Below are 144,179 nucleotides of genomic sequence, written 5' to 3'. Positions count from 1 at the left end.
AAGATTTTGTGAAGAACAGAAAGAATCTGTGTTCAACAAAAGTTTATGATACTTGCATGTTTTGTCCATCGATATCCATTTTAATTTTGAAACCTAAATGCAGTCGCCAGAAGTTAACAGCTAGGCTTTAAACTACACCACGCACGGCCCAACGAATCCAACGTCACCACCAATTTTTTAATCTAAAAAACATTTGCCCAAAAAGTTTGATTTGGAATAGTTTATAAGAGCACAATTATAAGCATAAAGAGGCTGTAAAAGCGGACTGAGTTGACCTTTACAATGTGATGACGTTTAATCTCCCAGACAGTGTCTGTCTGTAGTCCACTACTGTCTATGGTAGTCCAATCGCCATTTTGAAGACGCATAACAGCTTAGTGTCTTTAGAATGCAAAAACATGAGGTCTGCCATGGAAATATTAACATCTGAAATACAAGGAAAAAACACCAAATGTACAACTTTATTTTGTTGGTTCACTGAAAATAAAAAATAAAATACGAGATAAAAAAAAGAAAACAAATTGGTCTTGATTCTAAAATCCTTTATCCAGATATATTTTCTCATTTGGACTCAAGACTTGCATTCATCTATTGACCAGAGAAACTTAAAGGACGACAAGCACACATTTCAAGGTTTCATTTTAAAGTCCATTTCTTTCATGTTTTCTTTCCAAATTTGCCCCTTTTGTCCTTATTTTTCTTCATCTTCTTGCCTTGCCATTGTTCTTTCTGGTTCAAGCCGCCTTCCAGTTTTCTTTTTTTGTCACTGAGGAAAACAAAAAACAAAGATAAAGTTCATAGCAGTTCATGATCCCAGACAAAATCTCCTTAACCCGAGCTCCATATATATTTTCTTACCTTTTTATGCTCACAATAGCTGTATGTTCGGCTTTTTTCAACACTTGGTCCCATTCCTCGTCATCTCCTCGGATCATGTACCTTCATAAAAAAATCAGATAGGAAAAGAGGGGTCAACACAGCCATATGAGCGGGAAAAATACATTTTCCATTTCCAAATTCAATACCATTTCAGACTTAACTTTCCAAACCTCTGTCGATTTTTTAAATCGTTTCAACATAAGTGGTTCATACAGCATTATATTTGGAATATAGTACAGCCATCTGTTAATATTTTTATTGTTTTTTTCATTGGTTTTCTTAAAAATTGTAACATGCAAAAGAACCTAAAATGCTTTATAACCTACATATATTCACCTCTGACACATGACTCTGATACTGTAAATGTGGTTTGATGTTCAAAAGTTCAAAAGAGACTTGCTTATGGTAAAGACAAACAGTTTTGTGTAATGAAAATGTGTTCAATCACTAAAGGATCACATGAAAACACTCTGCTTGTACGATACATTTATTTTTTAGAAATTCTTAATTTTATAGTTTAGAAAACTGAATAGGCGCAAAAGTCTGGAAACACTTTTTTCTCTCTCTAATTATTTTTTCCATATTTATCCAGACGTGGAAATGACTCAAATCAAATTCCATACTTTTCCACACTGCGTAAGAACCCTAAATAAAAAGACCAGTTTAAATAAATATAGTTTGGACTGCATTAGAAGTACTCACTCAGAAAGATTCATGTCTTTAATCTTCTCCATGTCAGTTTTGTGTTTCTCCTGGAATTCTTTGGCTGCATCATTCTAAGGGACAAAATAATATTTTAATATGATAACTTGTTACAAAAAAGTATTTTTTTCTAATAAATACTGTTCTTTTGAACTCGCTATTCCTCAAAGAATCCTGAGCACTGTTTTCAAAAGAAAATAATAAGAAATGTTTCTTGAGCATCAAATCATCATATTAAAATGATTTCTGAAGGATCATGTGACTGAAGACTGGAGTAATGATGCTGAAAATTCAGCTTTGCGTCACATGTATACATTTTAAAATATATTAAAATAGAAAAGGTATTTTAAATGGTAAAATATTTTGTTTTACCCAGCAAAAAATAAGCATTTGCAAGCATAAGAGACTTCTTTCAAATACATTTTAAATAATCTTACCGACTCTTATTTTTTAGATCATAAAATATTAATCTAGAGTCTCATACCAGATCTTCATTTAGCGTCTGCGCAGTTGGTTCCATGCTTATGTCTTTGGTGGCCACCATCTCTGCTTCAACTGCTTTCTCCTGAAGAGTGTTGAAGAACTGCAGAAAATATAGAATCAAACAATAACTACACACTGAAACATTACAGAAGAGTAGATCCATGCAGTTTATTTCTCTCTCTGAAAAGAAGGTTCGGTTCTAATTCTTCTACGCTGTTTCAGTCAGTGTGTGTGTAAGACTTGAGAAATTAGAAAATGCCGGGCAGTCTGGTTGAGGAACGACCACTCCCAGAGAAGACAAAGGACCTTTCGGGAAATTAACATTTGAACTCTCTCTTGTGAAGTTAGCATCACCATTTGAGAGTCTCACCTCAGAATACAGTACATCTCTTTCCCTCTTCCCCCACTCCCTCTCTCTCATGCTGAGACTACCTGAAATTCACCCAAAAATCTATATGGTTTAAATGTGAATTATCATCATATAGTTTTATACATGTTTGGTATCATTTGAAATGTCTCAGTGCAACTGGTACAAAGGTCTCATTCCCAAAGAAGTAAACCAAAAGGCAATAAGGTATTTAAGAGTTTAGAGATGACTCGCACACAGAGGAGGGTGTGTCTTCCAGGCAAACGGCATCCTGCTCTCAAAGTGTAAACTCCATGCAAATTCCCATTGTTAGCAAATGTTTCCATGTAAATAAACTTCTGTCCCCAGTACGTCTGGGACGGTGATTAATGCTAATTTCCACTGTGAACTCATGTTTACATTTGACAAGAGGTTTCTGCCTTGGTCTGAGTATTTAGTGAGATTCTGAAGAAGGTTCGGGGCGATTCTGTAACTCAGATCAGCCCGTGATGCTGAAAGCGGCCGAGACTCTCAGCGTCATGTATTTTCTAATGTCAGGTTCGCATCTTTTCTCTTTATTCCAGAGCATTTGATGTTTTGTATTTATTATCTTTGAACTGATTGTGAAATTGGCATGATACATTTACCTGACATAATAAATTGTTACATCTGATTTTATTCTGACTGACTCTGCAATTGTTTTCCCAAGTAGATTAAACGGATTCGTATGTTCCCGCAAGTTTTGTGTCAGATTAGTGACTAATCTAAGTAAAAGCATCACTTTTAATGATGCTCAGATATCATTAAAACCTTTTTCCATTTATGGAGTCAGATGAAATACCGAGGTAATACACATGAGAAAATGTATTTCATTTAATCGTGTTGTGTTGCGGAAAAGGAAAGACAGTAACACGCCCTTTACTCTGGCTTACATGTGTACGAGAGACAAGGAGAGAGGGCTTGTTTGGTCTCACCTGCACTATTTTACGGATGACCCGGTTGAACAGGCCCATAAGCTGAGAAGCGGGCAGATCAATCGCCTTCTCCAGCTCATCTACACTCTTGTGTTGAAGCCCAATTCCCAACAGTAGAGCCTGAAGAAAGCACACAAACATTATTTACATAATTTACATATACAGTAGTGGCCAAAAGTATGAAGCCACTAAAAGGACATGGTGATTGAAAAAATATGAAATTGGAGGAAAAAATATATTTCAATGCTTTTGTGTTCGCTCGCAAAAGTCTTACGTTCCCAGAGCAACTTTGCGTTTGCTCGCAAAACTTTTTTGTTCTTTGTGAGCGAAAGCAAAGTTTCTTGACATCATTTTTCCTCCCATCAATTTTTTTTCCCTTCATGTCCCTTTAGGGGCTCTATACAAAAGTGATGTCTGGAAGGAACATTTGTTTTTAATGACCCTACAAGTTCGATTAAACCATCAAAATAAATATATATATAAATTATTTGGAAAACTACAGCTACGGGTTTTATTTTAATATGCAAAAAAAAAAAAAAAAAAAACCTACATAGAAACACTGACTATAACATAATCAGTTATTAATATTTTGTTGGACAGCCTGGCCAAAAATTGTCTGCATAATTTGACATATTTCAGTGCGTAACATCACAAATAAAACAGCTGACTCCAAGCACAACTACGCAATATGCTTATATAAATATATGATATATATAAAATATAATTATACTACTATTATTATTATTATTTTTAAAAATGCATAAATCAAAATATATTTGTATCTTTAATACTTAGTAAAATCACAGGCTATACTTAAATATGCATTTTGACTTAAATAAAGAAAATTCTTATACTTGGACTTAAACCTTAAAAGCACACACAGCTGACTTACAGACTGGGCAACGGAAAGCCCGATGTTTCCCAACTGTTTGAGGAAATACATGCGTGCAATAACAGGGATCATGTCCATGATGAGGTGATAGTCCACCATGTTTCTTGAATACATCTCCAAACGCTTCAGGTCGTATGGAGTGAATGTGGCAGCGAGCTCAGCACTGCTGAGAGCTGAAAAGACACAGACGCATGAAAGGTTATCTTTAACCAACACACACATACAGCATTTAGTCTGATGAGGTGGCAGATGCGGGCCTGAACCTGGTGGGCTGTCATCCTTAGCGCTCTTGTTCTGCAGGATGTTGAGGGCAAGGGTCGGGTTAAATGTGCTGAACTGGAAGGACAGCAGGGAGAGGAACCTCCGCCGGAAATCTGTCCAACACAAGAAACGTTAGTCTTTGAAATCAGGAATAGTGAGAGCTATATATATTATTACACAGCTTTATGGAATAATTGACTCTGATTGGTCAAATGCAGCATTATTCTGAGAGATTGTGCATTCTCACCTTTCCAGAAAGCAGAGAGCCACTGGTTCTGCTCTGTTGACTCCTCAGCGTTGAGCTCCTTCAGCATAATGCAGGAGTGCTCTCCCGTCAGGTCGTTCTACAGGCCACAGTATAAGAATACAAGTTACAAAAAGAAAAACAGCCCTGACAATACAAAAATGAAACAAAATGCGGCATGCTTACCGGAGTCTGCCTTAAATAAACAGGAACAAATCCACCCTTCTTCCAAAATCTGGATGAGAAAGCAAGCAGAGGGATAAAGGAGTTAAGAACATGTTTTGTAATAGTATAACAGTGCAAATATCACTGTAAAATCTGCTTGTATAAAGCGTCTCACTTGAGTAGTTGAGGAGTGAGACCGTAAGAGACTCCCAGGTAGTCCAGGCTCTCGGCTCTCCTCTCGTTCAGCTTCAACAGCAGCGGCGGCAGGTCTTTCCTGGGAGACACCACTTCTTCCAGAAGACTGACAGCCTGAACATGGACATGAAGGAAAAATATACACATACTTGCATTAGGTGACGCATTATTTTAAGGTGAAGTTGCTACATGTACTTACTATACTAATAACAGTAAATTATGCATACTTACAAGTAACTAACCCTAAACCAAGCCCTAACTCTATATTAAGTACATGTAGTTCATTAATATTACTCAGTACTTATCTGAGTAAGTACAATGTAACTACGACACCTTAAAATAGTGTAACCTTACATTATACTTATTTATCACAGCTTTGGGTCCAGATAATATGCTACTTTATCAGTGAAGTGACATTTATAACTACTGAATTACATAAAGGAAATCATAAAATTATAAATCTTATTGTACACATCACTGCCACAGAGGACTCATTTAGATCTGATTTTGTACAAAAAAGGTACAAAAACAGAGCATATAAATTGTAATCAACTCTGCACAGAATAAATCACACTTTAGTTTAGGGTTCAATTCTCACTATTAACCACAACTTTTGCCTCAATAAACTCCTAATTACTTCTTATTAATAGTTAGTAAGGTAGTAGTTAAGTTTAGGTATTGGGTAGGATTAAGGGATGTAGAATATGGTCATGCAGAATAAGACATTAATATGTGCTTACTAATAAACACCCAATATCCTAGTAATATCCATGCTAATAAGCATTTAAAATTAAGTAAATTCTTTTTAGTTTTCAACAATGATAATAATCAGAAATGTTGTTTGAGCAGCAAATCAGCATATTAGAATGATTTCTGAAGGATCATGTGACAGTAATGATGCTGAAAATTCAGATTTATCATCAGGAATAAATTACAATTTAAAATATATCCAAACAGAGAACAGGTATTTTAACCAAACTTTTAAAAAGTGTCGTATTTTCTGAAATGGCTTCAAAATGTTTAATGTAAAAAGTAACATACAGAACAAATCTAGTCAAATATGATAAAGTGATTTTCTACACAGATTTTTACTATATGAACACAAGGGAGTAGGGCTGCACGATATTGAAGAAAAATGCAATATGCAACTCCTCATTAAATAATGCGATATTCGATATGCAATACGATAATGCTTAAAGTGTGTAAAAAAACTTAAATTATCTTTAAAATATATTTAAAATTATATAACCTACATATGCGTTTCACATTCTTTTTGTGACAAGAAAACATCCCTACAACTTCTGAAAGTGAACATCAGTGTTTTACTGCATCAGAAGTGTTATTTTAACATCAGTGTAAACCTCGGGGTTCAGGGGTTCAGGTTATCCTACATTAGGTTTATTTAACAACAAAAACTTTAACAATCAAATGTAAAAATAAAACACTGCTTAGTTTCCACTATATGAATTAAATATATACTGATTCTTATTAAAGCTATAAAAGTTATTCAGCCAAGAGCAGCGAGTGATTTTCTCTGTCTTTTGTTCATGACCCGTTATTGCAAGCTGTTGCGATATGCATATCCCGATATATACATTTGCGATATTTCGATAATTTCGATATATTGTGCAGCCCTACAAGGGAGAACTATTTTATTTAATATTTTCCCCCTACATGGACCAATATATAACAATGCAGCAATGTCCACTAAAACATGAAGTGCCACACAGACTTCATGAAGATTTCTGAGTGATGCTGCAAACAGAGCATTACCTCACTGCTCAAAGATGTGATAGCGCTGGCCGGTGTCTGTTCTTGCTCCTCCAACAGAGGAAACTGGCCCTCATAATACTGTTCCAGAAGCTGGAGAGCACGGCTGCCGTAACCCATCTACAGACGGCACAATCACATAACTGCTCAAACAAGGCAATAATCAAGCAACTTCTATATGCAAGCTGTTCAATGAACATAACAAGAGACTGAGGGAAAAAGAAAGTAATTTACCCCCTGATAATCAGGGTTCACTGCAATACGGACAATCCTGCCTCCAGAGAGGCCTCCGAAATCAGGGTCTTGAAACTAAAAACACAAGAGCATCAGAATCATTCTCTGAGAATCACAACATTTATTTGACAGTATGGCATTAATAATCTATATACACTATTTTTCATAAGTTTGGGGTCAGTAGGAATTTTTTATGTTAAATGTTTTAAAAAGAAGTCTCTTATTCTCACCAAGGCTGCATTTATTTGATCAAAATACAGTAAAAACAGTAAAATTCTGAAGTATTTTTACAATTTGAATAATGTAACTTATTCTTGTGAATTTTCAGCATCATTACTCCAGTCTTCAGTGTCACATGATCCTTCAGAAATCATTCTAATATGCTGATTTGCTGCTCAAGAAACATTTTCAATTATTATCAATGTTGAAAAAAGTTGTGCTGCTTAATATTTTTGTGGAAACCATGATACTTTTTTGCATTTATCTGAAACAGAAATCTTTTGTAACATAATAAATGTCTTTATTGTCCCTTTTGATCAATTCAATGCGTCGTTGCTGAATAAAAGTATTTATTATACTAAATTAAAAAAAAAACTTAATGTCCCCAAACTGGTGAACTGTAGTGTAGCTTCATTTTAAATTGGGATTTGTTACCTGTTCCGAAACAGTCCAGGGAATGAGATCACCTGAAGCTTTCTTCCCTCTGGACAAACTGGTGAGGATGGACTGGCGTGAGATCTCTCCTTCCAGACACACCTGAAATTACAGTTCTTTTATTAACAACATAATTCAACTCAGATTTAGCAGTCCTGGAATTAAGTATCTTTGGCCGTACCTGCACAACTGCTAAGACCTCTGGGAGTGAACTCTGTGTGGGAGGAACAGGGGGCAGCAGGCAGAAGAGATGGTGAGCAGGAGCGTCCGAGAGCAACTGAAGGTCATTGGGTGAATTCTGAGGAGGGAGAGGAGATCGACTTAAAATTGTTTTGCTGTTTAGAGTTTGTGACATTATGTAGTGCTCTAATTCAGTGGTTCTCAACCAAGATGACGAAAAAAATATTAAAGGGATCATGACATAAAAATGTGCCTTCATATTTTGACATGTAAGGTCTTTGTACCATTAAAACATCCTGCAAGTTTCATAGCTTAAAATATCCTGCTCATTTCCTATGCAATGACCTTAGCCAATCATAACAGTGGACATTTACTGACAAGCCTTAAAGGAGCCTTAAAAACTGATCATTTCAGACAGAGGGACAGAGTTAAAGTTGAAAATAATTTTTCCACTAATATACGTTTTTTTTTTTTTTTTTGTAAAAAAACAACAACAACAACTTTATTAACAGTATAAGTTAACATCAAGGAACAAAATAAAATGATAAAAGATCCATGTCATGATCCCTTTAATAAATTGTTATTTATTAATTTATTAATATTAATAATAAATTGTATTACAAATTGTAAACTGAAATGTAATTCTTATATAATGTTATAATACAATCAAATACTAAATAATAAAACAAAACTACAAAAAAATATCAGGGAGCCTTTAAAAATTGTGTTGGGACAATGAGAGGCGTTTGAGTAAAAAAGATTGAGAACCACTGTTCCTAATAACCAAGATATTAATTTACCTTGTAATGTGATGCTACGTAAAGTGCCATGAGGCGCTGAAGGAAAGTCTCAGAAGCTTTGTGATAACAGAACAACGTGTCTCGATTCACATAATAACTGAAATATGGGGTTAAAGAAATCTAACGTCTAGAGAGAGGAGTAAATCTAAGATAGATGAGAGATGTTATTTTGAGAAATCAGGCATGTTTTTACAAATCTGGTGATGATGATGATGATGATGGTAAATAAAATCATGTGAAAGACAGGCAGGCAGCCCACATAAGAGAACAATTCAAATTCTGACAAAACGTCAAAAAGATTAAAAAAAAAAGTTATGACAGTCAAAACAATACGATAAAAAGCCATAATTATGACAACAAATTTAGACTTTTCATGTCATAATGACTTACCTCAAAATTTTGCCTTATTATTTTTACCAAAGCATGTTTTTTTGTTTCTTGTGTGGCAGTAATGAGTTACCATACTAGTATGATGTTAGCATGAACATAAAAATGCTGAATGTAGAAGTCTCGTTTGACTTTCAGAGGATACAGGTCGCACGTCTGGGGTAAAGGGCAGCCGGAAATGATGCGTGGCACACTCAGACAGTCCAAGCACAGCAGTTCATTCAGCCATTTCTCCACATGGTCCCCCTGGCCATAGCGGATAGACTCGTGGAGGGTGACCTCATGAAGGCTTCGTGCTGCAGAGCGCATTTACACATTAAACACATCATCAGTCAGAAAAAAAAAAAAAAAAAAAAAAATTATTCTTTTTTCCATGTCTTGAATTCTTGTGGTAAGTGAAGAGATATAGAGTGCAACAGTGGGTTCCAGAAGTAAAAACTCCATTCATTTTCTCCATAGGGAAATTGCTTTTTAATGGTAACTTATAAACCTTAAAAGACAAATATACTGTGAGCTCTGAGGTTGTTAATCGACGATATCTGCTTCTGTTGAAGCCATCAGCCCGCATTATCTCAAATAATCATGTTAAACATTGGAATTCATAGTGAAAAACTAAATTACCCATGATGCTGTAGAGAAAATTTCACCGTTCAGAGTCGCGACAAGAATCCAATAGAGCACACCAATAGAGCTCTTTACATTTACATTCAAAAGTGACTTACAAATGAGGAGAACAATAACAGCAGCTCAACCGACGAAAGGCCAACAATATTTAAGTGCTGTCCCAGTTAGTCCAGCACAGTAAACATTGTTTTTAAATAGAAAAAAGAAGATTAGAAATAGGTTAGAAAGTGTTAATGAGTGACGTAATCAAGTCGGTCTCCTACGCTCTCAAAATACTTAAATATTTGCGAGTGTATATAATCAACATTTTGAAATGTAGTAGTTTTATATTTCAATGCTTCATGGGATTGTAGTTATTTCCTAGACTGGGTAACCCAGCCTGATTTGTCCTTTACAAATTTGCGTGAACCAATCACAAACTGGCTTATCCACCTCGCGCTATTGGCGGGTTATTGGCTGTTACGGCTCTGTCCAATTCCTTTTAACCTCTCGAGGATGCTCAATGGCTTCTTTTTAGCAAACAAATCGCTCGAGTGGGTGTAAATACCACTAACTTTCATGTTTTTTTCTTGCATAACCTGCAAAAATCGCTCGATTCCACTGCTGCTTCTGCAAGCCGCTGATCAACGCGTTTGGTTACACATTTCCTGCCTGTAGTTTTCACGTAGCTCTGCAAAGTTCGCACCCGGATCGTTGGTCTGATTGGTTGAAGGACTATCCAATTGTGTACAGAGTCATTTGAACTATGCCCGTTGATCACGCCTCTTGTGCGGTAGAAAACACATAGCAGACTCCCCAGACTAATGTTCAGTCTTAAAAGATTGAGCTTGGTCTGGTGATAGCCAGACTAGTTATTTCCCTCAATAAAGCCTCCAAAAATATTTTGTACCTTTGAATTTTTGTCAGATTTTCAAACACTTTTTTGCTTCAGATTAAAGTTTGTAACGCTATGAATCACCTCGTATGTGGCTGGCTGGGTTCATGGCTTTTAAAAATCCCTACAGGAGAAATTAATGGAAAAGGATGCTTCCAGAACACAACACCGCTGAAAAAGCGGGCAGGCACTGTTTCACTCCATTACATTTCAAAAGCAAAAGGACGTTAGCGGATACCTGCTGCCAGTCTGGCTGTGCTGGTGTTTCTGTTCTCAGCCGAGAGGTTCTGTTGGCTGTCTGTACTCTGCTGTCTCAACTGCTGAATCAGCTTCAGAGACAGAGAGCGACCCGTGCCCTCATAGCTGCATGTGGACATGACGATTACTGCATTGATAATATAGCATTGTAAAAAGATGAAAATGTAGCAGCTCTTCAAATACAGACCCATTGATGGTAGATGCCATAAACACAAGGTACGGCCCCAGTAGCTTCTTCACTAAAGGCAGTGGGATAGCAGCAGCCTCGTCGATGACTAGCAGCTCGGCCTGGCCTAACTTCACCGCATCAGCGGGGTGAATGTACTGCACATCAAAACATCAATGATTATTATAGTTGTAAATGATGAAAAATGCACCATGTGAACCTGTTGTTTCTTAACTTCCAAATATTCTAAAACATACTAAAGGGGAATAAATTCATTCTAAGCAAAGTCAATACCCGAGACTCCACTATTTAACAAATATTTGCAAGAAATAAAATGAAAATTATGGAAATGAAATGCAGAGATGAAGTCGGTATACCTGAATGGTCTGTCGATGTTCCCTGAAGATGTTCACACGAACCACAGCTTTGTTAAACTCTGGGTTCAAAGATTGGATTATTTCATAGTCCATATGTTCCTAAAATTAAAACAAACAAAAAATCTGGTTTGAAGCAGTTCCCTCAGATGTATGCATAAATGTCTGATTTATATTCAGGGGTGCACATAACATTTTTGGTCTTGTTCTCAGGGGAGAACCTGGGGTTGTTGCTTGGTCCTTACATTTTCAAATGCATTTTTTCCTTAACCCACCTCACGGGAGGAACAAATTAGAGGGATGCATGGATAATGTCATGTGACATGATTCACATGAACTTTAATTTCAACTGAAAATTAAGAGAAGAAGTGCAACAGAATGTCTGATCTTTAAAACCTTGTAACTTTCAAAATAACAACTGTTTCAAGCTCTGGAAATTAAATGTGCAAATATCTGCTTTTCTAACTCTGAAAACCAAAGAAATGACAACTTTAAAGCGCTTACTAGAGTTACTATCTTAAAGCAAGCCTATCCAACACCACAGATTGCGCACCTATCTATCCCCAAATCTTAGGTACGCAAATGAGGGTTGCGGCAATTCATCTGGTACGCATTGTTTAATTGGGTAGCGCATGCGCACCTGCGCACCACTTATGTGCACCCCTGTTTATATTCTCCTACTAGTAGATACATAGATTTAGAACATGTTTACCTATAAGAATTTATTTTAATAATTACACATTTTAGCAAATACTAAAGTAATGATCAGGGTTTAAATCGTTTAATTGATCCGGGTTATTATAGTTAACAAACTATTAAAAAAATGTTAATTGAAAAAAATAAATAAATGTTGACAAATAAAATAAAATATATAATATAAAAATAAAATGTAAAAACCAAGGCATCCTTTCTCATCTACATTTATTTTACTTCAACAATTAAAACTGAAATAAAAATGAATAAAAACTATATAGACATATTAAAAAAGTTACAAATTACAAAAAAAAATGCTAAAACCTTATCTAAATCAAAATGAAACCATAACATATAAAAAAAAACATATCCACTGAATCGACATGACACAAGGAATCCATTGATATCAAGATCACAATTCTGACAAAAGGTTCAAGTTATTGGCAAAAATTTGCACCTACAAGGTCATGAGTTCTGAAAAACGGCTCTGTTCCTAAATTTGGCATGGACCCTCAGATCAAAGTTCTGACAAAGTTTTGCCGAGATACAGCCTCTGAACCAATGTAAGATATTGAATGTGATCAGCATGATGAGAGGAATCAGGTGTACTAAGTTTCATTGTTTTAGATCAAAGGGTTCAAAAGTTCTAACTGTTTCAAATGTGAATTTTTGAACTGGTGATGGCGCTATTGAGTTGTCCCAGAAACCCCAAAGTTGGTCATTTTCCTACTTAGGGTTCATAGGAATGATAATAAAGAAAACCAATAATTCCAACAGGGGCTACATTAAAGATAATGTACCTGATATTTTTTTTCTTCTATTCGGGCAAAATGGATAAACCCCAAATAATATATTTTAAAAGCAATCATCTGTGGAAAAACAGTCTTTATGATGCCATCTACTGTGTATTATAGAGGATTGTAATAGATGAGAAGCTCGTTCCAGGGACGGAAAGTCTTGGCCAATCACATGCTCAGGAAAAAGGGGGTTGCGCATAATGAACTCGGGGACAAAAATTATAAAATGAGTGAGTACATCTTGAATCCATTTTCCAATCCGTGTTTTTGTCTTATCCTGAATCACTACGGTCCACCTATAATAAGTGTTTATATTGGGACTATTAGACTGGTTCGGGTCGTACTGCTGCGGAGTAGTCCAGTACCGGCGTGACTGCTAGAGCGCCAAAAGTTAAGGACTGCAGCTTTAATAAAAACTAAAATAGTATATTTGCCTCAGAATTGTATAACTGTAAATGTTTAATTAGTCTTACTCACAATAATGCACTATTTTAATACAGTCTGTGTCTGGCTGTGGCTAGATCATATCTACTGATGTCGATTGATGATTACCTGATACTGGAGGGCATCGAAACCTTTAAATACGAACTCGAACAGCGTGTGCAGATTGTCTGGGCTGGGCGATGTGACAAAGATATTTGAATAGCTGAGAAGAGAACACAAAGTCAATTAGTTATTCATATGCATAAAATCCAGTCAGGAGGCAAACATAATAACAAAACAAGAGCTTATTCATAATCATAACACTGTACTACATACCCAAATGCAACAGCTGCGGCCATAGCCAATCCCAGCGCAGCAGATTTACCTCGACCGCGGGCAGCAGTGAGAGCCACGGTGCTGCGCAATGTCTTCTCTGAAATAGCCTCAATGAACTTCAGCACTGCTTTGGCCTGAAGACATAAACACAGGCAAAATCAGGCCACATTGAACATATCAGCATCAAGATTTCTAGGAGTTCTTTTGATTTTACCTGGTCCATAGTTTTACAGCCGTCCACTAGAACGCCAACTGGCTGTGTGTCCTGTAAAGACTCCTTCAGGTCCTTCAGCTCTTGTTCCAGAGGAGAAAGTCCCTCATCCTGTTGGCAAAATCAAAATGATTACATTTACATTTATGCACTTGGAAGACACTTTTATCCAAAGCGACTTGCATTGCATTTCAAGGTAAACATTTAATCAGTCCTTTCTTTCCCTGGGAATCGAACCCATGACCTTGGCGTTGCAAGCGCCAACGCTCTGCTGTTTGAGCTACAGGAAAGCCCACAGGACAGATTAATATAAACTAATTAGCAAACTAATTGGCTTACCTGTGTTTTTGGAGGGACAGGTTTGATGTTGTTAATGTGAGTGGAGACTGGCAGAATGTTGAGTTGGTCATCAATCACGACACATGTCTTGCAGGAGGAGAGAGACAGGATGAATCTGGGGAAAAATATGACAGGCATCATTTCTGCAGTCCTTTTTTTCTCTCAGGATAGTACAAGAATAGGTTTTGTACTATGGATACACCAATACACCAATAAATTATTTCATTTTTGGTATATACAGAGTACCGATACCTGTTTTTTTATTGCATTTGTAATTGTTTTTTTTAATATTCAAAATATAATATTTAAATATTTATAGTTCATAAAGTTATAAATATGGATATTTTTCTTACAAAAACGCATCGCTTCGCTTCAGAAGGCCTTTATTAACCCCCCAGAGCCATACGGATGGATTTATGATGGATGGATGCGCTTTTTTGGGCTTCAAAATCTAAGGTACCATTCACTCCCATTATAAAGCTTGGAAGAGCCAGGATATTTTTGAATATGACTCAGAGTGTGTTTGGCTGAAAGAAGAAAGTCATATACACCTAGGATGACTTCAGGGTGAGTAAATTATGGGATCATTTTAATTTTTAGGTGGACTATCCCTTTAAGGGCTCCCTCCTGTTGTCCAACAAAATAAAAACTTAATGGCTGAATGTTTGAAAATCAAGAAATTAAGACAGAAATATTAGTATTGTAATTATTAAAATACTAGTAATATCTATACGTTAATATTTTATGAGTGTTTTGTAATTAAATGTCATGCCTCAGAATTGCAGGACCGACCTTTCATTAAACCTTCCAACAACATCCTGGTGAGCCTCTGTCCTGTATCGAGAATGAACATCCTGAAAGAAAACACACATTTTAAAAAAATATATTCCCACGCAGATCACCAGCTTCATATTGGCATACAAGCACTTCAGAGGACATCTACCATCGTCATTGTGTACAGCTGCTTCAGTGACTTCATAGTCCTCAGAAGAATGACCACAATGCCTCCTCCTTCTACAGTCTCAACAGTCCGAGCCAAGAGGTTGGGAGTGAGCGCTTCAAAGTCCTGGAGCAGAATTCAGAGGAACTTAACCTTAAACTGTATCATATTTAATGCATATATTTCTAAGACCTCTAGATTATCAACATGTTTAGCAAAAAACATCCTCCTTAAGGTCGTGGTTCACGTCTTTTGCAGTGTAATCTGATTTTTTTGTTTTTAAGTAAAGGTAAAAATAACTTTTAAATGAACACTTACTGAACTAAAGTAACTTTTACTTGATTATCATTTTTTTTTTAAATCATGCTAAAATGTGAGTATCAAATATGATATATGTTAGACATTATTGTTAAATATGGGGTGTGTTCACACTTGCAGTTCTGATCGATTGGTTCGTTTGGTCTGGACCACTTAGCATTTTTAATACAGGGATGTGTTCTCAAAATGATTGGTCGGTTTTTATTACGTATATTTCGCAACGGAACTTACCGAACATACAAAACGATGCTTAAACTAAATGCGCTGGTTGTATGTGTGTAGCCTACATATGATGGTGTTATGACCAGCTGAGAACTCGTGAAGAGCTTAAAAAATGTGTAAAGGAGTAAAAACAGTGGCAGGAATCCCTCCGTCACACACACAAACGAAGATCTGCTGCGAGGAGACGCGGTTCTGATGCCTGTACTGAACTGTGATGGGCAACATCACGACCATCACGAGAAAAAACAGGTATGCTTGAGCATTCTGTGACACTGTGTCCTGTTTTTGGTTGGTTTACATGTCTTTGGTCCGTGTTGCATTCATATCTCATTCAAACCGCACCAGAGTTTGTTTGGAAGCATTCACACTTATTCAAATGAACCGCACTAACAGAGCAATCACACCAGGGTTCGTTTTAATCCAACCGAACATGACAAGTGTGAACAACCATAGAGTGACTACAAATATTTATAATGTTTTATATTTATATGCTTTATGTTATTATGCTTAGAATTTTTTATTTTTTTTAAATGTTCGCCATATAAATATCAGCATATTTACACTTGAGTATGATCTCCATATTCTCCTATATCATACTATATGAGCCTTAAAAGCCTGGTGTATCAAATACGATACTAAACAAAAACATATACACAAACTTTTTTTTTTGTCTAACTGTTCAATAAACTGTTCCATTTCAAAAAATAATTATGACTATTATTTCATAAAATAATGTCATAATTAAGGCTTTACTGGGTTCCACTGTAATATGAAGGTCCTGTCTGAGATGTTTGCCACTGACATTACCTGTAGAACACACATGCCGTAAGTGTTTCCCAGGATCTTGTGAGTCTCGTTGTAGTAGCAGTAGCGGATGTTGGTTGCAGCGACGAAGAGCTCAAATGGGTCGTCCTCTTTTAGATTCAGCGTGCCTGTCTTGATCTTCTTCTGCAGCTGTCGCATCCTCTTCTTTCGATTGCTGTAAAGCAACAGATGCATTTCTATCAGTGTTCCTGATAGCACACCATTTTAAACCAGCAGAAAGTCTAGTCAGATGAAAAAGGGTCTGGAAATAATGGTTAATATTGTTTGGGGAGTTAAAATGTACAGATACAGTCATTTTGGAAACATACTATTTTTAATGTTTTTGAAAGAAGTGTCTTATGCTCATCAAGCCTGTATTTATTTGACAACAGTAATATTGTGAAATATTATTACGATTAAAATTATGGTTTTCTTTTTTAATGTACTTTAAAATATCATTTATTCCTGTGATGAAAGCTGAATTTTCAGCATCATTACTCCAGTCTTCAGTGTCACATGATCCTTCAGAAATCATTCTGATATGATGATTTGATTTGAAACAGTTATTCTGCTTACTATATATATGTTTTTGGAACCTGTGAAACTTTTTTCATTATTCATTAATGAATAAAATGTTAAAAAGAACAGCAGGAATCATATATAACAATATAAATCTTTACTATCACTTTTTATCAATTTAACACATCCTTCCTGAATAAAAGTATTAATTGCTTTTAAAAAACTAAGGAAAAAAAGAACTAACCCTAAACTTTTAAACGGTAGTGTATATTGTTACAAAAGATTTCTATTGTAAATAAAATGTATCCTGAAAAAAGTATTACAGGGAGTTATTAAGCAGCACAACTGTTTCCAACATTGATAATAAATCAGCATATTAGAATGATTTTTTAGGATCAAGTGACAGAAAAATTCAGCTTTGCTTCACAGAAATAAATAACATTTTTAAGTATATTAAAATTCAAAACCATTATTTAAATTTCTGTACTTGTGATCAATTAAATGCAGGCTTGATGAGCATAAGAGACTTCTTTCAAAAACATTTAACATAGTAATGTTTCCAAACTTTTGACCGGTACTGTACAGAATAAAAGCTTTGGTCATAAAACTAAACATTTAAAAGACATTATTGGAAGTTATAGAGCGACAGCTGATATTTATATGCATTTTATGCAAGCTACACTTATAAAGATCTCATTGATTTACATTGCAAACTCAGAATTTAATCTTTTAAGTACTTATGCTATATAAATAAGATATTTTGAACACAACAATGAATGAGGTGTTTTGTTTTTTTGAGTAATCATCATACCTGCTAAAGACAAGCTCCTTCTTGTAGCACCATAACACTGACGGCCGGGCTTTGACTGTGGCTTTAGACAGCATGTGGTGGAGAATGACAACCTGGACGCAAAGTGCACAAATGAGCGAGGCTCTGCAAACGTCTCACATTAGTACAGTAACAGTATCATTAAACACAGTCATGCCTCACCTGATCTTTTCCACGATCGCCAACTATAACGAACATCGACCGATGGTGTTGTGCGACGCCGTTTTCTATCTGGACACGAATGCGATTGTCCACCTTCTTTCGAAAAGTCGCCATTGTTTCGAAACTGCACCCTGTCATCACGAACACAATAAAGTCAGTTTTACATGGTGAAACGAAGTAAACACTGTAACTGTTAGTTCGAGCAGAGACATTAAACACATTTTACAACGCGCACGGACAAAACTATGCTCTGTGCGTTTATTCATATCATAGGGCATACCTTAAATGTTGTATCGATAAAGCAAAACAAACTGTTTGGATCCTAAATACAACTTTCTGGAAATAAAACTACGCCTCATTTACAGTAGACTATCATGCTCGTGTATTCACGTGGGGAAGCTTCGGCGGAAGGACCCTGATGTGATGGACCCCAAAACAGACATGTAGCTGTCCGTGAAAGCGCCTGTTCAGAATGACAGAAAGCGCGATTTGTATTTACTAAATTAAGGCTTGTTGTTGACATTACCTAAAGAGATTGTCTAAATAGTCTATGCTTAAAACGTAAATGTAACGTACTTAAAAAAAAATAAAAAAATAAAAAAGTAGGTTGCTACATTATGCTGTCAGAATCATAGGTCAGAATTGTCAAGCAAGTGATTTTGTATCATTGTGGGAGTTGTAGTCTTTCTGTAATAATTTCTATAGAAAATTTCTGGAAATTTTGTTTTCATAAGTAATTTCTGGGGAAAAAATAAAACTTAAGATTTTTCTTTTTATATAGATTTGTGCCATGTTGTCCACATAGCGTGTACACATTTTGTTGCATTCATGTTTTTTTAATGTACTGAATGTATGCGTCATAAACAAGAAGTTCTACATAAGATGTCCTAAACTTCTTGAAAACAGTCAGGATTTTCCTCTCTGCAGAGTTTATGACCATTAATCATCTACAAAATGAAAAATTTACATTTTGTTATTGGAGTTCAATGTTAAAAGGAAAATAAGAGACACATTCAAAATGGTGGTGTATGATACATTTCCTGGGGGGAAAAAACTATTTCTTGTATGTAAATGCATCTCCAATACAGCATGTGCTTCAAAAGTTAATTGTTCAGGTTTGTGTCTTTTGAAGGATGTAACCAAATGGTAGTTCTTCTAAGGTCTCTCAGGTTGGACAGCTGTCCAATAACTGCATTAGTATGAAACAATTCATTAGAATGCCTAATATACTGACATTAGCCAAATGTGTAACTGGACTATTTGTGATTTCGAAAAAGAAAAAAAAAACAGCCAAATATAGACCAGGTAAATGCAACATCTTTATTGAAACTCTTGAAGCAATATCACTTTACAAACTGAGAGTGTGGGAGCATCTTTAAAAAAAGTACCAAAAGAACAATTTTTAGAACCAAAATGAATTAGTGTGAACAAAACAGTGGGACAGAAAGAGAACTCCCAATCTTGGACCAGCTGTGGCAGGGATTTGAGTTTTATTTCATTAAAAAAAGAAAATAAATTAAGTCTTTCAAGTTCACAGGTATCTGTTAGAAACATGGGGTAGCTTTAAAATCTTGACAGCAGCTTTTCAGCTTCCGTTCTGAAATATTGAATAATTTTCTCCATTTTAACATGTCAGAGTTGGCATTGTAAGATCAATTCCAAGGAGGAGACAGAGAGGGGGGGGGACAAGGGGCAGGACATATGCACTTCTGTATCAATGTTCACTGTGGTCCAAATATAAGGTCAGTTTACAAGACTTAAGACCGCATGGCTTGAGTGTTTCCTCGAGCGACCCCTCGAGTCCCTTGGCCAGCGCCACGTTTATAGTTCTGTTGGTAACCATCCTGTGGAGAAACGGACATAAGGATTAACAACACAAGACTTTGACAAGAAATCTCATACATCAACAGTATGGACCCTTTTCACATTTCTAGGGATCTCAGAAGTGAAAGTCATCATAACTGGGTAAACTTATAATGGTGAAGGGAAACTACAACAAATATAATTTGGGCGTTTGCCCCAATAGCAAAAAATAAATACATCCACAATTGTGTTTCTACGACCATCAAAAAGATAAAAAAAATAAAAATAAAAAAAAACTGATTTCAGAAAATGATTCCGTTGGTCAATGTTAACCAGTTCTCTGTAACTATGCAAAGATAAGAAAACAGTATATCGTTATAAATATATGTAATTATTTAAATATTTTTAAAAAACACATTTACTATTTTTATAATGTTAACAACTGTAGAAACGTGTGACAGTCTGCGAAAAGGGTTAATTCTAGGGATGAGCTGAGAATAAAGCTCACTCTTCTCACTGTACAAAAACATCAAATATACATCATCTTACCCGCTGATAGCTGCCGTTGGAATAGTCGCGCGGCGAACTGAACTGGGTTTGTCCATATCCAGCGTTTGCAGCATTTGAGAAGGGTGGGCGATAACCATCATATCCCCCTGAAATTAATAGGAAACCTCTAATTACTCATCCATTATGATTTTAATGATCTTCCAATGAAACTGCAGTCACAACGATGTTCTGTACCTCTGAAACCATTGGCTGGTCCTCTGTAGCCGTTGATCATGCCACGCGTGTTACGAGGACCGCCGCGAGACATCCCTCTGCTGTTGTAGAAGGACTGAGACTGGCGGCTGAAGCCGTTGCCCTGGACGCCGGGCTGCTGGGACATGGGCTGGTGGCCAGAGGGGGTTGGAAGTGACTGGTCTTGAGAATGGAAGGCACCGACCACTGTTCAGACACGATAAAACAGATGAATCATACATGTTTATGTAAGCGTTTACATGTATAACATACAATTATATCATAATAGACATGGATAAAAAGCTTAATCAAACATTAACGTGTGTGCATGAATATTAAGGTAAACAATTAGTAAGTATTTTGTTAAAACAACAAAACAGCTAAATTAAACCGTTTATGAGGGTACATGTATATTGGTGGGTTATTAAATATAATAATAAATAATAACAACTGCTATTATCATTACTAGTATTATAGACAAATAAAACAGCTTAAACATGTTTATGTGTGTACATTGGTGGGAGACAGAGACATAAAATAAATAAATAAAGTAGTACAGTTTTCAAAAGTGCGCACATACATACAGTATAAGCTGGAAAAAAAAAAGTTCGATTGTTGTTTTAACAACATCATGAATATGGGGGTGGGGTGGGTATTAATAAAAATAATTACTTTTATTCATTTATTTACAGGGATAAAAGAGCTGAATCAAACATGATAGATAGAGAGATATATATATATATAGTTTTTTTTTTTTGTTCATTACCTCTACTATTACATTTAGTGTTGCCACAATGACATTATGCAGGCCTCGGGAAATAGTAAAAGTTCATATTACGGGCTCCAGGGCCGCTTGCTTTCATGGGCCACATGTTGAGCAGTGCCGATGTACAGGATTATACTGATCTGAGGGATTCTGAAGATTTTCCTCACCAGACTGGATCGGCTCTGGCGGCATGTCGGTCTGCTCCACAGGGTGCTGCGTCTGGCCGTTAAAGCCCTGGTTGTAGCTATTCTGGTATTGGCTGGCCAGCTTCATCGAGTCCGTATCATTAACTGGTGGGACAGGCGCATTAAGGTTGAACACCTGTCAGGAAGAACCAATTGAGTATTAGTGAACATGTAATATAAGATTATTACCCGGTTTCACAGACAAGTGTGAATAAGCCTAAATGCATGTTTGCGCTGTTTTAACTGGAAGCAACTTGTAATCTTAAAATATGTCACTGCCATTGTTTTGTCTCAAGCTGCACACCAGTAAAGGAATTTTTTTTTTCTAAGGCATGTTTATAAAAGCTACTTAAATGTTGTATTTGAACTAAGGCCTAGTCCTGGCTTAACCTAAGCCCCGTCTATGAAACCAGGTCAAAGAGTATCCAACCCACAGAGTTTAAGTCTTACTGATATGACCAGTTTACAGTGCTTTTTACATCTAGTCACTTTCATTCAGGCATGTTACCGTTTGCATGGACTGGAACGGGGCTGCGTTGACATTGATGCCGCTGCTGTGTAAGGGTTTGGATCCAGGCTGGATCACCTGGGTCTGGGAGGCAGGAGGGAGCTGCTCTGTCAGGGGCATGGAGGCCTACAGAGGACAAGTCATGTTTAGATGCCAAAAATAACTTAATGCACACTTTGTGCAGTGAACCGTAGGTACATTAGAAAGCTCATATTGTAGCCACATAGTGCCACTTCAATTCAAGAAGCGATTGGAGGTTTGACAACTTGCCTGACTGGGATCCATGGAGTCGGTCTGTGGTCGTGGATCCGCTGTGTGAGAGGACTGATACATTGGGGGAGGTGTGGAAAAGGTTTCTGGTGGAGAAACCATGGAGATCTGCAGAGAAAGTAAACTGTCAAGCTTGTCTTTACACAAATATAAAGTCATTGATCTCATCTTGGATTTCCAGAGAGTTCAGCAAACTCCTTTTCATCCAGAAAAACTTGGCTGTACTCACTTGTGTGGGTTCAGGCTGAATGCCAACAGCTGGAGGCTGTGCGAGACGAGACTCTGGGAGAGCTGTAAGAAACCAAAAGCCCAGTGTGTTAGGGTGATTAGAAACACTTAACCCACAAAGGCCCTGATATACTCCTGGCAAAGTTTGCTTGGGGGGAAAAGATGTTCTATACCTTTTCAGATTTTGTTCAAAAAGACGACAACAGTTCAGTTTGATTTTGCTTTATGTATATCTGGACATTAATGCAAACTGTACAACCATGTGGTGCAAGTATTAACGTACCTGGCTGACACCCCATCGGAGGCATCTCCATACTTGAGCCTGGTTTCATAGGTTGGGCCAATACAATAGCCGGGTCAAGAGACTGTCCGTCAAAATCAAGCATGGAGTCCTGGGAAACAAAGGGCTGTTTAGTATGCATACGAACATATGGCAAAAGAACCAACCTGCAAAAGAACCAACCTGCATGAAGTTGTATGGACCCTGCATCTGCGCCATGAGATCCTGAACCACCTGCTGTCTAATCACAGGGTCTGAAGGGGGAGTTGGAGTTACTGTGGTCAGTGGGTGGGGTTCTGGGACGACAGGGGAAGGGGTGGTTTGAACTGGCTGCGGCATGGAGTTATTCACCTGTGACAGACCCAAAAAATGACCACAATTACGCACTAATCCAGTGTAGGGCTGCACGCTGTATCGTTTTAGCATCAATGTGCGCATCCGCGATAGTCACAAACAAGAAAACAGATGCATATCATGATTATATTGGGCCCATGCATTCATCTTAAAGTGACAGCAGCCTAATATACTGCAGATGTTTGTGTCACCAATGTTATATATACACGTTTCTTAAACTTCCCAATTTTCTGGAATTATACCAACAAGTTATTTTAATTTTAATTATTATTTTAGTTAGTAACCTATGAAAAAAAAAAAAAAAGTACATAAAAACATGTATAGGGGAGGCTTTAAATATTGTTGTGGACAGTGTGGAGCTTTGGACTCAAGAAGGTTAAGAATAGGGATGTCCCGATCCGATCACGTGATCGGAAATCGGGCCCGATCGCGTGTTTTCAGACTCGATCGGAATCGGACGTTACCTCCCGATCAGGACTCGGATATATATGTATTTATATTCTCATTATTTTTTAACACCTCTATTATGCGGTGACACAGAGTTACGCCGGTTTCACACTGCACGCGTTATTAGAGCATAAGCAGCGCAGGAGCAGTGCGTATGGTGAGCAGGAGCAGGACACGCGCGTTTTGCTTTCATACTGGCAGCGTTTGTCACGCGCGGCTGAACCGTGGGTTGTGTACAGACAGAGTCTATAATGGATAAGTTGGCATTGCTTTTTTTCGTTTTCAAATACATTTAAGAGAAAAGACTTGTCAAGAAGCTTATTTTATTAATAATTTCATTTATATAACTTTTGGTTCATCTTTGTTTTTATTGTTATGGCAACAAGTTTGTTTTTGGACATTTGTTTTCTTTTTAAATTGCTGTTGGTCATTTGATTGACTGTTTAAAACACAATAGATATCATCAATGCACTTTTTGGATAAAACTGCGGTGTATTTTGGCCATGATCAATGTATTGTCACTTTAATTCAGCAAAAGCGGCGCAGCAAAAATAGACTCGGCGCCGAAACGATCGCGGCACTTCTGCTCTGCTCTGCTACGCACTGCCGCGCCACCTCTGCGTGCGGTGTGAATGCTCTAAAGCCTGGTTTAATCTGTTAACATGGGCGGCGAAAAAAATACGCGCTGCACGCTCTGCTAACAGTGCAGTGTGAAACCGGCGTAAGAGTTAGGAGTGCAGTTCCTAAAAGCACATTACTGGCTTTGCAAACACTGTGGCACTTTTATTTTTTATTTGTTTACATGCCTACCGGATATTTTAAGTTGAGGTGCTATTTGTTTATATATTAGACTTTTTTTAATATTTACTGTTGCACTAAAGTCCAAAAGTGAAGAATTTATTTATTACTTGATTGTTCAAGCTACCTCACAGAAGTGCTCTGTTTGAGTTGTTGAATGTTAAAATAAGGTGAATTAAATAAAAAATAAGGAACATCCTGGATCTGTTTTTTTCGCTCTTCTTTATTCTTTTTTTTTTTTTTTTGCATTATAGAAGTATCGGATCGGGACTCGGTATCGGCAGATACTTAAAATCAAATGACTCGGACTCGGACTCGAGGGCAAAAAAACCTGATCGGGACATCCCTAGTTAAGAACCAATAATACAAGAATCCATACCTAATAAACAAGGGACAAGTCAATGTCATTTCTAGAGCAGCTTACCTCGGTTTCCGCACTCCATTCCTCCCTTTGCTCCTTGTCGCCAGTACTGTATGTGCTCTCCGAAACAAACTGCCTATTTACAAACTAGAGAGAGAAAACAAAGGGTCAAGAAAATGATTGGTAATCAGGAAGAAATTGAACAAACGTTTTAACTGTACCCCTCAGAGAAAGACTGTAATTTAGTTTTTCAAAACCCGTTTGTCTAAACTCTGGTTTATTCTAGCAGACTCCATGAGAGCATGTAGATGAATTGGCATCATCATCATCATCTTTTTTTATTTAATGCCATGCCAGCAATCAGAGCTATCTTCATGGCCAAAATTAAATTACAAAAACACAAATATCATATAAACACAATAAAAACAGAACAAAGATGAGCCAGCAAGTCATATTATACAATATATTTTTAAGTTAACATATGATAAAAAAAAATCCAAAATCAGGTACAATCTCATTAAAAATGTCCTTAACTGAAATAACTTCATAAAAAAGCATTCATGAATTTGCAAAACAGTGTTATTTCATTATATTTTAGATATTAGTTTAATATTACATTTAAAATATATTTTCCATTTTTATTCTAAGAATTTGTTGAATTTTTTTCTTTTTTATTAGTTTGATTCACATTTAAAGTTATTCATTTCTTTTTCAGTTTTTCCAATATAAAGTTAACTAAATAAAAATGAGAAATGTTGCCTTGCCAACTATCTGAAACAGAATGTATTAAATATTATAACATCTGACATCTAACATCAAGTAATGAAAATGTTTTAATGTTTTAGTTTACTATAATCACACTAGTGCAAAATATGACTTCATCTTAGCAGCTTTGTGGCAATGCACATTACCTTCCCAAGTGTCACGCTCGAGGACCGTTTACACCAAGACGAATGTTCGGAGTAAAAATAGTGCAATAAACATTTTTATTTGAATGAACGAGTGTTACAGTGTCACTCGTTTTAAGTAGAGGCCCTCTAAACTCTTTTTCGCTTAACTGCAAAGAAAACGGCCAACCAATAAGATTTGAGCTTTTGGACACATGCCCAGAGACGCTGATGACGTTACATAACATTATGGCTTGGTAGCACTCAGAAGTCATGAGACTCATGCTAAGTCACAGTGAATATCAGAGGAAGAATCCAAAACAGACTCTCTCTGTACTTTTGTATTTGGTGTCGTATAAGCAATATAATAAATACTAAAATCTGAACAGCAGTTTTTGGGTCTTGGACTTCTTTTCTTCTATGTGACAAGCAGAGGTCAAAAAAGGAAAGTTGGGCAGTGCAGTTGTGTGTATGGTGTAATTGTGGTATTTCTATCAGCACAACCTACTGTCAGAGAAAATTTGCATTTTCATTCAGCCTGTTTTTTTGCATCAGTCTGAAAAGTGCATTTCTGAACATTTGTGTTGACGTGAAAAGGGCTTCAGTTTCAATAAATGTGCTTTTTGGACTGAGGAGGAACATCTGAGTTCAATTACATTAACATTTTCATAATACAATAAGCATCTATGTCAGAAGATCCAGTAAAATTATTTCTCAAATGTGACCCCTCAAAGCTTGCATTTCACAAGGCCTGCATTTAAGCAAGTTCTCACCTCTGTCGCCTCGATTGGAATGGGTTCTGCATACTCTTCCGTTATTTCACCCTCTGTTAGGAGACATAAAGGTCAATCTCTCAGAGATCACTCTAGATTGCAGCAGTTTCAGAATGAGTCACTCGACTGAGCAACATGAAATGAGATTTACCCGCATCGGGAGGGTGCTCCTCCGCTTCAGACGCTTCCACCGCAGCAGTCTGCTCCTCTTCCTCCGCGCAAACTCCGTTCTGATGAGACTGCGCTCTGTCAAAGTAGCCGCTCTGCAAAACCCGCTCCAACGTCTCATTCAGTGCTTTATCTGAGAGAAGACAAAAAAAAAGCATTTACTCTACCGTTCAAAGTTTAGGGTAAGTAAGATTTAAATGTTTTCAAAGTCCAATGCTCACCAAGACTCCACGCACTTGATTAAAAATACAGTAAAAACAGTAATAGTGAAATATTATATTTAAAATAACTTTTCTAATTTAAAAAAGTAATTAATTCCGAGCTAAAATTTACAGCAGCCTAATTTTACGCCAGTCTTCATTGTCACATGATCCTTCAGAAACCATTCTAATATTCTGATTTGCTGCTCAAGAATCTTTTATCATGCAGCTTAATTTCTGTGGAAACAGTAATACAACTTTTTTTAGGATTCTTTGATGAATAAAAAGCATTACAGTCATTTGATCAATTTAATGCATCCTTGCTGAATAAAGATATTCATTTTCTTATACCTGAAAAAGGGACTACATTTGAAAGCAGTTACTAAATCGCCTAAATTAATGTAGAGGACCATCATGCTGCATAGTAGCAGCACAGCTGGTGCACAGCAAATGGATGCATTTATATGCCATGAGCCACATGATCTGCCACTGAATACCACAGACGGAAAGTGCTAGAAGCGGGAAGCTTTCTAGACAGGGCTTCTGTAGGTGAAAGAATATTTATGATACATTTACACTGGCTAAAATTAAGCATCCCTGTGAGTATAGAAATATTGTGATGTGCTTTTTAACTAGCCATTAACATGACACAAGCATTAAGCTATTTTCTGCAAATGTGCAAGACTTCAGATTCATTAGCCACAATAGGTAAATAACCAGAAGAATAAATGGTAAAACTATTGTTGCCCCAAACCAGTGCAAAAAGTTGTACAAAATTTTTAATATGCTTAATACCAGTTTGCATGCCACATCAAGCAGTATAACAGACTTTAGATTTTGTTCAGGTAAAATAGCTAGGAACAAATAAAACTGGTCTCAGACATACATGTTGTGCCAGCTACAGGCTTGTCTTTCCCCTCCAAAAGTTCCCATAAGTGCTGTGATGCTTCTTGATACTGGTCAGACAACCTGTGTGAGAAAAGCATTCCGTTATGAATATACTTTATCCAAGAGATGAGAAACTCCAATGAAAAAAGCCAATATTTTGTGAGAATAATGACAATGTTCACTTTTGGGTGAACAAACCAATAAAGCAATTATTCACCCAAAAAGTATCATTCCATCATCATTTACTCACCCTCATGTTTTTCCAAACACATTTTTAATAAAACCCGACAGAATTCTGTCCCTCCATTGAAGTGTTAAAACTGGTGGTGTGGGGACTTTCAAAGTTCAAGTCAAGTAATCCATATGAATCAAGTTAGCTTGACACAGAAACAAACTTCATCAGTTCTTGCATGATGTGTGAGAACAAACCACATTGAGTCTGACACTCCATGTATGTGCGCTGATCTATATCTATACGTTAATAAACACCTAAACAAAATCAGTTCACATAAAGCAATCACATCTCTTCATAAGACTAGGATTATACTGCTCGATTCATATGGATTTCTTTTATAAATGGCTTTATGAACTATTTCAAACTTCAAAGGTGAAATCTGGACTTTCAACATAGGGATAGAAATCTTTCATGTTTCATAGACAAACGAAAGTCTTTTGGGTTTGCAACGACATGAGGATGAGCAATTGATGACAATCTGTCCCTTTAAGCCAGTGTTTCTCAAATCCAGTCCTCGGGACCCAACCCCACAAGAATGTTTTAATATTTCTTCCTATTAAACATTACAGCAGCTGAGGAGTACAATAAGGTGTTTTAATTAGTGAGACATCTAAAATATTCTGGTAGGTTGGTCCAGGTTGCCTAGAGTTGAGAGAAACTTTAAAATCTTGCTGGACACACATTACAATTACCATTACAAAGACACTGGCAAACTTTAAAACATGCAATGCCCCATGCAATGTCTAAAATGTGTTTCACGATGCATCTAAAACTCTCAATTCAAGGAAACACCAAGACTTTGTTTGCAGCATAGTTTTCATTTGTGGATTCAGTATTAAATTGACAGTCTATGACAGTCACCTGATGTTTTGGTCACGCTCGGGCCCCACAAGCTTGTAAAACTCATCCAGGGAAGTAAGGTCACTCTCAGTTAGCAGTGAAGGTCCTCCGGCTCCTTGCAGAAGCTCTTGTCGCACACTTTCATCCCCGAGTCGATCGAGGAGGAACTGCAGCTCCAGAACCCGTTTCAGCCTTTTCTGTTCCACATCTTCACGCTGGAGCTGCTCGCGACGTGCCGCTTTCTTAACAGTCTTCTGGATCTATCCAAAGCAATGGAGCGTGAGAGACATCATCGGACAGACATCGTCTCTCACCGATTCATATAAACCAGGGGTGTTCAATCCTGCTTCTGGAGGGCCATCATCCTGCAGAGTTTAGTTCCGACCCTAAATTAAACACCTGATCCAGCTAATCAAGGTCTTACTAGAAGCTTCCAGTCAGGTGTGTTGAGGCAAGTCAGAGCTAAACTTTGCAGGACAGTGGCCCTCCAGGACTAAGTTTGGATACCCCTGATATAAACATTCCAGTCGAGGATAGACTGATACCAATAGCAGTATTGGGCCTGATATGTACTCGTTCTCATTAAAATGCTCCGATATCAACAACCGATACAACGTAGCGTGTACAGTACAGTGCTTGTGTCCAGACAAAGAAACACTGACAGCAGAGCACAATGGATATCAGAGAAGGATGTCTATGAAGTAAATGTATCTAATTAACAGAATATTAAATATTCATGCTATAGCTGCGGTGCACGAGCTGATAAGCGAAAGTTTTTTTTGTGAGTTTTTCACAGACATTGCTGGAAAGTTTGTAGTTTGGTCGCATATGGCGATAACAAAGAAAGTAAAACGAAGAGCATATTACTAATGCTAACAGAGAGAGAGAGAGAGAGAGAGAGAGAGAGAGAGAGAGAGAGAGAGAGAGAGAGAGAGAGAGAGAGAGAGAGAGAGAGAGAGAGAGAGAGAGAGAGAGAGAGAGAGAGAGAGAGAGAGAGAGAGAGAGAGAGAGAGAGAGAGAGAGAGAGAGAGAGAACTAAATCGTATATGTATGTAACATGATCTGTTAGATGATTTACGTATAATGAGTGGCTCCTTACATTATTACAGGAAGGCAGTACAGTAATCACGTCAATATTTCAATATGTTTTCTGTGTGCAAACATCCGAAGAAAAAAAAAATCCTTATTGTTGAGCCCTGCTGGAGCAGCTCTAAATATTCACTGTGCTATTAAATTAAAGATAAAATATAATTGTGCAATAATATTGACAGCATCTCCTACAATACATAGTTCCCACAGGCCAATTAATGTCACGTGACCTCCCCGGAGACGCCATCTTTGAGGGCAAAAGCTGCTGTGTTTACAATGTTTTACCATACTGTCTATGAGTTTTACAAGCAAATTTCGAATATTTCTTTCCATTTATAATGTTACGAAAATCATGAAGAGACAAAGTGACAGAGATTATAAAGAGACTCTATTAACACAAGACAGAGAGAGGTACAATGCGAAAATTTCAGTCATAAATGGTGTGGATCCGTATGCGCTCACAAAGGAAGCACTGAGCACTGATTATGCAGCAGATACAGTATTATCATGTGTATCATTATCTGGTATTGGCTAGGAGTTTTAATACATGTGAGCAATTCCGAGCCTGGAAATATGTGCATGAATATGAATATACACGGTAATATACACGGTATGAAAATAAATAAAACTCGCGTGCAAATTAATTAATGTAATGCGGAACTACTTTATACGCGGGTTCTTTAGGGACATAATCTGAGATTACCGTGCTGGAATGTGTGAGTGTGTGTGTGTGAGAGTGAGAGAGTCGCGGGCGCGATCGAACAGTGGAAACAATGTTGTTTTTGTATGTTTTTAATATCTCGTCATTTTGTTCATACAGGACATAATTCAAACTGCAAAGTGTTAACTTATATTTGTGTACACTCGCAATAAAAAACAACAAATTCTTGCGTGTTTTGAGGGAGTTTCTTTCCTGTTTATCCTCGCCAGCCATAACCTCCGTCGTTCTGACAAAAGCTTAACGTTAGTCTTCTCACATTCATGAAGTCTAATGACGGGTATACTGTAAAATCCAAATTTAACTGAACCTCCGACACGATTTAAACATCCATTGACCCAGCAGGAGATCACCATTTTCACTTTTTATCACGAAATTAACTCGCTTCAGCTTCTTCTACTATTGTTCTGCCCACAGAAATGGCGCCGGGTCGGCAAATGCTAAAAAACTAAATTTAACTGAACCTCCGGCACGATTGGAACATCCATTGACCCAGCAGGAGATGACCATTTTCACTTTTTAATCACAAAATTTCCGTTTCAGCTTCTTCTTCTCATGTTCTGCATTGTAAGAATGTTGTGTTCTGCCCTCAGAAATGGCGCCGGGTCGGCAAATGCCCGTATGTTGTGACGTCATGTGGGAACTATGTATACATTTTAACAGGCATAATTAGGCATGAAAATAACTAAAGGAAATTTCTATTTGCTAAGCAAACTAATTTAATTCATATTCTTTTGGTTTCTCTGGGCAATATTTTTAAAAATGCAATGAAAATACAGGTATCAGCACTTGGTATCAGCAAGTACTAAAAAACAAAGTATCAGTAACTGACTCATTCTGAAAAAAGCGGTATCGGTGCATCCCTCATTCCAGTGAATAAACTGTGGTACCTCAGAATATGAAGAGAGCAAATTCAATTTTCATATACTCACTTCTTGACCCAATGCCAAAAAGCTCTTCTGCAGCTCCCGTGCAAACTCAAGGTTATGGATTACCTCCTGGTACTTAGACAGGGCTTCCTAAATTGATTAAGAAATAGAACAGATTTTAGGAAATCTGAAAAACAACTGATGGGAAAACAAAACATACTGGCCTTGTTTACTTACCAGCTGGTCCTGGTTGAGACGTTCCCCTTTGCTGTTCCTGGCCTGATAATCATCAAGTTTGCTCTGCAAGACGACAAGTGAAAAGAAAATATAATAACACAATATAATAAACAAGTTCTGTAATAAAATGACAGTGCATTGCTCATGCTGAATTGGTCATCACAAGAACACGACCGAGATAAACCATCTGATCAGATCATTCAGAAGGAGAATAGAGGTTTGTATACACTACCGTTCAAAGTTTAGGGTCTGAAAGATATTTTGGCCTGGTTTCACAGACAGGGCTTAGATTAAGCCAGGAGTGTGCAGGAGTTTGTTTGTTTGATGAATAAAAATATATATTTTTTAACATTTAAAAAAAATAATCTTTACCATTTTTGATCAATTTAATGCATCCTTGCAGAATAAAAGTATTAATTTATAAAAAATAAAAAATTAGGAACCCCAAACTTTTGAACAGTTGTGCACATACCATTTTTGCAACTGCAATTATGAAATTTTACATTTAACATGGATCAAGACAGGGGACTTTACTCCACAAAGCTGCAGCATGTGGTCGAGTTACGAGGAGATTATCCCATTTCCCCGGGTCCATGGGAGAGGTCAAGTTCACTTTCCACAAATGCGCAATGTCGGAATCAGAACGGACAAATCACGACATCACAATTTTTGGAATTTAATGAAAGGTGCCCACAACTGCAGGTTAATTAATAAAATTACTAAAAAGCAATGACAGTCACAATTCACTTTAAGGCACGATGACAGTCATGATTATTGTTTTCCATAAAGGCCCACTGAAGTGCCTTGAAACGCGCAGCATTATTCAATGTGTTGACGTAATTTCCGCTGAAACAGGAGGACAGTGCAGGACATTTCAAGCAGCTCCTCAACTTTTTTAAATAGCAAATAGCGTTTTGTTTACATTACAACTCGGCCAGAGCTGTTGAGTTCAGTAAAGCTGCGGTTTCCTTCTAATCTCAAACTGTTCTCCTCCATATAGCTTTAAATACTAGCATTCTGTGCAGAATTCAAATGGGTTTGGTACGTTTTGTGGTCTGAGCAGACTCACGGATATGATCCGCTCTGTGCTATCGTGTCTCTGGACCGGAGCAGACTGTGTGGCGCTGCGGCTGTTTGCGTGACACTAACATGAAACCAGACTTCATTCACCCCAATGAAAAAAATCATCCCCCCCATCCCCTTTATAGTGCACCATGTACCATTCACCATGTAGAAAATAGTAATTGTGCGAACCAATGACCGATTTCGGCCGCAGCTTCAGCATCCATTTATAATGTAGGGGGCGGGACGCTTTAGATTATAGAGAGCATTTGATTGGACAGAAAATCTGATCAGAAAAGCTGAAGTGCAGAGTGATGTCATCAAAACCATTTAGGCTATTCATATTGGCGGAAGTTTTGAATGCTTATTTCTTCTAAATGTGAATTTTGTCATGGTTTTAGAGCACATTAGCTTATAGTAACAGTAAGGCACGCATATTCACATTAAAAGTAAAAAAAAAAAAAAAAAAAAAAAAACTTACATTTTGATTTCATGGGGACTTTAACATCTACTTTTGTGTTCCACTGAACAGGTTTGAAACAACATGAGGGTAAGTAAATTACATTTTCCCTCATTAACTAAACATCCCTTTCTATAGCAATAAGCTAACAAGTAAAGCAATATGCTGCACTGTCTCACCGTTAAAAAAGTCTCTCCTGCGAAGCTCAGAAACCCGCAGGATCCAAAGGCGCTTACCGCATGCCCTGAGGACACTCCTGTCTGTGACCCACTAATCTTCACAAACCCACGCCAACACAAGCCTGGGACCATCCAAAACATCAACAACTTCACATGCGCCCTTTTTTTAAGCACGCCGAACCTGTTTTAGGACGCCATGTTAGCTTGATCTCCATGTGCGTGCGAAACGCAGTGATCAGAACAACTGACAAAACCTGCAGGAAATAACTTTGCGTTGTATCACGGATTGTATAGACAATGTAAACAAGTAATCATGTACATAACGTTTGTCGAGAGAACTGAAATAACGTTTGAGTGGCTAGCATGTGCTAAAACTACGAACACTAACGACGTTAGCTGGTTAGCATCTGTGCTCGACGATTCAAAGAACAGTGAAAGGGGCAACATTTTATAAACGTACCTTTACATTTAAGATATTGGTTCACACGAATTGTTTTAAATACATACAAGTAGCACAATGGTTTCATAAACGTTCAATGGGCGTTAGAGAAGGTTCTCTATGGTTTAAACGGTTCAGAATGCATTATTGACATTTAAATACAACATATGAAAACCGAAACCCATTTATTGTCATTTAAGTTAACGTTAGTAATAGTTCACACAATTGATGTATCCAACGGTGCTATGCGTTTTATTAACGTTAAGCATCCAATAATTTATATATAGCCTATGGGTATAACGTTATGCTTGGGTTGACATGTCACAGACTTGTAAGGGAAACTGGTAACATTACCTTTTTCTTCTCCATATTGCGCACTTTCTTTTCGAGAACCACCAGCACCTGCTTCATGGCCTCGGACTGGGTTCCAGTCAGCTGGTTGCTGGCTGTGATTTGGTTCATTATTCCGGGAGCGGATCCCAAGTCTGGGCTGGCAGACTTCACAGTCCTGGTGCCATTTGTTGCCGAGGGCATCTAATCATGGATAAAGGACAGGTTTAAAACTCTGAACAAACCAATAACAACGCGGAAAATAAACTAAAATGCCGAAAACAGCCGTTTTGAATGGCAATGAGAGGATCATAATTCAAAACATAACATGTGTGATCGACGGTCGTTTAATTTTCGATCATATCACATATCGCTCTTTTGATCAGACTGACCAAATTGTGATACCAAGTGTTAGACAGTAACAAAATCATATACATTTAACGTTAGGTGTTAGACCGTAACAAAATCATATACATTTAGATAATCATATATTCAATTCATTCTCATATCATAATTCCATTAGATAACGAAAATATACAGACGAGATTTTTCAGCTGGTGACAGGGCAGTAGGATTAATAAAATCCCGTCTAAATACCTTATATATTTGTTTTTTATATAATAAATCAAGCTCGTTAAATGTAAACAGAAGTAGACTGTTAAATGCCAACACATTGTCATAGCAACCCATTGTCCGCATTTCACACAGAAACTGGCCAACGGATCATCACAGACTGTAATATAACGTCGTTCACGTCAATGATTTAAGTCCATTTATGTTCTCACCTTTATGCGCAATATGTCCACAAGGGAATAAAACAATAGTATGGAGTCAAATAAGCCGAAGCGTTGATTATGTTGCTTTTATTTTCTCTTCTAATTTACTATGGGATCCGCCCCGCCGGCCTCACCGACAACTGAGAGCGACTGAAAGGCGAGGAAAAGGTTTATAATGAGGAAGGGCCCCGGTTAGAGGCGACCGCGATTTTGCCTGTATCCAACTTACGCTTATATGCAGCTTAACATAACGATTACAGCGAGTAATCAATATAGAACAAAAAATAAATAAAGATGATTTATGGCACGTATAAGCAAGAGTCGCGAAATGATAGAAAATACTAATAATTTATTCAGTTTAAAAGCAGGCACGCGCTAACCTCCTCAAATGGATTTGTCACTGAACGCGTGTGAAAACGAACTGGCTGACTTTATTAAACAAATAAATAAAAGGATAATAAAACAGATTGTTAAAAATGTGAAATAGTTGTATTTTAATGTGGGGCTGTGTTTTATTTTATTTCGCTGATAAATAACTAGTATTTCTAACATCATGCTAAATCATCACCCCTTGGCTTCCGCAACTCTTTACTCGGTTACTGGGTTTAATCTCTTAAAATAACCAAAACAAACTCTACGTTACATCATTAGAAGAGCACATTTAAAGGGATAGTTCAGAAAATGAAAATTCTGTCTTTATCACTCACCCTGAAGTTGTTCCAAACCTGTATGAATTTCTTTCTCTGCAGAACCCAAAAGAAGATATTTTGAAAAATATTGGTAACCAGACAGTTGATGGACCCCATTGACTTCCATAGAATGGGGAAAAATACTATGGACGTCAATAGGGACCAATAACTGTTTGGTTACCGACATTTTTTTTAAATATCTTCTTTTGTGTTCAGCAGAAGAAATGCAATCATACAGGTTTGGAACAACTTGGGGGTGAGTAGCTAAATGATGATAGGATTTTCATTTTTTGAATTAACTATCTCTTTAAACGACCAAAACAAATTCTGTTAAATCATTAGAACACGTTTATTTATTGTAAATCAAACGATCGGTCAGCAGATGGCACCAGATATATTCAGGTAAATGCAGTCACTCAAACTCGAAATTTCTTTTCAGCCACCATCTAAACAGAAAGACCAAACATGCAAAAAATAAAATCAGGAGGTAAATGCAATAAATGATTTAAGAAAAAATTAATAAGGGCATTAACATTTAATCATTCACATTTATTTGTATTGTGTTAAGCATATAATTGAATAATAAAGCTATTGATTCATGCAAAATATCTTTTCAAGCTTTTGAAGCATTTTTATTCCTTACAAGAATGGTTACAAGTGTTACATTCTTTACAAGAAATTCATATTGCAGAACTATGTATGTTTTCATCTGCCTTTTCCCAGTGCAATTTATTTAATAATTTGTAAGCAATCTTCAGTTTCTTTCTGTAAAACTTCTGCTTTCTGTTGTAAATTAAATCAATGTGAAAGCAGTAGCATAAGGTTTTGTTTGGCAAATACAGGAAGCAGTTAACATGGTTGCTCTGCTCTTTGATAGCGCTGTTCTATTGAAAGGGTGTTTTCTTTCAGGAATAATACTGATTAGAGGAAGATCTCATGGGAGAATGAAGCTCCCTTTCAACGAGTGACTCATTTCCGCTCTCTGTTGTGTTTAGTAACAGCAGTCCTCAACTTAAACATTTAAAGTCACCTCTTTCAATGACACATGGGCATCTCCTTTGATCACTGATCATCCTAAGTTTACAAGTAACTAATCACCAACTTGTAGTCACAGCACTGTCCAAATAAGAGTGTTCACACACAAGCTTCTCAAAAACAAGCCAACAATAGTTAAAGCTGAGATTGGACAGGAAGCAGTAGCCTGGCTATTGCTGTTCCAGAATATACGCTATCAGAGAGTCAACAACACATCCAGGCTCTCTCCGTACAGGAAATACGCCGCATGTGATTACTCAGCCTGTGATGGATCATGTTCCCAGAATTCCAAAGGCAGCCTGGACCCTAATTAAAACAGAGCATGTCAAACACATACAGTAAGAGTTTGTTACTGAGACAAGGCATGTAACATGGCAAGAATCAGTCAGTCCAATGGCATTTCCTATTAGGGCTGGACTTCAATAAATCACTCAACTCTTGCAGGCACAAAGCACTACGACTCTAGGAGGCTGTTCTCTAATATTCTCAATTCTAGTTAATCATTATGAAGATTCTGTTGCTGGTTCCTAAATTATCATCAATAGTTATTTATCAATACTTAACACTATAGCTACATTATTTCAACACTGTCACAGGAGGTTTGGAATTCGTGTCAACATTTTAATAGATGACTAAGTGAATTCTGGTAACCCTCAGTGTGATTATTTGTAATAAAAGCAGATATTTCCTTGAAAAAGGAATAATCCATGATGAAATATCTTTTTCAAAAGTTTGTTGTTGCAGTCTTGTGCAACAACAAACTTTTGGGTTGAATGTTACAGGGATAAATCAAATCGAATGGTTGATATTCATTTGAAAAAAAAAAATGGATTTGTTTTTATTTCGACTGTTTTCTTCTCAGTATGCCAAAAGGCAGTCTTTTAATAAAACTTTAAATAAATCCAGGTTCAAAATACCAATGGGAGGCCACTAGGGGGTTAATGTCCCCTAATATTCAGATTGCTAATCATAATCAGTTTGACATTTCTATGGTCGATTCCTAATTTACTCCCAAACCTAAATATGTGGTTACAGCCTTGCAAAGTGTCTAATCGTAACATTATTTCAATACTGCACAACTGATAACATATCTAGATGCCATTAGCCATGTTGACATGTTCACTTCATCCCTAACCATTTTTGAAGGAAACCTACCCTGAGTTAAGAAAGCTTTTCCTGCCAAGTAGATGAGTTGACAGTCAGTGGTTTCCGAGGCGCTGTCTCAAAACCCCTTCCCCTATCAGGGGGGCCATCTGGAGTTATCCAACCAATCAGAGTCCAGCAGGGTGATCAAGTGAAACGAGTCATGGCTCATACACCCCTGCCATGCTTCATCTGTGCTCATTTCCTCTACATCCTCTGGGTTTGCTGTGTCCAATCCACAGGAAACTGTGGACGCCTAACACACAATGTTTAACAGTTATAAAAAAAAATTAAAAAAACGAAAACTGTCATTTTAGTAAATGTTTCAAATATGGAAACATCTGCATTCTTGGGTAATCTGTTTCCCTATAAATTGTATAGTAACTATAATTATAATATAATGATATAAGTAAGAAAAAAATATATAGGCTATATATAAATGTGTGTGTGTGTCTGTGCACAATCTTAAAATAAGGTTATTTATTTGCATATGGATCCATGCAGCGCAGAACATAAGTTTCTTTATAGTGGAAAAAGATTTCTTAGACTTTTAAATGTTGTTCAGAATAAGAAAAAAAAAAGGTTTTAAGAACTGATCATTGAAACGTTGGGGAACCTAAAACAGTTTTTCACTGTGAAAAAAAAAAACCTTTTTGGAAACTATATGTACAAAAAAATTTTTACATTGAACTTAAATGTGTAATGAACAAAAACTCATGAAAAGAAAAAAGAAAAGAGTTTGGACCCTCAATTAAGCATTGTCTCCCACAATATTGTTACATATAAGATGAAATGAAGTTTGCTTAAGTTGTAAGTCAGAAGAGTAAAATCATAGCTAAAGGGTGATCACTGACCTCTCTTCAGGGCTAAACTGGCACATCTTTTGGCTGAGCTGCTGCCACTAATCACTGATGTTGTCTGGGACCCGTTCAGTGTCCCAACAGTGTTGTGCGGGGTGTTTTATCTCGTGGCCCAGTCCCACCGCTGACACTGCCCGAGCAGCTCTGGCAGGAGATAAGAGGAGTTTACCCCAACGACATCCAGCAGAGATGAGCCTGAGCCTGAGATACATCAGGAGTAAACACTTCATTTGCTGTGCCTGTTAGCTTCACGGCAATTACAGATTAATGTGTTTTCATACGATTATGACTTTATCAAGGTTAACATTGTGTAAATGTATTAATGAAAGTCAATTATTGTATTGGCTCGTATATCTTGCCTGCAAAAAATATTTTAAAGATTTGCTAAATTATTGGTAGCAATTTATTTTACAGTCCTGTTTCCCATGTATGTAGTCTACTTATTATAGTAATTACAATAACTGGGTATATAACCCTGAACATACTGCTAAACCTAACTTTAACCCATGCAGTTACATAATATTACCCAGTACTTTCTTAGGTAACAATTACTGTAAAATAAAGTGCAAACAAATTTTTTTTTTTAATGCTTTTCAGCTAAATAAAATAAAATAAATCAATTACAACTGTAAACATTTAAACAATCATGAAACAATTAAACAGCAAACACATAAAGGACACGTTTTAAAAAAATAAAGGTAGAGTGAGTAAATGTAGAGTTAAATAAATGTCTATAACATTTCGTTAGCCTCATAGCATAATTGCCTAAGTCATTTTTTAATTAATTATTTCTTAGGCAATTATGCTATGAGGCTAACGATTTGAAACATGATATCTTGTCTCAAGCTTGAATGTGTGCTAATTATGGTAGCCTAATATTAAATAGCTTGGAGCTTAAAAATAATTTAATTTAATTGAGCTCTGATCTTTTCAACCGACATAGTTTACATCTGACTTGCATTTAATTATTGAGGTGCAACCTTGTGACAACTAGCCCCGGACTCCCTTTATTATAGCTAATTATGTTGCAGCTGTGTCCTTGGCGTTTGGTCAACATTATCGCTCTGATATTAATTATATAGAGATGTGTTTCCAGCTGAGCTGTTCCCAAATCTCTTAATTGTTTAGATCCCAGGTAGTCTATTTGACGAGGAGTCTGCCTGTGTGAGCTCGTGACCCCTCCAGTCACGAGTCGGCGGGTTTATAATTGACTAGTGCGCTATTTCCTCTCATTGTCGAGCCGTCGTGAGCAGGAAGTCGGAAAAGAAAGCAGAAACTGAGGGGGCAGGGCCATTTAAAAATACCTGCTCCATTACAATAACGGGACCACAGACAGACAGCAGTCTTATGGGACAGTGCTGAGGACTTGCAGCGCAGAGGAGACACGCTTGACGTAAACGCGATATTTACCACGCAGTTGCACTGGAGGAATTAACGCGTTTGAGGGACATCTGCTTGTGACCACGGATTATTCAACAACATACAGCATGAGGATTGAATGCTTCAATCCTCATGATTGACAGGAATCTGATGTGCAGCAGAAGAAGCTAGATTGGGTGCACGTAGGCTACATAATGTGTGCTATAGCTGTCGATCTTTAGTGCACTCAGAAGGCAACAAGCAGGTGCATCTCTGAAGCGTTCATTCAGCACCGCAGACTGCGAGTGTGCATGGGACATATTTGAGTGGAAAGCGCGCATATATTAAATGAACTGAATTATTCCTGAACCATATTTAATATGGCATCTACAATTGAACGGAAAACACTGGATGCGAATGAGTAAGTACGAAATGAATCTTATTGTTTAGGTTTCCATATATCATTAATTAGTTTGATTGTATGATATATAAACAACGACTAACGTTACTAAATTAAGCGCACTACATTAGGGTAACATGGGGGAAGATGCCCCCCTTAAGAACAATGTTTTTAACCTGTAACATATTTAGATATAAGTTTAGCATGTGCAGGATGGTGATGCATCAGCCAATGTGTTAATATAGGAAATAAATTGACACATAGCCTAGCTAGTTGTTATACAAAATGTAAAATTATTCAAAGAGGCCCCCTGGCTAAACTTTTTTACAGAATGTATAAATTACTTCTGATATAATTCTTATATATTCTATCATTAATTCTATAGGCTATATATATTAGTATCAATAATGTAAAATACATTTAACTATTCTAATTAAAATAAAATAAATAAACTATTACTAACAATTTAATTTTGGCAATTTGGTTAATAACCAGTGTCAAAGCAGAATCTCAGTATAATATATTCATCTGTAAGGTACAATTATTCTGTGACTTGGGCATGTGAATATTTACATATTTAATTACCCATATTTTAATTGAAGATATGTCATAAAAGCAACACTATAAATGCAATTGAATGATTTCCCTCAACTAACCTAATATATTTTAATGAAAGCATAGATGTCTGAAATGTACATAGTTCATCATAATTACAATGATTATTACATTTAAAAATAATGACACTAACAACACGCCACTTGGGGCCTTCAGTGACAGATCTGGGTGGCTCGTCTTACCCCAAGGGTCAAATTTTATATTTTTTACATCAAAATAAAAAAATAAAAAAATCTAAAAACATCAATGTGTCCACAAATCCCTCATTAACAAATAGACACAAAGACTTTGATATTCAACATAATAGTGTCATAGATCACTATTTTCCAGATATACAAAATTGGATCAATTAACCTCAAAACTGATTCAGCCTACTAAATCTCACAAATATTCAGATGAAATGACAAAATTAAAATAGTGGTCATTCATCAAAAGTGCTTAGATGAGATCTTGTGTCATCTATGGTCAAAATAAAATAAAAATAAAGTTGGGTGGCTCATCTTACCCCGACTTACCCTATTTGTTATTATGCGGACTGTAAATGGACCCAGCACAATTTTGTGTGTGTGGCCTAGTAAACCCTACATTATGGGGACAAATGTCCCAAAAAAGATGGCAATATTCAAAAATCATTGTCCTTGTGATATTTTTTGATCCCCATTATGAAAACCGCTTATAAATCATACTAAGTGAAGTTTTTTTGAAAATGTAAAAATGCAGAAAGTTTTCTGTGATATACAGCATATTCAGTTTGTACATTATAAAAATCATTGTCTATGGAAAGTCCCCATAAAACCACGTGTGTGTGTGTTTACATATTTTAATGATTTAAATCTTAATAATAGGCCTACATTTATATCCTTTAAATATCATAGGCTACCAAATATGGCACTCATATCTGTATCATGAAGTGTTTTACTTGCTTCCTTTAATAAAGCCTTGACACAGACGTCATCATCAAACGCCTCTGGTCATGTGATTAGTAAAAATGTTTGCACATTTTTCTGTAAAAAGTCTGCACTTTTGCTTATGTGTGATAATTCTGTATAAAATACACCAGGAATTCATTTTAAACATTTAGTCACAAATGTTAACCAGTGGTAATATGGGCTAATTTAAATGTGCAGTGACCCAAAGCACCTCATTTGCCTGCTGCACTAAACACTTTATTCCCTTGGGATCACGTGTCAGTGGTTACACCTTAGGTAAACGGTTATTTATAAAACAAATGTAGGTACACGCACAAAAAAAAAGAAGTAGAGCATATGCTTGCCATTTTTATCTGTATAGAACACGCATAACTAACCGGTATGTTTTTATATCGTTTTCAAAAAAGTAGTCTACACACTAGTGACATCTGGTGTTCATAATGGTGCATCGCATGTTTGCTCCACAGGGAACCCGTGGATGAGGTGCTTCAGATGCCGCCGTCTCTGCTGACCTGTGGCGGCTGTCAGCAAAGCATCGGGGACCGGTTCTTCCTCAAGGCCATCGAGCAGTACTGGCACGAAGACTGCCTGAGCTGTGACCTCTGCGGCTGCCGCTTAGGGGAGGTGGGCCGCAGGCTTTACTACAAACTTGGCAGGAAGCTGTGTAGGAGAGACTACCTCAGGTAAGACGTGCAATGAGCATTTGAAATCGGCATGAAACGGAAGTTGCGATATTTTCTTTACTATTGTGACATTTATCAGGCTTCTCAAACAAGAAACAATCGATTACATGGTTGTGGTTTGCTGTTGGTTGATTTCATGCGTGTGACAGGTTGCCCCGCCCTCACGCCAGTAAACACGTCATCAGAGAAGAGATGTTGTTTGAAGGAGGGGAAGTTATTTTGATTAAAGAATATGAGGGCACATTCATTTGAAAATAATAGTGATGTGCACTTTATAACAAATACTGCAGTATTCCATAAAAAAAACATTGTTCAGTTAAATTTCATGGCGATTGAAAGGCATCATTATCAGCAAATCATAATTTACATGTAGTAAGTAAATAAATAAACATGAATTGCATGCATATGTCTGTATTCCCTGGTGATAACATGAATGTTCTTGTACTTAAAGGGATAGTTCACTCAAAAAATGAAAATTCTGTCATCATTTACTCACCCTCAAGATGTTACAAACCCGTATGAGTTTTTCTTCTGCTGAACACAAAAGAAGATATTTTGAAGAATATGGGTAACCAAACAGTTGATGGACCCCATTGACTTCCATAGTAGGGAAACATAAGTTTTATGATCTCTTTATGAATGCATGAAGCATCAAAGTGGTAATTATGTAGCTGTCAACAGAGGGACAGAAAGCTCTCAAATTTCGCCAAAAAGATCTTCATTTGTGCTCTGAAGATGAACGAACATGGTTTGGAACGACATGGGGTGAGTAATTAATGACAGAATTTTTTATTTTTGAGTGAATTATCCCTTAATGTCAAGTTTTGGCTTAAAACAAGGGGTAGGGGCTGCAACACCATTCATATTCACCTATAATTTCCCAACTTATGGTAGGGTTAGGGATAGGGATAGGACTGTGCTTTTGGACAGTAATGTTGTTTAACGGTCATAAAGACAACTTTCGTGAATGTTGAAAAATGTGTGCAAAACAATCCCTTGCCCTATTCAGGCCGTGTTATACACGAACAGTATTACTTTAATTTAACATGAATAGTTGGTACGTGACTACCTACTACCTTTCAAGTGTGTGAACAAGTATGATTTCTTCTCTGCAGACTGTTTGGTCAGGACGGGCTCTGTGCTTCCTGTGAAAAGAGGATCCGGGCCTTTGAAATGACCATGCGTGTCCGTGACAAAGTCTATCACCTGGAATGCTTCAAATGCGCTGCCTGTCAGAAACACTTCTGCGTGGGAGATCGCTACTTGCTCATCAATTCGGACATTGTGTGTGAGCAGGACATTTTTGAGTGGACCAAACTTAATGGCAGCATGGTATAGTGTTCTGCTCAAATCATTAACAAAATGTAACATCTTGTCAACATTTGCAGAAAACCCTTTACTTAAAAACTAGAAGAAAAAAAAAGGTGACTTATCTTTCTGGCTCCAGAAGCCACCCGCCATGTATATCATCTCTGTATTTTTTATTTAAACTTGAGATAAATAACCACCAGCAACATAAACTTGTTTTTCTATTAGTGTATTTTTAAAAACAGCATAAATAGTTTCTAATGTTAATTGCAATAAAAGCTGATTCCCTTTGCTACTTTCACAGAAAGTTAAGATATGAATTATAGTGTTTTTTGTAACACAACTGCCATAAAATGTGAAGACATCTTTCTTAGAGCCTGAATAAACAAAATTACTCATACTCTGGATTTTTTTCCCTTCAACCAAACGGATGTGAAGCAGAATGGAACGACTGACTCTTTATACACAGGAGAGAGACTCACTTACCAATAACAACACATTAAAAGACCGCAATGAGTAATAAATTATAAAATACACACTACATGCAATACATTTTTAATATTATAATGAATTGCTGCATGTACACTAGTGTTTGGTGTCTGTAGATTTTTTAAAAAAAAATGTTTTTGAAAATTAACGCTCACCAAGTCTGCATTTATTTAATCAAAAATACAGTAAAAACAGTAATATTGTGCAATATTACTACAATTTCATATAATGGTTCTCTATTTGAATATATTTTAAAATGTAATTTATTCCTGTGATGCAAAGCAGAATTTTCAGCATCATTACTCCAGTCTTCAGTGTCTCATGATCCTTTATCCATAATTATTCAAATATGCTGATTTGGTGCTAGAGAAACATTATTATCAATGTTGAAAACAGTTAATATTTTTGTAGAAACCATGATACTTGTTTCGGGATGATTTGGTCAAAAGAAAAGTATTTATTTGAAATAGAATTTTAATGTAAAATCTTTTGAAATCTTGTCACATTTGATCAATTTAATGCATCATTGCTAAATAAAAATATTAATTTCCTTTAAAATAAATCTTGCAGACCCCAAACTTTTGAACCAGTTATTATGACCGCCGCTAGCGTAGCTAGCGAAAGCGGTCATATAGGGATTGTCAAAGTTTTTTTTTTCTTTTTTTTTTTTCGTCATCTACTGAATTTTTCGTCAACGATACCAGGGACACCGAAACACCGGGGAACATGAAATTTGGTGGGCATGTAGCCCCACTAGACTTTTACGGAAAAATTTCGTTTGGTCCCCGGGGGCCACTCCCCCCCCGCACTGGGCCCCCCCATACCCAAAAAATGCAGTTTTTCCTAAATAACTACCTGAACCGTGGCACCGAGGATGAAGAAATGTTTATGGTATGTTGGTCTTAAGGGCCCACATCAACCTAGCCCATAATCACTCATTTGTGATTTGCGCCTCTCCCATAAAAAATGAAAATGCAATATTATTCTGCTTTAATCGCCCCTATCTTCAGTTGAGATGTTCAGAACTGCACCATATTTCATGTGTATGATTAACTTGACATCCTCTGGGGGTATGCTAAGTTTCGTAGAATTTCATCCATGGGGGGGTATAAAATAAATTCATTTATGTGCACATTTAGTGACTGTACACTCATCGGCCTGTAGATGGTGGTGTTGAGCGAAGGGTTGCTGGTTTAGGATGATACTGTCACACACACACATGCAGGAATACAAACAAACGCAAGCATGCACACACACTGACATCCACACGCACAGACACACACCCATACACACATACAAATCCACATGCACAGACACACACACACAAACACATGCGCACACACATGTACGCACGCATACATACACACACAGACACACATACACACACAGACACACACATACACAAACACACACACATACACACACACACACAGACAGACATGCACATACTACTACTTTTTTTAGGTATATACATAAACACGCAATACAGCCAAATTGCTCCATGTCATTTATTTTTGTGGAAAGCCAGTGCAGGCCTGAGCGGCGGTCATATTTTGTACCGCCATGCGGTACATCTAGTTTTTCACATTTTTCATTAAAGGTTTTTTATTTATTTATTTTTACTAACTTTCTGGACTTTAAATTATGCATTTATGAAATGCATTTATCCCTGCTTAATTCTATAAAGTGGTAAATCTATGGGGGAAAAAAATTAGTCTGGGTAATCTCCAAAGCACATTTTCATGGTTCAAAAGTCTTTAAAGTGTGATCCCGCTCCTCCAAGCAAGCCATTGCCTTCGTCAGAGCTGGAGAGCAGCCAAGACCAGCTGCAAAAACATCTGCAGGCATCCTGGCCACTGCGTGGGACTGGCAGCTGTTGGTGGACTTGGAGCGGCAACTCAAGTTCCCCAACCACGTTATGACCACCACCTTAAGACCAGATGTCGTTCTCTTGTCTGAGTTCACCAAACAAGTGGTTCTGTTGGAGCTTACAGTCCCTTGGGAAGACCGCCTGGAAGAGGCCTTTGAGAGGAAGCTCGCCAAATACGAGGGACTGGTCAGCGAGTGTCGACAAGCCGGATGGAGAGCAAGTGGTGTCTCCCGATAGAGGTGGGATGCAGGGGCTTTGTAGCCCGATCCCTGTCCAGAGCCTTCAGTCTGTTAGGCATTGATGGAGTGAGGAGTAGAAGAGCCATCCGCAATGCCACTGAAGCGGCAGAGAAAGCCTCAAGATGGCTATGGCTCAAGAGAGGAGATCCATGGTGGCAGGGTAGCTAGATTTGCCATCTGGATCAGCCAGGATCAGTCTGATCAGCCACAGCTGGGTCGCCTGGATGAGGGTGTATGATGTTGAATGACCCTAAACACCCAATGATTCCAGGAACATCACTGAAGATGTGTCCAGTGGCATTAGTAGATGTATTTGCACAGCCAAAGGATAATTTTTATATATATAAAAAAAAAAAAGTATATATATATATATATATATATATATATATATATATATATATATATTTATATATATTAAAGCAATAAGCCCCGCAAAGCCGTGATTTGCAGTGAATTTAGAACAGCCAAGGGGTGCAGAGTGCCTAAAACCCTCTTCGCTGTTCTAAATTCACTGTAAAACACGGCTTCAAGGGGCTTATTGCTTTTATAAAACGATTACTCCATAAAAAATATTCATTTTATTCATAAAATAAACACCAGCAACAAAAAATATAACATTATAACACATTTATTCCTCCGCCAAGAAACTTAGTTCCAAAGAGGTTGCCAAGCAACACATGCAGCAACAAAGAATCACAAACGGCAGTTGCGCAGTAATACTAATGCAATGCGGTCACAGGTGTGTGTTTGTTGAGTAATTTACAACGGCTTCGAACGCGGCTCAACCAATCAGAATCAAGGACCGGAACTATACGTTTTATAAATCTTTTTTGTAAACAGTTCATTAAAACATTCACTCATACATGTCGGCAGGCAGACTAATTCAGAAGCAGCGCAAACGTGACAGTTATTACCCTAAAAAGCTATTTATACATAAGCTGTCCCCCTGAAAAAAAAACATTTATTGAGTAATTTAATGTAACGTTAGGCTACTCAGGCCAATTCAGTCATGTTAGATAATATATATATATATATATATATATATATATATATATATATATATATATATATATATCAATCCAGTTTAGGAAAATGCTCAGACTATGCACTTCACTTAAGTAAACACCACCAGTTCATAGTGAGAATTGAGAACAACTGGTCAGATACTATCTAATCACATCAGCCAACTTTAAGTCTGATGCTATAAAGAGAAGGTTCTCATTTACATACAGTAATGTAACAGTTCAAAAGACTTGAAGCAGTGACTAATCCACCACCAAACAACAAACAAACAAACAAAAAACATGCAACTGAGAAACCTCATATAGCCTAATCTATGTAGCCTATGCTATATTGCCTTTTCTATTCATACCTTTCTGGAGGTCACAGGGTTCAGGAGACCTGCATGAGGGGGAAAACGACCAGACTTCTCCCGGCAAACACATCTGAAAGCCAAAGGTTCTAAACAGAGGTTCTAAATGATGTGTTTTCAGCTTTAAAAGAGTTCCGATGCTGAGCTTTACCAGAAGCCAGTGTTGAGCCAGTCTTAACAGAGCATCAGTGAACCTGGCTGGGGTGAACGGACCACATCCACTCCACATGTAACAGACAATTTTTGTTAGTTGTACCTCCTCTGCTATGTGCCTCCACTCATTCACAAATAAGAGTTAAACAGGCCACCATGCCACTGATGGAAATTGTGAGAGAATCAATTGTTGTTCGTGAAGCTCTTGATCCTTGTCATTGGTGTTCTCGCTATAAACAGAGGGGGGCGACAAATATCCAAACAAATGGGCATTAACACAAAAAAGACAGGGTGTAACCTATTGACAACGTGAATGACATGTGGGCTATGGTTAACATTAAGTTTCCATTAGTTTTGTATCTGAGTTTAGGCTACTAGAAATGACATAACCTTTGGTATAACGATTGAAGATGTAGGCCTATACATTTTTACAGAAGTTTTTTTAATATTATTTAAGGGATTTTTTAAATATTCTTAAATGCTAGTGCCTCAAGACAAAGTAATTTTTTTTTTTTTTTTTGGTTTTGTACAAAACATTGTTAGGCCTACTGTAAATCTACTGTAAATCAAGAACCAATGAGGTTCTCGTGTGTCAAGCAGGTTCGGTTGAGCTTCTGTTTATGTTCGCTTCTCAAATGTCTAAATGTGAATAAAAGCCTAAATTAAATCTGTTCATATAAAGTGTTCGAGTCTCTTCAGAAAATGTGGACTAAACCGCTCAATTCATTTGGATTAGTTTTAAAGGGATGGTTTGGAGTAAAATCAACCTAGGGTCCTTTGCACCATGACATCGAGCCAAACACCCCCCTAGCCCTCTGAGCTTCTTCGGGTAATTTGTTTTGCTTCATCGGAGGGGATGAAACTTGGTGACTTTTGTTGTATTACCTATGTGAACACACAAAAAAATCAAGGAGATGATTCTGATATGTTAAAGGGTCGTAAAAAAAATAGTCAAAAATGACCCACATAGGAAATGAATGGGAAATACGAAAAAATAGGAAAACTCAGAGAAACTTTTGGTGGTACAAACTACAGATCAGCCACTGTGCATAAAAAAAGTGTACAGCAATGAAGGGGTGACACTCTAAAACATCAAGAGTGCAAATATGGAACCCCCACCCCACCCACACACACACACACAAACACACACACACACACACACACACACACACACACACACACACACACACACACACACACACACACACAGAGAGAAATGAACTGGTAAGATTGCAACAGCAAATTTTGCTCCAAACTATATAAAAACTATATAATCATAACTCCAAAACTATAGCAAGGAGAGTCAAAAGGTAGGTATCGTTTGAAAGAACACTTTTTACGTTTTTTGAAAATATAAATTTGATTACATTTGGACATTCTCCTGCCGAGAAACTGCTGATAAAAGACAAAAAATATATCTAATTTTTATTATGATTTTGTATATATTTCTTATTTGTCATGGAATAACTCAGGAAGGAATAAGGTAGGAGGAAAATTCTTTTTTAGTGAAGTCCCCCTACATGTTAGCTGCATCTGGATAAATTTTTTTTTTTTTTTTTGGATAAAGGAATCAAAAGTTACAGCATTTGGAAAAGAGATAGCCTTTTTGTACAGTCTTTGACACCCCCTCATAGGCAATTGTTTCTCCATGAAGAATATCTTGTCATAAAAGCAATAGATTGTTCATTTTGGGCTCATTTTAATTGTAATAATATGCTGTAAAAAATGAAGTGCCATTTTTTTTGACACATTGCAGTACATTATTTTATAAATTATGAAAAAAAGAAATTCTATTTATCAGCAAATAACTCAGCAATACTTAGGATTCTTTCAAAGTGGCTACATTCAGTGTAACGTTCAGACTCTAAGCTTTCAAATGACATCAATTTTAGGTTAATCAAGGCAATATTTTTGAAAAATATGATAATGAATATTTTCGCAGCTAGGTGGCGCCCGCGGGCGGTACACTCCGGTTTAGACCAACTAGTCAGCACTCGTTCAGAGTTGATCGAAGTGGTTAGACGCTTTAAAAAGCTGAGATTCTAAGGTTTAAGATGATATATATTTTATATATATAAATATGTTCGTCACAATCCATGCATGTTTCATTGAGTTATGAGCTGAAACGTCACATCAAAACAACATAGCATCACGGCTACTGCTACTTCATTGGCGCACCAGTTCATGTGTTAGAAGTGCAGGAGGAATATCTTTAGATCTGATGGATTATGGATTATGGCTTTTTAATCATAACAATCTACTGTAAATAATGATGTGGCATTTTCCACAATTTATGCATGCTTCATTGAGTTATGAGTTAGAACGCGACATAAGTGCTACATCTATAATAAAAGTCTATGTGCGCATTTGGGGCTTTGTGTGTTACAACTGCACGAGGAATATGTTTAGATCTGAATGATGGATTATGCTATGTTTTAGCTCTTTTAATCGTGAGAGATGTTTCATTTTCCACAATCGGAGCATGTTTCATGAAGTTACGAGCGGAAATGTGTCTAACATTCAGCATCCATACATGGTTTTACATATGGGTCTCTTGAGAGGCTTCTTTTACAAAACCTCGCTCAAGTTTAGTAAAAAACCTGAAATAATTATGCTTGTTGTATTCTACTCATTGAGAACTTTCAAATAACATATGACACAGGACTATCTGAGCTGTATGATGTATTTGACATATTGCAGTATGTACAAAAAAATATTTAATAAATTATGAAAACTTTTTTTTCTTCTATTTATCAGCAAATAACTCAGCACTACTTAGGAGTTTATCAAATTGGCTACATTTATTGTACATTTTAGACTCTAAGCTTTCAAATGAAACCCATTTTAAGTTGATCAATGTAATATTTTTAAAAAAATATGATTATTATTTTTCCGCAGTCAGGTTGCGCCTGCGGGCGGTACACTCGGTTTTAGAGGGATTACTCAGCACTCGTTTGGAGTTGCAAAGAATTGCAAAAAATTAGATGCATTAAAAGATTCTAAGCTTTAATATGATATCTATTTTGTGTTGTTCCATTCAGTGGTTGCTTAGTAATTTTTTTTTCTTTCCGAATGGGAATCAAAAAGCGCCTCTATTACACGGTTACACGACATCGCACACGTTTTTCTTGTTTTAACACCACTGGATGGCGCTCTTCTCACTTGAAATTTTTTTTTTTTTTAGGCCTGCACTCTATTTTGATGAGAAATGTTGCATTTATTGAAAAAAAAAAAAATATATATATATATATTAATTCTAATGGAAAAAATTGCTCATAAAAATTATTAATTATTAATTAATGCAAAGTATCATAAAAATCGTTAAAAATTCTAAATAATATTAAAAAAATATTATTGAACAAAAATATATTTGATTGGTTTTCCTGGGAAAAAAAAAAAAGTTACATTTTAAGGCTTCGGTCTTTTTTGACCCGGAGGAAGCAAAGTGTAACCCATTTATGAAGAAGCTCAGAGGGCTAGAAGCCTTTTTTCCCTTGGTTGAACATTTTTAAAGTTAGAGCTTCTAAGTTACTTACAAACTTTCCAATGCCTCGTTTTATGAGTACAGAACCTATTTGTACTACTGTAGAAGTTTGGTACCATTCTGGGCATTATTAGTGGGGTAATTTATGAGATACAAATTTGGAGCCATTAGCCCCTGCACTAAGCCATATGGCTGATATCTCTAAATAAGCTCTAACTTTAATAATGTTCAACCAAGGGAAAAAAGGCTTCTAGGGGGGTGTTTGGCTCGATGTCATGGTGCAAAGGACCCTAGGTTGATTTTACTCCAAACCATCCCTTTAAGTAGGCTAATTAATGACAGAATTTTCATTTTTGGGTGAACTATCCCTTTAAAGGGGCTATATTCAGAAAACATTTAACCCTATGCGACGACTTATTGCTCGTGCTCGCGTAACACACAAGAGACCGTGATTCAAGGCCCCGATTCATTATCCTCATGACAAAGTTCTTTTTCGTTCTTTGCTTAATAGTTAAAAGTGTTGCAGCGATATATACTTTTTTTAAACAAACACCCGGACGCCGTCCACGCTGCTGAGAGCGACGTTTAGATGAATATGTAAATATGTGCTGCATGTTTAATTTTCTTCAATAACATAAGTACACAACAAAAATGACAGCGGTGAGAAAACAGCAGCTGATCATTGCGATGTGGATATGTTTGCACCAGCTCTACAATTCACTGCCATGTGGACAGACGAGGTAATTAAAATTACACTGTTATAATATTTTGATTATAAAGTAGCCTATTTGAGACTAGATATCTGGCTATATGTTGGACAATAGTTTGAATTAAACTAAATCCCTTATCTTTGCATTGACATTACAGTACAGAATGGCTCTTTCGTAATTATCCTGAACACCGTAGCCTATAAACAATTAATTTCATGTGTCATTGAATGGAGGAGAGGCTCTCAGGAGCGCGCATAAAGTCACATTTTGATTTTCCCGGCGAAACCAGACGATCCTTCACACAAAAATCAGTCTAGGCTTCTACAGGCTTTCATAGGAAGTCAGAGAGGGTCTTGTTTTTTAATTTTCGTTTCAAGCTGTTCACACAGTAGCAATACAAAAAGCAATTCATGCAGAAAATTCTTAGGCTACATATAGCCCCTTTAATTTAATCTTCATTTTATTTTTGTGTAGTTATTTTCTATAGTCCCTTTTGTTCTTGTATTGTCATATTTTAATTCTGTTTTCAGCAATAAAACATGTCACATATTTGTTATTATTATTTGTGTAATTTATTATATATGTAGCCTACATTTATATTTATTATTTTCAAATATAGGCTACTCTAATTAATGATTTCAACATCTTTGTGTATCCTGCTCTATTTTAAAGAAATATAAAGTATACGGATATAGCCTAGCCCTATTTACATTTAAAATATGTATATAAACACTTTCTTCAGTTAATATTTTATTGTATTTCTTTTTTATTATTATTTTAAATATGTGCTTTCTGCCACACATTTAGTTTAGTCGATATTTATCAGGGTGGATACATTTTATCCATATAAAAGTATAAAAAGTCAATATATTTCCAACATTATGGCCAAGAAAAAAAAAATCGATATATTCAATACGTAGACCCATATTGTGACAACGTGCCCCAATAGTTTCAGACATTGATATAGCCCTTGAGGGAACTTGTGAAAACTAGCCCCAGTCTCTTATATCTTCACTGTTGTAAGATGTAACCATCAAACTTATACTATTTTCTCTGACAATAACACAACAGAATAGTCTTCATTACTTTAAACCTCATCCACACATCCACAGAGTCTCTACTGTATGAGAAATGATTAGTTGAGATGCTGATGCAGCTCTACTGTGGAACATAAATCTTCTTCCATTCCATCAGTGGCTTTTACACGTGTTTCTGGAGTTGTACGTTTTCCCGAAATGCTTCACATCTGTAAGTGTTTCTGGACTGACCCAACAACTGGAGCTTCTTCTGTAAGGCCCTGCGCCTGATGGGGAAGATTAGAGGTTTTAAAGGCCCACAGGAACATTTGAGCCACAGAATTCCTGTTGGACTTAACCTAAGGATTTGAATCTTGGGTGCATCATCTAAAAGGTTTACAATTTGTGTGATGGCAGATCAAAAAAATAATAACAATACAAGTAAAGACTGAAACAGTTCCAATCTGATGAGGAACTTGAACCTAAAAGCATATCTGAGCTCATACGAGTGTGATGTGGATTTCAGTGCATAGCCTTAACATATAACATATTACAAAGCATGAATGTTCTTTTGAAATTTCAAAACTGAGATCAAACCTCTAAAGGATCTATAAGATAGCATAAGGTTGCTCTGGTACTCTCTTTAAAAACCCACAAATCTGGAAATATAGAACATCCACATGTACATCTGCAGTTCATTATGATCTGATGCTTTGTTCAAAGGTGCTGTCATATAGTCTTTTGAAACTCCATATTGATGTGCACATTGTGCACCATAGATTTGTTATTTGCAGCAATTATTTTTGGCTGGCAACCTCTCGGGTATCATTTTTTACATGTGGATTAGGAAACAAAATAATTTTACGTGACTATGAAACAATTTGACAAAGCCTGTAATGACAGGGTAAATGTTCTGTGAGAAAACTGGCTCAGGACAATAGAAGAAAAAAATGAAATAAACAGACGGGTGATAAAACATAACTAAACCAAAGGCCGTCCAAAACAGGGAAGAAATGTTTTTCATTATCTAGTGAATTTTCTTCGATCTATTATTTATTCCATCTGCATCTTTCTCTCTAACTTTCTGACTCCAGTTTATCTCCATAGTTCATTTCTGTGTGATAGCAGAATCTGCATGGATTGTGTTCTTCTGTGTTGTCTTCTATAAGCTGCCTTTTTGCACAATACGTAATTGTTTACAGAAACATGACTCTAAACTTTACAGCTTTCAACCCCCCCCCCCCCCCCCCTTTACAGATTTCACCCCCCACCCCCCCATCTATGATGATTTACAGTTAACAGACTAGCCCATAACATAAATCTAAACCAAGCGTTGAAAAGGATCTTCAGTGGTGGCTCCACATTGCAGTGGAAGAGTGAGATATAAGTGCTCCATTTTGCACTGTATTTCAAATATTTATTTGATGCTTCAAATGTTAAACATTTCATTATATATATATATATATATATAGTAATGTTAACAAATATAAAACATATTTTATATATATATATAAAAATTTATTTTTTACGGTAACACTTTACAATAAGGTCTCATTTGTTGACATTACTTAATGGATTAACCTAAACCCTTTTTTACAGTATTTATTAGCCTTTGTTAATGTTAAACTGTCAAAAATAATTGTTGGTTTAACTTAAAAAAAGTAAGTAATCTGGTTGCTAATTAGTTACAGTTTTTTCAAATCGCTTACAGACAATTTCTGAAACTATGGCTCCATTTCTTGAAACTCTACACACAAAAATGTGTTTAGAGTTTTGCAAAAAGTTTGTTTTTCAATTGCAAACTGAGTGTAAAGTGTATAATGTGCTTGTAGTTTTGCAGACTTGGTCTGAAGATTCGGTACATGAGTGAATGTTCACTGAGTGAGCCTCAAGTTCCACTTTTAGTGTCTAAGCAATTTGAAAAAACTGTAATACAATGAAGGAGATTGGTTTAATCAACAGAAACTCAAAATAGAATGTTATATGAACCATATTAATTATCTAAGTTGATTTGACAAAAGAAAATAAATTGTGATAAATCATGAAAATACATTTTTACAGTGTTGATACAAATGTTCATTTTAGTTCACAGTGAATTAACAAATGTTAACAGATACAACTTTTGATTTTATTTTATATACAACTTTTTAGATTAGCCTATATAAAATATGAATCATTTTAGATTAAGAGGACTAAAATTCTAAACTGTGTGTGTGTGTGTGTGTGTGTGTGTGTGTGTGTGTGTGTGTGTGTGTGTGTGTGTGTGTGTGTGTGTGTGTGTGTGTGTGTGTGTGTGTGTGTGTGAAATAATCAAGCTTCGACTCTGAAAATCCTATTCTAACATGATAGATTCCATCTCTGTCATTCCTTCAAATAAAGGCAGAGATTAATTTAGACCTGGTAGTATTCATAATACAAGTTTCTGAAACAATACTGTGGTTTTGAAGCCTGATTTGAACAATAAGAGTTCATATTCCTCCCTCCACATAATACAAACCCATATAGCTTTGTTAGCTTTTATAAATACAAAGGAAGGGATGCTGTACATAATATTTTAGACAAATGAACTGCTATATATCCTTGGTCTTATGGGTTCACGGTAACAAGTTTTGCTGCAATATACCATAATACTTATCTCTGTTTAGTTGTGCCACAGTAAAAACTTGTTTTCTTTGGTAAAACAGACAGAACCTTCTTTAGACTCTACAGTAAAAGTCTGTAGCTCAATTACAGCTCATATAACTACATATGATAATTACATTATTGAACTTCTCTTATATACAATAAGCCAGTCACTGTCCTGTACAGTCAAGGCCTGAAACTTAGCAGAACAGCTGGGAATCAAGACTAAAGTTAATTCTTATCATCTAAACTGAACTGAAGGCATTTGAGAGCCAGAGGGGCGACTAAAAAACGTCTGATATCCATGTGATATCAATTGAAATATTAGCTGTAATTCAATAAGCTATCAGTGGGCAGGGCGCATGAGTCTAAGGCGTAAAGTTAAAAAGTGAATGAGAGGGTCTTTTGTCTGCAACACTTAGCTTTAACCAGTACCTAAAAAGCTGACTTATGTGGATTTACGAGTCATTGACCAAATATTATTTATTTTTTTTCGTTTTAATAATACAAAATATAAACTAGACATAAAAAAGCATTTATTTTCACTACAGGCCATCAGCTGATTTTTCACAAAAATCAAAAGGGGGTAGAAAAATTTGTCAGACTTCAACTATGTGTGAAGAAAATGTCTTGTGTTGATTTTAGTGCCGTTGAAGTTAATGCGAAAATAAAGCATTAACAGTTAAAAAAATAGCGACGTTAAATCAGGCTCTATTTGACCCTGAATCACCCGTAGTTCAAGCCAGGGTTGCCAGGGTTTTCCCCACAACAATCTTTCATTTGGAAAATAAATACGATTGTGACCATTGACATTCTTTTGTGTTCAAATGAAGAAAGAAATTCATACAGGTTTAGAACAACTTGAGTATGAATAAATTGTGACAAAAGCTTAATTTTTGGGTGAATTATCCCTTTAAGAAAATCAAACTCTGTATTAGCAGATATCATACTGAATAATCTTTTATCGGTATCGGCTGAGAGATTTAGTATCGGTGCATCTAAACATATCGGCAGTATACATACAATTCTTACAATCCAATATTTTTTTTCATGGTTTACTTAAGCTCGTATATTTAAGTTCAGTAATTTCACTTAAATGACAATTAATAGGTAATTTTCATTGCCGTTTAAGTGATTACTGAACTTAAATATACAAGCTTGATAAAAACACACACACACACACAATAAAAACAGAATAGAAATCTGCATAAACGTGAAGATATTCATATAAAAATTGACATATTGAAAAGTGAATAAATAAATAAGTCATTAAATGTATAAATAAATTGGACTTTATTGGATATTAATAAAGCGAGAATGTTTCATAATTGCTTATTAACAGCGAGAGATGGGTTGGAGGGTTGTCACCCTCACTATCTTACTCTCTACATCCTCGAATAGTCGAATGGAGACATGACACTAGTGTCCTTTACATTCTAAGACAGGGAGCATGACTTTCATTAGAGTATGAAAGAGCCTCAGTCTTGTCTCTGTCACGACATTCCAGATAATTACTGGCTGAGAAGGTCCTCTGTTCCTGCTCCAGTGTGACCTCAGACCCAGCGGTCAGTGCTGCTGAACCACCTGTAGAAGTGCTGTGAGAAACACTGTGCTCAAAATATACACTCTATCAAATATATGCTTAGAGTCAAACCACGTCTAAGAACAACCTGGAAAAACTGCACTGGTTGTACTCGTAAAACTGAGCATTTTAGATTTTAAGGAACCCTGTGTTTTAATATAATTTAATACATAAAATAAATATAATATCTTTTATTGTAAAATATAAAGTATAATAATATATTTTAGTTTATACTTAATAATGTTTTTTCTCATTATGCAAATGTTTTTTAATCTATCCCTTCAAAAGTACACATTTTTAAATACATTTTGCTTCAAATATGATGTTTCAATTTGATTAGTTTTGTAACTGATTTGGTTTGATTCAGTGTTTAAACTTTAGACTTCTTCATTGCAGAATTTGTGAAATATTTATTAAGGACATTAATGGGAAATCCACTTGTAAAGTGAGTGTTCGCTGTTGAACTCTATAATACTGATGCCTATATTGGCTATTTGATATCGATAGATAATTTAGTGCAAAGATTAATTCTCAGGTCAGGAGTTTGAGAATTAAAATCTTTACATTAAATTAAAGCTAGGGTTGTCACGAAAATGAAGATGATGAAGACAGGATCCAGAAGTGATTTTAATAAAACAATAAATACAGGAACAGACAGCGCGTGTGTGAAACGGGTAGACACACACAACACGCAAACATCGACCGACAACTGAAGACTGAACACAGAGGAACTAAATACACAGAGATCCAATCGACATCGCTGGCACAGGAGGACAGGGTGATGCTACGGCGACGATCGTCTGAGGTGGAGCCAGACTGCCCGAGGACTGAGGCAATGCCGGTGTGATGAAGGACCGAGGCATACCCAAAGGGAAAGAGGAGCCCGCTGCAGCCGTAGGGATGAGGAACGGAGCGTAGCGGAAGATCCACAAGTCTGTGGTGGAGGTGGAGTGACGACTGACCAAAGAGGAGCCGGTGGGAGAAGGGAACCCGGTGGAGCCATAAGGCCGAAGGTGTATGGTGGAGTCGAAGGTGGGAGGAGCCATGTGGAGCCAACAGGTCAACGAGCAGAGATGGAGCAAGGTGATCTGAGGCTGGAGGTGGGGCCAAAACATCCACTCACTCAGGCGCTGATGGTGGTTGCAGGACCTGAGGCTCGACGTGACTGCTTGGCATTACAGGAGATGGCGAAGGGCTGCAAAACTCCAGGAGAGGCGGGGCTGGAGGACTGGCTGAGCAGGGCGGTGACGGAGGCAGATGGAGATTTGACAGGGTCGACGGTAACAATACATTGTTCATGCAGGTGTCTGTGCTGTCTAGAAACAGCGATGAAGGTCCAGATGAAACGGATAAAGAGTCCATTGTGCTGTCCAGAAACAGTGATGAAAAAACAGAAATGGGGTGGGAGATGATACCTCTGCGCTGAAGTCCATCAACCAGTCCTCAGTCTCAATTTCCACCAGTGTACCCTCGGCCACTGCTGTCGTGAGCCCCTCACTCCCCTGGTCAGACTCACTGGGGGGCTCCTCTTCCAGTCCGCGCTGACCTCTCATCTTCAGGCACTGGCTGACCTGTTGCGGCGTAGCTCTCTATCAAGCTCACACGTTTCCTCCGTGGTCGACGGTGGTGAAATGGACTCTGGATCCGGTTGTGTTCTGGAAAACACTCTCCAGACACCGGATGATAGCATCCCTCCAGTTTAGTTCAGAGGTGTCTGGGAGGTCTACGGGCCGGTGATGGTAATTCCCTAAACCAGAACAGTGACTTCAGGGTCTCGTCGTCAAAGGGGCTGGTGACGGCAAGATGGCAGAAGTTCTCAGTGAACATAAAAAAATCGTGTCTCTCCTGAGCCACAGCAAACCTGGCTGCATATTCCATTTTGGGTTGGTTGATCTGTCACGAAGATGATGAAGACGAAGGTACACAGGATACAATACGAAGTGATTTTAATAAAACAATACAGGAAAAGTGTTTTTGATAAAAGATGGATTCAAAAATCCATTTTAGGAAGCAGAACATTGAGGTTGAGGCACTTATTTGTTGTTGGGGAGGAATATCAGGCAAGCCTCTGTCAAACTCATCCTTAATTCCATAGTCAATCTTATTCATTTTCAAAATGTTCCACTTTTAACCCAGCTGAAACCTAACACACAGCTCATGTGAATACTCATCTTGAAACGTACTAAGATCAATCTAAAGAAAGCAATCAGGGGCTCTTGAAACACACATCATAATTTCATCACTCCTGTTTCAGTCTGAAGATAAAGTTAACTAACCGATTCTTGCTGACAGACCCAGTCAGCACTATGTTTGAATCCATTTGTCTTGTCTGTGTCTTAGTAATTGAGATCTCCATGCATCATGCAATGTAATTACATCATATACTTTTTTGATCAGCTATTTTGGTTCAGTTGTGTCATGGTTCTTGGTCTGTGAGGAAATTACCTAACCACAAATGTCTAAATGATAAATTACAATTTCTATCCATCCATACATACATCAATCCATACATCCATACATAAAGATTTTATTCAGTTTAACATCAAATTAAGAAAAGAACTAGATTCTAGTTTTTATTTTAGTATTCTATAGTAAATAGACATGTTCAGCACTGTTATACATTATTGCAGATTCATAATTACTCCTGTAGTACTAGGCTAAAACCTTTCAAAGCAAAGAAACCGATGTAATACCTTCAAGGGTTTGTGGTGGAATGTTTGGAGAGAGTGTCAGCATTTAGAACATGGAAGAATAGCACCCATTTTTGTCTCTTTTGGTGCTCTTATTCAATTAGAGATCAGTAGAACTACTGGTTCTAGTGCTTAATTCAATAAGCTCATTAGACAACAGAGTCCCAACCCATCTCATGTGAATTCAATTACAGATTTATATGAGACTCCCTCTCAAGCACCTCCACACTCCTACAACATTAATGACAAGAATGCATTTTGTAATGTGGCCATTTGATTCCAGCATCATTATAATTCATGTGGATCACTTGCTATTTTGTTCATATATATGCAAAGATATTAAGAAAATTTTGCAAAATCATTGTAACTCTTTTAATGTTTTAATGCTATTAAAATGTGACATTTTATCAGCATTACATATTTGTGTGTGTGTGTGTGTGTGTGTGTGTGTGTGTGTGTGTGTGTGTGTGTGTGTGTGTGTGTGTGTGTGTGTGTGTGTGTGTGTGTGTGTGTGTGTGTGTGTGTGTGTGTGTTTTAAAAGAACTGAAAGAAGTACAGGAGAGATTGTTCAAATTCCTCCTTCCAAAAATGTGATAGGGGAATACTGAAAGATTTGGTTGAGGTGCCATCTTTGATATTAGCCCAAAATTGAGGTGGTGTTTTTTTTGCCCCCTGTTGCTTTCACAAATTTGTAATGATTGGTTTAGGCTATATAGGCTGGACGGGCTTTGAGGGATGTGATCTGGTCTTTTTAGTTTATTCCCTGTCATTTCTTGAACTAGACAAGAAGGTCAAAGATGTAATTAGATACACAAAACAAACTTTTGTTGATGGATATTTGGTCATCAAATTGTGACCACTAGGCTAACTTAGGCTATTTTCAATGGGGAAGATTTGACAAAATAATCTTTTTTGTTGTTGTGTAAACCTAACTTAAAAATATCTTACTCTTAAAATTGTACTACTCCAATGGTAGAGCCACGGACCTTCATATCTTCCAATAATAAGACCATCTCTGCAAGAGGTACAAGCCTTCCCAGACAGCAACATTAGTGTCGGCCCAGATCCGGCCCATATCTGGGCTGTGTAGAATCCACGTGTACTAGATGTGGGCCGGATCTGGGCCGACACTTTGTTGCTGTCTGGGTTGACTCATTCCTGTTGCCAGATCTTGCTAGCTAACAGTGAGCAAGAACAAGCTCATGATAAACCGAGGTGAGAATCCAAATGCTTTATATTGAAAACAAGACCAAAATAACGCATCTCACACCTACCCACTTTAATATCCCCATAAACTTGATCGCTTTATGAACCAAACCTAAACAACACTTATAATAAGTGGACATGGCAACACTCCGTGAAGCAGCCTTTTTACAAGCATAACATGACACCTCATAAATGGTTGTTTAGTTAAAATTGCAGAACATTACGAGTCTTTGTAATGTTACTTTTGTCAAAAATTAGTTTACGATATAGTTTAGAGGATTCACTCCTGTATTTAAATGCAGTTGTCACTCCTGAAATGTTACTGTGTGTACGTGGCCATATTCATGCATGAATACCCCAACTTATAAGATTTTTTTGTTTCTATTGGAAACATAATTGATGTGTTTCTGTTCAAAAAGATGTAGGCCTATTTGGAGACACCACATGTAATTTATTCTACCTCACGTATATTATGTCACATATAGCCTATTCCTCATCTATACTTAAAAATTATGTGTGACAAAATGGACGCGGAGTCCATTCCAGCAGTGTCCGTCACTGCAAGAAAGCTCAGCCGAGAGCCCGTAGGCTACAGCATACATATGCCAGTGGAAATTGTATTATTTGTGTGAGAAAATGTGAAATTGTTGGATTGTTTTGCAGAAATAGCACAGCTTAAACTGTTCGCTGCTGCAGTTTTGGTCAGCTGTAGCTGTCAGAGCTGCATGCATTCACTATTGTGTTAGTTATTTGGATGACTTGTGATATTAAAACATTTGCACATTTGATTAATACATATACAAACTTTAATAAAAACATGCAAACAAAAGACTCAAGACAGCTGTGACCTCAGGTGGTTAGTGGTCATGTATGACAATGTTTTCACCCTTGTAACTCATTTGTAATTGGTTAAGCTGATGGTGTTACAACTCAGAATGCAACTTTTCCCTATCTGAATAACAACTAGCCCAGTGAACAGTAATTAATTGAAATAGTCAAGTCACCTTTATTTATACAGAGCTTTATACAAAACCGATTCAAAGCACAAAGCAGTAATCCAATAAACCATCAAATATGAGAGACAAATTTAAATTCGTCTGTAAAGCAGCAGAAGACAATAGTGTTATTATTCAGCTCAGGTCAGTTCATGTTGATTCAGTTCAGTTCAATAACTGTGTAAAGTTCATCAATTATGAAATGAGTTCAATTTAGCTACAAGCAGTCATTATTTAGCTTGAGTCAGTTCAATGACAAAGTCCATGTTGGAAAATGCATAATGAAACTAATAAATAGTAAACTTGCACAATTACAAAACATTTACAAATCACACTTTTTACTTTTATTTATTTTAAGGCACAATAATCAATGTTTTCAAAGGTTATTATTAACTAAACACTAATTTACACTGACATTGTTCAACATCCTTTAACAGAAAATTGAACCATTTGACTGAATAATGATTCTTTTCTGAAATATTTTCGTTTAAAATGATGCGTTTGTGTATTATGAAGGCCTATTATGTTTGCTTGCTCTATTTTCGCGCTATTCTGTCAGTTGGGTCTTAAATTAGGCTTCATTAATGTCATGCGTTGTGTTTCTCACGTGTTAGTTCGAGGGAAAAGCTCCTGTGCCCCACGATCTGACCTCTTATCATGATGGGACCAGTGGACACCAGGACATCATCCTCCGTTCATGCATTTCTCTCTCTCTCTCCTCTTAACCCTAAAGACGCTTTAGCATTTGCCTTTGCCTAGTCTCTGGAAAACATCTGAATCATTTTAACCAACTCCAGCTGTCGCCCTGGTGTGTGTGTGTGAGAGAAAGTGCATGGCCGTATGTGAATGAGAGGAGACTCGAGCGAGGGTGACGTTTAGATTTACCCGAGAAAGAAAAAAAAAAGTTAGGTTATTTTGCGTCTGTTTTTTGTCGGTATGAACGCAGATGCGTGCGTCTCATACTGCGATATGACCTCCATGGATTCATATTATCCCCCATCGTCAGGGCAAGGGAGAGTCCAGCAGGCCAATCCTTACAGGACGTTCCAGCCGAGCGACTCCAAATACAGTCCCACTTTTCTGCCCGCCAAAGGTCAAGCTTACGGGGACAAGCCAAGGAGTCCCTTCCAGCAGGAGTGTCCTTCACTGGAGGAAAGCTCAGCCGAGAGCCCGTACAGCAAGTACCATCTGTTCATGCAGAGACCCACATGCAAAAGTCCCACTGAAGACAGCAAACTACAGGACGGCGCGCTCATCTCTTGCTATGGTGAGTGGCATCATGTAGATTTCATTTATCATATCTCCAGAGGTGACATACAGTTAACATGATTCAATTTCCACCTTATGTTTAGGATGTCAGTGTATTTGATCATTGTGTCAGAACATCTCCAGGTTGAGAGTAAAAGGAGGCCTTTAATGAGTAGCCTAAGCTTTATAAGCTTCAATTTGCTCTCACATTTGTTCTAGTTCATATGCACTTCTCACCTCGATAACAATTACGGTAGGCTAACACTTTATTTTAAGGTGACGTAGTTACACGTTTTACTTAGCCTAGTTACAGTAAATAATGCATAATTACAGGTAACTAACCCTAAACTAAACCCTAACCCTAACTGAGCGTACCAGAAATACCAAAATTACGTTTTACATGCTTTACATTTTTAAGGAGCCTAAAATCCAAGTCACAAGTTCTTTTTGCACTTTTCGACCACTTTTTAAATTATTGATAAAGAAAGTTGAAACTTTGAACAATTATAATATTTTACTTAATTACGTTAGTTATTTAGCCAGAATGACTGTCAAATAAAATTGAAAGATCATAGCCAAAACTAAAAGTATCCGCAAAAAATACTATTTCGCAGCCGTCTAATTTAATCGTAAAAATGTGTAAGATTTTTGTAAAGAATAATAATAAATAATTATACAATAATAATCCACATTACATTGTTTGCATTTATTAAATCGAATAAAAGATTTGTAATAAACTCACAATTTTTGTGTGTTTTAGGATGATAGAATTATGACTTTTCTGCCTTTAATGCAATGACTTTAATGCAATGAACTGCAAACGAGGAAGCGTAAATTCACTTAATAAATGTTAAAGATAATTAGGCCTGGTTCATTTATTCATTCGTGTATATTACCAATAGACTTTGCCTTCGCCTATCATCAGTGTGATTTATCGGCTGGTCGTTCAGGCACTTTCTGAAGGCTGGAGCCTAAATCCACACTCATTCTCGCCTGTTATTTGTCACATCTAATACTTTTACGTTGACCTTACGTTGCCGAAAATTAAAATGTTCTTACTCATAAACAATCAAAGCAGAAGTCATGAACAGACCTACAGATGTTGCCATATGCACAAAACGAATAAAAATATAATCATCGTCTTCTGACTTTCAAACAGTGGCATGAAAATCCATCTTTGTGGTTGTAAATCAGGCAAGGGCTATTTACGATGCCTGATCGCAGGCCAGTGAAAATAGACACCGACTGTATCTTCAGGCTATATATATAAATATTACAATTTATGAACTGTCTGTTTATGACGACAACCAAAAACGAAGTTGTGTCACAAAAACATAAGATTTAAAAAAAATGAATGGGCTGTTTTGACGTGATTTAATAAATACATACAGAATTAGCCTAATAAAATGATGTATCTAACTTTACTCATTGTCTACCAGGACCTTTAAAACTTAGCTTATATTTAATTACAATTTACAAATGCTTTAAAAAGAATTACACTGTGATTAATTATATTGAAAGTCATTGGGAAATTAGCATGCACCCAGATTATTATTCGGAATCCCCTTTAAATAAATAAATAATACAACTCTTTTTTTTTCAAAAAGAGCTTTCACTCTTATTATTATTCAAGAGCTCGTTTTGCATATATCAAATGTTTATTGTGTTCTGTAATAATAATCAGATTTGAAAAAACAACAATATACATAGGACAGGCTAAAACAATTATCAGATCTTTAAACTTTCTTAAGCATACAGTTCACTCTATTTAGCAAGCATTGCTACTGGGTGTTTTAATAAATAGATTCATTAAAAATAAAAATAAAGATTTTTGTATGAAAAAAATAATAATTTGTTTTTAATTAATGCTCTAAATCAGTTGATAATTAGGGCTATAAATGATCATTGCAGTCCAACTGGACATAATACTTTAATATTTTCAACAACAAAAAAAATAGGTTGTCAAATAGTCAGCAGAAGACACAGGATAATCACCAATAATTCCTTTCATGGGCATATTATGATGCACAGACACAGACAGTGCTACTTATAGAGCGTTTCTGTGGTTTGAGGAGAATGAACACTGGTTCCCACACCATGGTCAAGGGTAAGATCGAGCCTGACTGACCAGTCGGAGAACATCGGGAAGCCGAAAATCGCTTTTCATCCACTATTCAACACAGAGAGAAGTATGTGCTCTGACTCAAATTAACACTTTTTCAAGTGTGGGTTTTAAACTTGTTATGCGATTAGATCCAAAATATAAGAGGGTGGTTTGCTCTTTCCAGCCAATCAGAACCCAGGAAAATTACAGAGTCAGTAACAAAGTGGATTCGTCACGGGTGTGAACTGTTAAAAACAATAAGAGCGCAACATTTCTAATTAAACCTTGCACATGACTTATAGTTATTTAAACTCACCAGTCTAATTGCATTGATACAACTTAGGGTTATTCCTTAACAAATGCTGTAATCTCACAGTGCATTTAAAATTAGTTTTAATTTGGATACATTATTGGAAATACATCATTCAGAGGCAGATGTGTGGTATATGGAGTCCCAGAGATATCATTCATGCGTTTATGCTCAGCACCATCAGTGCCACTGGGAGGCCGAAAATGACAAACCCTGACTGGTTTACATAACCTTTCCTTACAAAATGACATGTGCAAATAAACCAGCATTCAACAATTGATGGGATATTAAGGTCAGCTATTAAGTATCTAGCGAGACTTGAAGGTTTTACACATATGATTACACATGGTTTGGTAGTTAATTGTGTGGATAACAGATTTCAGAGGTGTTGCATCATGGGCAAAATATTTAATGTGAGAGAATAAAGTGTGTGCTGCTCGTCCTTGCCACCAAATGCTGCCATAATACTCGATATTCAAGGAGAACTGGATGAAATATCAATCAACAATCTGACTTGTGATGCAGTCTGGAATTAAACCACACCATGTTGGTTCTTTTGGCCAAAGGAAAACTGGTCCTCTGACTGAGCCTGGTCTCTATTTCTATCACCTTGCCACTGTCGCCTTTTGGCTTGCTTATAGTTGGGGACACTTAATAATTAGCAATCTTATTGATATGACTGCACTGACACTATATTGGATGAGAACAATCTGGATGATGACCACTTTTTTCTCTAGAGCTGCTTTATAGATGAATTGAACTCATAATTCTTGAACTTTACAGTTATTGAACAGAACTGAATCAACACTGAACATATCAACATGTACAAAAACCTATTAAAACCATATATATATATATATAGATTTTTTTAATACCATGGCCTAGACTGTACAGGTTGCTGTAAAAATTCAGTAAAATACCTACTCTTCATTGCATGCCATGAAGAGAATGTTTACATCCTCGCCATGAGCTATTTTAAATTATAGTGAGCGTATGGGAGTGAAATCCTGGAGACAGAAAACTGGCTGAGTTCTGCAGTATGGAAGTCATGTGTGAGGTCATTTTTCAGGAGCTCAGATTGAACGGAAACACTGTCCTGGTTTCCCACAGAATCCACATTCCTGTGCGGCTTTTAGGCATTGATCTTCTCACAAGAACATCTTGAAAGCTTTGCTTCTGCACAGATACCTGTATCTTCAACGCACAGTATCGAGTAAATTTTCCTCAGAATTAAAAGTTTAAATGCTCAATGAATTGCTTAACATTTTACAATTGGAGCCCAACTGCTAGAACTTAGATTAGAATATTTCATTATTAAAAATAAAGGTTCATTATTGGCATCCATATGGTTCCATGAAGAACCTTTAATATCCGTGGAACATTTCAACTGCATAAAACACTTTTTATTGTGGAGAAAGGTTCTTTAGATTCTTAACATGTTCTTCACATTAAGAAAAAAAAGATTATTTTAAGCATTGTTCACTGAAAGGTTCATTGGGGGATCCAGAATGGTTCTTCCATGGCATCGCTGCAAACCCCCCTTTTGGAAACTTTACTTTTAAGTGTAACTTGTTGGTTAACATCAAATTTGCTCTTTTGCTCATTTGCTGAACTGAATGGCATTATTCATTATTAAATTACATGAAGGTCACTGGATGACACTGGATGATTTACAGTGTGATTTATCTGGAGCTGACCCAAACCATCAGATTCTGTAAAAGCAATGGGTGCCCTGCTGCTTTACAGCTAGTTCAGTTACACCTTGATGTTTTTCTCCTTGTTTCTTGCAGTGATTAAATTGCCGTTCCTAGTAAGAATCTGACCTCTGCTAATTCAAATCCTTCAGGATATAGTCAGTGTTCTCAGGGGAGTGTTTTGATTTACAAAAGAGGTATTACTGTAAACACCGGATTACAGAAAGGAGAATTCTGGTATATGTTTCTAGGCCGGAGGGCTTTTGCAATGCCAATATCAGTACTGAAGTAGTTGTGCAAAAGATGTGATATTTACATTATTAGATTTGTTTCCAGAGGGGCAATTTGCTAGTATGTCCTCAGCAAATAAAGGTCCTTTAAAAATGGCATATTTAGTTGCATGAAGAACGTTTAACATTCATGGATTCTTTCCATTCCATTTTATAGTGGAAAAGGGTTCTTTAGATTTTTTTTAAAAAAATGTCACTCTAAGAAAAGGAAAAAAAGGTTATTTTAAAAACTTTTCACTGAAAGTTTTTTGGGGGAAACAAAAATGGTTCTTCCATTGCATAAACACCCTTTTGGAACCTTAATTTTTAAGAGTGTATGCTCTTAATAATAAAGATTCTTACTGGCATTGATGGTTCCGTGAAGAACCTTTAACAACCATGGACAAAAGGCTCTTCAAGAATAACCGTTTTTTGTTAACCATCAACGTTCTTGATGGAAATTCTTTACACTAAGAAAAAAATAGTTATTGAAAGAAAAGTTCTCTGAGGAACCCAAAATGTTAGAAAGCTCTTCTATTGCATTGTAATGAAAACCCCATTTAGAACCTTGATTTTGAATGTGTAGTTTGGATGTGAGCATGAAGGTTTGATAGTAGTTATTCCTGTAGCTCAAATAGTAGAGCATGGTGCCAACAAAGCCATGCAAGATCATGGGTTTGATTCCCAGGGAATGCATGCACTTGATGAATTGTATATCTTAAAGGGGTACTTCACCGCTGGCAAAATGAGCTTTCAATAAAACTTGTCTGCCTATAGCTGACCAGAGAAAAAAGGCTGCTTCTTTCCTTTTGCCAGATAGGAAAACTTCAACACCCACAATGCACTGGGCATGTTGCTGTCCAAGGCCACTCCCACCAGTCTGATACGCTTACCAGAGTCAAATACTGCCTTGCTTTAGTAGGAAATACTTCTTAGCAAACTTTTAGTCATAATGCTGTTGACTTGTATTGTTCCCGGGTGCAAGAATTCAAAGAGTAAACGTTTAGCGGGAGTGAGGATTCAGTTTCCAGTGAAGGATCCAGCGTTTTATAGGCAGTGCTGCACATAATTGTAAACATGGAGTAAATAAATCTGAAAAATCTTTGTGTTTGTAGTTAACATTTCAAACTAGATGACCACGAGCTGTGTTTTAGGCCAAATGGAGGGGGAAAACAAGCAAACTTTGTTCATTTACATATACCACTGACATTGTAACAATACGAAGCGGGTTGAAAATCGGCGAAGTTACACTTTAAATGCAATATAAGTTGCTTTGGATAAAGCATCTGCTAAATGCATAAATGTAATGTAATGTTAAGTGGATCTGGGCGTGATGCCCTTCCCGGTTAGATCTTCAGGAGGTGATCAGGAGCTTTAGTGAGCCCTTGAGCAAAATATAAAGCCTCTGACTTGTGTGCTGTAAGTGACTGTGGCGAAAGGCATCTGGTAAATGACAATGAGTAATGTGCAATGAAGCCAAGTCAAGAGGTGGGGAATATTGCATCAAAAAGTGCTGTTATATATCAAGTGGAAAAAGTTTATTTTTTTTAAATTAACAGTGCTTTCTTTTTAAGAACTGTATCTGATAAAATGTATATCTCCATGCCATTGGTTAGATTCTGCGTTCTAAATGGCAAGCAGAAAAAACACAGAGCATTGCTTAAATCCCCAAACATTTGGACAGTGATCAACCCAGACTATTGCTGTCAATGCGAAAATTGCAGCCAAAACCAAGGAGCTTTGGCTTTAAAATGCTAAACATGCAATGGCACTGTTTAAAAAATGTGGTGGTACGCAGATTCAGCATAACATAGGGTTCAAAGCCAAGGAAAGACAGCAGGGTGGGACTGAAAGTGCTCACCACAGCAATTATGATTATATCTCTGCCAAACACAGAGACTGAGCAACAGTTATCGCAAAATATTATTACATTTTAATACTCTAATGTAATACAGCATGGAATAAACAAACCATTTGAAAAGTTTCAGAGTGAAAATTATTTATATATGTAGTTATACAAATGATGACTACCCCTTAATTGTGTTGTCTAAGTTTTAGTTTAGAGTTAGACTGTAGCAAGGCAACAGTGTGAGCGAGGAGCATGAGATGAAACATAAAGAAAAATCAAGGTTAATATCACTTGTGAACAGAATATTTGATCTCAGATTATATCAGGCGTCTTTATGCACTTATTTAAAAAAAAAGGTACTTATTTTGTTCATGATGTATTGTAAAACACGTTTGAGATGGGATATAGGTGAGGGTTTAAAAGAGGTTAAAGGGTAGAAAAAGGGTCAATACTGTAATTATAGATGTAATTTCATCAATTAATTACATGCTGGTATTTTTTAAATACATACAATTTAAAAATATATATGGACAAAATAAGTGCATTGTTAACTGTTTACTGTAACATTGTAACAACTGTTAATTTAAATGATACTACAGAAGAAAAAAATAGACCTAAATTTAAGATTTATGTATTTGAATATAAAATATAAGATTTCCATCCATTTGGATTATACAGTTTTAACTTAAACTAATAAACTTAATGTTATGCAAATTTGTTAGTCGTAATGAAACAGATTGATTTCTTTAATAGTACTAATAAACTGTGTTTTAAATTCACAATAACCAGTTTTATATATTTATATAAGTAAATCCAATTTTTTTTATCTCATACATTTGAACTAACTGAACATTGCGTGTCTTACAACTATATATTAACCATCTTCATACTTTTTAACTGAATACATTTTTATCATTTTCACAGGGAGCAGCTTTATGCTGTTTCTAAGCAATAAAAAAAAAAGCATTTTGAAAATACAATTATTTAAATAAAAAAAAACTCTGCTATTTTTGGAGTGCAGAAATCTTACCTGTTTAATTTTTTTTATGGCTGACAAATATGCATCACATTAAGTTTAAGTTTTTTTTGTTGTTATTATTTTAAGACAGTAATCCAAATAAATGGAAATTTTATATGCAATTCAAATACATACAATTTAAATGTAGGCCTTTTTTGAGTGTAGTAGTTAAAGACACTTAATGTAATTTTAATAGTTTTATTGTGCATCATTTCCAATCAAGCTGTAATTTGATCAAATTCTGCAAAAAGTGTGAAAACTAACTAACTGGGTTAATTTGGAATACATAAAATGCTATCTATGAAATTGGAGCAATAGGAGTCTGCCATTTTATTTAAAAAAAAAAATAGAATGTCAATTAATACATAGGCCTAATACTATTAAACATTTGACTTGAATGCATCCTGCAAAGTACATCAAGAGATAAAATGAACAGACAACACACTGCTTGTGTGGTTTATTGGCTCAAACATAAGCAGAAAAAAGTTTCTAAAACGAGACTATATCACCAGTATAACTCTGACAGCTGGAAAGATGGTGAACTGAGACCTCAGTGCAGTCAGTGTGCATTGAACAGGCATGATTATTTACTTTCAATCTGGGCATGTTTGTACTTTCACCAAGAGAAGATACTGATTCAGGCATCCAACCTGAAAACATATTTTCATCTGAGATAAAGAAAGGCTTGTTGCACATTAGAAGGCTTTGAAATGTAAAGTGACAACAGAACCCTCTTTATGATGAAATAAAGAATATTCGTATAGGAGTAGATGAGTGTAACGGTTATGTTCTCTCTGGGACTCATATGTTGTGTTTCATTTGTTCCCTATTTTCCCGCTCATCATTTGTTGCCATGTTTTTTTTTTTAGTTAGTTATTCACCTGTGTCCTGTTAATTATCTCATTTAACCTGTCTATATAAGCCTGTTTTTTTCAGTTCAGTTTTGTCAGTCCTTGTCTGTGTGAAAGTTGGTTTGTTTAGCGGTTCTACTGTAGATTTCCAGTGTGTTGTTGCTATGTTTAGTAAAATAAAGACTGTTGAAATCAATATCCTTGCTAAATTTTCCTCCACTGTAAAAAATTATTCTGTAAAAAAACGGTAAACTACTGGCAGCTGTGGTTGCCAGCATCATACCATAAAAATACGGTGTGTTACTGTTAATGTTTAAACATCTATATGCTGTTAAATTACAGTTTTATACTGCAGCTGACAAAACGGTATTTAGCTGTTAATTTCAAAAACAGTAATATACCGTATTTTTACAGTATGATGCTGGCAACCACAGCTGCCAGTAGTTTACCGTTTTTTTACAGAATTATTTTTTACAGTGTGAATGTTGTGTTCTCATGTTCACTTCAGATACGTTCCTTGTCTGTAATGGGTTGAGAAACAGGTTAACGTAAACCCTCTTTCTCCTCAATATTTCCAGGTAAAGATGGCACTGGACTGACGGACACAGAGATGCCTCAATCTGCCGATCCTACAGGTATGGATGGTAGTTACATCAATCTGAAAGACACCGGGGTCAAAGGTCAAGCAGAACGCCCTGAGCTCGGCAGTCCTCTAGACAAGTGTGAGGCTGAGAGCAATAAAGGCAAGAAGAGACGGAACCGCACCACCTTCACGAGCTATCAGCTGGAGGAGCTGGAGAAGGTTTTCCAGAAGACACACTACCCAGATGTGTACGCCCGCGAACAGCTGGCCCTCAGGACGGATCTCACAGAGGCACGGGTGCAGGTAAGCCTGCTCGTCCCGTCTTTACTTTGTGAATTACATTCGAATATATTTGAGATTCATACACGCTTCAGAAGAGCTGTGGTAGTTAGAAATTAAATAACCTAGAATGTTCATTTTCAATATACAACATTTGCAGCTGGTTGTGAGTTACTACAAAAATAATGATTCAGGAGCTGTTTACATGACACCGGTTTCAACTAAACATGGCAATGTGTTTTGGCCATTCATTTACACCACAACGATAACTTTTGAAAGCGAGTTTCAAAGTGCACTTTTTAAAAAAAGATACTGATATTGTCTCAATGTAAACTACAAAAACGTGAATTTGTGAAAATGTGTCATGCGCGTGTGTATTATGTTTCTGTACAAAGTGACATCGCCAACTACTGGCCTGACAGCAGAATACAGCGTTTTCTATTAAAATTAATTAAATTCAGCGTAATTTTTGCAGATCCATGTGAACGGGATCTGTGTTTCCTGTCCGTGAAAAACGCAAAGATAAAACTTTTCCGTTTTTAGTGCATCGTTGTTGTGTAAACGCACCCCCTAACTACTTCTATGAACAATAAAACATGATCACTTTTATTAATATATGATTAATATATTTATTAATATATTAAAGTTATACAATATTATATTCAAAATTAGTTCATATGTTTAATAATATAATATTTTAATTGTTATTATTATTATTGTTATTTTCAAATATTACCACAATGATTAATATAGCCTATGACATTATATAAAATCATACAATGATATATTGAAATTATATTTTACACTTTTATTAATATTTTATAGGCTCCCTATGACCCTACAGAGGACAAATGGTTTGGAGAATGGTTGGATGGATAATACTTTACAGTTTTATATATATATATTTTTTTTTAGTAGTAGTTGTAGTATTGGTGGTAGTAGTAAAATTATAATTATTATTATTAATAATAATTTGGTAATATTCTTTTTAAATTAATAGTGTGTATTTACTAGTAGCTCCATTTAAAGAGTTAGTTCACCCAAAAATAAAAATTCTGTTATTAATTACTCACCCTCATGTCGTTCCAAACACACATGAAACACAAATGAAGATCATCTTTGTTCATTTTTTAAAAAATTTCTGAAGAGACACGATCGCTTTATATGATGAACAGATTGAATTTAGGCTTTTATTCACACATATATATGATAATTTGAACTAGACATATGGATTATTTTGGGAGGGGAATGGAGTCAGTGGAGGGACAGAGGGAATGGAGGGACAGAAAACTCTCAGATTTCATCAAAAAGATCTTCATTTGTGTTCCGAAAATGAACGAAAGTCTTGTGTTTGACATGAAAGTAATTAATGACAGAATTTTCATTTTTGGGTGAACTATCCCTTTAATAAATTTGCCCATTTTTTAAATCTATTCCTCAGAATTCCACAGGTTTCCCGCCCAAGTCAGTAGATTCTGCTCTGCTAAAAAGAACAGTAGTGTCTGCTGTGCATAACACAGATCTCAATTCTCACATCATGACAGAGAAGTTGGACCCACACATTTTGTTCGAAACTTCTAGTCATGTTTAATGTACCTCTCTACAGCACAGTGTTTAAAGATGTTAAGAAGAGTTAGGGAGAAAAAACACACACGTTCTCTGGCAGTTGAAGAAAACACAGTTTGAGATGCCATAATCAATTTCCACGCAGAGAATGAGGCATCGTCAGGAACCTGGCCATGTTTTGAAGGTACAGTGGAGTAACTGCATTCGTTCTGAGTCACACACACATGAGTCTAATTACCCCTAGGCTGACAACACAGTGCAGACTCTGTTGAGCGACTACAGGGTTCAACCCGTTTTTCAAAAACATACCTACAGACATACGCAATTGTGATGATCGCTTTCCTCCCCAGCGCTGTTGCTCTGCTCTCTCTATCAAACAGGACCTTTTCCCTCAACACACTGTAACAGAGGATGTTTTGGATGACATCATATAAAGTTTTAGTCCTCGGGTCGGGACATACTTGCATTTGGAATATATTTTGGTATCTTTTCATGCTCAAAACCTTATGTGAGCGCATATGTGTAAGTGACGCACTTCTGCATTATGAGTGTCCTTAGAGTGTGTGTGTGTCTGTGGATCTGCACAAAGGTCCCCTGCTCTCGTCTGTGGGTCTCTGAGAGGTCAGAGGGGGCAGCTCTGGAGAGCCGGGGGCTTAGGCGTCAGGAAATTAAACATGAAATGTAAACAAACTCCAGCCTGAACATTCTCCTCTTTCACTTTCTAACATCCTCCCTTCAGAATTTGAGTTTGAAGAATAGAAAGAGCAAAGGAGAAAGTTTGCATAAGAGAATGATGAAAAAAAACAAAAAAACCCAGAAAGATGCAGAAGGCGTAAACTCAGAATTCTGGGGAAAAAGTCAGAATTGTAAGATGTTAAATCAAAAGTGCTAAATATAAACCCACTTTTGCGGGAAATAAATGGGCAATTCAAAATTGTGAGATATAAACTCGGAATTGTGAAAAATAAAGTCTGAATTGTAAGATAAAATGTCGTAATTACGTACTAAAATGTATTAATAAGATCGTTAAATTTATATGAATTAGCCACCAAAATTGTTACGAATACCTATTTTTGTCTATAATTTAATGCCTTGCAGTCTGCTCAGCTGGTTTAGATTAGTTATTAAACGTAGTGGTCTTCAACTAAAAATGTTTTTTTTTTTTTTTTTTTTACAGTGTTTTGGGGGCCTGAAAAAGCTAACTTTTGAAAATGGGTTTCAAAGTGCACGTTTTTGAAAACAATACGGTTATCATCTCTGTGTAAACCACAAAAACGTGGATTTGTGAAAACTGTGACGTCATGCAAATGCATACATGTTCAGTCTGTTGGCGTCTAGTTTACTAAGTGACATCGCCAACTACTGGCCTGGCATGAATGATGCAGCGGTTTTAGTCTTTTTTGCAGATCCGTGTGAACGGAGATTGTTTTGACAATGTTGTTGTCTGTATGCGTAAAATGCAAAGAAAAAACTTTTCCTTTTTTAGTATATTGTTGTTGTGTAAACGTGCCCTAAATGTTTAACCCTTTCCCCGCCATCAACAGAATGTTTCGGCTTTCAGTGTTTTCACTGTTATACGGTAGGGGGCGATATTACGCATCTTCTGAAAGAGTACAGAATCTCCTGATCAAAACGCATGCAAAAAAAGCAGAAACAAAGCTTTGCTTTCGCACATAGTAGTCTTTGAAAAAAAAAAAAAAAAGATTTTCAAACTTCAAGTGTTTTTCAAAAAAAGAACGCATGAAGCTAGAATAAAACATTTTTGTTTTGTTTTGTTTAAAAGAAGAGCCTCAGTTCTTTCTTTTGATATATTGCATGTTCATATATTCATACAACAAAACATTCTGGGAGCCATGAAAATTTTGTGAAAATGATTTTTAAAAAAGGATGGCAACTTAAAAAAAAAAAAAAAAAGATAAAAAAAATGCTGGCGGTGAAAAAGTTATTGTAAAATAGCATTTACCGTGTACATTGTCCTTCAATTTATCTTCAAAACATACATAGAGGAACAACATAAACTATAAGAATACAGATGCTGCTCGGTTCATTGATCATTGGTCGTTATCTCTGATTACTCATAATTTCGTAGACCAAGGAAAAACAATATAAACGTCCAAAGAGACAGGGATTAAATTACAAAGATTCTCAAAACAGATGACATGATCATAATGGCACTTGGAGGTCAGGAGCAGGCCATGACATCGGCCTGAACGATCAAATTACTTTGTATACAATTGGCCTCTATAGGACAACTGAAGCTATTTCAAGCAATATATTTTGTAACATAAGTTTAAATGCATTGTATCTTTTGTACCTTTTTAAGGTTCCCCATTCATGTGAACTCAGTGCTCCATATTCTGTTACCCTTCCATAATATGTCTGGGGCTCTTGGGGCTTATGGAAACTGTAATGTGATTGGACAGGGATACACCTCACAATCCAAGTTTATCTCAGTGGTTGGGACAGATTGACACTGCCCTTTGAAATAGTCAATAACTGTTTAAACACAGTCATCTTCCTTCCTAAATTACACACCAGAGACTAATCCATGAGTAGCCTATTTGTTTGGTCCAGTGGTGATTTGGTCCAACAAATCTGAACATCTCAGAGCCTTTTTTTAACTGACGTTTTAAAAAATGTGTGTTTTTTGTCATTTGTGTAGAAACATTCTCTGTCATATACTGTGAAGTGATGGGAATGTCTGAGGGAGAAACTTGACATTGGAAAAACAAAGATCTATAATATAAATACTAGGAATGTCTCATTTGAACATGTGCATGTCTGTTGCAGACTTTACAGATTACAAGTCAGTAATGCATGAGATGAGGTAAATGCAACAACAGAATAAATATTGTATCCGGTGAAAAATTTGAAAAAATAATCAAGCAACAAACTGCATTCTAAACCAATTACATGCATTTACAAATCATAAAATATGAAAGCACATGTCGAGGTCTGCCAGCACGCAGCTGTGGTTTGGGGTTGTTGGTTTGTGTGGTGGTGCACTACCAGAAGATCAGAACTGGCCTCACTGTGATTGATGAGGTGGACCTGCTCCAGACATGAGCGAGGCTGAGAGGAGACAGACTGAGAAGTGCAGATCTCCAACCTGTGCTGGCAGGCGAGAGTTCAAATCCATACAGTGAGGACTGCACATTAAAGACTGAGGAACCGTGCAGTGCTTTCATGTGCCTCACGATTTATGCTTTGGCTTGGGCTCAGTTCAGTCACTACAGAGAGAAATACAGCTCTCAGTAATAATGGTCCGTGTATAAAGGGCATTGAGAAGGGCATTTAAAAATAGCATTAAGATTTTACAGAAGAAAACCTGTACCTGTATTCCCTCCAAATCTTGGGATTTTGCAGATAGATATTTTAAATAATCAGATATTTGGTTCATTTCCTACAGGTGTGGTTTCAGAATCGCCGGGCCAAATGGAGAAAGAGAGAACGCTTTGGTCAGATGCAGCAAGTTCGGACGCACTTCTCAACGGCCTATGAGCTTCCTCTTCTTACACGACCTGAAAATTACGCACAGGTAAAAGGAAAATCTGTACTACCAATCATACAGTAGATTTCTATTCAAATACTAAGATGGTATTTAACCAAAACACAGCTGTGCTGATCTTACACCAACAACATGATTGAAATTGCAGTTTAATGAAAAATAATTTTAAATTAGCTTCTTACATTATAGACACAGTATATTTACAGTTACTTTGTTTTTGCACCAAAGAAAATCCAAAGGAAAGCATTATCCAACACAATGAATCAATGTGTTTAAAATATCGGTGGAGTGAATGATTCAGTGAGTCACTCATAAAGACAGTTGTTTCATTCGTGAATGATAAGCGTTTTTGAAAGAAATGGTTGAGTGAACAATTCAGTGACTCTGAGTTTACAGTGGCTGCATCTGAAAATGCATGCTCTTTGAGGAGGTACTTCTATTGAGGAATTACTTTGTGACCTGTTTTTTTTTTTATATAGTACAGTGTAAAACATGTAGCCTACACAATAAGTGCATTGTATCAAATTATGTATTTAAATGTTAGTACATAGTAGACACTTAAAGGGGTCATCGGATGCCCATTTTCCACAAGTTGGTATGACTCTTTTGGGTGTTCATGTAAAGTTTGTAATATGCTTTGGTTGAAATTCCTCAATGGTTGTGTAAAACACCCTTTTCACCTCAGCTTTGTTCACAGTGACCTGTTTCGGTGCATGTCTCTTTAAATGATAATGAGCAACTGCTCACCCCACCCCTCTCTTCCATGGGGCGTGTCGAATGGCTGAGGGCAGAAATATGCTAATACGAGACGGTCCGTCAGTGGTCGTGGGCGGAGCATGAGCATTATGACATCATAGTGCTCAGAAAATCCAAACGGCCTGATTATTGAGAGTGTTTAGGCTTTTTAAGGATTAAAAAAAAAGGAGTGAATGGATTTTTTTCATTGTATGGTGGTTGTGTCCACACACTGCAAAGACAAATTTATGTGCAAACACCAATTTTGCACCCGATGACCCTTTTAATGTAATGTAGGACCGGGATTACATATGTGTATTTCTTTTGTATTTTTCTTTAGATTCAGAACCCATCTTGGCTGAGTGGCAGCAGTGCAGCCTCCCCAGTGCCTGGCTGTGTGGTTCCTTGTGATTCTGTATCTTCCTGCATGAGCCCTCACCCTCACTCCGCTAGTGGCGTGACTGATTTCCTCGGGATGCCAAGCCCTGGTGGGAACATGGGACAGACACACATGGGCAGTCTTTTTGGCAACTCTGGAATGGGCGGAACCATGAATGGTTTTGATCTCAGCGTCGAACCAGATCGCAAATCCTCCAGCATCGCCAGCTTGCGCATGAAGGCGAAAGAGCACAGTGCCGCGATCACATGGGCCACATGATGCCTTCATCTGGGACACAGAAGACCAGACAACCTCGGCCCTAAGCTGTCAGCACTAATGAGGTGAAAGTAATGCCATCTGGAGCCAATATGAACATGAGAAATGGAGGCTCGAAGCTTTAAAACACTTGGAGATTTCATTTTGAATTTTTGGAGGAAGTGGATGTGCAGTGGGAGTTGTGTGGAAACCGATGGGCCAGTTTCAAAATAGAGACTGCATATACTGAAAAATATATAATATACAAAATAAAACTGATCCCCATGCATCATCATTGAAAAAAAATCAGTATGCACTATTTTAAAACAAAATTAAATTAAATTTAAATGAGCGAAGAAAGCATCAGTTCTTATGCACTAGGCTTAAACCATTCAGTCAGGATTGAGCAGAATACAGAACAAGTGCTTCCCATCCAATAGATCCAGTGAAGCCAATATAGCCAATGAAGTACCAGATTTGGTCCTCTTCGTCTTTGCTATGCCAAACAGGGTGATTCTGTCCAGCTCAAGCTCCAGAAATACTCCCTTTTTATCACAGCCACATTCTCTAAACCAGAGGTAATAGGACATTGTTTCCAGATAAATGGTGGAATGTTGTGTTTGTTTTGGGTTAACGGGACGCCGCTCTATCGGTTGGAACATAAGCCTAACTTCATTAATTTCCTGGCTCCATCAGTTCCTTTGCACCAGCAAAAGATCTAGTTTCTCCCGCTGCAGGGAGGGTCATCGCCCAAAACCTCTGCTTCTTTTCAACACGGAACTCTGGTTATCATGAAATATGAAGAAGAGACTCTAGGTCTGGTGCCGTTAGGGTTCTTCGCCAGTAATGAGCTGCAAACTCAATTATTTTTTGTTGTTTTTGAGATAGGTAAATTCAATGACTGTATTGATCTCTTAAAGGGATAGTTCACCCAAAAATAACAATTCTGTCATTAATTGCTCACCCTCATGTTGATCGTAAAACTAATGTGAATAAAATCCTAAAATTATTCTGTTCATCATATAAAGTGATTGTGTCTCTTCAAAAAAATTTGGACTAAACCGCTCAGTTCATATGGATTAGTTTTATGATCTCTTTATGATGAGTCAAAGTGGTAGTTGCGTTGCTGTCAATGGAGGGACAGAAAACTCTCAAAAGATCATTATTTGTGTTCCGAAGATGAAGATATTAATGACAGAATTCTCATTTTTTGGGGGTGAACTATCCCTTTAAGGCCCCTCCCCCTCAAGGACGATAACTTTAAGGACAACTAAAGATATTGTTCTGAAATTAAACATTGCAGAGTTTAGACCCCAACTATAACGACCACAACTACGTTAACGGCACAAAGACCCGATAACGTTAGAATCACTTTCAGAACAATTTTCCCCCAGCTGATGAACGATAAAAACATTGACAGCCAATCACTGAAAGAGCTCGAGCATTTAAAGTGGCAGACGACAAAACTGCAGCACGCTTAGAATTAGCAGAACGCCATATTGTTATAGTTATAGGGCCTTTAGTCCCATTTTATGAGACCGTGTTTAAACGAAAACAAGATAGCAAAGTATGTTAAATCGTTTATGAAGATTCTGTAAATCAGTAAAATCTCATCCTGTAAAAAGGCACTTTACAGACTTCCTGATTGAGATTAGCCAGAGCGTCGTTCAAAACTCAATGGGTCTTTCCACTTCTGAATGTTGGAGACGGAATGTAACGGAGGGAGGTCAGTGTGTGTGTGTGTGTGTGTGTTGTATATTCAGAGAGGGCAGAACTGTTTTTTTCTTGCTCCTCTTACTTCCTCAGTTTAAATACTACTGAGACATGCAGTTAAAATATATTATCATCAGTTCTTTGCGTTTGTACAGCATGCACTTTTAATAATATGGTGATTTGCTTACTATGTGTGTTTGGATTTAATGAGTGATTTTGCTGGTTTGATTGATATTCTTGATAACATAACTAATTTTCTTTTGTAAAAATGATCATTAAATTCTGTGCTGAGAATACTGCACAAGTTTATACTGTATGTGTCTCATGAAATTCAGGCAATAACAAGCTGTTGCAAAATACAACGCATTTTATCCATGGTGTTTCTGTATAATAGTGTCTGAATTAAAATGATTATGGGATCACTTGCAACCAACTAAAGACATTTAAAGCTGTTACAAACACGCCTACTTTATTTTATTCTTCTTTGAGAAGATAGTTTGCATTTTAAACTCAAAAAGTGTAATATTGTCATTTCAAACCATCCCTTTTCGAGCAGTTGTTTCTGTATAATATAGGCTAAAACCTAAAAATACAGTCTAGTTAATCATTGGACTGCATGGATTTCAATAAACGTTTCACATCGCTAAAAAAGAAGAAGCTGAACCAGGGAAAGGGTGTGAAAAGAGGAAGAATGATTTACATTCAGCAAATACAGTTCCCAACAACAGTGAATTAGATAGAAGACAATTCCAGACAGTTATACTTTCCAGTCCTATTTTAATCCATTATATTTATAGCCATATAGAGGAATTCAAGTGTGTGCCTGCATGTCAAGGTCATCTATTGGCAAGGATGCCTATTGAAATTGAACAGACGGCCAGAAATGTGATAGATTGTAATAATTTTGCTTATTTGTCGTGTTTAAAGCATGAAAAGGGCAGTGGTCCCTAATTCCATTCTTAAAAGTTGTTGGATAAAATGGATGCACTACATAAAATGAGCATTTCACAGGCTTGAGTGCCAGAGTTCAGCATATTTCACAGGAATAAGGAGCAAACTTTGTCTTCTGCGTTGAGCAACAGTTTTGGTCTGCATCCAGAGCTGTAAGGAGACAGCCAACACAAAGCTTGTCACCCAATAAAACCTCCACTGGGACCTGACAGCCTTCCAGATGAGCCTGGATTTCTCCCAAATAAATCCATCAGGGAAGATGTCTGGCATTCGCACAACCCATTTTACTTTCTCACTCGCTGAACGGTCCGATCCCTTCGCTCTTCTTACATTTCTGGCAGGATTTCAGTCCCTTGGGCTTTGCTAAACTCTCTCCATCTCACACGCACAAACACAAAACCAAACGCAGACAAAGATAAAGCAGTTTACGACTTAGAAAAAGTGGAGGTGATAGAATGGAAAAAATAGGAGAAAAGCACTGCATTAAAAAACTCTGTGAAATATGTCAGGCAGGTTCTATACCTGGAAAACACATTTTATTGGCTGTTTAATCCACCATATCACATGATTTAAATCTTCCTTGTGTAACCGTATGCTTCTGTCTGCGTTGTGTTGCGAATTCAGTGCAAAAACGACAGGAGAGCGCCAGATTGGGTCTGCATAAGAGAATATATTTTGATTAACAGGCCGTCACGCCAGCTTCAGCTCAATCACAGTGACACTCAGTTCGGGAGAAAGGCAGAAAAAGGAAAAGAAGCACAAGGAAAGAAAAAGCAAATAAAACGAAAGCACAGAGACGGATAAAAAACGCAATAACTCCATACACTTAAACATGAAACCCGATCATATAAACTTAAACACAAAAATAGGGTTTATCAATGCATACCTGCATAAGAGAATATATTTTGATTAACAGGCCGTCACGCCAGCTTCAGCTCAATCACAGTGACACTGCCAAACAAAAAATAACATTCCCAAATATTGTATACATATCTTACATCTGTGAATAAAATAAATAAAAACAACTTAAACATCGTGTGTGTGACTTATTTTCAACCGATGCTAACAACTTATCGGTAGCATGGAATACAGCATACCTCAGTTCGGGAGAAAGGCAGAAAAGACAGCTCAAAGATCAATACAGCGGATATAGCTGCCTGGACCGAACCACTTTGTTGTAAAGAGGAGGGGGGAAACGGTCGAACCATCACCTCTTTACAGACCCTTTTTAATGAATTTAATGAATATAAACACTTGTTTAAAGGCAGGGTAGGTAGGAATGGTCTAAAAAACTTCTTTTTCAAATTTGTTTAAACTTTATGTTCATATCAATACATAATTAAAATGTAAGTACTCTGAAAAAGAAAGTATAAAAATCGAGTGTCTGTAGACCTCTCAGGACTGTTTTAAAGACAGTTCATTATTTCCATTCACTCCACCCCCTCCCTTCTGGGCTCCTTCCAAAGCCACGCCCCCAAAACACATGAACGCGCGACTCCAACCGCTGAGCTGAAGACGCATTATTTACCTGAGACAAGCAGAGAGGAAGGAGCACAGTGCATGTAGTGACATCATGTCAGAATCACATGTAATAAAAAAATCTAACGCTAATTGCTTATGAATATAAACAAATAAGATGTATTTTAGTACTCACTATCAAGCTAGCATATTGATATTGGTAAATTTAAAATATATATTTTTTGATTCGCTAACGAGCTAGTTATATAAGCTAAAAACAGGTTGCATTGATACACTTTTTTACATTACCATCAGTTATATTGTGATGAAGATGAATTTCGTGTAAGATTCATAACATATATGGTGTTCTGCATGTAGGGGTGGGAGATATTGACAAAAATGAATATCTCGATATTTTTTTCCAATATCTAGATATAGATATTCAGGCGATATTTTTGCCATCCTTCAAAGAAATGTGAGCAAACTGGCAAAGAAGGTCCAGTTGGTCTTTTGACTTGCTGCATTTGACCTATATTATTCTAGGCTATAGAAAAAACAATAAAGGAGCTAACTAAACAGAATCTGTGGCACCCCCTACTTTTTCCACTTACAAAAAAAAAAAAAAAAAAAAAACTTAACTAGGCACTTCTTGCAACAGTGATTATTAAATCAAACAACAATATTGTTGATGATCAATTCAAAGTAAAAAAAAATTAACATTTTCAAAACGGTATAAATCCATTCATTTTTCCCCCAAAACGCTATAAATCCATCTTTTTTTTTTTTTTTTTCTAAATTTATGGTTTGTCTTTTTAAAAAAGTTTTTGTCTTTTATTTTTCGTGTTTGCATTTATGAGGAAAAAACAATATTACTTGACAGTTCTCCATTATGGACGCGAGCGCTCTGAAAGCTGCACTGAGACTTTCAAACTTTAACAGAGACCTCAAAACAGAAAGCACAAAGCCTTTCTTTAAAACGAATTTCGTTTTGTATTAATTGTATCTTAATTTTAATATATTTTTTTTTCATTAATTCATTAATATTTTCATTCCTGCATTAAATACATAAAGTAAATATAGGCTATCAATCACAACATAAGGTGCTTGAACTGGAGATTATATCATCGTGAACCGAACCGTAGCCTCGCCTCACAGGCCTAAAAAATGTGGAATATATTTACAGAAATCTGGTTCTAAACAAAACCATCCAAAACAAAATAAAACTATGTAGCCTAAATGTGCATTTCTCCGGTGCATGCGTTCACTAGCCTACTGCGAAGATCGCGAGTCAAATATCGTCAACTTCATCTTTGCAGCCGACACAGAAATTAATAAACAATTAAAATGTCTTATTGCAATATTTTACACATTCATAATCATTACTTTTGCTGGTTCTTTGAGGCAGCTTTTTAGGTTTATGGCGTTTTGGAAAAGAGCTCTTCACGTACAAACACCGTTTCACCAAGGCACAGCAGCCCTTCAGCACATAAGAACAAAAAGAGAAAAAGCACGGACTTACTAATTACGAAACTTTGATGTGGTTGAACAGCTGAAACAGTCACAAATTCCTCTGCAACTCAAACATTCGAAGGAAGAGAACAGCATTACAGTTTTCAGCGCGTCCTCCTTTGATTGCTGTGTTGTGACTGGAAAAGTGCATGCAGGAGCACATGCGCAAAATGTAGGTTTGTAAAATGTCCTTTTGTAAAATAAAAATAATTTTAGGGCGAAGCAGAGGAGGTCGTGCAAGAGGCCGTGGCGTGCAACTAGGGTCCGAGGAAGTAGAGGCTGAGGACGGGGTGGTCGCTGGAAAGCTACGCTGATATTGACACGCGTTTTATTTCTTTGTTTATCCAAAGACTTTTTGTTCATTACCTTTTCTTGTACTGTCTTCTTTTTTTTGCCTTGTTTGCCTTCACTAACTGCATGCCGGTAATGTGAATTTTGATTGCTCTTTCTCTTCCATTGTTTTGCTATTCCTAGGTTCAGTGCCTCTTGAATTCCTCAAATCAAACGTGCGCGCGGCCGCGCGCAAGTGGGCAGATCCCGTGGCAAAAGGGTTGTTGCCATGGTTGCGAGAGAGAGTGACAGTCGCCTAAGCCAATCCTTTGATTCGTCCCGAATCGAAATAATGAGCTGTGTTTAATACAGATTAAACGGTCTAGAGTCACTTGATTTTTATACTCTTTTTTTCAGAGTACTTACATTTTAATTATGTATTGATATATATAGAAAGTTTTAACAAATTTGGATCTTTTTTTTTTTTTATAGTCCTACCTACCCTGCCTTTAAATAATAGTAGAACAGCCTTACATGTATAATAACAGAAAAATCTTGTGAAATAAATAAAACCATTTTAACCTCGTTACACTTGCACATACACACTCTGTTCATAGTGTTTCATGGTCAAAGAAACAGTCTATTAGGCCGTGAAAAGCTGCCAATTTCTTGCTTTCAAAATTTTTTCAAGATGTTGCAATAGGTATAACAAATCTTTTCTCTTTTTTAATAAATACTATTAACATTTCTATGACCTGCCTTCATTGTTTGTTTGTTTTTGTGTGTGTGTGGTCCTGGTAAACCCTACTTTATAGGGACAAAATGTCCATCTTACATTACCATCTTTATGGGGACATTTTTTGGTCCCCATGAGGAAAACAGCTTATAAATCACACTACGTGATGTTTTTTTGTTTTGAAAATGTAGAAATGCAATATGCAGAAAGTTTTCTGTGACGGGGTAGTTTCAGTGTAGTGTGTGTGTGTAAAAATTGTATTTACTTACCCTCACGTCATTGCAGGGACGTGCACAGGAATTTTGAGGGGCAGCTGCTCTGACCCCCCCAGAGTTCAGTTCTGATGGTACGTATGGTAACTGGGCAACTACGCATGATTTGTAGTATGATTGCGTAAAGGGAACAGGAATTCCGGTAGGGAATAGAATCGACTTCTACACCGGTCGCGTACAGCGCTGCAGCCAGCCACGTAAACAGAGTTTGCCTTTCCCCTACTGACTTTCACTTTCGGTGCCCGAATGGAAGTGAATGAGGCTTTGCGATTTTTTTTATCTAGGCCTACGTGAAATTCTGCATCCATTGTACGATTTTTTTTTTTTTTTTTTCTCGGAAGGGCAACGTGAGTCGAGAAGGGCATATGGGCAGTTGCCCGGGCAACCTGAGCAACCCCCCTGTGCACGTCCCTGCGTCATTGCAAACCTGTATGATTTCCAGTGGTCAGTGTTAATGATCACGACTTGGTGACTTCAGGGTGCAATGAGATATATTTTCATTTTTGGGTGAACTATCCCTTTAAGTTTCTCTTTGTTTAGATGACTGGCTGAAGATATCTCACCATGATACGCCCACAGGAGCATCTGATGTTTATGAGATGATGATTATAAATATATTAAGCTTTTTTGTATGTATGTATGTATATTTCAAAGCATGCTGTAAGAATCCCCAGACAACTAGAAACCTTTGCTTTCAAGGAAAATGATGCCAAATTTTCTTAATGATCTTTGATCTCCTCATAGAAATCCAAAAAAGATCTATATTCCATTTATAACAAGTATGATCATATTACAGGTTCTATATCCTTTATCATTAATTTTATTTTATTTGAAAGACTTTGCTGACCTTTAATTTAATGGTGGTGTGAAATAATTGTTTCATCTCACAGCCACACGAGGGCAGCAGAAATCTCCTCAGCAAATGTAATATTAAAAACAAAGTTTACTAAACGAGCAAACCTGTGCTGTATCTACACAGAATTTTATTACAATTCTATAGAAGTGTTAATCACGCGCTTTTAACCCGTTTGCCACAACCTAACACAGAAGATATTATAATTGTTTTGTTTTTTCTGTCTCAGAAAAAAAAACATGCACAACACAACCCTAATGCAAGTAGCCTACAATGGCATGTTTTGAGTGACTGATTATCTGCAACAAGTGTTATCAGTTTTGTACTAAGAGTTTTAAAATATACCACTTACCTGTGAAAATAGTAAGCAATTAAAAAAACCTGTAACTTATTCCTCACATGTAGTCGTTTTTGAATAAATATCAAAATGGCTGAAAACACTCCCTCCCGCTCTCTAGGCTAAACACTGTCAATCACTCCAACACTGAAATACTAAAGACATTAAGACACACGTCTTAATGTGGCCTGTTCACTTCATTGAAACAGGTAGGCTATGGGTTAACTCTCTTAAAGCTACACTGTGTAATATTTTAAGTTGATTTTTAGCAAAAAACACTTTGTTCTTTCAAAATTATACATTCTCATTAATGTGTAATCACTTCAACCAACTAATTAAGTATTCTCGTAAGTGTATAATCTGCAATTTAGAATACATATGAGTGAGTCGCTCGAATGGCGGAAGCCATGTTGTGCATCCATCTTGAAAATACATTAGACAAAGAGGGACATACCTGGAAATTCAAGCTTCGCCTTTCCCCTTTTTACACTCAGTGGCACCGTGACGAATACGAGGGGGAGATTACTCCATAGACAGTATAAGAAGTGGACAGGCCCATCTTATTGGAACTCAATTGAGACAAGTGAAGCCCATTTTTAGCGATTTTTTAGGACTTCCGTTCCTGACGCGCAGACTCAAACAGACTCAAACAGAGCTTGACGACGTAGATGTGACGTGAGCAACCCGTCTGTCTTCTAGTGGCTGTGGCATGAGAAATCTGAATCATTCCCTTCCGAAACTTGCAGAGACAGAGAGTGTGAGTAGGAGCTGTCTATGAGCTTGGAGCAGGAGAAACTTTTGCTAGGTATTCTGATTAATTATTTTGTCATTTTGCCTCCACGTCTCCCCAATTGCCCGCAAACTTCTCCTCCCGTCCATACGGTAATCTCTCTACTGTGCGACAGAGAGTCGCGTGGTTATGAGGCAATCGTTAGCCTATTTTTACAAAAACTGCTTCTACGGGGCCATAACATAAGCTACAAGGTAATGGAGCATTTTATACATTGTCGTGTTTCTTTAGAAATAAATAATGGACAAATGGAGTCTTCAAACGCCTCAGATGTAAAGTTATTCGCTGTCAAAGTGACGCCAAAATGAATGGGAGTCAATGGAATGCTAACGCAAGTGAAGTTCTGCTACAAGATGGTGGCACGCGGCCGGCTTCAACTTCCGGTCGACTTCCTTCCCGCTTGGACACTCGCGACTGCGGCAGATTTGAAATAATACGGCCATCGTAGGAGTTAAAATGGCCTCGGAATGGGAGGGGCTAGAAAGTAATATTCAGTTGGTAGTCATATACAATTTCACTGCTAGATGGGAGAAAATCCTACACAGTGTAGCTTTAATGATAGTTGCAACTTGCTAGCTGATAAAACCTGTGCTCCAGGGACCATATTCATATAACATCTAAGACTTAATGTAGGCCTAGCTCTGGCTGAGTTAGATGGTGATTAACACTATACAGTAGAGAATCCCCAGCTGTAGAAGTCATTGGCTGTTAAAGGCTTGTGTTGCTTATAATAAATTGACAGGTTGATGATAACATATTACAGTCTTTCAGAATGCTCTCAAATACTGTACATGTAGATGCATACTGTATGCATTAGGGACGGGTGAGTATGAGGCCGGGAGGGGAAAATCACAGTAGCCTATACTCACTATGAATTAAAAAAAAATGTACGTCCATTTATAGCAGTTCATACTGTTCTAGTTGTTTTGAATGACTGTTACTGGTTCACTGCCAACAAGCACTTCCGACACATCCGTCGAGATGTATTGACAGTACAATAATGGTAATAAAGTATTGTTAAACTGAATTAATTGTATGCCATATGATCTGAGATGACAAATGGTTAGCCTTCTTATGCTTGCCATTATTACAGTAAACCAAATAGCATACTTAAGCCACACTTAAAAGTTTATGAATGTCTTTACGAAATAAACACCAATGGCATAAAAAGAACATACAACAAACACACTTGTCAAGCAAAACAGTTAGCAACAACAACAACAAACACTTTTTTATGTTTCAAATGATAACCTACTGTTCCAAATGAAGACAATGTATTTGGACACATTCTGTCAAACGTTAAACATGTTCATAATGTAGACACAAAAGTTGTAGAACTTGGCTAAGACAAGTATAGTCCAACACCTAGTTTTCAAATGCTACTTGGTTTGATATTTTGTATATAATGTAATGACATTCATACATTTTAAGTGACTTATATTCATATATCCATTGCTGTGTGCTATTTTTTATGGCTTCTGAGATTTTTTTGTTGGTCTCACCCTCAGCCACTGTATTATGTGCCATGTTACCGCATTTCTTCTTAGACTGCAATTAAGTTTAAAACAAATACATACTCAAAAAATGAAGTAGAGAGAGACATTTCATGATGTATGTACATGCTACAGTAATAACACATTTCTTTTTTTTTTCTTTTTTTTTTGGGTTGTGGAAACCATTATATAAATCGGACCTTTGGGAGTCCAAGTTTTAGTTTTAGTTAAGGAAAGAATCTGAACAGAAGGTTCATCAGAGATTCCTTTAATGTTAGTCATCAATACAAATGCATACACATCAATTTCAGCTAAAATCACATAAAATTACTATTGCAATAAACATCACAATACAGAAAAAAAAAATGCTGGTCTTCAAGCAGGGAAGAGGTACACACGCGCACACACCCATACACACACACACACACAGAGAGAGAGAGAGAGATCTCCAGCACTCAAACAGGAATAGATAAAAATGGAAATTCACATAACTATATAACACTAATATAATGTGCTTGTGAAAGCTTGCATTCAATGACTGTGGTAATGTGTTGGTGACAGGAAAGTGTTTTTTTTATTGTTTTATTTTTTACTAAAAGCACAAATGCCTATACAAACAAGCCAGCATTACTCAGTATAAATATTCTTCATCCAAAATCAGTGCAGCACCTTCTTCATCTGTTTTTCAGGCTTTATCTGGTCTATTTAACACCTGGTCAAAATTACGCATGGGCTTTCTGACAAAAAGCCCATTAAATCTTCTCAGTATTCAAAGAATGTTCTTTTTTTGTCAATGTTTTATTTTTGTTACCTTGTACCTCAAAGGTCCAGCTGTGAAGTACAGGTCAATGAATCTTTTTTTTTTTTTTTTACTTTTTTTTCTTTTTTGTTCCTTAATTTTAGAGACATAAAATGGAGTAAAACATTCTTTGAAAAGTGGTTCAGTTTTCTTTTGAGGTGTTTTCCTTTTTGAAAAAGTCTTTCGGTGAACTTGATCTATTGGATTCCCCTGAACAGACACATGGCAAACACCATGGCAAAAAGCTGTTGAGAAAAGAAACACAAACCTCTTATGAACATTCATGGGAAAGTAAACAAACAATTATGAATCATTTAAACAGTTTTGCTTGACAGATTCAATCTTAAGGGACAGCTTGATTCAAAGCATGTAAAATTACTTTGGGCTCCTCACGTTAAAAAACATTTGGCTTTTCTGCTAAATATGGTTCTTTTAAATTTGTATTGTACACAGAATGATGATTTCAAGATGTCTACCTCCAGCACATTACCACATGAGGGCAGCAGCCATTCAATCTCAAACTCATGTGGCCATTCCTTCAAGATCTGTCCCATCTGCAACAGTTTTACACTAATTCTCTGAGATAATGTCAATGAAACGGACATAATGTAATACTGTACCTCAATTGTGAGTACAACAATAGCCAGGGCACCAGCAACATAGATGTACATCTCAAAGTAGTCTACAACCGCTGAATAGCAGCCCTGCCGATCCAAACACACACACATAAGAAAAACATCATGGTTTATACAATTTTGTCAAATTATGCCATTATCTACTCTCTAGTGTGGCTGTTTCTGCAACTGGCAGCAGGTCAGCTGTGATTTTCTGGAATTAACAGCTCACTGAATGAGAAGATTATCAGTGAACATTGATTACAATTTGAGCCTGTTCTTCACACAATAATAATGACTCTAGGAATATAGCACACAAGTCAAACAGACCATTTTTATAGAGTGATTTTTTCTTCATTTTTGAAGCTAAATAGTTGTGGTCAAGCAGAGTCTTCAAAATATTGAATTATGTATTTCATAGATACTGCTCATGTGAGTTTGGAACTAGGTGAGTAAATGACCGAATTGTCCGTTTTTTGATTAAATTTTTGAGTCCACAACACAAGAATCAGAACATAAAAAATAACCTTCAGCTGAAAGTCCACTTTTTAATACTGATCTAAATGACTATTACTTAAGTTTTCCCGTCCCTGCTCGCTTTCACAGAAACCCTCGCACACGCTCACATTCCCCAGACACTGAGAACATGGAAAAGCACTAGTCAGCAGCGGTGAGAGTGGTAACACTATTCCCCCTCTTCCCGTTTTTCTGCTCTAGTTAAACCTGAGCTATGAGAGAAGGGATGTGACGTATACAGTGGTGTGAGAGCTCACCTTGTTGTTCCGGTACAGCATGCTGCCCGACAGGCATTCCTCCCTGTTACTGAAGCCTACTTCTCCAAGATGACTATTCCTACGGCAGCAGGACTCGGGCACCGCTTCACCGGGGTTTATAAACCTAAAGATGCTCTCCTCGAAGTCTTCTGGACTGTTCACTCCACAGCAGTCAAACTAGAGGGAAGCACAGATGGGCAAATTCCAGTTAAAACATGCTCATGGTGTCAATGAAGGGGCTCCTGAAAATTATTAATAACTTTGGTAAATGCTGATGTACAGCAGTGGATGTTTAAGGAACGAACAAGACATACTGTGTTCATAATGGCGTTCCATGTTGATGTGAAGACATCCGTGTTGTTGTAGCCTTGGTAGTGCCTCTTCAGTTCCTTAGTAAAGTATTCTCTGGTCAGCTGTAAACATGCACAATTAAAAAATATCAGAGATATTAGCAGCGCACCAACACTGAAAACATAAATCTGTCTCAACATGACATGGTCACTCACATGTTCCCGGAAGACGAAGGCGAGAATGGCTGCCGCCAGCTCTGCCAGGAATATAATGAGGATCAGCATGAAGAACTGCAGAGAGAGGAAGATTGTGTCACAGTCAGTGTTTGGGTCTTCACCCAGATATAAACGCAGCTGTCGGTTAATGAAGATTTGATAGATGAATACACTGCTCGATTGGACTCTTGTCGTATCAAAAGTGATGACTTTTCAGTTTTATGGATGTCGCCATCTTTGATATTAGTTTGGTCACTGTCGCTATGATTGCTAGTAAGAGAATACAGGCTTGACTCCCGTTGCACACTCATACAGACAGTATTCGAGTTGGTGTTTGAACGGGACATTTCGAAACTGTAAGCACATGTGGTTGTCAATCCCAAAAACTGACAGTGTGAAGGTAGCCAAACCGAAGATAACTGTGTTTAGCACTATAATACAGGACTGGCAACCGGATTCTGCTACTGTATTTCAACCTGTAGTAAGTGGCACCAACTTTATTGGTGCAGTGTTATTGAAATATATTGTCCTCTCAAATATACTGTGACTTACAAAAAGCAGCAGACACTTGTTTTCTCGTATGGCTCCGCAGCAGCCCAGGAACCCCAGCAAGAAGAGCATGCCCCCCATGGCCAGGATGATGTAGACGCCTGTGAAGAGAAGGGGGTTGGCTGCCACTATCTCCCGAAAACCAGTGGGGTCCACCACCACCCACACCCCGACACCGAGGAGGAAGGAGCCGCCCAGCTGAGGAGATGGAGACAGACAGAAGACACTTAAGATTACGACAGTCAAGTTTGCGTCATTTTTCACTTTGCCACTTACACACACATACATACATACATACAATACGATACACACATACACACAAACTTCTCATTTGCATAAGCAATATTCCATTTTGAATAAACTTTTTACAGTATATACAGTAAAATAAGTGAGATTTACCTAGGATAGATAAAAAGGGCAATAGTAATACGGCAACATTTGTCACCATATGCAAATAGTTTGACCCATCAAAACTTTTTGGGAGTATATAAGTTCAGGCAAAAAAAATCTGTCATAATTTACTCACCCTCATGTAGTTCTAAACCTGTATGACTTTTTCTTCTGTGGAACATTAAAAGATATTGTGAAAAATGTCTCAAAATGCTATGGAAGAAGTCAATGGAAACCAAAACTGTTTGGTTACCATCATTCTTCAAAGTACCTTCTTTTGTGTTCCACTGAAGAAAGAAAGTCATACAGGTTTGGAATGAGTAAATGTTGACAGAATTTTAAGTTTTGGGTGAAGTATCCATTTACCTATAGATAAACACTAGTTCAATAACTATTGTTGGTCCAGGAATATGAGTCTCAAATGAATCTTCATTGTGACTGGAGCAGTTAACACAGGGCCACTTCACACACCCTTCACACTGCAATCAACTTCTGACCAATTACGGAAAACTATTTATTACAGTTCAGACATTCTGCATCTTCCCCACTTGCCAGCCAACTGTTTTTGGCCACAGTAGGTCTTTCATGGGGGTTAAGCCTTTTTTCAAGACAGTATGATTTCAAATATCTTTTTACTTAATCGCCAGTAAATGAAAAACCTTGTAAAAAAACAAAAAATCTCAAGCAAGACTGTACAAAATAATGTAACTGGCCTTAAAGTCGGCACAAAAATCAAAATTGACCCTATTTACTTATTTATGTGATGTGGTGAGCAATTCATCCGTGCAAGCTGATTCACAATTTTTTTTTTTTTTGTCTTTGTAATCTTTGATCAAAATCTGAAAATGTACTTCCTCTCTAGAATGGGCTTCTCTGATGACATCGGTTCGACTGCTTGGATAGAATCAGTCTGAATCAACTTTTCTATATCCAATCAATTCCCAGCGGGAAAAAACAATCCACCATGGCCTCTATTTTTCTCATTCAATAATCCGTTTCACTCAGAAAACACATCACTATACTGAAGTAAAGTCGGCTGCAACTTCCGGTTCAAGATGTCTTTAATGTTTCATAAAAATTCCTTTTAGTATTTTGTTATAATCATATTCATGTCCCATACTAGTATTTACATGAGTCTTATACATGATACTTTGATACACAATGAATACCATGGTATTTTCACCATAAATACCCAAAAAGCATGGTATTACAATGGTATGGATCCAGAAAAACATGTCTTTGGCATTTTGTTTCTTAGTAAATGCTTAAAAACAGCAAAAGAATTCTACCAAGGGCACAAAACAAAATACACTCTTACATTCAAGAAACATTCTCTGAAACCAATGTCCAATAATATCCACTTAATATCCTCTAATAAAAAAAAACCCTGAAAAACTGATTCTTTTGCAGTGCGGGATTAATGATCGTGATAAATATGAAAAATTATTGTGCACCGCAAATTGCTGAGATGTTCGCACATTACTTGGTAAAGTGAACACAAAGGTTAACGTGCCAGCGAGCAGAGAGAGAACTAATGGGCTCTACTGCTGAAAATAAATCATTTTTGAGTAAACGGCTACTGAAAGTGAACGCTTCCCGGGAGGAGGGGGGAGGTGAATGGATAGAGGAGCATACGGAGTTTTAACAGGCGACTCAAAGACAGCCGAGTGGGGGCTGGGAAACACGGCTGTTTCTTTTGCAGCTTCCCACAATCCTCTACCTGTCAAAGTGATACCCTTCCACCATCCCGTCGGTCACAAACACACACGGATGAAGGTTTGAGCAGACACCAGACTGGTGATTAAGCATCTCAAGGTGTGGGTGTGGGTGTGGGTGTGTGTGTGTGTGTGTGTGTGTGTGTGTGTGTGTGTGTGTGTGTGTGTGTGTGTGTGTGTGTGTGTGTGTGTGTGTGTGTTTGTACGGTGGGTTTTGAGATAAGAGCCTCACACAAAAGCATGTTCCTCAGTCTCTCTCTCTCTCCTGTGAGTCAAACCTGGAATTCTTTTCATGGATGGCATTAGCAATGTGTCTGTCAAGCGGAGTCCTGTCACAGCAGCTATTTTTGTCATAAACAGATCCAATAAACAGCTTGACAGTATCACTAAATTGCTTTTGTAATAGTTTTTAGGGTTGAATAAATATGAGCAGCTGTTTTTATCATAATAAATGGATTTCAGAGAATTATATTAGCATTTATTTGAACTAAAACAAGATATTTTATTGTTAGCGTTGCACTTACGTGTGTACATCACATCATTCTCGCTGTTGGGGAAATAATGAATTCAGTCGAAAACTAAATGAGTCCAAATCTTCCTCTGTCTATGCCAATCCCACAGTGGGCATTTACGTCGTCAACCTAGATAGATGATCAAAGAAGCACTTTCTGTCTCTTCCCCTATGTTGCTTTAACATGCTTAAACAAGTAGTTGTTCTGCTATAAGGATGAATGTTGGGGGAAATATACTGTGTGAATATAAATTCAAATTACACACTTGTGGAAAAAGAAGCATACTTTTAAAATGAATGCTTATTATGAATAATAAACTTTAAAATATCAAGCTGAATTTTCAGCATCATAACTCTAGTCTTCAGTGTCACATGATCCTTCAGAAATCATTATTATGATTTTTTTGTGTGGAAAATGTGATGCATATTTTCAGGAATCTGATAGAATGTTCAAAATAACAGCATTTATTTGAAATAGACATATTTCGTGACGTCAAAATCAATTTAATGCATCCTTGCTGAATTAAAGTATGTCTTTAAAAATCAAATTGACCCTAAACTTTTGAACGGTCCTGTATGTACAGTATATGAGAGCTCAAACATAAAAAACGAAATTCTGTCAAACTTTTCAAGCTTAAACTAACTGAATTAATTTGGCGGCCATCTTGATAACACTCGCAAGCAGTTACCGGTCCAGCTACGCTAATGTGCATTCAAGAGACAACTAACACTATCAAAAAGGTGATGGGCCGTTTAACTGAAAGGCAAGACTTCCATTCCATTGCAGTTTCTCACATTCATTTTTCTATGAGTAGCCTGTCTCGTTCCCTTTATACTTCTCTGGAAGATCAAATGAAAAGTGTATATGAAAGCCATACAGATAAATACTCACAAAGATAAGGAAGTTGAAGACAAACATGAGGTACTTGATGCAGCTGAGGCAGTCTCCTTCCATGCTCGTCCCCCTCGCTGAAGCCTCCCCGAGCCCCTTGGAAGAGAAACAAACATAGCGTCATCTCTGAACTTAATCTGAAACATTCACAATCCAGCCTTTCATCTACACATATTGACACTCGGCACACTAAAGCGTCTCTCTTCAAACTTAAAAGGTTCACACAGTTGTTACAGCTCTGAATAAAGCATCAAAAAGAGCTTTTCAAGCAAAAACCTGTATTTTAAGTGCATTCAAACTAAATAAATTCAGGGTTCCCGTGTGCATACTAAAATGGCCATACTTTTCTTTTTTAAAGGCACAGCCTCCCTTTTAGTGTAATTAATGATGAGAGGCTCTTGTGTTTCAGCAGACCATCCCTCTACCTGAAAAAGCACTCTCTAGGATGAAGGCCTATTACGGTGCCACTTTCCTTAAATGAAATGGGGCCTTTTTCATTAGTTCTCGGAGAGTGCTAACAGCCAGTGCTAGCAGAAATACCCTACCATTACTCAGACAACACGAAGAGGGTGTATTACATTAGGGTGTCATCCTTAAATATATGTTTGAGTGCAACCGTATCTCGCTGTGCAGTGCTAATACCACAAGTCTTGTTGCAACCAACAATACATGATGGATCACAAGTGTTATTACCAGATATAGTAATCATAGCAGTGAGAAATCTGTGGAGGAGAAAGGCTGGGAAAAATCACTTGTGTTGACTTGGAGCCAGAAATAGAATGTGGCTTGATGACAAGTACACTAACCATGACCTTTCTTTTTGTTTTCCCCACTTCCATCTTGTTTTCTTTGTATTTTCCTATCCTATCTTGTCAGAAGCAATCCTATTATACTTTGAACTTTCTCAAAATACTTTTTTTGGCTCACCCTGTGTTGTTTTTTGGCTCACCTGGTGGTTTCCTAGAGCTCTATAGATCTTTATTGAGGAGTTAGTTCTGTCTGGCAACCACAAAAAAATTTAATATATGGCGCTTTTCCACTGCATGGTACGGTACGGCTCGGTTCGGTACGACTCACTTACGGCGCTTTTCCACTGCATGGTACGGTACGGCTCGGTTCGGTACGACTCACTTATGGCGCATTTCCACTGCATGGTACGGTACGGTATGGTACGGCTCGCTTCGGCTCGCTTTAAATGGTACCACCTCTGTTGAGGTTCCAAGCGTACCGTATCGATACTAAAATGTGACGTGAAAACACTGCAGATCACTGATTGGTCAGACAGAATCATCACTACCAGCGTCATTGTATTTACGACACGAGACACTAAACCCGCTAGATTTAAATAGCCAGTAGACAACAGCCAGCGCTGTAGTGCCTGTTTTAAAAGTATTTGCTTTAAAGAAAAAAAAAAAGAGTATAAACTTCAAAAAAGAAATGGCTGAATCGTGGTCAGTGGACGAGGTGCAGACGTTCCTCTCGTTGGTTGCCGAGGAGTGGATGGGGAAACACGGAATGAAAAATTCGCATTTAATATGATGATGTCATGGCAGTAGAGACGGCAACTATAAAGATCAGTCCCACCCACTTTGAAGCGGTACTAACTGCAGTGGAAAAGCAACCGAGCTAAACCGAACTGTGCCGTACCGAGTCGAGTCGTACCACGCAGTGGAAAAGCGAAGCGAGCCGAACCGTTCCGTGCCGAGTCGAACCGTATCGAGCTGAACCGAGTCGTACCACGCAGTGGAAAAGCGAAGCGAGCCGAACCGTTCCGTGCCGAGTCGAACCGTACCGAGCCGTACCATGCAGTGGAAAAGCGCCATTAGAGCAGGTTTCAAATTAGTGACTAGAAGGGGAACAGAGAAAAAATGTAGAGGAATATATAGAGACATTTATACAAATGTACAGTATATACATACACTATACTTGTCAGGGTTATGTTTGGTTTAGTTGTCTTTCCATTTCTATGTTTCTGTTTTTTGTGCTTCATTGCAGTTTAGTTCTGGGCTGCGTTCAGCCCTGACAAAACGTTGCACAACGTCTTTTAAAGCAGGGCTCAGTAATTTCGGGATTTCTTTGCTGTATTCTCGCTTTTTGCTCGCAGGTTTCTTTCTAGAGCTCCCCCTACAGCTTCGGAATAGATATTTGACAACACTGTTGTAAAAACTTGTTGGCGATTCTCAGACACCAGAGGCTAGTAGATCAACGACATCAAAGCAGATGGGACATTCTTTAAAACGTCTTCTTCATTCGGGTTCGAACAGCGTGAGGGAGCGCAATAATGACAGCATTTTAGCAGATTTCTTTTGGCCGTAAAGCAATTCGTTACATCGCGAGACCTGATATCACACGATACTTCCTGACGCGGCGGCCGGCGGCCCGCCGGCTCAAAGTTGCAAGTGCGGATTTTCCGCTCACGGGCACCAGGGGGGTGCGAAACGACCACCATTCAACCCGAAATAAGTAATATAACCATTCCAATGACTCCGAAGCTGTTCAGTTAAGGTAAAAAAGTTACTTAGTTCACCTTTAAACAGAAACGATGATGCGTTGAACACACTGTTCTGATGACGCAAGAGTTGCAACTATGGCAGCTGAGAAGGCCATTCTTTGTGTTCTTTGTGAAGAATTTTCGGAGCCTGATGAAGTCGGTATAAAAATGTGTTTAATATACTACAAAATATGCCCGATGTTACAGTTACTGCACTTGCCGCCCAGAACAAAAGAGAACATCCCAATCGAGTGAAGGGATTGCTGAAACTGAAATGGAAGCACACATCTTACCTAATTCAGACTAAAACACATCTATTTAGCCTTACATACTGACTTTATTTGTTGTTCATACTGTTTTAATACCCTGTATTTTCTTTCTCATTTTTAGGAAAAGCACTTAATTACCATTGTTTATTTCTATACCAAATGTCATACACTTGCAATGAAGCTAAAAATATAAAAACTACATCATTATGTTGATATCCTATATTTTTACAATAAAACTTACGACAAACATGTCTTCTAATATCCTCAGTTGTTGCGTATACCGAGCTGCATCGAACACATTTGTAAATTACTTTCCTTGAACCCATTGTGCGAGTTCACTTTAATACCGTGTGCTTTATATACATGTTGCTGCTGATTGGACAGCAGTTCTGACAGACCCACCAAACAAGAGAAAACGTATCTCAAACCCCGTTGCACACCAGTGCACGCCGTTTCCAGGAAACATGACGTTCAACCCGGAAACCGTAGCAAAACGTTGCGCACCGTTTTGAACTTGAACGTGCCCGTTTCCTTTGTTACTTATGAGATCCTTGTTTGTTACTATGGTTACCTATGATTTACACCTGTATCTTGTTTAATTGCTTGTGTTTGTATATATAGCCCTGTGTTTTTTTGTTGTCTTTTTCGCTTATTGTCTTAGCTTAGTGTGACTATGTGTTCCTGTATCTCTCCTGCTATGAGACCAGAGTATGTTGGTTTGTTTATTAAAGACTATTTAGAAAGTATTTTTAATTTGTGCATGTTGGACACTACCTGACAACATACACACACATACACACACACTTATATAAATACATTTTTTTTATAAAAGGTATTTAGTAAAGTTTATAAAGGAAATAATGTCTTTGTAATATGTAATATCTTCTTAATATTTATAATCCTTCACTTCCCAAAGAAATATAGAAAGATGCCGCCTGTGTTTAATAAATCCTTTCAATTAAACTGAGGGCCCTAGTTTCAAACGTGTCAGAAAAGTGCTTATAGCACCCTGAGGGCAATTAGTGTTTTAATTACCCTCATTCATAATAAAGGCCAAACCACGGGGTTTTAATTAGGGTTTGCATAGATTAAAGCTTTCATTAGTAGCATCTGATGACCCCTATTGCGTAATTCGATTGTTCTTTGCAAGTCGGCACAACCATTAGCAGCTGGACGGGGGAGTGCGGGCAGAGAACTGCGTAAAAGCTTTAAAAATGTGGGCCTGCAAAATTTGGATCCACATCTGAGAAGCCGTTTCTCTGGTTATGTGTAAAAACTTGCTTGCTGAGTGCGAGAGACCAACACACTCCCAGTTGGAGCGCACTGGTGTAAAGCATCTTGGATGCCAGTATAAATCAAACTGCCTGCGGATCGGGGCTGGCTGTGGAGAAAGTGCAGAATAAACAGGGAATTTTCCCAAGACTCCCACAGCACTGCAGTCATCATCAATCAAACATACATAGCTACATATAACAGAAAAGTCTGCAGTGAAACTACAGTACATGCTCGTTGCGGCACATTTATGCAGTCCAAAGAGATTCAGCGGTGATACACACAAAGCCAACAACATGATCAAGACTGATTTGAGTTCAGCTCATTATTCCAAAGCATGGGGTCTCTGATAATGAGACCAAAAGCACAGTTTGGTTGTTTAGGTTCCAAGACTCGTCTTTGTAGTCTCACACACAACGAAAACAGAAACACATCCATCAAATATCTAAAGCAAAGCAAAAGTGCATGAGGGCAGATCAATAGCATGTGTGGATATGAAAAGAGACAGTTGCTTGTTCTCTCATACATTAGTTGACACGTACACAGTCAGCATCCACAGAAAGAAACAAACATTCCCTACCTCCACTATCGCATGAGACTAAACCCATACAACTCTTTTCATGTGATACACACTCTTCTAAATCTTCTATTTTTGCTTTACTGACCTACAATCTAGAGGGAAAATAATTCCAGTTGCTAATATTTCCTGTTTGACTTTTTCAGACTGGGAAAAACCGCACACATACCATCTCAAATTAACAGCAAAAATGTAGATAAGAAGCTTACATTTGGAAGGGAAATATTTTCATGAATGTGTTTTAGATTCACAACCTCAATAATGATCCCTTCGCTGTAGGGTTTCTATCCAGGAAATGTTGGTATTTACTATAACGATTCACAAGTAAAGGTCAATTGTAAGGCGCTCATCATTAGTGCTATTGTTTTTCATCCGTGTAAACTTTTCATTTCTGCAGTGCAGAGATTGAATGCTTATGCAAATCAGTTTTTTTTTTTGTTGCATTAATAACATTTTTGTTTTTATTCTGCAAACTTTGCATTTCTGCAATTCAGAGATATACAGAGAATACTTATGCAAACCAGTTCTATTTCTGCTAAGAATATTTTCTAAAATAAGACAATGGTACATTACAATACTTTGAAGGTTTCGTATTTAAATATATATTTAATATACATGCTTTTCTAGTATTGAGTCGGAAGAGGTGTGCTATTACTTAATCAAGTAATCAAGTATAGTCTTTTTTGGTGGACTGATTTTAACAACTTTACAGTTAAAATAATTCCGTTTTGACAAAAATGTAAATGTAAACCTTAGATTTCAGCCTTTAAAACAGTTTTAAAGAAAATGGAAAAGTTATTTTTTTCATATAAAGACCAATTCACACTGAACGACAGACGCAGACCAACAGTGAAAGTCACCAGAACAGCAAAGACCAGAACAAGCACTTCCAACTTCCAAGACCAACAAACGCAGATTAATCATGTTCAATCGGCGAAAACAACAGATTCCGACGAGGGTAACACACTGATCCGATAAAACCTGACAAAGTGTCTGTTGCCGTCTGTTGGTACAGTGTGAACTGGCCCTATAATAGGTCTCAACAAACAAAAATGCCAGACAGGCTGATTGAAAATGCAAATTCACTCTCTGACAGTAGGTGGCGCTTACAGAAGAGCCGAAATACAGCAGTTACTGTGGTTACACAAAGCATCACTGGCTTATTAACACCACATTATTATGCATTATACAGAGTGCAAGGTGAAAAGAAAATGCCATGGATACAGTTATTTGTTTTCAGAGATACGTTCATATAAAGCCACTCACCCACACACAAATAAAAACATCCTAGCAATGGTCTAGAAACTAGAGAGCACCGAGAACACCTTAGCAACTGCACAGCAACACCCACAACATCCTTGCATCGTTGCTGAGCGTTCAAAGGAAATTACCACTCCCATATTTATCAGAAAATTAAAACAAAAAATGAAGTCACTTATTCTCTCTGAGGTTTCTTTTTGAAAACCATACTTTGACAAACAGGTTGAAGAGACTCTCCTTGGGGTTGACACTTTTAACTTGATTAATCCACTGTCCGCTTTAGTCATTCTTACCCTGCTAACTGGGACAAGATCATTAGCTCAAGGACAAGGACACTGTGTGCTGGTCAGCCTTCCCCCATCAGCCATGAGCTTGCATACATAAAGAGCAATAAAGCATGAAACACAGGATTCACAAGAACACTGAACTTCTTCACCCTCAATGAATAAGATGACTCCTAATTGTTCTATTCAATGCACAGCTTGAATAGCTAGTCACAACTACACTATGTCTATGTGAGTGTGTGTGTGCGTACATCAATAGTGCACCATTTAAGGGAATTTAGCAAATCTAATTGTCCATGTAGGCATTTTTATAATACATGTGGAACTGGATAACATGCTAGCTGAGACTGAATACAGTGCCGGGGAAGGGGCATGACAGCAAGGTAACCCAGCAGGCATATAAAGTACCTTAATGAACCTCCAATTTGGGCAGAATAAGTCACATGCTTCTCAGCTTTAGAGTCTGCAAAGCTAATGTAGCTACAATATGTTCATGAAGACAGTTACCCCACATATACAAGGGAACATAGTAATGACTAATTGCCATATTTGGCTGTATAATTAATGAAAACTGTAGTCTATAATGAGCCTAAAGCTTTTAGTGGTTCATCAGTGATCATTTGGATAGGACAAGTGATAAGAACCAATGGATTTCTTGTCCTTTAAAGGAGAATTTAAATGTTGAATTGGGCACAAAAGGCCTGCAGTGCCAAAGCTCACTCACCAGACCAGCTGACTCATGAACAATGACCTGATTTAGATTTAGAGAAAGCCTCCAGTGTTACTTTTATACAAAAATTCAATAAACAAGAAGCAGTTCATATTTTGTAACTTACACTTTGAGCACAATGTCGCCAGTTACTTTGTTTTTGCTCAGCCAACACAAATCCAAACAAAGCACCACCAAGCAACACACAGTTCCTGAATGAACTGTCATTTATAAACAAATTGGCTGAATGAATGATTCAATGACTCACTCATAAAGAGCATATCTGCATCTAAAAATCACATACTCTCTGAGTAGGTACTTTTTTTGAATAAGTACGTACCTCGCCCTTGTCATGTGACCTATCAACGTCATTTGCGTTGCTTCACTGCCATTCACAACTCCGCTCCCATGGCCTCATGGGATAGTAAACTGTCCATTCGATGCACACTTCAGAATCTCGCCAGAAGTAGTGGGTCATCCGCATACCTACTGTTTTATGAATACTATGAATTTGGACATAATACTCTTTTCACATATTGTATAGTATGCGAATTTTGAATGCAGCCTGTCACCCGTTTAGTTCCTGAACTACTCTGCTTTTTTTTAAACTAGGCCTAATTGTTGAAAGAATGAATTGGGGTGTTGCGATATACTGGTATTGACGTAAACTAATATTTAAAATGAATAGTTCACATATGATAATACCACATGCAGATACAGATATTTTGACAAATTAAACATGAAGGTAATTACACCATTGCGACAGTATATGGTTTAACTGTGTTCTTCAAGCCATCTCGGGTATTTTCGTAAGGGTAATGTATTAATAATGCAATGGCAATCAACATAGCTTTTATCACAGTGTAGAATACTATAAAATAAAATAATTTCTGCCACATTCTGTGATAAGAAGCCAAATCAGTTCACAGAAGGAAGTTATTTCAAACAGGTTGCCATTAAGTAATTGTTCCTTTTGTATGCAATGGTGTGATTCTTCAGAAAAAAGAAAAGAAAAGAAAAACAAAATAAAGATGAATATGACTGATAGCATTATTTTTTTTTTAAAGATTTCTATAGATATTGTGATATATCATTATCCTGAATTATTTTGGCCACGATAATAGTGTAGTGAAAAATTTGATATTGTGACAGCCCTGCAATAAATCATACATTTAGACAGTCTTTTTTTTTACAAGTTGGTTGGTTGAATGAAGATGCAATGACTCACTCATAAAGACTTACTTCATTCCTAAATTAATCAGCATTTTTGAACAAACTGGTTGAATGATTAACTTGAATGATTAACTCACTGACTCACTCAAAAGACAGTCAGTTGTCACCTACAGACTGTTGTATAACAATAATTCTTATTCAAGTGAACTACATTTACAATGATACTGGTTATCGAGCATCTCATATGAAATTGTGTGTAATAAGCTTTCTGAAATGTTCTGTAGTGAGGAATGGAGTTCATTACAGAGATCATTGTTAAGATGCAGGTGCAGGTTTCAGATGAATAAAGCCACTTCATCTTTGTCAGTAGGTCAGTGAATGCTGCATTCACCGAGGAGAGAAACCCAGTGGAATTGGGAAATGGTCAGTGCCGGCCAAGTAAAGAAAATTAACGAGGAAAGCTATAGAAAATTGCCAACCAGCAACAACTTCTATGAGTTATGAATGCCAAGCAATTCAATATAATGAATTTACTACTCAATGCTGAATGAGGTCGATACAAAACTTAATTTCACATACATACTAAGCGAGAAAAAAATCTTTGTTGTTAAATAAAATAACACTGTTTAAATGCTTCTGCAATCCATATACTTGTATCTGCTTCTCTGGTGAAGTTATCAATCCCAGATGGAGAAGATCATTATCTCAGCAAGATCGATAAGACATTGATCGGTTGAAGTCCTTCGTCTTTGTCTTCAGAGCCTCTTTCTGTCTTTCAACAGTGTGGATTCCTCATCACACGGTGAGTGTGATCATATCAACACTAGTTAGGGATTTCCCATGGCACTGGACTTTCCCTTTTTATTAAATTAAACCTTAAGTCACTAGTACAGAGTAAGTGGTTATTTAGCTAACACTCTTATTCTTTCTTACCATTTATTATTATTATTAATAAATTTGCCAAGTTGCGTGCTTTTAAAACATTTATTTTGTGTTCTCACCCTTTAAGTAGAACGTCATATTTCTGGTCTTGAAAGAGAAGTTGCACAATCATTTCCTTGGTAAATCAAAAACATCCCACAGTGCATAAGAATCTGATATAAGCCGAGCAATAAATGTCCAAAAGTGAATGAATTTCCATTTAGGGAATGTTCCCAGGAACTTTGAACCTCAAAACCTCAAATAAAATGGAAGAAAACATTTTACACAACTAAAATCCCATTACAATGGATCTCTGTCTTCATCAACTGGCTAAAGATACAGCATGTTTACTAGGACAGGAATAGAGAACATTTCACTGACAACTTTGGTGACACAAAAGCAATTGTTGGTGATGCAAAAAAAAGTTTTTAATGGTATGCAAATGAGTAACAACGTGTGGGAATGCAGACAGTGATTCGCCACATTATACCACAACCAATTAAAAATGGCTACCAGAAACCAACAGTACAGACATGGTGACTTCCAGCTATTTAATCGCTGTCAGTGAGAACAGTTACCCGTGATTTAGTGTAGGTCAGTTTGTTTCCTACAAACATTGATGGTCAAGCTGACCTGACCTATAGAGTAAGGCTGGCATTAGTGCTGAATTGTTATGTGAAGGGAGAAACACATATGGACAGTTTGACCACAAACACTGTGTTCGGCATGTCAACACAAAATAATCAAAAGTCCACAAGATCTCCTACAGGGCAAATATCTTCTCACCTCTTCTCAAACGTCTCACAAACTCAAGAACGTACAGTTCAAACAGTACACTCCCCCACACTTAAGCTCTGAACTTCATGTCTTGGCTGATTTTGGAAGCAGGAAAAAAGCTAAAGAGAGAGAAATACCACAACTAACAAAAAAAATATGTTCTAAGAACATTTCGTTAACATTCCCGTTAAGTTATGAAAACGTTATTTGTGAATATTCCCTGAATGGTCAAAACATCCAGTATTTTTATATTTATATATATGTGTATGTTTTTTCAATGTTAATGGAATATTCCATTTGATCATTTTACAAACATTCCGGGAACGTTACTTTTGAATGTTTTCTAAACATTCTAAAACAAGTAGTAACATTTCAAAATGTTAGATGAACATCCAACTAAAACCTTTTAGAGAAAAAAAAAAACGTTCCCTGAAAGATGAATAATGTTTTTGTGCTAATGTTTTGAGAACATTAAAGACCAGAAATATTTGAATGAACATTCGATTTAATGTTACTCGAAGAATGTGTGTTCATAACTTTGAAAGAACCTTGCCAGAATGTTAGCCAAAGTCCTGAAAACGTTCCCTGTTAGCTGGGACATAAATATGAATAAATATGACTTCAAACTCGGAGGGATTTCAGCATATTTTTATGATAGATTCCCCAATCTAAGTTGAAATGGTGGGGGTTGGGATAGGTGGACAGCTCTTTGTTTCTAGACGGGTGTCTGGCGTTCCCACTTAACACCAGTTCCTGTCAGAGCAAACATGGAAAGCAGCAGCCTTCTGCAGATGGAGCACAGCTTGGACTAGCGTTTGTCTAATGAGTGATCACTCACAGGCCTGTCAAACATGCCATCTGGAGGAGGACCTCTGGTCTGCCGTGAAATATGGAGTTTGTTGACGCTCCGTGTTGAATCAGTCCCTTACTGCATATGTTTGGTGATGACAGCCATAAACATAATTGCAGACAGAAGATGACAGTGATATAGTTATTAGAAAATACAGGGGAATTTAGTCTTGGTATGCATTATGGCAGGGTTCACCAATCTCAGTCCTGGAGGGCCGCTGTCCCTGCAGAGTTTAGCTCCAACCAGCTCCAACACACCTGTTTGAAAGTTTCTAGTATGCCTAGTGAGACCTTGATTAGCTGGTTTGGAGTAATTGGGGTTGGAGCTAAACTCTGCAGGACAGCGGCCCTCCAGGACCGAGATTGGTGAACCCTGCATTATGGTATGGTAATGTATAATTACTCTATTAGGAGGAAGCATTCCTTTAAGAAACATTACATTTCTGAAGCATTTGTGCCACAATAAACACATTAACTCAAATCATGTGCTTCTCAAGAGACAAAGAGCTCACAGAAAAGACTTTTCATTATACAGACTTACTGTACGATGAAAGATGTTCTAAATAGGAAAAAGCTCCCAGAATCTCCAGTGTACACAATAAAAAGGATAAAAATGTCTTATTCGGTTTTTAATCCACTGACATCATTAAAGCAAATTTTCCTCTTGGACATATTATATACATATATCCATATGCCGCTTTTCCACTGCATGGTACGGCTCGGTACGGCTCGCTTTTGTTTTGTTTTTCACTGTGTACAGTACCTAGTACCTGCTACTTTTTTTAGTACCACTTCAGTTGAGGTTCCAAGCGAGCCGTACCGATACTAAAATGTGACACTGCACATCACTGATTGGTCAGAGAGAATCGTCACAACCAGCGCCATTGGATTTGCCACACGAGACACCAAACCCGCTAGATTTAGATAGTCAGCAACAGCCACCGCAGGATCATCATTTGTTCGCACAACTTGAAAAAAGAAATGGCTGTATCGTGGTCAGTGGACGAGGCGCAACAGTAAAAATCAGTCTATAATCCCACACACTTTGACGCTGTACTAAACTGCAGTGGAAAAGCAAACCGAGCCAAAGTAAAGCGAGCCGAGTCGAGCCGAGTCATCCCACGCAGTGGAAAAGTGCCTATAATATACAGCATAACTTCCCCTTGCTTTTCCCCTGACAAGTATCTCAGAGAATCATAAATGATGAATAGAATTAAATGTATTTTGAGCTTCTTCAGTTTAATGTACAGTGAACACATGATTAAAGTGAAAATATTAATGCGCAAATTCAGAAATTACAGGCGCAATAAGTGGCCACTTGAGAGCTCCAATCTCCAGAAAGCATTGTTATAGATGGATGGTGCCCAGATGATTATTATGGAGAGTTATAAAAACCATCTGTTATAAAGCACCATCAGTTTAACTTGAGAAACTGTGTTTGTCGCATCTACAAATTGCAGTAAGCACAAGATAGCCGATATTCATTTCCATCTTCGCAGATGCTTTCTTTACTAAAGCAACTTAGAACGGCACAAAGGGCATAAATAAAAGTCAAACCACAAATCTTCATCAATATTTTGCTTATTTGGCATTTGAGGGTGGGCTTTCATGGGGTGAACAGAGCGGTTGATGCATCTCTGTCAGCGGGACCTTTAACTTTGAGCACCGCGTATGTGTGTTGCTGGTATGTGTGTGGAATCTTAATGCACTGAATTTTTATGCAAATCAGTTCCCCACAAAGACCGGCTCCCAGCCATGACAGAGAGAAATAATAGATTCTGCTTCAGTATAAGACAATCACCTCCCTGCTGCTGACAGTGTCACAATGGCTTTGTGCACCAACAGCCCTCTGCCAGCCAAACAACGCTGTCAACAAGATGATTTCACTGCATTTCCACTCACTTCATTTTTGCGAAGCATTTCTTTTTTAATGAAGCTATCTGCTGGATATGCTGCAAGAAAAGTGTACTGTGTGGACAAGGCTAAAAAATGACTTGCATGTGCATGGACTGGATTCATGTTGTATTGACTGATGAATTTACAAAGCAATTAATATGTATGGCCAAATCTCATCTATATTGGTAACATGCCAGAGGTATTGATTATGATTATCATAGTGGTGAAGAGAAACACATTCCTAAGCACAAAGAGAGCATGTACATAATGCAGAATTTGGAGGCACGCACGGTTAAAAGGAATAGTTAAAAGGAACAAGAAATTCTCAAGAATCATTATTCACATTTTTCCTATACAATTTGCCAATATCTGTCAAACTCAAAAAAAGAATCATCATAAAAGAACCATAAATATAGATCGTAAGAGTCTTTTGAAGTCATATGTCATGTGTGTGAAGAACAAGTTGTTATTCACATAAAAATTTTCTTTGACACCAAATACCATTGTGTTTGAATATACAGAGAGTGAAATCTAAGCGTTGTAGAAAACTGGAAATATTTTCAGTGAATTATAAGATACATTTCAGTCTTTTCTTTACACAGAGATATGGAATGATTTCAGAAGACGTGTCATTTAGTTCACAAGTTCTATGGACAGCATTTATGGTACTTTGTGTGATACACTCTGTGTGTGTGTGTGTGTGTGTGTGTGTGTGTGTGCTTGTACATAGGGTTTATGAGGACACAAATGTGTATAATGGCAAGGGTATCACGACGTAAACATGGTTTATGAGTTTAGAACCGAATGAGGGTGAGTAAATAATGACAGGATTTTCATTTTGTTGAACTATCCCTTTAAGAACACACAGACTGTCTATGTTAATAAGCAAAAGCACCTACCATGAGTTCTTTGATGTAGTTCAGGATTCAGGTCAAACGATAATGCGTCTATGCTCTTCTTTCCGTCTGTTACTGTTGAAAAGAAACACAACCAGAGGTCATGGCACATATTTAAAGGCACCGAACAAACAGCTAAGAGAATCCATATCCACAAAAGCACAATAAAACATGCAAGACAGAGAAAAAGCAGCACTCCTCCACACTGAAGACTCAGAGGAGAGCTTGGCACAGGGCAAGTTGTAAGTACGAATCTTGGAGTGCGACGAGATTGAGGATTCATTATTGATGGCATTCCCTGTGGTGCACTACTCTGAAACAGCATGTGCGTGAATTTTTCACTTTGCAGCTTCAGTAAAGAAATGAACTGGGACAGAATGAGCATTACACTAGATTTAATCAAACTAAACCCACTACTGAAGCAGGTGAAATATTAATGGCTGTTGTAACTTATCAGATCCGTTGCTTGGTTAATTGCTCTTTATTGTTCGACGCCAAACTGATTGCATTTTGCCTGTTATGCTCGGTGCTACTAATCTTGATTAGTGTCTGAGGTCATGAATAATTTATTAGAAACAGCATTCCTTGGTAATTACCTGTAGCTGATTCTCACTGTTGGAGACGATCACCAACTGTGTGCAGCTAACAGGCCTAAATGCTTTAACTTCCTGCTATTCATTTTGTTTTGCCACAAGTGTCTTCCAGTTGCAATAAGCTACTGGCCAATTAAAATAGTGATGTTCCTGGCATAGCCACACAAGCATTATACATAGTAGCACTGAAAGCTTTGTAAAAACTCTAGCAGATTTCTCCTAAATAAGGATAGATGAATGTAGGGAGAAAGATGACATAAAAGAGACATAATAAAATCCAGGATGTTCAAGTTTTATCTGATTTAAAGAAGGCAAGTGTTTTGTAGACAAATTCTGTGTGGTTTCCACTATGACCTGGTAGACCAGAATTCCCTTGTTCTCCAACCACCACTAACAGAAAAAAAAAACTTAGTTCATACAAACATTGTTGCGGTAAGGACATCCATCAATGTTCAGTTTCTATAGACACACAGAAGGAGAAAACAATGCAACAGCCACAGTGTTTCACATTAATTACCAAGACTGTGGCCACAGATTTCTTTTCAGTCTGTTTGCATCTCAGAAAGGCTCAGTTTACAGTGAATGAATGCAGTGAACTCCATTACTAGCGTGCATTTGGAAAACGTAGTGGGCACCAGTTATGCATTGTTTTCACATTTTTTATAATTTACCAACATTTTTGAGAGAGCATTGCATGATACGTTTGTAAACCTGTTTTCATAGAAACGGTAGTTACTGTCATATGAATAATAATAATATAAAAATGTATTATTATTATTATATACTATTTGTTTGGCTTTTTAAAACACCAGTGTAAATGTAATGTAGACTGAGACTATATATAACAACTAAAAAGAGGTTTACCCTTTTTCAAAGTTCAAGTCCAAGTCAATTCACCAACTTTTTTCTTTGATCAATTTGCACACTAAACATGGGGTGGAGTTGAACTCTCAAAGTGCACCAGATAAATTAAATACTCACAATCCTGAAACGAAATTGCACTTACAAAGATTACACATAAAAAAAGTGCACTTAATACCATTCAAAGTTTTGGGGTCAGTGATACTTAAAAAATAAAAATAAAATAGTTAGGGTGAATTAAAAATAAAAGTTGAAATAATTTGAAATTTAAATTGAAACAATATTAATGTTTTACTACACCAAATAAATGTAGCCTTTGTGAGCATAAGAGACTTTTAAAAACGACCCCACTCTTTTGAATGAATCAGTAACTCATCACTCTCAATCAACTTTTATATTGGTATACATTTGAATATTCTGGAATAAACTTCTAATATATCATCTTTTATACTTCTATACAATGAATTATATTTAAAATTTCTATATTCTCTTGTTGTTGCTTCTTCAATTACGTCATTCTCAATGCTTCATGAGACGAGTAGTTGGTGTTTCCTCTTTAAAATATCTTGCACCTTTGTCTTTTTTTTAAACAGTCTGAGAAATAATCTAAAAGCTGGTTGCCTTGGTCTAGATATCTTGTTTTTAATCTATGGAAAAAATAAAATTAAAAACAATGCATCTACTCTAGAGGCCTCCTTTACACAAACCTATTTTACTCCCAAATCAGTGGCATTCAACAGCATTTAATATCGACCACAGAATACATTGATTGGTCAATACCTGGTAAATTGATTTGTTTCTTGTGACCTTACAGTCTGAGGGGACCATTGGCTCTTTGATTGTGTTCTCTACACTTGCAAACATTGTTTCCTCCATCTAGAATCAACAAGGGGTTTAAACAATAGATCTCGAAGGGCATCTGCATTATGCTTATCTACCTCCAAGCTAAAGGTCCCTTTTCAGTCTGAAGAACATTTGAACAATGCAGGATGACGTAAAGTTCAGCGCTAATAGAAGATCATAGAGGGATGAGCAATAAAGGATATGCTTGTTATTTGTCATTATACACTCCCTACCTCTTCTCCTCTCAGTTTATGATCATGCTACATTATTCCCATACACGATGAGTGACATATCCTACAGGACATCCATCCCTCTGGAAGGATGTGATGTCCAGGCTCATTAACTGACAGTCATTGGAGGCATATGCCGCTTTTTCTCAAGTTCTTCCTCTAATAGAGATGTGTCCAGCTCATCAAAACAAAACCATTATTTATAAACACTGAGTTTTTATGTCTGTTATTATTGGTCTATTAATTGGCTATTACATTCAGTTTGAACTGTAATTATATTCAATGAATTTTCAGCATGAAAAGTGTCACATGATCCTTCAGAAATCATTCTAATATGCTGATTTGCTGCTCAAGAAACATTTCTTATTATTATCAATGTTGAAAACAGTTGTGCTGCTTAATTTTTCGTTGTTGTTGGAAAACATGAACATATAAATGTCTTTACCGTTAATTGATTAATTTAATGCATCCTTGCTGAGTAAAAGTATTAGTTTCTTTCACACACACACAAAAAAAAAAAAAAACTTTCTGATCCCAAACTTTCTGATCCTAAATCTTATTCACCACAGAAATTAAACCTGTTTGTTGACTTTGTGGTCAGTTTCTCTCCATCTAAATGTTACAGTGTCAAACTGTAAGCACTCATTGCACATTTAAACAAACTTAAAAACACTTGGGGAGTCAGTGACAAAACTGCTGAGTGTATTGGACTTTAGAAAGCCGAAAGGTTAAAAAAACATAGTTTAACAAATACATATGTGATTCCTGATTTTTTGCAATGCCTGAGGCTGAGACTAAGGTTAGTGGGGTCTTTTTAGGTTTAGCTCCAGTAACATTGAGAGATTTACTTTAAAAACAATGACACACCGCAGATATAATGTTTCAATACTTAATCAAGTCAAGTGTATTCCAATATTTCATCAAACGATGGGCATTCACAGATGTCTGGACCGAGCCCCAAATACTCTGAATTGTACTGATAAAAACCAATCAGGTATCAACTCAAAACAGATTTAACCCACTTCTCTGCTTCAGACAACTGATCAATACATTTGATTGAGACGTTGCAGTATTTCCCTCATCCAGGTGTCCTCTGACCTGGCGACAGGTGTCTGACAGGGGCAATCGCGATCCCTTGAGAAAAGGGAGGCTGTCAAAGTGTTGAGAGAGTCATATGGTACAACTCCTGGCACAACACTCAGTGCTGTGATAATGACCAGCTCTGTACACACTTTCTTAGTGTTTTCTCTACGCAGTCTGTTCTTGTCTTTCATTAAAACTTCTCTCGCCCTTTCCAGGCCCCAAGGCCAAGCAGACCTCAGTCTCTGGGGAGAGACGAGGTTCAGGGCATCAAAACAAGCCTTTGAAGCCAACGACTAAAAGGGGGGAGACCTGTAGGAACGGGCCAAAAGGGCTTAAAGGTGTGGGGGAGTCGGGTTCTCCAATTAGGCACAAGAAAGGTTGTTAACATGCAAGCTAAGAGGTCCGTGAACCTCTGTTTTCACTCAGAAAGGGTTATGCAAACAGCATTCAGACAGGATAAATGATCTGATCATGTCAATAAAGAGTTAATGATTGATGACTGATTTTTTTCATTTAAATCAATTTGATCTTGAATCAGTGTAAAATAACCATAAAGACACTGCACTGTTACAAATTGAGCTGTACTACCCCTTTCTAGGGGTGTTGAAATTAATTGTTGCATTGATGCATCGCAATGCGGACGTGGACGATTCTGCATTATATTGCCTACTGATGTTTCTCTGCGTCATTCGCCACATACGCACTTTTCGCCCTAGCGTAAAATGGTGGAGGGAGGCGAAACACAAAAGCGAGTAATAAAAAAAATGCACCCAGTATTGAAGAATTTGCAGCATGTTAACTTGAGTGTGTGCATGCACGTGTGAGTGTGTGTGCGTGCGTACAAGCGTGTGCATGTGAGTATGTGTGCACGAGGCTGCATGCGTGTGTGTGTGCGCACAAGTCAAGTGCGAGTGTGTGTGAGCGTTATTGTAACTTAAGTACACTTGACAGTTTCATGCGCTTTTACTAGTGTTTGTTCTAAATGGTACTGTCGTCTGCGGTGTTCAGACTTAAGTTGTATTTGATGTTTGCAACAGTACATTCAGGAAGTGTACTACCAAAAAGGGAGTTCATATATCTGACTGCTTGTATTCGTTGACAAAAATGTAGGCATGTGCAGTAATATTGAAAAGTGAGGATGCAACGCATCGTGATATCGAACCGAATCGTGAGACCAGTGACGATTCACACCCCTACCAATTTCCTGCATCAATTGTAATAAAATTAATATCACAGCTGGAATTCTGGATAAACATTATCAAATATAGGGTTTAAATCGAAACACAAAACCACTGCACAAATCTTGGATGTAAACAAATAAATATCGATACAGTATCGCCAAACATATCGCGATATTCACCTGTATCAATACTTTATTACACCCCTATTTTTTACGATGAGTTTATGTGAAGTATGTGAAGTTCACAGTTGTTGCAGTAAACGTGCATGACATTCTTGAATGATTTGTTCACCGGTCTGTTACTGTAGGGACATCGATATTACATTTTCACACCCCTAAACATGATTGATTGCTTTACGTCGGTCAGGCGGCCTCTTGGTCGGTCCTTGGCCGATGAAAACTCTGGTTATGCGAGACTAGTCATCAACAACACAGGACAACCAAGAAACAATCCAATATCAATTACTTATTGATTACCTATGACCTTTTATCATCAAATAAGCTCCTGCCTCATATAGAACACCTTTGGTTAGCGATATAATTAATCTATTCATTTAATCCTGAACTGCTGCCTGTTCTTAAGCAAACAAATATTTTAATCACAGTCCGCCACATTTATTCAGCTATGCATCGGACAAGTTTCTGTTGTCAATTTCAGGTCTTTGTTTAAAGATGTGCCAAACATTATTGGGGATGTTGCATATACTGTCCCTTTATTCCACCTTCTTTCATTATAAATGAAAATAATACATGTTAATAGTCAAAAGCAGCAGTATGTGACTTTGGTGAGAAGATGTAGTCAGGGATTAAAGTGAAAATTTTCAAAGTAGCGACGGAGAACTTTAATCCCTGTGTAGTCCAGTGTTAACCCTTCTCTTGTTTTATCCTTACAAGGGTGTACATTGTTTATTTTGTTATGTTGAAAAAACCTGTCGTAAAAATTCAAAGCACAATCTGTTGGACAGGAAGCACTTGGTTCCCTGAGTCTTTCTTAATTAAAACCAGAGGAAAAACTATTAGTTCCTTACACAAATACAGGACTTTCCTCTAGCCAGTTCATATTCCCAGAGCAATTGGTCTGAAAAATGAGCAGATTTTGCTGTTTGGTCTCAGGAACAGCGGGGGATTTGGAGGACTATCCAAGCTGCATGCTGTGTCAACACCAAACATTCTCTGCTGTCAGTGTAATCCCATTCACCATGGGAAAACAGCACGGCAGTTCACGACAACAGAATGAGAGTGGGTTATGACCGAAAAGGGGCAACAAGATACCAATTTAAATCATGGGTTGACAGTTCCCTTTGTAACTTGACTTAAAATGGACTCATTTTAGTTCAATCAATTAATTTAATAGGTACAAGTGAATTTAGGCATCAAACAGTCTAATCTACAGAATGAAAAATGGACATTCATGTTGAGATTTGCAAAAGATCACATTAAACACGGTTAAACATTTAACATGGCAACTTATAAGGTGGCACCCATTTGAACTACATACAGTGTTACTTGGTGTGTCTTTATCTTACAACAATGGTTAGAAACAATTACATTATTTGAAACGTATCACACAATCCTTCAGAAGTCATTCTAATATGCTTGTGTTGTGCTCAAGAAACATTTTTTAAGGATTCTTTGATGAATAGAAAGTTCAAAAGAAGAGCATTTATTTTGTAACAATGTAAAAGTCTTTACTGTCACCTTTGATCAACTAAATGCATCTTTCTGATTATCTTTAAAAAAAAACTTACAGACCTGAAAAGTTTGGATAGTAGAGTATTTATATGACAGTATCTATTTTTTCACCTCAACACACACCAAAAATGACAAAAACACCAGACCGAAATCCCCTCTCCGCCCACATCCTCCTCTCAAGACACCTAATCAGTGGATTTCACGTGTATGAATATGAGATTTTGATACATGCAAATAAAACCGCAGAATCTGTCAGACAGAGATTTGGAAGAGAAGCTGGATGTTATAATTGATCTAGACTGAGATTTGACACAGCTGGAGGCTTGAATGGTAATGCTGCACTGCGCCGATTTCACGGGCAAGACCGGAGGAGCAGAAGCCGTGCTGGGATATAAGCACATCAACCCTTAGAACAGGATCATTTGCCTCATCAGGCAGAAGCTCGACAGCGGGACATCCTCGTAAACAGGCACATTTTATTTAACCCCTACACCTCTGTGTGGTTTTCTAAAGCTATGGCTGCATTTAACTTCTCTAATTTCACAGAAAATGACATACTTTGCTGTTCAAAGCAAAGCCTTTGATAGGAGATGATAAACTATGATGAGATGTGATTCACTGGGGCTCTTTAAACATCAATAAAACTTGTATTTTTCCTATAATATGTTCATAAAATGTTTCTGCTTTGCAATTTCCCAAAATCCCATTACCCTCAGGATGCAAAGAACATGACATCCCAGGGTACAGATATCCTGCTTTTTACAGGATCTCAGGAGGAGGCTATCCGGGAGGAGTAGGTGGCAAAACGACCAGACATTTTTCCACAGTAAGGTCTCGTAAAAAAAATCTCTCAGTGCTTTTAGAAACATTCCTCCCCCCTGGCTATGGGAGCACAAGCGCAGAGACGTCAGGAGGGATCACACTCAACACAAACACAAATACTCTCAGAAAATCAGATGGAATCTTCAGGCCCAAATGCAAATACCAGACATAAACACTCTGAGAGATTTTACAATTCTCAGAATGTGTTCAGTCTTATTCGCCTGGATAAACACTGCAAAAACAGTCCATAACTTTAAAGACCCCAGGCGGAATAAAGGGACATTTCAGAAATAAAGACAGTGTGTGCACATCTGAGGAATATGAGAGGTCAACGCAGTCATTTCTGCTCTGGGATGTAAAACCCGAGGTTAACTGGTCACTACACAACACTCTCTCTGAGAAAAAGCACTTCAGCTCACCAGCTGTGGGAACGGCAGTGAAAAAGATTACATCACAATGATTTATGGCACATAAGGAAGAGCCAGAGAAACTATGGAACATGAGATCATTTGGAGGGCATCCAATAAGTGGTCTCAATAGGAACACAAGTCAATTGGTTTCCACCACAAGAGATGATGGATCAGCAGCCGGACAACAAATGAACGTGCTGAGAAAGTTAAGAGAACACATCTCAAGACTCACACGTACTGTATCAAAACACACATTACTCTTTGCTTTTAAGGAAATGCCATCCGTAATTCCAAAATATCAGTTTCTGTGTTTGGACGGGTATCAAATTAATTAATCAAACTTTATATAGATGAAACAGGTCAAAAAAGTGGAAACAGGATTCCAGAGTTGTACCTTGAAACTACCAGGACATAGTCAACATAGTCAATTAATTTATAATCTTATTTTTGTCTGCATTTAATATGCAAAGGATCACATGGATTTTCTTTAAAGCTGGTTTTCTATTGTAGTGTAATTCTGGGTGTTACGCTGCCGCAGTTGTTCATTAAGAAATTGCTGTTTACAACTGATCTTGTAGGCTGATGCTTGTTCCATATGTCTTCAATTGCCTCTGAAAGCTTCTAGCCAATTCTCGAAATTCAGTTTCTGCCCTCCAAAAGCATAAATAAGGCCACACAGATTATCTGACTCATTTTGACTCAGTCCAAATATCTTTTTGGACTGCATTCTGCTGACTGACACTTCTCATTGAGCTCAATGATCTGCATGGTGGGAAAAAGAAAGGAACAAATCTTTCTTGTTTCCTACTCTGCAAATTTGCATAGTTGTATAAAAACTATGATTAATGCTCAAACATAAAGGGCCCTATCTTACACCGCAACGCAAGTGTTTTTTTGCTAGTTTCAGTCCGACGCAATTATCATTTTCACGTCCTGCCACATTGTTTAAATAGCAAATGCATTTGCGCCCATTTGTGCGGCCATGGGCGAGCTGGTCTGAAAACGAGGTGTGTTCTGGCGCATTGTTGGCGCGATGCTATTTTGAGGCAACAGAAATAGACTGCGCCATTGACCAACTGAAACCTGGTCTAAAGTCAATGGCGCAATATTTTTTTTGTTATTTAATGAGCGCGTTAGGAATGTGCGCCTATAGGCGGGTCCACAACGCGCGTTCACTCTGCTTATTAAACACACAGGGACGCACAGCACACAAACATGCCAAATATTTAAAATAAAAGGATTACAATGTAAAAGATTATTATTGTGTACATAAAGATGTGGTAGAATCCGGCTTGTCCCGTAGATGATCTGCTTGCGCACTTTTACCTCGCGCACGAGCAGATCCGTTTGCGCTCTTGAGACGGCTTCGGTCTTTCCACTATCAAATTCCGTCATGTAAATAGCGAATCTGCCATGGCGCGAGATGAGACTCTGATTGGTTTAACGCACTTAAATCCCAAAACACACCCATTACTCATTAAGAGAATAGAGACAACCCGTTTAGTCCATGTGCCTGGCGCGCCGACCATTTTTCCCGTCGTTAAACTAGCAAAAGTGGATTCGGACACGCACTAAGTGAACTTGCGCCGTGCGCTTTAGACCATGCGCTTAGATCGTTAAAATAGGGCCCAAAATCTGGAGTATTGGAGAAAATAAAGATCTGTCATCATTTACTCATCTAGTAATCATTTACTCATCTAGCTTTTCTTTTAAAGCTTTGGAATGTGAAAGAAAGACAATGGCATTTTAGGAAAATTAATAGGGACCATAAATGTATCATAAAGGTAGTCCATACAACTCATGCAATAAATACAGTATATACAAAATACTCCAGAACCAAAGTTAGTCAGAATTCACTGGAAAACTTGTCCTCTGTCCAAGCTCCCAAATATGGCCTGTAGCAGGATATTCGGTTACTTTATTTTGATGGTCCATTTTAGACATTCTACTAACTATAAGTAGCCTAACTTTGAAACTACATGTCAACTAACTCTCCTTAGAGTATTATAATAGGGTTAGGTGTTAGGGTTCGGGTTAGTAGAATCAGTTGCAAAGTTACTTATAGTCAGTAGAATGTCTGATGGGAGCTTTAAAATGAAGTGTTATCAGATATTACGCAGACAGACTAATAATACTCTAATGAGAGTTAGTTGACATGTAGTTGCAAAGTTACTTCTAGTTAGCAGAATGTCTAAAGTGGATCATTAAAAGAAAATGTTACTGGATATTCTTCACAATGAGGTTGAGCAGGCGAGATGACAGGATTTTCATTGCACTTTTAAATGCTGCAAATCACATTTCATAAGGTATTTTAAAAGACACTGAATGTGTTCAATCTTCAAAGGCCAGGTAAGTTATTCGGGCACAATAGTAAAGGGCTTATGGAACAGAACTGAAAAGGGTCTTTATCATTCCATCAACTTCAAACTATAAAATTGAGCTTTGATCAGTGTGGTGTGACAAAGATATGAGTGAATAATGAGATATGAGTGAACCGTTTTATGCATGTCCTGCTCAGTGCTAGAATGTTTATTAAATAAATAAATAAACTAAAATTATTTAAATACAATTTTGATGAATGTGTTTCAAGGATAGGTAATATGGAAGAAAACACTGTATAAATAAATAAATAAAATATGGATAAAAATGTTGTAGGTGACAGCTGGATGGGACAAAAGGCCCGAAACCATATTCTAGGTTTAGGCCCATCATGTCTTGACATGCATTGAAAAAGAAAGACAATATTTGAAAAAAAAAAAAAATTTTATTAAATGCTTTTCAGTTAAATAAAGTAAAGTTTTCACAGCTTAACAAGCAGACAATTCTTCAAGACTAATGATGGATGCCTTTTTCCACAAAGAAAATCAACCATTTCAACCATTTCAAATCAACCATTTAGCAAACAGCAAACAGAAATCGTTCACTTTCCCAAATATTAATTACAACTCTGTTTATTTCCTCTTCATTTTTCCAAATGTTAGACAAACAATGAAGCCACTGAGTTCCATTTCTATTGTTCTATTTTAATGGAGCTTATCTGAGGCCTGTGTATTTCTGAGGGCACATCTCATATTCAACTCAAAGAGATGTTGGCTGGCAGGTCTATAAAAGCACAGCACTAAACTATCCTTTTTCAGTTGATTTACACCATCTCAGATGCTATGGTCTCACAGGACCCAAGAAAAACATCACAACTTGCCAATCAAAAGATTATCACGAAAGCGCAAACAGCTGGAGACTTGCCTCAACTGCAGGGTCTGATGTTTTCAGTCTTACCGTCTCAAGCAGGTGGTTGTAATTAAGTCAGTGTAATGTGGCCACTCGCTGGCAGAAGAACATGTGACTAATTATTGGGACACAAGCCCAGGTTTATTATTTCCTGAAGCTCCCTGGCTTTGACCTGCACGAGGATTTAAGTTGCCAATCATAGCCCAAAATTCAGCACCAATTCAAAATAAGCACCTTGTAACCCTCAGTCTCGAATGATCCTGTTCTCTCCATCCTCAAAAACGCAAGCTGGCACATTCAATTTATGTTAAAATAATCATCAACATGCAAATGATGCTCACACAAAGCATTTACTACCTTTGAAGAGTGCTCAGTCTTTTCCTCCGGCAGTTTTCAAATAGGAGCAGAGATTAGGAAAGGAAGAGATTAGACTTCATGGTCTATTTCATCCATTCTCCAGCCTAATCAGTGGGGAATGATATCATTGCCCTAAATATTTCCTCAGCAGCTTGAATGTAGAAACGTGCAGTTTCCTCTTATTGACCACACAATGTGACAATCCTGTGATCACGTTATCTCATGATTAAAGAGGACATCTTCTTCATGGTCCTGCATTGAACTGAAGCTGACTGACCACTGCTGTCTTGCAGGATGACGCCTGGGGCTTCACAACACGCCCCTAAAAGCCACAAGATGACTTGTTAGTGACCCACCAAATCTGTTGAAAGCCACATATGAGTAAAGAAGCCTGTCTGAAAAATTTATAGCAGCTCATAAAAAAATCATGAGAAAAAGTACCGGTAAAAGTACAGAACATGTCAACTTAATCTGCTGTTAAACACCAGGCCTAAAGTGGCATCTGATGTGGCAGACTTGTAGGAGGAAGTTGTCAAATACATTATGAGGAGACTGGGGAAATGTTCTTTACGATCGGGCATGTATTTTGTAACTGACATGAACACTGACATACAAATGTTTTTCTCAATTCAATTGTGGATTTGTCAGTTTAATTGAAAGCATTGTGGTTCTCTGTCTAGTTCACAGGAATGTATTTTTTACACACTACTAGTCATAAGTTTGGACACATTTTCAGCTGCCGATTTCTGGTGACAGGAGCGACAGTGGCCGTTGGCGACAGGATGTGGGCGTGTCCAGAGACGTGATTTAACTTTATGCAAATGAGGAGCGACTTTCGGGAGCGACAACCAATAGGAGTGGAGTGCACATGGAGAAGTTCATTTTAGCAGAACCAGACCTCACCCAACTGCAGCTCTTTTTAAATATGCTATATAAATAAATAAACGAAACGAAACGTAAGAAAGAATGAGTTTGAGTGTCCAGACATTTGATTGGTGATGTGTACATGTATATAAAATGCACTCAGCAGTCTGTTGAACCTTTTTCTATTAGGCTTGTATTGTTAGCTTTTTTTGCATCGACCTAATGTTTTGTGAAATTACAGGAAAACATGATTACAAGCATGAATAAATTCTAATGCAGAAACATTTTGGTTATGCAGAGGCATAATATTATGATGCACTAATGCATAATGCATAAAAGTGCATAATGGTAATAAAATCTAGGGGGAAACAGTATACAACCCATTTATGTCTAAATGGTTCATACTGTAGTGCTCATCATCATGTTTGTATTGAAAGGATAGCATATCTCAGCATATTGAAAAAAACTTTTTTGTGTGATTTTAGCACAGAAAACTTCTATTAAATCATCATCTCCAAATACAGCCACACTTTATGGAAACATTGTACCTGTAAGCTTCTTCCAGCTTTAGGTATATAAATTACAGGTCATTCATACAATGTCCAGAATTCAAGATCCTGAATTAAAATTGTAACAGAGAGCAAAGACTTTAAACACACTGAGCTAATGGACTTGATCCAGCTGTGCTCATTCCACTCTGATGTGAGTGTGTGTTTGTGTGAACGCATGCTAATGTCCTTGTATGTGTGGGTGGTCTTCAAAGACAAAACAACGTGTTTCTTGATCATTTCAAAATAGCACAAAACATCTAAACACCTCTGAACACAGAGAAAGACTAAAACTACCAAGCGCTTTCCACCAAGGAATGTCTGTCTGTAGAGTAATGGCTTCTGAGTTTGCTACGTGCACTTGAATACACAGGAGCGACCGCAGAACTGTTACCAAAACCAAAAACCCAGAGGACGGGGAAAACAGAGGTGGGGAGTATAGGGAAAAAATCTGGGGAATAAACTTCTACTGGAATGAGAGAGAGAGAGAGAGAAAAAAGAGTGAGATCAGAAGCACACCAAATATGCCTGAGTCAGGAGTAGTGAGGAGTTTAACTGTGTCAAAGGGAAATCAGGCCTTTGCTACACAGACAATGTGAGCCTATACAGAGAGAAAGTTTAAGCCACAAAAATGCCATAAAAAGAGCAACTCGAATCAACAGAGCCCTTTTCCTCAATAGTTCAGGATACACAAGGGTAACTGTGTGTGCCGCTATTATAAACAGGCCATGGTTTTGAGAAATTTAACCAAATCCTTAATTATCAGCATTATAATGTGTTATTACCACAGTAAAAATGTTCATCATTTTAATGTAATTTTTTTTATGCTACAGTAAAAACTGGTAATCAGTTAATTGTAAATTTCCTTACCTAGAGATGAAAAATAGTATTACATTTAACAGAACCACACATGTAATTTTACTGTACCATATACAGTAAAAAATGGTTTTGCAAGTATGAATTACCATAACATTTATAGTAAAAATCTGTTTTATATTGAACAAAACAATGCTTTTGTAGTTCTTTTATAAGTTGTCATGATTCTAAATGTAATCAAAAGGTAGTCAGATTACATTAAATATACAATGGATTACATTACTAACTACAATTTTTGTCATGTAATTTGGAATCAGTAACTGACTGGAATTTGCAAGTAATCTATCCAGCAGCGCTGTAAATATTGCCTGTTCAATATATAGACCAACGCACAAAAAAGACATCCCATAATGTCCAATACGTTGTCACCATGTTTTTTTTACAGTGGGTTTCTGGCAATGGCCTTAATGGGATTTCTGCTAAATTATCAGCAAGCATTAACAGCGAGTAAGCATGCACGTTGTTTGCAAAATGAAAAAAGATGTCATTCCTCAATCCTCTCAAATACTCGAACCAAAAATGAAGCCCACCAATGTCTATGCTTTCACTACATTATACAGACTCTTCAAATAAAAGTATGCCACCTTAATCTCTAAATTTAATAAGCAGCTTAAGGAGTTTCGATTCCAAACTTCCCCATTCCTATTACTAATTTCCTGCTTAATCATTACCTTTTTATATCTGCAACTAAAATTAAACATTTTAAATAGACACCAGCAACATGGGCTCCTTCTATATACATCCTACATTTCAAGAAGTGGAGTGTGGAGAAATCAATTTCATCATTATACATCTAAAATCTGCATTTTATTGTGGATAAAGATTAAATAATGATTGTGAGAGCCTCAGCTATCTGTAGGACCCAGCTTGTAATATTCATACTTTCACTTCATTACATCCCTGACACACCAATATTGAAGGAAATTTCCTGAATAATAGATAAGAATTAGTTCTCCTTATGCCAAGCACAAACAAGCAGTCTGTTTCCTCCTGATAAAGAGGTCCTGTTATTCACCAGGGTCACTGGACATCCCTGTCTTGAATGAACTTTGGAGCCCTCAGCTGCATCCTTTAAAGTTTCTCAAAGCCGTCTACAGGACAAAATCATAAGGAAAAAATATATGCATTCATAACTGTACTTGTTCAAAGTTCTGCAGGTCATACTTGACAAGCCTCTCATTTTTTGAAGTATCTATGAGCAAAGAACACATATTCTTCATGGTAATTAATCTACACGGCTCCTTTGCAAATTTCATATGTTTCAGGCAACAAGGCCCCAAAACCCATTACTGGGTGAATCGCCCCATGTCACACGCATTAGATGAGAGTCCTCCAGCAAATGGTGGGGAAAAGCAATTTTCTTTTCAAGGCAATAGATACTCTATCTCATTCCAGATCCTCTGCAGACTACAAACTGCCAGCTCGTGTAGCTCTGATGCCTGAAACTCGGAAGAAAGTGATGACTTGACCTCCTTTTTTCCCAGGGCCTTAGCTCTGCTGTCAATAAGGGCATTTCACTGGAGGCTGGAGAAGAGCTCAGGGTGGAATGAATCACCTGCACCGATTAGAGATCTAGCAACTGCGGTTGAGATCAAACCAGCCCTGACGACCAGTTCATTTGCCGCCATGTCAACTGATATTAATATAACAGCCTGGAGACGAGCCTCTTGCTCTCAACCGGGACTTCCCACCATGAAGAACCAAATATTCATTTCCAGTAGCTTAATGGTTTAGTGACTGAACGATTCTGTGTCTGCTCAAGCAGAACAAAACAGTCTCCCTCTTCCATATCTGCATCAGTCAACCACTTTAGTTCACTCACTACACCATTTTTTTTAATTTATTATTGGAGTATGTTTTACAAGAAAATACTTTTTCAGTCTTTCTACTTCAAAATTTCACATTTAATTCAATGTGCATCTTGCCATTACTATATGTAATTGTTTGTGAAATGTACAAGCAATTTCTGAGTAAAAATGGTTTTTAAAGTAAATACTACACCAGATTTTTTCAGTGTAGGTTAGTTTGATACACATTCAAATAATCAATAAATAAGGTTCATTTTCATGTCTGTAAAATACATTTTCATTGGATAATTAATTACCAAACACCACAATCCAAACATTAATAATTGTTATTAATTTATTTATCAATACACCATGGATATGTAAAAAAAAGTATGTAAATAGTGGGTAAATTAGGTGTCACACTGATCTGTCAATCTATCATTTCTAGGCCTCTAATGTCCACATTTTCAAGGTTTTTTTCTAAAATGCCTCACAATGGCTCAGAGGAATGTAAAGGTTAAGGCTCTAGTCTTACCTCTGAGCCCGTATTGAGTTGTGTGTGTGTGTGTGAGTGAAGTCTGAGTTCTGACATCAGCATTTAGCTAAACTACAAGCCACAACTAAGGCCGGCATTAATGGATCCCTCAGAGCCAATATCTTCACGCACAAGTGCTTGACTAATTGAAAACTGGTCTGAGTCTGCTTTGAGGAACAAGTGCAGCAAACATTTATGTCAGTCTACAAAAATAGGGTCCAGAAATAGGTGGACAAATTCACAGAAACCCTCTAATGGATATAAAGTTACAGTGCACATGAAGTTAGACAGTTGGAATGTAAGATTTAAGGCCTGTGTACTTGCAAATCTTTCAATAGCCACTTGAGAATATAAGGCAGGACTTTGTTTGAAAGAATATCCTCTATCTCAAAGAGATCATGAATTTCTGTTTCAACAACAAGAATATATTCAAAAGGTTTCCAAGTTCTTCTCAATGACTCGTGATTAGATGAGATTTGATTGCATGATTTGATGTAGTTTGACAGGCTGTGAAGTCCTATCTTTTTTTTTTTTTTAAGAGCATGTGGGCTGGAAAAAAAGACAATCTTCTGAAAGTGCAGCTAAAATTACCATTGGTGGTTAAAGTGCATTTCACAATTAAAAGAATTCAGCTATATTGTACATTAACCAAACCCGGCAATGTTTTTTTTTTACTTCTGGAAAATGGCCAAAGATAACACTCATACATCTTTTAGTTTAAAGGAAACTCCCCATAATTCATGTCTAACACAAGCATTGTTTCAAAGCATGGGGAATTTTGTTAAAAAGAATGTTAAAGGGGCAGTTCAGTTTTGGGCTTCAAAAATCTATGGTAGGCTACCATTCACTCCCATTATAAAGCTTGGAAGAGCCAGGATATTTTTGAATATGACTCAGATTGTGTTTGGCTGAAAGAAGAAATACACCTAGCAGCATTTTTTGGGTGAACTAACCCTTTAAATTATTATATCTGAGTTGCTGAAGTGATTTGACAGATAGATAGATAGATAGATAGATAGATAGATAGATAGATAGATAGATAGATAGATAGATAGATAGATAGATCAAATCATTCACAAACTGAAGACATGAACATGTTGTCTCTCTCACAAACTAAAGACATGAGATAAGATAAGATTCTCGGTTTGATTGATTTAGACTGGCACTGAACTCATGCCCGTCGGCAGGACTGCTGACCTCCATCTGGGGGATACACTACAGTTATGACGGGACCTCCTGGACAACACACGCTGCCTGCTGTCACACCCTGTGGGAAAACCGCCAGCCTGATGTCTCCTCTTCCCTCCTCATCCCACCCAGACTTTCCCCGAGCTTTACTCAACTGATTAGATTTAATAGAAACCGCCGGATAGTGACACGCGCCGTCATCGGTGAAATACGAGCGAGCAACGCGAGGAAACTATTTGTTTGTGGGTTAGAGAAGCGCTATGTGGAATACATAAACTAGTATTTTCTTTTTAAATTCTGAGCGTTTTCTGCCTTCAAGCGTCTCAGAACAGTAGTTAGGCTACACTAAAATTAAAATTGAAAGAGTGAACGCTCGCATCTAACTGTCAAATCAAAACACATTTGAGTGTTTTTCTGCCCTGCTTAAGAGATAACCATATATGGCACAGAATGAAACATGAATGTTTTCTAGTTGATTTGAATTTAATGAATCTCTAAAGAGTGCTTCGTATCTCAGTGACCAGCCATTATAAGTTTGCATTCATGTAAACACCAGCGGAGTTCAGTTTACCGAGAATCTCACCTCAAAATCCGGAACAACACGCGTCCTTCTTCGCTGTCCTGAGCTCTCCAGAGATGAAACGAGGTCAAATATGATGGTTGTAAGTCTGCGTGAATGAATGCCGACTGAAAAACTGGTGGACCTGTAGATCTGCTCCGAAACCAGGAAAAAAACAACGAGCTTCAAGCGTCAGCTAATAAATTCCAGAGACCCCCAAACTGCTGCTGCCCTAATCTCGCGTCCCTCACGCGCGCCGGAGCCTGTATACAGTTCAGCCTGGAGGGAGGGACACTCTCTCTGCTACAACTTCAACGCCCAGTTTACTTATTTCACTCTATTAGCGTTCTGCTGCTGTTAATCAATAGATATGCTATTAGAAATGATATATTGCGTTGGTACATTCAAGGATTATCTCTAACTCCTCCCAGAACACAAATTTAGCGCTTTGCTCTTTCTACTCGTGGGCGGAGATTTAATGGTTAAATTGTTTTCACTTCCCTGGCCCCCCTCAACACCACCACAGATGGCGAGTCAGATAAGAAAAGTATCACGATCCCTTTGTCTACATGCCCTCAAAGGTCGTGACACTGACATTCCCTGTGGCATACATGATATCCCACCCCAATTCACATCTAGACCACAACTTCTGTCATAACAGAACCCCCTCTAAAGTGCACATGCCACGATGGAAGGCGCTATATATATATATAATATATATATTAATATATATGTATGGAACATGCCCTGAGAACATATATATATATATATTTATGTACATATATACATATATATGCATAATATATATACATACATTTATATACACATATGTTTTCAGGGCATGTTCCAACTTGCCCCATATTGGGTCAAAAGGTCAGCATTTACCTGGATTTTTTCTCCCGGGCCAATAATGGTGGAAATGTTCCGTGCTTTTTTTGTAGATGCAACTTTTAGGAATGTGTACTTAAAAATAAAGGTTTCCATTGCACAAAAGGTTCTTTATATTGAAAAAAAGGTTCTTTAGATTATTAACATGTGAATTCACTCTTTAAAGTCGCAATGAAACTGAAGCACTGTAGCAACAGATCTTTTTTGCTGGACGATCCAGTGATTCAATTTTGATTAAATTTACATTAAGAGGAAAAAAAATTAACTGTTGGATGGAGGAATTTTTCACAATTAGACCTATCACAAAAATAGATGTGATAAAATTCCATTCAATGCGACTTTTTTAGAACTATTTTTTTAAGAACTGTTTAGTGAATGTTCTTTGGCAAACCCAAAATGGGTCTTCTATGGCATCGCTGCGGAAACCCCCATTTTGACGTTTTATTTTTAAGAAATTGACTTGAAAAAAAACCTGGTTTGGGAAATATGAGTAATCTGTCAATTACTGGAATAGTGTGTAAGATGCATGGTACACACTCACAATTTCTTCAAAGGGATAGTGCCTCTTAAAGTCTGTGTTGTTTAACTATATTGGTCCTGTGACATGTGACAGTCCATCTCTGAGACATCTCTGAGCATGTGTGTGTGTGTGTGTGTGTGTGTGTGTGTGTGTGTGTGTGCATGTGTCGTCTGCATGTAATTGAAATGTCAGCTCTCTGGTGATTTGAACTGCTCAAGTAGGTAGGAGGTCTATGGCTGGTGGGGGTGGGCAGTAAAGGTACTTCAGACGTCTGTGCTTTCTTAAGAAAAGACATGAGACATTCCACCACACAGCCATCCCTGAAAATGAAGATGAGTAAATTATGACAGAATCTTCATGTGGTTCCAAACCTGAATGACTTTCTCTTCGTGCATTTTTGAATATCCAGGTAACTCGTTTCAGAAAGTGAATAAGGATTGGGGCTCTCAAGCTCCAAAGCAAACCTTAAACAAGTGGTCCATAAGTCTTCTGGGGCCATATGATAGTGATTGTCTGAGACGAAACAATCATTATTTGTTGGAAATCTTGATATTTGCAGCAGCTCTCGGAACGTACTTGAGAGTTCATGAGAGAAGAATGAATAGAATCTTTGAGTTAGTTCTTTTCAGTGAATCAGTTGATCCAGTTCACAAATTAGTCCGAATGATTCATTCACAATCATGGTCTTGATCATTTGAAGTGTTTGAAAGCTCTGAACATTTCTCCTTTTGTTTTCCATAGAAGAAAGAAAGTAAAATTGAACAAATTGAGAGCAGAAGCCTTTTTTGTACTCTGTTTATTGCAGTTTATATGCTAAATTATTATTCACAGCTAAAAGATCCCATCTGTCACCACCCCATAAAATTGCACGCTATTGCAGAAAACAATGTTCAACATGGCCACGACATGTAGAAAAAGACAGGAAACTATAAACCCCCTCCCTATAGCCCACCCCATACTCCATACTCCATAGTCCATACTCCATACCCCATACTCCATACTCCATACTCCATACCCCATACTCCATACTCCATACTCCATACTCCATACTCCATACCCCATACCCCATACCCCATACTCCATACTCCATACCCCATACCCCATACCCCATACCCCATACCCCATACTCCATACCCCATACCCCATACTCCATACTCCATACCCCATACCCCATACTCCATACTCCATACTCCATACTCCATTCTCCATACCGCATACCCCATACTCCATACCCCATACCCCAGTGGTGTAGTCTACGTGATACGCAGGTATACGCCGTATACCCACTAGAAAAGGCCAAGGATTTCCGTATACCCACTTAAAAAATCGTGAGGATGCGTAACAACTTCGTTTTGTGTCAGAACTTTCACTTTCATTCATAAATTCACCCCGTCTGTGTTTGCGAAGCGACACCGAATCGCGGAATCCAGTCACAAATGGAGCTTGCTAAGCAGAACGTCACCGAATTTGGCTATTTTTGAATGAATAAATCAAAAGTAGGGCTGTACAATGAATCAAATCTCGATATGGACTAGTGTCTGTGAATATTAAAGTTAAAAGAGACTGCAATTGTTCTACGCGTGCGTCTCTGGGAATGAAGTTCGGTCTAACTCAAAGAAATTAAAAAGAAGTAAAAATGAATTTTAAAATAATAATAATAATAATAATAATAAAATATATTAAAACGTTATTTTTAAGGGAATATCACACAAGTTTTCATACATGTTTTAATTTAAAGAGTAGCCTAAACTTGCCAAAACAATAACACCATTTTTTTTCCAAAAACACCATTTCTAAAAGTAAATTTGTATTTGTGCCTATAATGTTTCATTATTTTTATTTTTTTATTGTCAACTGATAAAACCTGTGCTTCAGGGACCATATTCATATAACATCTAAGGCTAAATGTAGCTCTTAACTGTCTGAGTTAGATGGTGATTAACACTAAACAGTAGAAAATCAGTCCAGTCTCCCCAGCTGTAAATGGCTGTTAAAGTCTTGTGTTGCTTAAAATAAATTGACATGTTGATAACACCTAATATTTCATAATGCTCTCAATTACATGTCGATGCATACTGTATGCATTAGTGAGTGTGGTGGTGCTTATGGGGTGACGGTCTGGGATGGGTGAGTATGAGGCGGCGGGGGGGGGGAGTTGGGGGGGGGGGTATATTACAGTATACTCACTACAAAAAACTAGACTACACCACTGCCATACCCCATACTCCATACTCCATACTCCATACCCCATACCCCATACTCCATACTCCATACTCCATACTCCATACCCCATACCCCATACTCCATACTCCATACTCCATACTCCATACCCCATACCCCATACTCCATACCCCATACTCCATACTCCATACCCCATAATCCATACTCCATACTCCATACTCCATACTCCATACTCCATAATCCATAATCCATACTCCATACTCTACTCACTCCAGACAGCCTCATTCTGTCAGGGGCCATCAGGCTTTGTACAAGGACAAGCACCATACATCGTGCTTTGTTGTCCCAAACTGCCTAGCAACTGATGATTAATACAAAAAGAGATTTTTCTTTTACACAATACCAAAGTGTGTTTCCACCAATGAAAGACAGAACATTTGTATGTAGAGTCAACTTAAAAAATAAAATTGACCTTTTTATTTTCCTAATGCATGCTATTTGACTTATTGTGAACTATTCGGTTATGTTATTCTAAATGAAATAAATGTGTTCTTTAATCAAAATGTAAAAACTCTCTCTTCCTCTGAAAGGACGGAAGAGCAAGCAAGTTCCTCATGTATTCCCACTTTAAAAAAGGAAGAATGTTGCAAGGTTGCAGTTGACTTTAAGAAATGTTATTTTTAGTAAAAACTACACTGTTAAAAATAAAGGTTCCAAAAGAGGGTTACCACAATAATTTTGCACCGGAAGAACGTGTTCATTGTTCCTATAATTTGCGTTAACACACTACACAGGAACTGAGAAAGATTTTAGTTATAGGAATGTCTTTTGGGGGGACTAAATTCCATTTTAGCTTCCACAAATAACTTGTAGTGAGCAGTTTTAAAAATAACCTTTTGTTTTAAGAGTGTAAACACAGTTAAATATTGCTGTTTATCACTGATACATTTTTCACAACTCTACATTTATTCTATAATTGCATGTGTTACTGTAAACTGTAAAACAGCTTATTACAGAATTGCTTTTTAAAGTGTTGCATAGCCATGTTATGGTGTCCAAAAATGATAAAATCGTAAACTGTCAAGGCAGCAAGAATGAGAATCAATTTACAAATATACAAGAATCAGGTAATAGACATCATCTATGTACTGTATACCAGGCTACATTATATAGGCTACAGACTTTCTTATTAGCTAATACTTGAAAGACAATTATTATGAGACAACCTAATTGTGCATAACCACTATAATGCTCTCAAATAAGTATCCTACGTTTTAGGAGAGCTAGCTTTGCCCATCTGATTGAGATGGATGTGCCACTGTTGATGATTGCTGAAGAGCTCTACAAATAACTACTCTTCTTTTGGAGATGAGTACTTATGTTACCTGTTTCTAAGCAACCGTGTTCAGAACAACATGGGAAATGAGTTTTGGAAAAAATCATATTTTTGTTATTGTTAATAAAAATTTGGGTTATGGTTTGAGTACTTATATTTACTATAGCCTATTATTTGGTCACAGGCATGATGTGTGTATAGTTGTATAAAACATTGCTGCTTGGAAAAGAACACTTCTGGTCTAGGATCAGTTTCCCTTTGCCAAAAAACACCAACTTTAAGTGCAGTGAGATGGGAAAAATTATAACCAGCCATATTATCTACAAGGGATGTCCACCCAAATATGAAAATTCATCATTTACTCAACCTCAAAACATATATGACTGACTTTCTTCTGTGTAACATATAATAATAGAAAGAAATCTCTGTAGTGTACGTAGGAGGAACACTACCTACACCTCCTAGACTAACTTTACCCTGAAGTTGCTTCATCCTCCATTTTTAACCTGTGATTCATCAGCTTATTAGCATAGAATGATTTGACAATAAAGCTTCTAACATGTCTCATGCTATTAATTTGATCTGTTCTCACTGTCTACCAGCCCACAGTTTGGGTGAGTAATGGCAGTTCGAGACAAAGTGGGATTGAATGAGCCAGGCTGCATATCAGTTGGATGCAGACCGGAGCCTGCGGACATATCATAATTGACTGCACTGGGATCTGAGAGTCCCATAGGGAATAGAGAGTAGAATACCCACTGGACAAGACTTCAGCATACTGGAACTTATGACAAATACTGCCTGCTAACAGCTTGTACCATGATGAACACATTTTCACAGCGATTGCATCTTCTAAGAGTTGAGAGGAGTAAAGAGATAAGTATTGAATTGTATCTGATATGATCTTTTTGTGGTAAATAGGGGAAGAAGAGTGATCAATTATGGTTTTTAAAGTGTTAGACTGAAAATTCTGTCATCTTTTCTTTTATGACTTTCTTTCGTCTGTGGAACGCAAGGGAAGATATTTTGAAGATTATTTTAAACCATGCATTTGGTTAAAAATCTGATTATGATTGTGAGGGATTTCAAACTAACCCTAATTGGATTAAATACAGTCCACCACAATTCACACCATGAAAACAAACAAACCAACAACAACAAAAATCTGGTAACAAAAAAAAAAACAAGTGAACATGCATGAACTGATTCAAATGTATGCTTTCAATGTAATGTAATTTCTTTGGATAAATGCATCAAATTGACCCGCAAACATAACCATAATATGTATGCAAATTTCACAACGCATCAGAGTGTCAACACTCTGCAGGCATTTTCTAAATCAAAAGTCTATAAATCATAAATCTAAAAATCTAAAAACACCAGTATTTCGGACAACTCAAAATCGAAATTGGTCCTGCCACAAGTGTTGTTGCCTGTATAAGGAAAGTCAATGGGGTCCAAAATAACAACAGTACACTGTAAAAAGTGAACAGTTGGATCAACTTAAAAAAATTACTTCAATTGGTAACACCTAAAGAAATTAAGTTTTCTCAACTTAAATTATCACGTTTTTCACGATAAAATGTGATAATTTAAGTTGAGAAAACTTAATTTCTTTAGGTGTTACCAATTGAAGAAATTTTTTTAAGTTGATCCAACGGTTCACTTTTTACAGTGTATGGACAAAAAAAACCCAAAAAAACACTCAGACATTTATGGAAATATCATTATTTTTAAGAAACATTAGCAGTGTAGACGACAGGAAAAGTCTCTCTTGCAAAGCATGATTCAAAGCTGTCACTTTTCGTTTGAAAAATAAAATAAAAAATGAAACCTCCACTATAACAATTTGTGCAAAAGCAAGACTCTGTGAGGAGATAGCTCATCTCAGCACTTCCAGCGCTTGCCTTCAGCTCACCAACCGAACTGTCACACTGTGCTGACAAAGACACTTTCAGATTGACAAGTGATAGACACGCTCATCATTAAGACAATGATGACAGTTCCAGAGACATGATGGGACAGTGAGGGACAGTGTGAAGGGGAACTGAATAAGAAAAGCATCTCATTTAACAATGTTAGCACCCCTCCCTTTTCGGATGTCTGCATTGTGCTTCACCCTCTGTGACAGGCCAAGCGTGCCAGAAAGGCTCTATACCTCCAGCGTTCAGTTCACAAGAGCTGCCTGGATGGTGATAGGAGGAAAGTAGGGCACGAATAGCATTGGCTCGTCCCCTTCTTAAGGGCAAGTCTTCTGATTCACTGCAAGGCAACTATCAATTATTTCTGTCAGAGCAAATTCATTTTGCTTGCTTTGACGATATGCTTGCATTGCATTTCTATTTTAAATCCATTCGTCATAGATTTCAAGTTCAATTAAATGAACTTTCCAGACTTTTATGTGTGGTTTACTGCTCAATGTTGCCAGATGTAATGAGAATATGAGCAAGTCGTTCACTTTAACTGTGATTTACACCCTGCAGTTTGCATTTAGTGTTAGGCGAGACCAAAAAGGACCAGTTATTTTCTGTATTTTTCTAATCTGGAATGTAGAAGTTTTGACAATGTCTTGTCTTGTGTGTCTGTTCAATGTTGAACACATTTTTGTAGAAACCGAACCAACACCATTCAAATGTTTGGATAAGATAAAAAAAAATAGTAATACTTTTATTCAGCAATAGAAAGAAACAGAGGACATTTATAATGTTACAAAGTTTTCTATTTCAAATAAATGCTGTTCTTTTGAAATTGCTATTCATCAAAGAATCCTGAAAAAAAACTGCATCGCAGTTATCACAAATATATTAAGCGGCAAAAACTGTTTTCCACCTTTATAATAATAAGAACCATTACTAATAACTGTGAACTAATACTAATTGAGCATCAAATCAGCATATTAGAATGATTTCTGAAGGATCATGTGACACTGAAGACTGGAGTAATGATGCTGAAAATTCAACTTTGCATCACAGGAATAAATTACATTAAAATATATTAAAATATAAAATGGTAATCATTTCATATTACTCTTTTTGCTGTATTTCTGATCAAATAAATGCAGCATTAGTGAGCACAAGAGACTTTTTTCAAAAACATTTTAACCCGCTCGTGTGTCGGTCAAAAATTACAGATTTTTTTTTTTTCAATTAAATGATACTATATTTTAGTTCGATAATATTTTTTATTTAATACTTTGTATTTTAAGGGGATGTATGGTATTAAATTACATTTATGCAGTAATAATCCATTTATCCACTTTTTGAGCATGGACCTGAAAATGGAATGTCCATCTGAAACGGTCTGAATGCTTTGGATCACAGACTTAAGGTTGGTCTCTTTTTAAAGACCAACTTGGCAGATTTGGCAGATTATTGAAAAACGTAAAAAACTTTTTTTTTTAAAGTGAACTTGGAAAAAAAGTTTCAATTGTTATGAAAAATCCAAAAATACCATTTAAAATTTTTATATGAAATATATATTTTCCAAAACATGTTTTACTCTTAACAAGTTGTGTTCTAAATTTAAAGTTGATATCTCCAAAAGTTAGCTTTCAGTAAGATTTCCTTTGGGTGCAGTTACCAATACATGAAATTTGACTCCCATTCATTTCCAATTCTGTCATTTTTGTATGACCGCGACCATGATTTTTATTTATTTTTGTTCATACAGTAAGTACCAAAGCCTTTACCAAGTTTCATACCATTCTGATGAAGTAAAAAATGCTCCAAAAAAAGTAAAAAATGACCTAACAGCACCAGAGGGTTAAAAGGTGTCTTTTGACCCATAGTGTATAAGCAATACATGTAATATATAATCCGAGGGTGATCAAATATTTTTAATTTATTCATTTATTTATTATCAATTCATTTTAGTAATGTATTATATTATTTAATCATTACAGAATTTCTATTTATTTATAGTATTACTAGTTGGGTGATATATTTCTATACATTTTCATAATTTATTTTAATCAAAGCTGAAGATTTTTAAAAAGCAGATGCACCTTTACATCCTAATACAGCTCCATAGAGAAAATTGCTCAATCAAATCATTTTTAATGTAAATGCATAAGGAGAATATCTGATTATGTCTTTACTCACAACTACTTAATGGAGCAAAATATGCTGAGGATGTTACCTTGCTATTTAATGCTTAGATACTAGCATTTCCTTAGCAACAACATGGCCGACGGCTACATCTGGTAGAGGTGTGCACAGCTGGATACAGCTGTCAGTGTCAGTGGAGGAGAGCTGTCTCACTGTTCATTACAACTCTACACTCCTGAGCTCATCTATGCACTACCCCGCTGTGCTTTCAGTCAATCAAGCATAAAGAAAATACATGTTAACATATGGCCAAAATTTATGTGGACACCCCGTTTTAATGGATGGGTTTGCCTGTTCCAGATACACCCTTAAATAAAATCAATCAGGCCATGCAATATCATTAGACAAACATTTTCAGTAGAATGAGGCTTACTTAAGTGCTTAGTGTGTCACAGGATGCCAGCATGGGTCTAATGTGAACCCAGTCCCGAGTCTTCAGGATTGAGAGTTGGAAAGTCAACATTGGTGCTTGACCTCATTGATGCTTTTGTGGTTGAATGGGATCAAATTCAATGCAGCCATGTTCCAACATCTACTAGTAAAAGCTGTATTCTGTAACAGAGAGAGCAAAGAGTTGCGAAAAAAAGTTGCGATAGTCTTTTTTTGTTTATTGTAACGTATGTGAGTGAAACAGCTTCTCGAACAAGAACAAATGTAGAGTGTGACTTGATTTTGTCTGTGGGGAATTGATTGGATGGTTGTGGTTTTCTATTGGTGGATCTCGCGTGATTGACAGGTTGCCCCGCCCTTGCGCCAGTAAACGCATCATCAGAGAAGAGACGTGGAAGGGGAAGTTATTTTGATCAAAGATTACAAGGACACGTGAATTTGAAAAAAAATGATGTACACGGACAAATCATTTATAATAAATACTGCAATATTCAATAAAGAAAATAAGGATTGTCCATTTTGATTTCATGGTGTTCAACAACACATCCACTAAAAAAAAGATTGGTGTAGGATTTCGAAACTAGTTTCACTCAGAAATTGCTGTTAAATTTCACAGGTAATTGCGAAGATTTAATTAAACATCAGAAAGACTGAAATAGTATTTTCTTGTAAAACATACTCAATAATATTTGTTTTATTTACAACTTCGAATTTTTTTTTATTTTTTTTTACACTGTACTGCCGTGTAATGGGAAGGTTTGGGAACAGCCATGTGGATGTGGAAATAAGCAACCTGGAAAACACAAGACAACAGCAGTTAACATCAGCTAAGACAATGGTGACATAAAAACGATCCATAAAAGTACATAAACACATGTTGGTTTTTTTGGAAACAGCGAACACTTGGACATGTTTCTTCTTTCCTGTTCAGACGCCGCTCCAGTATTGTTGGACTGTGTTTCAGCTCAAGCCCTGAAGGGTTTCAGGCTGAAACTAATACGAGTCATTATAATAATAACAGCCTCTAAGGGGAATGCCCAAACAACATTTGTCATGCACCGAGCCAAAATAAAATTGCGAAATTTCTGTAATATGATTCATTATGGCAGCTCCTGTGTGTGAGAGTGTGTTAGTGAGAGACAGAGACAGACATTTCAGCTCTCTAGACTCCTGCTTATCTACAGAGACGACTCAGGCTTACGGTAAATTGCAAAGACAACAATCAATAATTTGGAGCCGAACAAATAATTCTGCAAGACAACAGATATATTGACTTTTGAAATGAGTAGGTGCATGGGTCATTTCATTCCTGGGCTTGCAAGCTGCCTTTCTTTCTTACCATTCAATAACAGTAAAAATACATGCATCATTACTCCAGTCTTCAGTCACAAGATCCTTCAGAAATCATTCTAATATGCTGATTTGAAGAAACATTTCTTATTATATTCAACAGTTGTGCTGCTTAATGGCTTCCATAACCTTTTTTTTCAAGATTCTTTGATAAATGTTCAAAAGATTCTTTGATAAATGTTCAAAAGTTCAAAAGAACAGCATTTATAGGCTATTTCCATCAAAAGGTGCATCAGTTTTGCTCAAGATCTTGTATTGACAATGCAAGAGTCCAGCACTCTGTAAAGTCTCCTCCAGCACATCCCAAAGACTTTCAGTAGGCGCGTTTCCATTACAGATTTGCGCAAAACTTTTTTCTAAATGTCGACAAAAAACTATTGCGAAATGACGGCGTTTCCTGGTTTCCATTAACCGATGTTATGCGACTAAAACTTAGTTTTTTCCTCTCACGATAAGTAAAATCATTCCAAAAACCATGGCAACGGACGTTGGTAGGTTTATGTATTATATCCCATCCACTGCACCAGCCATTATTATTAATCGAAGGAGATGTATGTGTGTTTTCCAAGCATTCATGGTAAGGAATGACCCTTATTATACTTGTGAGCGGCACATATGAGGAGTTTCTGGGTGTTTCTCCCTCATACTGTATCTGCTTCGAGGTCTTGATTGTGGCATTTATTTGAGGTTTAAAATCCATTATTCCTGTTATTCTTTTGTCTTATATGAATTTAATAAAGAACTCTGTCTCGTATTCTGTCCAAACACACCGCGTCGTCTACGTCAGGTGACCTGGAAATGTGCGAAAAAATGTTTCCATTGCAGTTTCGCGAAAAATTTCTTTTTCGAATTGCCTGAAAAACCACCTCATGCGAGCGAAAAAACGTTTTTGCGATAAATAGGAGTTTTTGCAAAATTGATTGATTGTTTCCATTGGGCATATTTTCAATTCGCATTTTCAATTTGCGCAATTTGAAGAGTAATGGAAACGCGGCTAATGAATTTAAGCTCTGGACTCAGAGGAGCCAATTCATGTGTGAAAATGATTCTTCATGCTCCTCACAACCATTCTTTCACAGTTTGAGCCTGAAGAATCTTGACATTGTCATCCTGGAATATGGCCCTGATGTGTCTTCATACATGGTTGTTTAAGAAATGAAATGCTACACACTCCATCAATTAGGGTTAGAAGAACTGTTGCCAATCATATAACATGACAGAAACATAATAATTACTGCAATAATGATCCAATCATAGACTCTTAAGCATTTGCCTATTTAAATCAAAAAGTTCCAAACAGCGACTGTTACACATATATATATATATATATATATAAAGTAATGATGCTGTCTTAGAATCCAGCTCCCTATATGTAGTAAGTAGGCAGCGTATCAGCTAATACATGGAGTTAATATGAGAATTGCAGTCCACAGATCTCTATAAAAGACAGGAGCTCATTTTAACTGCTTTATAAGAGGGCATCTGTACCTCACACCTCTAATCTGACGCTCCCGCTGAGACTTCCTTCCTCTTATTAAGCGGTGTACACCGATGAAAACACACTGTTAATTACAGCTTTCACTAACGGACAGTACTGCCACAGGGCCCTCTTTAATAACTGAGGCACTTCCCGCTCTCTTGCTGATTCTCGTTCCTGAAAACAGGAACAAATCATGGTACTCTCTTCTCTGTTTTATAACTCTGACGTACAAATGACAACAGGGGGCAAGTATAGAAATAATGAGAACACACAATTGAGTGATTGACTGATGTGTTTTATTTTGATTCATTTGTTTTATTCTTGTTCAGGCAGTTAGGCGTTCTTCTTCCATTGAAGCTCAAGATGCTTTTTTGGATCATTACAAATCATGCTGGAGAATATGATAGCCTAAGGTTTGAGTTCAGTGCAGCTCAAGTGCTGCTGCCATTAATGTAGGATGAAACTTTTGTGAAAATGGTCAAAAACGCTGGCAGTGGCTAGCAACTTAAAAAACAACAACAACAAAAAAACAATACGCTAGTGGGGAAAGACATTTGATGGGTTTTATTTCCTTTTGAACTGAGTAATGACAGATTCTACTGTCTGCTGTGAAAATCTTGTGATCACATGACAATGTAACCACTTTTATTCATGACATTTATAAATTATCAAGTCCACTTAAAATAGCAATTAATAAAAATGTGAAGACACGCTGCTTAACTCCACAAAAAAAAAGTAATTTCTTCTCCAATTCATTTTCACGAGTCCATTTAAAAGGGCTACAAATGAGGAAGAGCCTATTTTTTGTACAATCCTATTAAATAATGTGACACACTTTTAAGCATTGAGGGAGGACTAAATGAAGGAGGAGAAAGTGGCAGAACAGGCGAAGATGAAGTGAAAAAAACAGAGACAAACACAAAGGGATAAGACTAAAATGTACAAGTGTTTAGACAGAAATGTGCCTGGAAACATTTGATATCTGTTCAGGATTGCTGGATTGAAATATCAAGACGTTTCTTAACTGCTCTGCGGTGAGCAGATAAAGAAAGAACCCAGAAACAGAAAAGGTTAAAGAGGTTTCAGTGTAATCATGTGTTCTGGATTGTGCACTAGCGAATCAATGCGCAGAATATCAACAGCGCATTCAGAGTGACAAAGGCTTCACTAGAGTGGGTGTTTCTGGAAGACTGGAGAATTATAAAAGGGGTTAACCAGCTCTTTAAAATATGCACACACGCTTCATCTTTCATGCATCCATACACACTGAAATAACTTGAAGTGCAGATCAAAATAAAACGATATCAGCTACGAAAACCATATTAATATTTACAGTCACGGTTTCCTTACTCATAAAGATACAGCAGTAATGTAAGCTTGTGTTTAAGGGCTATACTTGTCGCCATGACAACAGAGAGTTCACAGTCAGAGCGGGGCTATATGGCTCCTGACGCAGAGTGTTCTCATAACAAAGGAAGCAAAAATTCCATACCAGCAACATGTGTATCTCACCAAACACATGCAAGGCATGCATATTATTTGTATGAAATACAAACAACTAAGAATATAATATTAGCTCTTATCAATGATGCCATACAATAATGTGTGTGTGTGTGTGATTTCTAGCAGATTGCATGTAAAGACCTGTCAGCCTGTGTCATCTAGAGTGCCAAAACATTATGACCACCTGCCTAATATACTGTTGGTCCTCCGCATTCTGCCAAAACAGCGCCGACCCGCTGATGCATGGACTCTACAAGACCCCTGAAGGTGTCCTGTGGTATCTGGCGTTAGCAGCAGATCCTTCAAATCCTGGAGGTTGTGAGGTGGAGCCACCGTGGATCGAACTGGTTGGTCCAGCACTTCCTACAGATGCTTAATTGGAGATTTGGAGGCCAGGGCAACACCTTGAACTCTTCATCATGTTCCTCAAACCCTTGAACAATGTGTGCAGTGTGGTAGGGTGCTTTATCCAGATGAAAGAGGGAACTTCCACCAGGAAACACCATTGTCATGAAGGGGTGTTCTTGCTCTGCATCAATGTCTAGGTATGTGGGACGTGTCAAATTACGTCTACATGAATGGCCGGACTCATGGTTTCCCAGCAGAACTTCACACTCCCTCCAGTGGCTTGTCGTCGTCCCACAGTGATCCTGATGCCGTCACTTCCCCAGGTAAACGGCAGACACGTACACAGCCATTCACATGATGTAAAAAAAAAAAAAAAAAAAAAAGGGACTCATCGGACCAGGCGACCTTCTTCCACTGCTCCAAGGTGGACCTGGTCCGATGCTCGTGTGCCCATTGCATTCAACGGTGGACATCGGCCATCATAGACACTCGGATTGGTCTGCAGCTACGCAGCCAAACGCAGCAGAGTGTGATAAACTGAACTGTGTGTTGTGACACATTCCTCCCATAACCATCATTAAAAAAACCACCTTCTGGCTCGGACCAGACGGGATAGCCTTTGTTGCCCTCGTGCATCAATAAGCCTTGGGCGCCCAACACCCTGATGGTGGTTTGTGGTTTGTCCCTCCTCAGACACTGTTGGGAAATTCTCACCATTGCTGACCAAGAGCAACACACAAGCCTTGCTCGGACCCAGTTGCCTTGTCATAACAATTAGGCCCTTGTCAAAGTCGCTCAGATCTTTATTCCTGCATCCAACACACTGATTATGAGAACTTCCCATCTAATCTGTCCAGACCTTAATATGGCTTTAGGAGATGATCAACAATATTCACTTCACCTGTGACTGGTCATGTTTTGGCTCATCATATAAATGGCAGTTTTGTGTACATACATGCTTTTACATTACTAATATTAAATATATTTATATACACTCTATATTATATACATTACTGATATATGCTGTATATATGTTACTGAGAGGTTAAAAAAACATTGAAAAATATTGGGCTGTTGATGGTGATGGATAAGTAAAGCTATATGTGGCATATTTACTTTTGTCAAACATGTAGAGATGAAAAGATTTTGACAAGGAGGCATGAAAACACACATATACACACATATACACACAGAGCGATTGCATACTGAGATATGGCTGCCAGTACTGACATCTTTGAGCAGAAACATGATTTCTCTTTGCTTTTGACATTTCCCAAGGGGAGAAGGTAAAAGCAAGAAGGAAAAAGGAAAAGAGCAAAGGAAAAGGAGAGTGGGGGAAGACAAGATGCCCAAGGACAAGCGTTGAGTATTATTAATGACTGGTAGCACAGCTCTGCTCAGGAGAAGTTACTCTAGACAGTGACAATTACGAAAGCCACTCTGATAGAAATCTGTTTCTCAGACACCACACAGCCGACCTGAAGGAGGAAGATAACCGCTTTAATGCAGGAAAAAAAAGAGGAGACCAATTAAAAAGAGAAGAATATTTCATTTTTTCCCCTCACAATCTTTAATCATGCAAAATGTGTTTGCTTATTTTCTACTATAGACTTCCAGACCAGCTCTTTCTTTCCTGCACATGACTCTCCTCTAATTAAAAGGTTTTCTGTCTCTTTTCACTTCTTACGGAGTGACTGTGAATAGGAAATCCGCACTAAGAGCACAATAATGAGAGGATTTAAAAGGCTGAAGTCTGGCTGTTTTTACACACATTCACACTCTGGAAGGCTTAAAACGCTTAATTCATATTTAATTAAATAGGAAGGGATGTCAACCTATGAGAAAAGTGTGATAAAATAAGACGATTAGTGATGAGTATTAGTTAAACATGCAGAAAAACAACTTCATTCATGGGTGCTGCTTCAACACTGGGGTATTTTTTATGACTTAAAATATTTAAATCTATATTATATATATTACATTACATATATATAAAGTTCAAAATAAATATATATATATATATGTGTGAAGTTCAAAATAAACATGGAAATGTTTTACCATGCTTTCCTGATCATTTTTGCTACTTATAAAATGCCTCCCATGTCGTATACTCTGATTTTCAAACTTAAAATATGAAAATTTATATAAATTGATTAATATTGATTCTTCAAAGATTAAAACTGTCCCTCAGTTGTGACATCAAGGTAATGAAAATATCACTTGTGAACAGAATATTTTTTTGTCATTTCCAATTAACAAAGAGTATACTTTTTTTTTTTAAAAGATGCAAATGTAAAAATGTTATTTGTTACATTTTATCCCAAAAATGTTTCAAATGTAATTTCCACTATTATTTCTACCACAGAATGCTAATAAACACTATACAATATTTAAAGGGGTCCTATTATGCGTTTTTCACTTTTTAAATAAAATTTTAGTTAGTGTGTAATGTTGCTGTTTGATCATAAAAAAGATTTGCAAGGTTACAAAGTCCACACCAAAGGGAGATAGACAGAAAAACACTTTTCAAGAACTACAACACATCTCGTTGGGACTATGATGCACCTCTTCCGGATCTTGTGAAGTCACAATGTCACTCATTTAAATAATCCCCGCCCACAGAATACGAAAAACGAGGGCGAGGTTGAGCTGCGCTAGAGAAGACGAAGAAAAAAACCTGTAGTGTGTTGATGTTGCCATGTCGAAGAGACGCTGTTTATTTCAATTATCTTAGTTCATTACAGTGTTGATGTACTGTTTAACTATGGGGCTCTTGCTATTATAAGACTGCTCACCGATCCTTAGGAGCTTACCACTCTGAAACGTCCTGTAAAATCCGTGCTTCAGGTTAAAAAATGTAAAATATGTGAAAA

General features: G+C 37.2%; 5 protein-coding genes and 2 long non-coding RNA genes across 7 annotated transcripts; 2 read left to right on the top strand and 5 right to left on the bottom strand.

Annotated features, from left to right (window-relative positions):
• Positions 1-442: 442 nt before the first annotated feature.
• Positions 443-18,492, bottom strand: nat10 (N-acetyltransferase 10). The gene is made up of 29 exons (XM_084124154.1): positions 18,336-18,492; positions 18,056-18,186; positions 17,876-17,967; positions 16,549-16,720; positions 15,205-15,327; positions 15,054-15,115; positions 14,262-14,376; positions 13,926-14,033; positions 13,712-13,845; positions 13,505-13,598; positions 11,466-11,564; positions 11,110-11,246; positions 10,903-11,027; positions 9,312-9,462; positions 8,780-8,876; positions 7,981-8,097; positions 7,800-7,901; positions 7,146-7,220; positions 6,915-7,031; positions 5,122-5,255; positions 4,968-5,016; positions 4,785-4,881; positions 4,540-4,650; positions 4,277-4,449; positions 3,385-3,504; positions 2,066-2,164; positions 1,582-1,655; positions 859-939; positions 443-766 (listed from the first exon to the last, which is right to left on the bottom strand). Exons 2-29 carry the CDS (start codon positions 18,167-18,169, stop codon positions 658-660), a joined length of 3,081 nt encoding a protein of 1,026 aa, XP_083980280.1. The 5' UTR covers positions 18,170-18,186; positions 18,336-18,492; the 3' UTR covers positions 443-657.
• Positions 18,493-19,361: 869 nt separating this feature from the next.
• caprin1b (cell cycle associated protein 1b) lies at positions 19,362-35,105 on the bottom strand. Its single transcript, XM_084123858.1, has 18 exons — positions 34,956-35,105; positions 34,195-34,374; positions 31,701-31,763; positions 31,527-31,613; positions 28,809-29,047; positions 27,711-27,793; positions 26,608-26,757; positions 26,457-26,509; positions 24,860-24,943; positions 23,020-23,187; positions 22,840-22,948; positions 22,558-22,619; positions 22,329-22,436; positions 22,059-22,184; positions 21,533-21,686; positions 20,603-20,806; positions 20,408-20,514; positions 19,362-19,899 (listed from the first exon to the last, which is right to left on the bottom strand). The coding sequence occupies exons 2-18, from the start codon at positions 34,372-34,374 to the stop codon at positions 19,813-19,815; spliced, it is 2,064 nt and encodes a 687-aa protein (XP_083979984.1). The 5' UTR covers positions 34,956-35,105; the 3' UTR covers positions 19,362-19,812.
• Positions 35,106-36,156: 1,051 nt separating this feature from the next.
• On the bottom strand, positions 36,157-38,804 carry LOC311089285. The gene is made up of 3 exons (XR_014607665.1): positions 38,668-38,804; positions 37,826-38,069; positions 36,157-36,976 (listed from the first exon to the last, which is right to left on the bottom strand). It is a non-coding gene; the product is annotated as an uncharacterized lncRNA (long non-coding RNA).
• Positions 38,805-39,799: 995 nt separating this feature from the next.
• lmo2 (LIM domain only 2 (rhombotin-like 1)) lies at positions 39,800-44,367 on the top strand. The gene is made up of 3 exons (XM_084123664.1): positions 39,800-40,453; positions 42,444-42,659; positions 43,775-44,367. Exons 1-3 carry the CDS (start codon positions 40,413-40,415, stop codon positions 43,995-43,997), a joined length of 480 nt encoding a protein of 159 aa, XP_083979790.1. The 5' UTR covers positions 39,800-40,412; the 3' UTR covers positions 43,998-44,367.
• Positions 44,368-63,036: 18,669 nt separating this feature from the next.
• Positions 63,037-81,060, top strand: alx4b (ALX homeobox 4b). The gene is made up of 4 exons (XM_084124080.1): positions 63,037-63,662; positions 72,317-72,624; positions 77,576-77,704; positions 78,750-81,060. Exons 1-4 carry the CDS (start codon positions 63,332-63,334, stop codon positions 79,065-79,067), a joined length of 1,086 nt encoding a protein of 361 aa, XP_083980206.1. The 5' UTR covers positions 63,037-63,331; the 3' UTR covers positions 79,068-81,060.
• On the bottom strand, positions 74,174-82,807 carry LOC311089409. The gene is made up of 3 exons (XR_014607687.1): positions 82,594-82,807; positions 77,501-77,687; positions 74,174-77,396 (listed from the first exon to the last, which is right to left on the bottom strand). It is a non-coding gene; the product is annotated as an uncharacterized lncRNA (long non-coding RNA).
• Positions 82,808-89,677: 6,870 nt separating this feature from the next.
• On the bottom strand, positions 89,678-127,628 carry tspan18b (tetraspanin 18b). The gene is made up of 9 exons (XM_084124153.1): positions 127,229-127,628; positions 109,552-109,623; positions 96,175-96,270; positions 92,670-92,864; positions 92,118-92,192; positions 91,926-92,024; positions 91,612-91,788; positions 90,845-90,928; positions 89,678-90,469 (listed from the first exon to the last, which is right to left on the bottom strand). The coding sequence occupies exons 2-9, from the start codon at positions 109,552-109,554 to the stop codon at positions 90,422-90,424; spliced, it is 777 nt and encodes a 258-aa protein (XP_083980279.1). The 5' UTR covers positions 109,555-109,623; positions 127,229-127,628; the 3' UTR covers positions 89,678-90,421.
• Between the last annotated feature and the right edge of the window lie 16,551 nt (positions 127,629-144,179).

Source organism: Abramis brama (genome assembly GCF_963993115.1).
Source record: "Abramis brama genome assembly, chromosome: 9".
In the NCBI taxonomy this organism is placed as follows: domain Eukaryota; kingdom Metazoa; phylum Chordata; class Actinopteri; order Cypriniformes; family Leuciscidae; genus Abramis; species Abramis brama.
This window is presented reverse-complemented; position numbering and strand designations above follow the sequence as displayed.

Excerpts from the sequence above, each read along its gene's own strand:
- nat10 (XM_084124154.1), bottom strand. The coding sequence starts at position 18,169 with ATGGCGACTTTTCGAAAGAAGGTGGACAATCGCATTCGTGTCCAGATA. Across the intron at positions 16,721-17,875 it reads AAGGAGCTTGTCTTTAGCAG|CAATCGAAAGAAGAGGATGC; the intron begins GTATGATGATTA and ends GTTGCTTTACAG. Across the intron at positions 15,328-16,548 it reads ACGGCATGTGTGTTCTACAG|GACTTTGAAGCGCTCACTCC; the intron begins GTAATGTCAGTG and ends ATTCTGCTCCAG.
- caprin1b (XM_084123858.1), bottom strand. The coding sequence starts at position 34,374 with ATGCCCTCGGCAACAAATGGCACCAGGACTGTGAAGTCTGCCAGCCCA. Across the intron at positions 31,614-31,700 it reads GTCTCAACCAGGACCAGCTG|GAAGCCCTGTCTAAGTACCA; the intron begins GTAAGTAAACAA and ends TAATCAATTTAG. Across the intron at positions 20,807-21,532 it reads GCCAGAGCCGATCCAGTCTG|TGGTCGGTGCCTTCCATTCT; the intron begins GTGAGGAAAATC and ends GTGTCTGAACAG.
- lmo2 (XM_084123664.1), top strand. The coding sequence starts at position 40,413 with ATGGCATCTACAATTGAACGGAAAACACTGGATGCGAATGA. Across the intron at positions 40,454-42,443 it reads AAAACACTGGATGCGAATGA|GGAACCCGTGGATGAGGTGC; the intron begins GTAAGTACGAAA and ends TTTGCTCCACAG. Across the intron at positions 42,660-43,774 it reads TGTAGGAGAGACTACCTCAG|ACTGTTTGGTCAGGACGGGC; the intron begins GTAAGACGTGCA and ends TCTTCTCTGCAG.
- alx4b (XM_084124080.1), top strand. The coding sequence starts at position 63,332 with ATGAACGCAGATGCGTGCGTCTCATACTGCGATATGACCTCCATGGAT. Across the intron at positions 63,663-72,316 it reads CGCGCTCATCTCTTGCTATG|GTAAAGATGGCACTGGACTG; the intron begins GTGAGTGGCATC and ends CAATATTTCCAG. Across the intron at positions 72,625-77,575 it reads TCACAGAGGCACGGGTGCAG|GTGTGGTTTCAGAATCGCCG; the intron begins GTAAGCCTGCTC and ends CATTTCCTACAG.
- tspan18b (XM_084124153.1), bottom strand. Across the intron at positions 92,193-92,669 it reads ACAAGTGTCTGCTGCTTTTT|TTCTTCATGCTGATCCTCAT; the intron begins GTAAGTCACAGT and ends CTCTCTCTGCAG. Across the intron at positions 92,025-92,117 it reads CCTTCGTCTTCCGGGAACAT|CTGACCAGAGAATACTTTAC; the intron begins GTGAGTGACCAT and ends GCATGTTTACAG.